We start from the raw sequence: 142,251 nt of genomic DNA, 5'->3' as shown, positions 1-142,251 counted from the left end.
AGCCACTCACTACCCCCACTCCCCTGCCCGCCGCCAATGCTGCTGCTGCCAATGGCAGTGGCAGCTTCCTCAGGTCCAGGGCCCATGGGATTGGAGCAGGGGCGGGACCCCGCATGGGCTGATTTGCCCTGGGCCCCGCACCCTGCTCAGGTCAGCTCTGCTTCTCATTGTTGAAAAGCATCTGGTTCTTGTCCACCCATATAACTAATCTGTCTAGGACTGCCTGGATCATCAGCCTACCCTGATGTATGGCCACACTTCCCCACAGCTTAGTGTCATCGGCAAACTTATCCAGTGTGCTTTTCACCTCTACATCCAGATCATTGATGAAGATGTTGAAAAGCACTGGTCCAGGTTAGGCTGACTGGTCTGTAGTTCCCCAGATCTTTCTTCTTCCCTTTCTGAAAGACAGGCACTATATTTGCCCTTTTCCAATCATCTGGAGCCTCTTCCAATCACCATGAGTTTTCAAAGATAATGGCCAGTGGCTCTACAAGCACATCAGCCAACACCCTCGGCACCCTCAGGTGCATCCCATCCAGTCCCAAAGACTTGTACACGGCCAGCTTTACTAAATAGTCCCTAACCTGGTCCTTCACCACTGTTAGCTGCTCACCTCCTCCCCAAACTGTGCTGCCAGATGCAATAGTCTGGGAGCTGACTTTGCCTGTGAAGACTGAGGTGAAAAAAGGATTGAGCACTTCAGCCTTTTCTGCATCATCTGGCACTAAGTTGTTCCCCTTTCATTCAGTAAAGGACTCTCACTTTCCCTGATCTTCCTCTTGTTACTGACATAGTTGTAGAAACCCTTCTTGTTACCCTTCATGTCCCTCGCTAGCTGCAACTCCAAGTGTACTTTGGCCTTCCTGGCTTCATCCCTTCATGCCCGAGCAATACTCTTATACTCTTCCCTAGTGGTTTGTCCAAGTTTCCACTTCTTGTAAGCTTCCTTTTTTTCTGTTCTAGCTTACCAGAGGTTTCCTTGCTAAGCTAAGGTGGTCTTCTGCTACACTTGCTATTCTTCCTGTGCATCAGGGTGGTTTGTTCCTGCGCCCTCAGTAAGGTTTCTTTAAAATACAACCAGCTCTCCTGGACTCCTTTCTCCCTCAGACTGGCCTCCCAGGGATCCAGCTCATCAGTTCCTTAAGTGAGTCAAAGTCTGCTTTTCTGAACTCCAAGGTCCATACTCTGCTGCTCTCCATCCTTCCTTTCCTCAAAATCATGAACTTAATCATATGATGGTTGCTGCTGCCCAAGTTGCCATCCACTACTGCATTCCCCACCAATTCTTCCCTGCCTGTGAACAGCAGGTCAAAAAGAGCACAGCACGTAGTTGGCTTCTCCAACACTTACACCAGGAAGTTGTCCTGAACACCCCAAAAACTTCCAGGATTGATTGTGCACTACTGCATTGCCTTACCAGTAGATGTCAAGGTAATTGAAGTCCCCCATGAGAACCAGGGCCTGTAATTGGGAAACTTCCGCTAGCTATTTGAAGAAAGCCTCATCCAGCTCATCCTCCTGGTCTGGTGGTCTGTAGTACACACACCCATGATGATATCACCTTTGTTGCTCTCCCCTCGGACCCTAACCCAGAGACTTTCAACAGGATCCAGTTTCATACTGGAGCTCTGAGCAATCATAAAGCTCTTTTACATAAAGCGCAACTCCTCCTCCTCTTCTCCCCTGCCTGTCCTTCCTTTACAGTTTGTATCCCTCCATGACAGTATTCCAGTCATGCGAGCTATCCCCACAAGTCACTGTTGCTCCTGAATATGCCCCACTTGATAAGCATTGGACACGTAGTAATACTTTGACTAGATGAGTGGCCCACCTTACTGAGGGTGGCAGAATTCCTGATATTTTTGCCAGAAGATCAATATGCCAGACAATGTCATATGCTGCTGTTAAATCAAGGAAGACAACATAAGTCTTCAGGTTTTTTCTGAAAGCCATTTTCAATGAAGGTGGTGAAGGCTAAAACTTGATCGCGAGTGCTCTGGCCATGGCAGAATCCAGCATGGTCTGGGCTTAGGGCAGAATCAATTACTAGAGAAATACATTGCAGATTTAGTCTCTCAAGTGCCTTGTAGCAGATACTCAGGAAGGAAATTGGTTGATAGCTTGATGCTGATTGTGGGTTTTTGCCCAGCTTGGGTAAGCCAATGATTTTGCTCAGTGCCATGCTGATGGAATTCATCCTTCATGCATAATATAGTTGAAGAAGAGTAAAAGCTAATTACAAGTTTGAGGACTGAAATGTTTCAGAAATTCTGGATGCATGTTGTCATAGTCAGTTCCAGTGCCAGATTTTAATTTGTACAGCACAGAGTTGAGTTCTGTTGGTGAAAAGGTTTGTGGAAAATCTGGATACTGAACATTTTGATGGAAATGATGCCATTCTTAATGTATTCTTCACTCAAAATCCTTGTTGTTGCAGGGGGCTCTTACTACTTTCAGAAGGTGGCTAGCAATGGCATTGGCTGACACAGATGGTCGAGTTTGGACTGTGGGACATTGAGCTTCTCCCAGGCAGTGAATGAGGTCCCAGCTTCTCTGACTGGAATGACAGAAATTAAATCATGAAGCTGAGTCCTCCCAGCAGACTCCTTAACTTGGTTTGCACTTCCCTAACATGGCTGCATTGTAAAAGGAGACGTGGAAGGTCTCTGTAGTGATAAATCATATGGCCTCAGCTCAAGCCCTATCCCTCAATCAACTGATGTCCTGCTTCTTGCACACTGCTACAACTAGAAGCGGCAGCAGACATCACACTATACTGAGAGTGCATGCCCCCTGCCAAGCCCACCACCACACGTACGCACACAGAGCCAGTCCCTGCCCTTCCCCAGTGGCACCATACTGATTATGCTGCTTGATGGATCCATTCAGCTGGAACAGCAAGGTCTGGATGACTCTGGTTGCCAGGTCTTTGGAGGTGGGTGCAAAGACAGAGCTGTCCCCATGGCTAGAATCTAAATGACCATAAATACCTGATCTTGAGAACATAGCACAATATTCTGTACAGAGCACAAGTATGGAGTACCTGGGGCTGGAAATACATCTCAATGCTCTCCTACTCTAACTCCCTTTCTTTCAAGAGCACAGAGGAAAAGAGCTGGGGTAAGGCCAGAGAATCAACATGTTTCAAGGCAACATAGACTGCAGTAAGTTCTCATGAAAATCCTCCCCTGTTTGGCCTTTTTCCTGGTCTGTCATGTAAGACAGCATCTCTCAACCTGTGGGTCACAAGAATATATGAAAGGGTCATGAACAAACTTTAAAAATGAATCAACAAACTTTAAAAATGCATTCTCCTTTAAAGAAGAAAAATGTGGAAAACTATGGCTTTTCCCTTGCAGGCTGGCAGAATTGCAGCCTGTGAAGGGCTGCTTGAGGCCCCCCATGCACCACACATGCCCCCCCATTGCACACATCCACCCCCTGCCCCACACACTGGGGGGCCTGGGGCCTGGGGCAAGGGGCAGCGGATCAGGGCTATTGATGTTTACAAATGGGTCCTGGTACAAAAAAGGTTGAGAACCACTGATCTAAGACATTTGGTTGCTATGCAGCAGTACTCTTTTAATGCCAGATCAGGTTTCTTCGCAGTCTTTCCACTGTTCATCACTTTTTACCTTGCCCATCCACAGACAGTGCACAGAAGCAGCATCAAGCCTCAAGCAGCAGATGCTCAGATCAAGCAGAATAACAAAGGCAGCACATGCTGCAAATGCTGTCCCTGGGGAGTTCAATATACTTTTTATGATTAGTCATGCCTACTGAGGCCAGAACCTGACGAACAAATTACATGAAGTTAAAAGAAGGAGGAGAGGCTACTCACATGACAGCTTTTCCACAGTAATTGTTCAGTGTGACTTCTTCTATCCCAATGTAAGTAGAAGCCAAAACAGAGCAACTTACCCCTTATAGAAGCCATAACCATGTTCTGGTGTGTTAAGCCTCCCTAGTCCCAATTTTTTAACTTGGTATAATTTTGTTTATAATTTTGTCCAAACACTAAATTGGATATTGATTACAATAGAAAGCAAAAGTCAAGCGACCTTTTGGGTTTGGACTGTCATATCAGGAAATAAAAATGATAGTGAAAAATGGAGTGAAAAGTTAGCTTTTGCTTCCACCTTCATAAATCATACATCTTCTTGAATTTCAACCAGGACAGCTTAATGTGTTCCCATTTATATAAATCTGTAAGGAGGAGGTTCGGATCCTACAAGATGAAGCTGTGACATTTTGGAATATAGGTTTCCCTTGCTTTATTGCAGGTTCTGTATGTGCAAATTTACTCTTATGCAATGACCCTTTTTATACCAAAAATTAATTATATGCAAGGTAAATTCACTCTTATGTGATTGGTATGGTGGAAGCCCACAGCTAGCTGCTTTGTGCAGTGCATTGTGGGAGATGTGCACTAAACTATAGTCTCCTGTGTGTATCTGTTCTCCTCGCTTGTTGTCTGCAACATGTTTCTGTAGTTGCCATCCCCATTATGATAGTGCCCTGTGCTTGTGTGTACTTTTTTGCTATTGGCGAGCACTAAAATTGTCTGGTAAAAGTGGTAGAAATGGGTCTGGGGGTCAGTACAATCACGGTCTTGGAACGTATCTCTATGTAAAGTAGGTTCCCTTTATGTGAATTTGAGTTATGCACTTGTAACAGGTACCGTTCCAGAGCTTAGTCAAACTGTGACCCGCTCCCCTGTTCCTGTGGCAACCACCCACCTTCTCTCCTGCCACGCCTTGATGTTAATTAATTAGTTGATATTAATTAGCGGGAGGCTGCCGTTCTCCAGCCCCGTTGCCAGGGGGCGCTATCTGCGGCTCCTTTCCTCCCCAATACTGCAGCCCAAGCCTCGCAGGTGTAATCCTTTGCTGCCCCCTCCTGGGCGTTCTGGGCCCAACTTGGGCCTCCCTGCAACGCGGCGCCTTATCAGGGGCTCCCAGCATCCAAACTGGGGTTTCAATCACGCGCCCCACCCCTCTGGGGCTCGCCGTGCCCCCACCTGGGCCTCTCAAAATGCTGCCCCCTGTCTGAGGCTCACCGTGTCCAACTTGGACCCCTTAAAAGTGCTGCCATTCTCCCCCCCTTTCTCTGGGGCTCGCTATGCCCACCCTGGGCTTCCTAACAATACTGCCCCCTCTCTGGGGCTCGCTATGCCCACGCTGGGCTGCCTAATAATACTGCCCCCTCTCTGAACCTGGAGTCTATCCCCCCCGGTATGCTGCGCCCCTACTGGCGCCTGGATCCCCACAGTACTGTGGGTCTCCTATGAGGATACTGCGCCCTCAGTGGTGCTAGGGCCCACACTCCTGTGGGTCCCTATGCGGCCTCCTCCAACCCCCAATAGCCTCTCCCAAACCACCGGTTTAAACAACAACAAAACACAAGCCCCTAACATAAATGGAAGCCTGTAACATAAATGGAAGCCGCCTGGCTAAAACAACATTGCTCAAGCCTCTGAGCTGCTATAAGCTGTCGCTGCGGTCAGGATTTTCCTCACCTCCTGCCTTAGGGAGCTCCTGCCACTCTGGCTGCTGGCAGCGAACTGCCCTTGGGCTCAGCTCCTTGGGCTTTATAAGGGCCAGGCCCTGCCCCCTCTGGTCAACTGACCTTCCCCAGTTGCCCTGGCAACCTGCAGCTGTGCTCCTTAGCCACTGCTACGGCTCCTTCTCTCACAGTTTTCCCCTCTTCAGGCACAGAGCCCCTGAGTGCTCTGTGACAGCACTATTTTCCAGGAACACATGTACAGCATAAAGCAAGGGACACCTGTATATAGAAATGCTGCAAAATGTGGAAAAAGGTCTCAGCCCTTGAAATATGAACAAAATCTGGGGAATAATGCCAACATTGTGCAATCATAATGCCCAGGTTAGCTATAATTTGATCCAGTATGTACATTCCTTTCTTTTGAAATTTCTGTGTATTTACTACACAGGTTTCATTTTCTGTTTCATTCTCCTTCCCAACCTTTTAGGTCACATGTGTCGAGAATCAGAGCAGCCGCCAGCAGCTGCTTTCTGACTCCCACCGGAGCAGTAAAACTTTTGCCTTCACAGGCGGGTAATTAATGGATGGAGTGAAATTAACCAGGCACAGAGGCACGTTGGTTACAGGAGATTGTTTACTTACGTCGCCCAGATAGTGACGTGCGACACAGGCTGAGCCTTTGTTCTGTTACAGTTGCTTCGATTATAGTCAAGCGTACGGGTTCGGGTTACAGTTCAGCAATGACAAATGTGACGCCGGAACGAGCTATCGGGCCTGCAGGGCTTTACTACGTCAAGATTTACGATGACAGGGAGTCATTGACGGGTGATCAAACCGCCAAGTCAATCTGGTGATGGGCTCAGGTTTCTCCTCAGAGATTTCCCCAGAGTTCTCCAACTTGGGCAGAAGCTGCTAAACTATTTATAGACAGAGGTGTCTAACGGAGGTATTCAACGATGGGCTGCTAAGTGGAATCTTTAATTTTTGGCAAAGCAGCAGTTCTTTGTGCCATCAGGTTGCAAGGTAGTGGGTCAGGTTTCCTGTCTCTTACGTATGAGGTTATGTGTGAGGGGCCTAAGCTTGTTTCTTGACCAATTATATACAGTTTTCGCTCAGATTTTATTTCAGCTGACCAATTACTTATAGTTCTCCGCCAGGATTTTGTTTCAGGAGTTTCTGACAAGGATTTCTTTTAACCCTTAGTTGACTACTGTGTGCGAAATGAGGATGGTCTGAATGGTGTTTCTTGCTAGTGGCATGGGCACTGTTTAATTAAGTTGTGACAACATGTAGTTCAGTCCAAACCTATCTCTTCTCTGATTGATAAGAGAAAAACAGCTCTTTTTTATCCAGATTTTGATTTGGAAAATGCTGTCTTATTTTTCTGTCACTTCAAGGTAGATGAGATAATGTGATGGCCTTCTGGTTCATTGACGTGTGAGTAAAGATTTTAAGAAACAAGTGCACTAAAGAGAAATGAACTTGGAGTATCCCCAATGGGTAATTATTGAAGTAATTTAACTACTTAAGATGATTAAAGACAGAGAAAATGAGCTGTACCACTGTATTGATTTCAGTCATCTGCAAAGATGAAGCTAAGTTCAGACATTTTGCAAGATATGAGGGGCTTCTGAATTGTGAATGATAGTATTAATACCCACTTATTGTAGTAATTATTTCCTTTCCATTATAGTGTGCAATATTATTAAGACAGATTTGGTAGTAATAAGAGCTGAAACTAAACCAGGAGATAATTTAATTGGCCCATTGACATGAAAGATCAATTCACACTAATGTAACATAGACAAAGAGTACTGTTCTGTGCTGATTGTGACCTACTCCAACACATATTCTTTCTGTGCTTGTGTGTTCAGAATTGAGGTGGTCATTGTTGCACCTAACAATTTCCCAGTAGGGGGGCTGTAGTATGATTGTCTATATAGCATCTGACAAAGTAGGCTGTCACCTATGAAAGTCTCTGCCTTCATATGAGTTAATATATATCAGTAAGTTAGTATAGCAAGGTGCCACCTGCCCCACCTTCTGTCTGTAGAGGGTTAGTACTACTACCAGGAAGTGTCTAATGGGAGAGAACTGTATATGTGGAGGAAGGAAGCCTAGAGTGTTACACTGTGTTGACACTCTCTCTTTTTGTGCTTGAGCACTGAACAGAGTCTTAGAAATTATTCGATTCTTGCAGGAATGTGAAATCAAAAATTAAGAATATTTTTGAAAAAATAAAGAAAGCAAACACACCTCCCCCAAATATTTTAAAGAATAATTGTGGGAGCATGTGAGATTGCTTTCCTTGGGCAAATGAATGTGGAGAAGGGTGTGTTTAGCACATTCTGATATTTAGCAGGTTCTTAAAATCACAGAAGAAGAAACACAAAATTGCAAAAGGCATGGATTGAAAAGGAAGGCAAAATATGAGCAGCCCCACTGTGAGCTGCAGCGATCAAAGGCTTCCACATGCTCCAACAGCTTCTGGACTAGCAGGATCTATGTTAAATCTTACAAGTGGTCCACAGGCACTTTCAAGCCACTGAGAATCTACAGGTATAAAATCATCTACAAAAAGATATATTTTCAACAAGTACAATGACGCAGAATCTGGAGAAACAATAGATCAGTATGTGGCCAAACAGTCCAAAATGGCTGACTCATGAATATCAAATCTAGAAAGATGAATTAATTTGTGATAGATTAGTAAGTAACAAGGATGAAAAATGCTGACATTCAAGTGAGATGCTCAGAGAGACAACACTGATTTTACCAAGAACTGCATATGTGCAGAGCTAGTAAATAAGTTCACGTCCAGATGCAGAGCATAAGTGGAGTAGAGATAAAGATAATTTGCCAAGAAACACAAAGATGGCATGAAAATATAAGAAAGAATATCCCATAATACATGCAAAATCAAATGTCTAAATAAAAAGCAGAAAAGATAAAATGCAATAGAAAACTTATGAGTACTCTGGAAAAATATGATGATGGAAAATACTCTGCATATATGTGTCAAATGCAATAACAGTGGCAAAAGAAGTCATGATGCCAAAGCTTGCAGAGAAGAAAAACAAATTAAAGAAAATATGCTATGTCAGGGAAACAACCAGTGATTCAGAAGATGAGATTTCATATGTATATGACTTGACTTAGTGCAAAAAAGCAAAAATAAGTGTTTTTTAAAAGCTCACATTAGCACCACATACAAAGACAAGGGAGCAGGACACAAACAGGAAATTGAATTCCAAATAGACTGGAGAACATCAGTGAATACATGATGCTACAAAGACCTTCTCAACATTGTGCAAGAATAGAAAACAAAATTGGAACCAAGCAAAGCCAAATGAAATTATACAATGATTCATACAAAAGACATACAAGCTAAACAGAAAAGCATAAACAGGGCAGAGATGGCATTATGTATCACTGCAGTAAAGCTGCTAAAAGATTTCCATGATGTATTTGAAGGACAGGAATATCCACCAGGCATGTTACACCTAGAAACAGAACAATAATTCAGTTGTGCATCATTTGCCTCAAAGAGTACCCTCTGCATTAAGAGAAAAAAAATAGGAGCAATAAAAAGAAATGGGAATGAAGGTATCATTACTAAAATAGTAAAACTCACAAGTTGGCTAAGCTGTATGAAAGCCTTTGAGAAATCAGGAGGCCTCAGGTGCCTCTATGCTAATGCTCGGAGCATGGGGAATAAACAGGAGGAACTCGCCCTCAGAATAGCCAGTTCAAACCCAGACATAGTAGGGATCACAGAAACATGGTGGGATTCATCCCACGACTGGGCAGTGAGCATTAGGGGCTATAGGCTCTACAGGCAGGATAGAGAAGGAAGGAAGGGAGGAGGTGTGGTGCTCTATGTCAAAGAGCAATTCACATCCTCTGCCAGCAAAATGGGGTTGGAGGAGGGGCAAGCTGAAGTGCTTTGGGTCAAGATACAAGGGGGTCGTGGGGAGAGGGATGTAACAGTGGGGGTCTACTACAGACCCCTCAACCAAGGGGAGGAGCTGGACCAGGAATTTTCAGGCCAGCTTGCAGAGGCACTTAAGGCAAGGGATGTAGTTGTCATGGGTGATCTAAATTATCCGGACATCTTCTGGGAGGAGCAGTCAGCCAGGTCGGACTGTTCCAGGAGGTTCCTGGCCGAGATACAGGACCTCCACTTAACCCAGGAGGTGCACAGTCCCACCAGAGAAAATGCCCTGTTGGACCTGGTCCTGGCCACAGGCGATGATCTGGTAAGGGGGCTCCAGGTCCTTGGCCACCTGGGTGATAGCGATCATCGCTTGCTGGAATTCATCATCCAGTGCAGGGTGACAAGGGCCTGCAGCAAGGCGGTAGCCCTAGACTTCAAGAGGGCCAACTTCAAGGAGTTGAGGAGATTGGTGGGGGAGGCGCTGGGGTTCTCGAGGGCAGGGGAACTCAGTGCCCAAGATGAGTGGCTGTTCCTTAAGGAGACGATACTCAGGGCCCAAGAGGTGACGATCCCAACTAGAAGCACGGGGGGCAAGAGTGCCCAAAAGCCTCCCTGGCTCACTAAGGACGTCCGGGAATGCCTGGTTGCCAAAAAGGCAGTATACACCCAGTGGAAAGGGGGGCGCGATCTCCAAAGAGGAGTATACCTCCACTGCTCGGGCCTGTAGCGGGGCTGTTAGAAAAGCTAAGGTGGACATAGAGCTAGGACTAGCGTCCAAGATCAAAGATAATAAAAAGTCCTTTTTCAAATATATAGGGAGGATGAAGAAGGTGCTGGGAAATGTGGGGCCCCTGCAAGATGCGCTGGGCAATCTGGTGGTCGTGCCAGAGGAGAAGGCAGACCTCTTTAACAAATTCTTCACCTCCGTTTTCTTGTCCAGGGAACGGGACTCCTCAACCGTGATTCAAGATGGACTCGAGGGGAACGCTCAAGACCTAAGGTTGAGGAGGACCAGGTTAGAGTGCTACTGGAGGGGCTGGACGTGTTCAAATCAGCAGATCCAGATGCTCTCCACCCCAGGGTGTTGAGGGAGCTAGCAGGGGTTATTGCAAGGCCCTTGGCACGGCTTTACGAGCGCTCGTGGTGCTCGGGCCAGGTGCCGGATGATTGGAAGATAGCCAATGCGGTACCCATCTTTAAAAAAGGGAGGAGGGAGGATCCGGGCAACTATAGGCCCATTAGTCTTACCTCAATCCTGGGGAAACTCTTTGAGAAGATCATCAAGGAGCACATCTGTGACGGGCCGGCATTGGGGATGATGCTCAAGGGCAACCAGCACGGTTTCATTAAGGGCAGGTCATGTCAGATCAACCTGATTGCCTTTTACGATCAGGTCACAAAAGCATTGGATGCAGGTGTTGCCGTGGATGTAGTCTTTCTGGACTTCAGCAAGGCCTTTGACACTGTCAACCACCCCATCCTCATTAGAAAACTAGGCAACTGTGGCATCGATGCCTACATGGTCAGATGGATTGCAAATTGGCTGAAGGGTTGTACTCAGAGGGTGGTGGTGGACGGGTCATATTTGACCTGGGGGGAAGTGGGCAGCAGAGTCCCCCAGGGCTTGGTCCTTGGGCCCGTGCTGTTCAATTTCTTTATCAGAGATTTGGACGATGGGGTGAAAAGCAACCTGTTTAAATTTGCTGATGATACCAAAATATGGGGAGAGGTGGGCACGTTAGCAGGGAGGGAGAGACTGCACAAAGACCTGAATAGGTTGCAAGGGTGGGCTAACAAAAACAGGATGCGTTTCAATACTGACAAGTGCAGGGTGCTGCACTTGGGCAGTAGTAACCAGCATCACACTTATAAGATGGGAAACTCCACTCTTGAGAGCACGGAAGCAGAAAGGAATCTTGGAGTCATTATTGACTCCAAGATGAACATGGGCCGACAATGCAAGGTCACTGTCGGCAGGGCTAACCGGACCCTATCGTGCATCCACAGATGCATCTCAAGTAGGTCCAAGGAGGTGATCCTCCCCCTCTATGCGACACTGGTCAGGCCGCAGCTGGAGTACTGTGTCCAGTTCTGGGCACCCCACTTCAAGAGAGATGTGGACAACATTGAGTGGGTCCAGAGGAGGGCCACCTGCATGATCCGGGGACTGCAGGGCAGACCCTACAATGAGAGGTTACGGGACCTGAACCTGTTCAGCCTTCACAAAAGGAGGCTGAGGGGGGACCTGGTGACTGTCTATAAACTCACTAGGGGGGACCAGAAGGGTTTGGGGGAGACCTTGTTTCCCCTAGTGCCCCCGGGATAACAAGGAATAATGGCCACAAGTTGTTGGAGAGTAGGTTTAGATTAGACATCCGTAAGAACTACTTCACAGTTAGGGCGGCTAGGATCTGGAACCAACTTCCAAGGGAAGTGGTGCTGGCTCCTACCCTGGGGGCCTTTAAGAAGCGGCTTGATGCCTACCTGGCTGGGGTCATTTGAGCCCAGTTTTCTTCCTACCCAGGCAGGGGGTCAGACTTGAAGATCTGCAAGGTCCCTTCCGACCCTACTTCTATGATTCTATGAAATCAATCTGTGTATTTTCCTAGGCGCAAGCCTGCAGAGAGAAAATATCAATGTTAGCAACAAGATGTACTGATAGGACTCAAGGATCTGTATCATGGCTGATAACATCCTGGTATACAGGCATGGAGACAGCATGGCCTAAGATGTGGTCAACCATGATCATGGCCTCATCTGTTTACTGAAGTAAATATAAAATGAAAGCTACCCAAGACTCACCACTAGACACTCCAAAATACTCTCAGCATACTACTGCAAATGCAATGACAACTTAGTTATATACTGGTAAAGAGACGGAAATGTATGCTGTTGACTTCATATCTAGAGCACATTGCAGAATGACAATATGAGATCCCAGCTTGACAGAAAAACAAAGAAAGAAATAGAAGGTATCAGCCAAAATATGGTGATTTCAAAGCAGGGGGACAGAACACGTGCCCCCCCCCCCAACAAAAAATGAGAACAAACCATGCAAAATATTTACAATTGCTCACATCCATCATTCTGTTAGAATGGCCAAACACCAAGGGGGAAGCCTCATCTGCTCCCCCAAAATACAGGTACTACTGAGATAAACATGCAAGACAGAAATGTATACCAAGGCAGCCAAATCCTAATTCCTGGATTATTTAGGACAAGAATTCTTTTCAGAATATGTCAGGGCTGTGTTGGAAAAGAAGCATTGTCTGGAAAGTCTGTAGTAGAGCATACTCCCCAAACTCATAGGTATATTGGAGACCTGAAAAATAGATGTGATGTGTACAAGAATGCCAGCCAGAAAGTGGAAAGAAACAGTGTAAAAATACAGTGCTCCCACCACAGCATGGAGTAAATTAGAAATAGACCTTTTCTGTGCACACCATACAAACCACTTCATTTCAGTAGCTTACTAATCAGACTTCTGAGAATGACGCAAATTGTCAAACAGTTCTGCAGTGACTATCATGTACAAAGCAATGGAGCATTTCAGCAACCCTAATATTCCAAACTGAATAGAATGAGACAACAGGCCACCACTGTACTTGCAGTAAGTTTGCACAATTTACTTAGGAACTGGCATTCAGTCATATCACCTTATCATTGTATCACAGCCAGTCAACAGCAAAGCTGAGTTGGAAGTTAACATTGCTAAAGCTGTATTAAAGAAATTTGATAAGCCAAAGAGGATACATGGTAGGCTACCTTGAATGGAAAAAAACAGAAGGGATCAGTAATAGTATGTTATACCACTTGATGTCAAGACATACACATAACTTAGCCAAAGAAGCAGAGAGGGTCTCAGTACAGATTTTTTCTTCCCTTGCACTTACAGAGCTATCCAAAAGCAGCCCAGGCATGGGTGTTGTAACTTAAAGCAGCTCCCTGGGTTATCTAAGTTAGGACCCAGGATATTTCTGCTTCCTTCCAATCCCAAATCATAAGGGAATATAGGGGATGTAAGTCCCCTTCTCCTAAACTGCACCAGTGGATACTGAACAGCATACAATCATACATCTAATATAAGTTCATATGGGAAAGACTCATGCACTGTACCATGCATGGCGTTTAGTTCCTTTGCCTCAGAAGCAAGGTTGCCAACTGTCTGCACATTTATGAATAGTCCATAAAAAGCTAAAAAATATTTGCCCATAAAGTCCACATAAATTGAGCTGTCCATGAAATACTAAGAAACTGAACTTGATTGAAGATCAGAATGAGGCTGGCTACAAATATTGATATTGTGCCTGAGCAGGAGTACAGCTCAGTGCCCTGCAGAGAGCTCTCTATCAGGGCTTTGTGGCCCATGAAAGCCTTCATTTTCTCCTTCCTGTCTCCCAGCCATGTGCTGAAAAACTCCATCCCATCAACCATTGCTTGCCTATTATAACAGGGGGCCTACTTGAGCTGATCTCCGTGGCCTGCCCACCTGTTCTTGGGCCAACCGCCCGCCTTCTTGCCCGCCACGCTTTGATGTTAATTGATTAATTAATTGATGTCAATTAAGCGGAAGGCTACCCATTTTGGTGCCCCGATGCCAGGGGGCGCTCTCTGCGACTCCTTTCCTCCCCTATACCGCAGCCCAAGCCTCACAGATGGCATCTTGATGTTCACATCATCACTGGCCCCCACACTGGGCCCCAGAATCCTCCTAACAGGACCCCTCCATGATCCCTCCACTCAGGCGGCCTCTCCGCCTTCATTCAGGCCACCTAGCCCCCCAAAACTATTTTCCCCTCTCGGGTGTGGTTCCCCCGGGACCTCTGGCTACCAGCCCTGGCCCACCTCCAAGCCAGTCAGGCCCCCAGGCCCCTGGCTCATGGGCGTCCCTCGCGGTGGGCCCCTGGCCCTTTTGACCATCCTGGTCCTGGCCCCAGCATGGGCCAGTTGAGGGTACTCTCTCGTTCGGGTTGGGTCTCTAGCCCCTCACTGTCTCCCGGGGTCTGCCCTCTGGGTCCTTCACACAAACGGGGTTACCCACCCAGTGGTGGGAGCTAGGGGTTAAGGCGCCCCGACCCGCCTTTCACCAGGGTGGTAACTGGCCTGGCATTTCCTGGGGGCTCCCGCGCCACTGAGAGCCCCACCAGACCACCCACTCCCGGCAGGGTGCAGTTTTAGGTCATGCCCAGGACCAGGAGCCTCCTTACCATCCCCTACAGCTCCTCCCTTACCTCCAGATGATCTCAGTAGCCCTCTGACCAGGCGATGTTGTTGCCTGGCCTCCAGCAGCCAAACTGCCCTGTTTACATAGACAGCCCCTGACTCCAAAATGGCTGCCCTCATCAGGCACCTGGTGGCTGCCAGCTCCAGGCCCTTGAAGTGGCAGGCACACACAGTGTCCTGCCACACCTATAATGGCTGCTTGCCTTGAAGGTGGGCAGGGTCACAAGCCCCAGGCAGTCTGAGGCACCAGTTGGAACATGGAGGGGAAAAGCATGGCTGGAATGGAGTTGCAGGGCCAGGAGGGGGGAAGAGGTGGTAGCTGGGGGAGTTTGTTCATATTAGAATACCCAGTTAAAATTAATTTTTGCTGGTTAATTTTTCTGGTTTTGGTTGAGGCTCAATCCAGATTTAGAAAGTTGGTATAAATCCCTAAATCTAAACCTGGCCCTTATTGCTGCTGTCCAGGGCCTGGAAGAAAGGTTACATTTTCATTATATAAAACATAAGTCCATAAAAACACATTGGTAAAAAAGTTTAGTTGTCAATAAAAAGTTTCCAGATTGTCAGTAAAAAAAATGTTGGGTTGGCAACCCTCCTCAGAAGAATGCTGTAATGATGAGTCAATTGGTGACATTTAAATCAGTGGTTTCAGTGGAATTAATTCTGCCCTCCATGGAAGTATGTTGGAATTCTGACATAACTTTAGGAGTGTCATGATTTCATCAGAGGCAATTCTAATCAGATACTTAGACCATCAAGCCATCTTTCCAACACAGCATATATTGAAATCTGCATCATGGAGATGTCTAGTGCCTCCATTTCCCCCTCTAGCCTTCACCCCTTCTGTCAACTTGGTGTCAATTGCACTAATTTCCACTGTATACATCAAATGGTGGTTTCAGGCAGAGGGAAAGCTAAATAGAGCAATGCTGAAAATGCTTGGGAGTGCAGAAAAAATGTGCCATGAACAAGTATGTGCAATTGAATTCCCAGTGGACCTTCCGATATTTATATCTGTCATTGTTCATCAGTGGACTATTACTAGTATGCAACTCCCTAAGGAATCAAAGTGTGATTTTTTAAGCTTTAACTGCTCATCTTCTAAGACTCTGACAGAGAGAGCAAGCAAACCCATGTGAAAATCAGCAGATACCATCCCTGACCAGTTTCTGAGAATACCAGACTTTGCCTTTTTCCAGAAGATTGCAAATCCACAGGAGCCCTCCTCCCATTTCTTTAAGAGAAATATACACAATGGGACTAGTTGAGTAATAACCAGAATGGATTTGCATCTGCTCTTATGTTGTCTGTTTTCCTAACTGTAAAAACTGCAAACACACATTTCAGTTAAATATGTACTTTTCTGTTAATAGTTACCATAGCAATTAATATATTTGAAAAATGCTTAGCCTTTCAAAGTTACACTGTTAAAATGAAATACTCAGTTATTGCTGTGGACCTGTTATTCCCCATAAAATGCATGGTTTTTTTGTCATTTTTATTTTCCTTTAGAGAAAAAATAAGTCTTTGTTACTCCACAGGCATCACTTTGAAGGAAGGTATCTTAATTACTGTATGTGCCATCACCTAGCACTTAACTGGGTCTGTTTACCTGGCTTGTTAGTTCCAAAGCAGGTAATTTTTCATCAGGTCTATTTTCATCAGAAGTCTTTGATTCCACAGAAAGATATTTTTATCTTTTCTATTCTAGCATACTTAAATGAGGTAAATTTTTAAAAAATCAGCTGGAATATTCTTTGTGATGGGGGTGGGTGGGGGGAAGGGAGAGGGGTGGAAATTGCCAGACCAAATACCATAATCAGTAGGACAGAAGTGCTAGACTTCAGAAAAGCCAACCCCAGTGAGCTCAGGAGATTAGTAAGATAGGCACTGAAGATCAAGAGCTTTGGTGAGATGGGAGTCCAGCAAGTGTAGTCATTCCTCAAGGGAACGATCCTTCGGGCACAGAAGGGAACAATCCCATTGCACATAAAGGGGGTGGAGGGGCCAAGAAACCGTCTTGGCTGAACAGGGAAATCCAGAAAAGCCTAGGGGCAAAAAAAGAGGCATATAGATTGTGGAAGATCACCAAGGAGGAGTATACCTACTTGGCTTGCACTTGCAGGGAGTCAGAAAGGCCAAGGCAGCAATGGAACTCAGGCTGGCATAAAAAAATAAGACAAAAGTCCTTCTTCAGGTATATAGGGAGCAAAAAGAAGGTGCATGGCAACATAGGACCCCTACAGACCAAACTAGGGCAACATAGGAGCGACAAAGCTGAGCTCTTCAATGAGTTTTTCGCATCTATATTCCTGAACACAGATAAAGACATATCTCCCAGTTGGATTACAGACAGGCACAAGAGGGATACCAGTCCACCACTGACCTAGTAAAGGGACATTTGGAGGGGCTGGAGATGTTTAAGTCAGCAGGCCCAGACAATCTTCATCCAAGGATGCTGGGGGAATTAGCCAGTGTCATAGCAGAACCACTGGCAAGACTATTTGAGCACTCGTGACGCCCAGGACAGGTTCCAAATAACTGGAAAAGGGCCAGTGTGGTCCCTATTTTCCAGAAAGGGAGGAAGGAGAATCCAGGTAATTATAGGCCAGTTAGTCTCACCTGTATCCTTGGGAAACCTTTGAAAAAAATATTAAGGAACACATTTGTGGGAGTCCATCAGGAAAAAATAATGCTGACCAACATGGATTCATGCAGGTAGATCCTGCCTGACTAACCTTGTTTCTTTTTACGACCAGGTCACAAAATGCTTAGATGCAGGAATCAAGGTAGATGTCATTTACTTGGATTTTAAAAAAGCCTTCGATATGGTGTCTCATGCAGATTTCGTATGGTACTGATTCTTATAAATAAACTAAGTGGCTGCGATGTAAATGATTATATGGTCAGATGGGTGGTGAATTGGCTTATGGGATGCGCCTAAAGAGTGTGGTGGACAGGTTAGTATCGACCTGGAAAGATGTGGGCAGTGGGGTCTCCCAAGGTTTGGTCCTTGGACCAGTGCTGTTCAATATCTTCATCAGTGACTTGGATGAGGGCATGGAGAGCACTCTGTCCAAATTTGCAGATGACACCAAATTATGGGGCAAAGTAAACACATACATGGGCAGGGAATGGATTCAGGCAGATTTGAACAGGTTGAGAAGTGGGCAGAGCAGAATAGGATGCAGTTTAACAAAGGTAAGTGCAAAGTGCTACATCTAGGGAGAAAGAGTTAACAATGCACATACAGATTGGGAGATGACCTTCTAAGTAGCACAGCGGCAGAAAGGGATCTCGGAGTCATAGTAGACTCCAAGATGAACATGAGTCATCAATGTGGCAAAGTGATAAGTAAAGCTAACTGCACTCTATCATGCATTAGCAGATGCATCACAAACAGGTCTAAGGAGGTGATACTCCCCCTCTATGCGGCATTGGTAAGGCCGCAGTTGGAGTACTGCATCCAGTTTTGGGTGCCGCACTTCAAGAGGGATGTGGATAACCTTGAGAGGGTACAGAGGAAGGCTACTTGTATGGTTAGGGTCCTGCAGGTCAGGCCCTACAAGGAGAGATTGAGGGACCTGGATCTCTGCAGCCTCCACAAGAGAAGGCTGAGAGGTGATCTTGTGGCTGCCTATAAATTCATTGTGGGGGGAGGGGCAGCAAAGAATAGGAGAGGAGATACTCTGTTTACCAGGGCACCCCTTGGGGTAGCTAGAAACAACGGCCACAAACTGACAGACAGCAGATTTAGATTGGACATCAGGAAGAACTTATTCAGGGTAAGGGTTACCAGAATCTGGAATGGGCTTCCAAGGGAGGTGGTGCTCTCCCCTACTCTGGAGGTCTTTAAGAGAAGACTGGACAAGCACCTGGCTGGGGTCATATGACCCCAGCGCTCTTTCCTGCTCAGGGCAGGGGGTCAGACTCAATGATCTACTGAGGTTCCTTCTGACCCTAAACATCTATGAAATCTATGAAACCATGGAAATTGCTGCAAAATTAGTCTTTTTTTTTACAAAGAAGTGTTTATTTGATTCAACCTGATTGAAAATGGTCCATGTGACTTAAGCCAATAGGCTCTGAGTTTAAAAATCACTCATCCCAACCAAGTATACAGTAGAAAAAAAATAATCTTTGATTATCTATCACAAGCTAGCAGAGAGTTGTGTTAATTTTAAACATCAGAACAGCCTGATATGAGAGGCTGGAGACTCTTCAAGGACCATTTTACATGCCAAATGTAGATAGAACATGACAGCACAGTAATGAACTAGCTAGTAGATGGAATGTAGTATTTATATTACTGTAGCAATTCCAGGCCCCAGTTGAGATTAAGACCCTTTAGTACAGAGTACAGTTTACCCAGGGAAAATTTACTAGCATAGCTATGTATGTCCAGTGAAGCTGTAAAGGTATCACTTCCCATATGGACACACTGATCTTGAAATAAAGTGTTTTTTTCTGATTTAGTTTATGTTGCTTTCAAAAGGACATGAGGAAAATGGAAAGAGTGTCCATGCAGAAAGTTAAACCAGGAACTTTGCTGGTGTCAACCTATTGACATATTAGCATAACTTCCCCAATAGACAAGCCCTAAGACACACAGTCACTGCCCTACAGAGGTTACAGTAAAAATAAACAACACAGGTGAATGGTAGGAGAAACAGGAACAAGCTCATGGAGCAAGTCAGTGGCATGGTCAGAAATACAAGCCTAGGTCCTCTGACTCCCAAACAAATGCCCACTCTATTAAACTTCAGTATTTCTCACACCGGATGAGAGTGCATCTGTATGGACAAACTCCAAATATGAATCAGGTGCATATAACAGGCCTTATCTCACTAAGTGGTGTGAGCCTATGCTATTGGAGTATTAGATCCAAATTCTGTCTTTTCTACTGTTGTGAAGCTTATCACCTTCAAACCCACCAAAGATGACAAGCAAGAGAGGTCCTTGGTGGGAATGGATGTGTTATTTCATTTGCAGTCCTTTCTGTATGAATCAGGCAAGCAACAGGACTACAGAGATATATTAAAGCAATGCAGACCAACATTTCCAAAATGGTTCCTGATTCCAGGGAGCTTGAATGCTTAGCACCTCTGAAAATCAGGTCTAACACATGTTGAGTTCATTACCTAAAATTGGAGCTACCTAAAATCAGAAACCACTTCTGAAAATGTTAGCCAGCACTCCTCTGTGCCTTAGTTTTCCGATCCACAAAATGGTGATGACAATCTACCTCACAGAAGACTGCAAGGCTTTGTTCCTTAATATTTGTGAAGTCCATTGGGACTCTCAGCTGGAAGGCAAAACAGAAGTGCAAAATACTGTTATCATAATTATATATTGTTGCCAGTTCACACATTAATCATACTGATTTGATCTGCTTAAACACACAGTGAATGACCTTCTTTCTGTTTGCTGGTTAGCAAGAGTTTTCTTGGAAAAGAAAATATTCACAGGACACCTGTGCGTATTCCAGAAGCATTTACATATCCAGCTGCTATTAGTACAGTTTGTTTATCAACTTACTTCAATGACAACTAAATATAGCTAATCTTAACGTGTGCAGTTCTGCTGCTGGAGTTCTCTTCCCCCTCACCTCATTACTGGCTCTGTGTCAGTCACAAAACCCAAAGCTCTCTGTGGTGGTGTTGTTTTCACTCAAACACTTTTTTTTCTCCTAACATAAATTAAAACAAAAAAATTAACATATTAAACTTATTAAACATATTAAATCAAGGAGGATGGTTGAATAACAAACCACATTGACTTTATACATACAAACAGTACTGTGATAGATGTTTTTTTAAACACAATGTACTCTCATGTAAGATTTTCTGCAGTCTTCCCCCTTGCCGACACCCTAGTGTATTTCCTACCATCCTCTGTAGGAAATACTGAGCTTGATTGTTCTCTTGGTGATTGTTGCCCCTAGGATTCCTTTCACCAGAGACCCCCCAAGGATTGACAATGGCCCCTCGTCTGATTTGTTATCAAGTGAACTTTTAATAGTAACCCCTAGGCTTATTACAAGTATTATTCCTTGCAATATGACTTGGCAAGTGGATCCTCCAGGCGTTACAGCAGCAACCTTCGGTGGTACCAGCCTCAGATCCTCTGCTGGGTGTGCAGGATGTTAGTTTCTGGATTCCTCATTGTTCAAACAGGAAGTCCAAGGTTGGTCCTGTCTCCTCAGGATGGCAACACAGAACACACACGTGTTCTGTTCGTCCATCACTTTTGTAACCCCCTCACCCCAAATTGTCCAATCCCCTGTGCCAAGCATTCCTTATATGGGGAAACTGCTGTCCTTTGCTTTCCTAGTGCCCAATCACAGCACTCACATCTCCCAGTGCCACAGAAGGTGCTCTGTTCAATTTTGTTGCTTAGTTTTGGGAAGGCCAGGACTATGACTAAAAGTCTCAGCATAACTCAGTTTGCCTGCTACAGTGATCACTCTTCTATGGCTCTCTGAGAGCATAAGCAGGCCAAGGATCTGGCCAGCTGCAGTTTACTTCATGGAGCTGATTCTCTCTTCACACTAATTTAATGCTGGCATGTCTGTATTGATTTCAGTGGAATCACTCCTGGCTTCAACCAGTGTAATACATCAGGGTTAAACCCAAAGAAGGAATTCATCCCTGTCTGTAAGCCTCTTTTTGCCAGCTGTGCCAGGTGAAAATGGGACAGAGAAGAGGAATATGCACACACAGAGATTGGTCCCTGGTACAGGAAGGAGCATGGCTCTGTTGGTTCTGATGCCCCAGGAACATTTCTGGTGCAGGGGACAAAATATGTCTCAGAGGTAGATTAGGATAGACTGGAGAAGGCATAAGCAGGAATGGATATGGCTGTGTAACAGGGGACCCTAGCCCTGTCACCAGAAGGCAAGTCCACCCCTTTAAGGCCAGAAATTTCTGGGCACTGAGTGCTGGGAAAGAAGGGGTTTAATGCTGAGCCTGGCCAGCTAGTCAGCTGACCAGAAGAGGCAGGACTATAAAAACCCTGGGCAGAGCAGCAGTGAGGAGGGGGAGCAGCTGAAGGGGAAGGAGTGCCTCAGAGAGCTCCATGGAAGAGCGGTCCAAAGGCAGGAAGAGGGGAACCACAGAAGCCCCAGAGAGACGGCAACCACATCACAGCAAGGATGTGAGCCAATGGTGCGGAGCCAAAGCACGGACCCTGTGAATGTAAGCTGACATGTGGCTTTTCTTTAGCACATCAGCTGGTGGCAGTTATTACCTACGGATAGGACTGTTTATTTTTTTTTCTTTTTGATTAATGAATAAGACCGGCGGTTTGGGTGAGGCTATTAGGGGAAGGAGGAGACCTCATTTTGGGAACCCACGACAGAGTGGGGACCCCAGCACCAGCGAGGGTGCGGCTTTTGGGGTGCACAGACCCCGGCACCAGTGAAGGAATGGTTTTTGGGGGCACAGACCCCGGCACCTGAAGGCACGATCTTAAAGAAGCCAGGGAGGTCTGGTGCACCTGGGGTGCAACTTTATTTTGGGTTGCTTTTTTTTTTTGGACTGAGAGGGTGTGAGTTCAGGGTCATCCCCTGGTTTTGAACTTGCAACCCCCGGGCTGTGGGACTAGCACCCAGACCTCTGGGCCAGGCTCTAGGTTGGGGCAGGAAAGGGGGCCACAAGCCTCAAGACACCGGAAAAGGCTAGAGCCTCAGAAAGCCTCAAGACACCGGAAAAGGCTAGAGCCCCTGTTTAGTGGGTTTAGATGGGGAGGCCTAGCTAGAGAAAAAACGGGGTCAGGCCCGTGTAGGTGAAAGGCCCCAACATACACAATACAGTAGGCAGTCTCCTGTTCACAAGTACATCATCATAATAATTTCCATCAAGACGTGGCAGACGAGTATAGGGCAGGACATAAGAACTCCAAAGAAGGCTCCAAGGGTGCCCCACGTAAGGCGTGGATTACCAGGAAGATGGCGCTGGGGAGGGAAACCTGTTACACTGTCCTATGCCCCAGTGATTCCTTGCTCTGGAGATGCTATGGCAGTGATGGGAATGGAAAGGGTGCAAAGAAGCTCACTGTTGAGAATAACTCTAGGCTGTGCTAGTGACACCAATCCCTAGTAACACTTGAATAGAGGAGGAGCAACTCATTTTTCAATGACTGTGTCTACATGAGACACTGACTGTGCAATAGCCCGGGTCTATTGTGCAGTAGTATTGCATGGCAGGAAGTGTGACACAACACTACTGCACAGTAGTCTCAAACTACTGTGCAGTCAGCATCATGAAAAAGCCGTTTGGCAATGGTACTGCACAGTAACTCCAGTTACTATGCAGTCATTTAGTACGTGTTTATACAGAGATACTGAATGTGCAGTTGCTACTGTGCAGTTATTTAGTACTTGTATAAACAAGTACTAAATGACTGAGCAATAACAACTGCACAGTCAGCATCTTGTGTAAATATAGCCAGTGTCTGTATTAGCCTATCAAGTGTGACAGGTGGTCACTTCTGGGCCGCCCTTAACGTGGCCCACCCACCTGTCTCTGGGGCAACTGCCCGTCTACTCGCCTGCCATGCCTTGTTGTTAATTAATTAATTAGTATTAATTAGCGGGAGGCTGCCCTTATTCTGCCCCACCACTAGGGGGCGCTATCTGCGGCTCCGTTTCCTCCCCCTACACCGCAGTCCACACCTCACCAATGGAATAGATGTTATGTCTCAATCTATGCACTGGCCCCCTCTTTTGCTCTCTCGGGGCTTTCCCCTGGGGCTTCTCAATAACGCCCCCTTTCTGGGGCTGGGGTCTATGTACCCCCTATGCTGCACCCACACTGGCGCTGGGGTCCTCACCCATCGCTGTAGGTTCCCCGTGAGTACGCTGCGCCCTCACTGGCGCCGGGGCCCCCACACTACTGTGGGTCCCTTTTTGAGGCCTCCTCCAACCCCTAATAGCCTCACCCAAACCACCGTGTCACGGCGGGGTCCTCACGGAGGGCCGTGATCTCCTTGAGGCCCTCTCACCGCGCTACTCCGGCCCGAGGGCACCCTCCATTCTCGCCCGCCACGTCTTGATGTAATATGTAATAGGGAGGCTGCCTTGTGTTTCCTCGGGCCTGTCAGCTCCTGGATCCCTCGTGGGTCTCCCCGTACAATGGACGCTACCCAAGCGCCCCAGCCTTATGGGCTATGTGTGGCTCCTACCTCCCCTGATACCACGCCCCAAGCCTCGCAGATGTAATGGACATTGTCTGGTCTATACGCCCGCTTCCCAGGCCTCCTCTCTAGTGTGGCCCACTCTGGGCTCCCTCTCTTGTGCCCAGCCTCTTGCTGGGACTCTCGCCTGGCCCACTCTGGGCCTCCCCTGCCGGTGTGGTTCCGCTCCGGGACTCTCTAGCGGGCCTCCGGTCCTATGGGCCAACCGCACGGATACCCTCCCTGACTCTGGCTCCCCGCGCTGCTACTCCCTGTCTTCTCAGGGGCAACCGCAGCGCCCTGCCTTGGTCTGAGGGGTATTGCCGTACTAGCCTGCGGCCGGGCTCGCTATGCCTGTGCGCCCACACTGGGCTACTCAACAAAGCACCATGGCGTTCCCCCTCTCTGGGGCTCACCGCATCCACACTGGGCTACTCAATAATACACAATGGCGTTCCTCCTCTCTGGGGCTCGCCACGCCCACACTGGGCTACTCAATACTGTACAAGGGCGTTCCCCCCTCTCTGGGGCTCGCCGTGCCCACACTGGGCTACTCAGTAATACCGCCCCTTTCCTGGGGCCGGGGGGCTATGTTCCCCCACACGCAATCCGGGGTCTCGGTCTCCGTCCGCAACCTACAGGCTGCGCCCGCGACCCACTGGCCACGCTCCTCGCCGCCAGCTGCTCGCACAGTGGCGTGCGAGCTGCGCCTTCCCTGGCGCTATGCAGACAATGCGCCCTCTTGGCGCTAGGGCACCCCACACTCTCTGGGGTCCCTGTCGCAACCTACGGGTTGCGCCCGCGACCCACTGGCCGCGCTCCTCGCCGCCAGTTGCTCACGCACTGGCGTGTGAGTAATTGAGGCCTCCTCCAACCCCTACAGCCTCACCCAAGCCTCCGGGTGTAATATACAGAGCCAAACGTAAACTAGAGCCTCCTGGCTATAACACAAACCTAAAGCCCCCTGGCTAAACCATAGTGCTCATCCTCTCAGGGCTATCACGAGCTGTACTTGCAAGTCATGCTCCTTTCCATATCTCAGCTGAGAGGGCTCCTGCCTCTCCGGCTGCTGGCAGAGAACTGCCAGCCTGGCCTCAGCCCTGAGCTTTATAAGGGCCAGGCCCTGCCCCTTCTGATCAGCTGACCTTCCCTGGTTGCCCCGGCAACCCACAGCTGGGCTTATTTCCTGCTAGGGCTTCCTCCCCAGCAGTTTTCCCCTCTTTGGGAGCAGGGCATCTCAGTGCTCTGTGACGCAAGGAATCTGAGCTAACAGGAAAAGAAATGTACCCCCCAAAAGAAGTTTAATGTTACACAGTGAACACCCAAATTAAGTCCTGAAATCATGTGATATTCATTCTGCACAAAGGCAGGCAATGCAGGTTTTCCATGCTAAACTCCCCCCCACGACAATGATATCCCATGGTGCAAAGCTCTGATGCTACAGTCCCCACACTGTGACTCTACATTCCCCACACTGTGAATTTTCTTACAGCACATTGTAGCATTCTAGAGGGGTTTATAAATCTCTCATAGTTCTAGCACAGTAGGACCTCAAATGAGGCTCAGGTAGATGTCACGTACAGAAGCAGATGTCTGATCACTTCTGGCTTGGTCCTCTTTAAGTCCATAAATTTGAAGGGCCAAGGAGGAAGAGTCAAGGTGGTTAGGACAGGGGATGGAATAGGAGCAGGTTTGCCAACAGCTGGTAACAAACAAAGCTAAAAATACCAGTCAGTAAAATCCATAAAATATTGAACTGTGTGTAAAAAAACAAACAAAGCAACTGGGAGCTCAATGGACAGACAGAGGAGAGCAGCACCATTTGATGTCTGAGCATGAGTGCAGCATCCTGTAGGGAACATTCTCCCAGGACTTCGTAGCCCTCTCCCCACCAGCTGTGTGCTGTTGTTACTACTGCTGCTGCTGCATGCTATTGCCTGCCTGTAACACTTCTGGGCAAAACCAGCCTGAGCTATACAGTTGGGAGTGTTGCTAATAGGGAAGGCCCAAGCAGCCTATGGGGCTATAACGTGTGATGAGGCTATGGACTAGGACAAGGTAAAGAGAGAAATTTTATATCGACTAGATATTAACCCAGAGACCTATCGGCAGGTGTTCAAAGCTAAAAAGAAGAGAGAAGAAAAGTACCCACAGGCTTTGTTGCAATGCTTAGCTGATCTTGTAACAAAGTGGTTGAAGCCTGAAGAAAGTTTGAAGGCAGACATCTGCAACAATATTTTATTAGAACAGTTTCTGACCAACTTGGATGAGGAAACTCAGAGTTGGGTCCGATACCATTGGCCAGTATCTTTGGCTAAAGCGCTGCAATTGGCAGAAAATGTCAGCAGTGCTCTTGGAGAGAGGCCTCCAGATTGGAATGTGAAAGCAGGCTTGTACCCTAAGCCCTGTGAGACCACGAGGCTGGGGAATAGAGAGGCCCGAGATTACAGAAGGCCCAACAACAACCCGGTAATTTGTTTTCAGCATGGGAAGATGGGACACATATCCCGGGATTGTACTAACTTGATGTGGTCATCACCTAAGGTGCTGCACTATCCATTCGAAGACATGGGAATAACTCTGGGCCTTGAAGAACCCGGGGGGGGCGTAGAATCCGTGGACTGTAGTATAGGGAGGGAGATCAAAGGTGGCCCACTGCCCTGACTGGTTGTGGAGGCATGGGTAGGAGGCAAGAGGTTTGAAGCAATCATTGACACTGGATGTGCTCATACATTTATACAAAACGCGTTGGCACCCGGCAAGTATGTATGGAAAGCCACCCCTGTCAGAATGACGTGCATGCATGGGCACGGCACATATTGCCTTCGGATGGTCTACCAAGTCACCATGTTGAAGACCACTAGAGAAATGCCAGTCGGGGTGGCTCGTGACTTACCATACCCAATGATTTTAGGCCAAGACTGGAGGGAAATTTATGAAGTATTAAACATTGTAACAGAAAACAGGATGGGAGAAGCTGGCCTGTTCGGAAGCAAGGAAGATGTTCCAGCCATGGAAAATTTAAATGTAGAAGGTTTATCCAGCAGTAAGGTGTTCCGGAGGGCCCAAGCTGAAGAGAGTAAATTCTGAGACTGAACTGGCTAAGGAAGAAGAGGATGTGGTGGACCTGGGATGCTATGCAAGCCTGCCAAGATTTGAGGTTAGGAGAGGTTTGCTTTATCGGATAAAGAAAGTGGTATGAGAGGGGGAGGAGATTCCCCAGCTGTTAATACCGCATCAGTTTAGGGCTCCTCTACTAAAGTTGCCCCATGAAAATCCTCTGGGCAGGCATAGGGGTTGCAGCAAAACGGAGGCCCGACTAACAAGGTGGTGTTTTTGGCCCAAGATGTATGATCAGGTAAAGAGTTTCTGCTGGGCCTGCCTGGCATGTCAAAAGGTAAGCTGGAACAAGCCAGCCTGGGTGCCATTGCAACCTATGCCCATAATAGATATGCCATTCTCTCGTATTGCACTTGACATGCTGGGACCCCTCCCCAAAAGTTCGGCAGGGTATCAATTTTTGTTCGTAATCATAGATCATGCAACCCGGTTCCCAGAGGCGGTCCCCATGCGAGCTGTCACTGGTCCCCCATTTAAGAACTCCTTAAATGGATTACCCAGGTGGGCATCCCCAAAGAAATTGTTATGGATCAAGGGTCTAATTTTATGGCGGGGGTCCTTCAGAGTCTGTGTAAGGTATTGCAAATTAAGTAACTGCGTACAGCCATATGCCATCCTCAAACCAACAACCTAGTGGAAAGGTTTAATGGGAGCTTAAAGAATATGCTGTGCGGGTGTGTTCAGGTGGAGCCCCATAAATAGGACCTGATGATTCCCGCCTTTGTTGTTTGCGGCATGAGAGGCCCCTCAGTTGTCTTTGGGGTGTGCCCCATTTGACCTGGTATATGGACACCACCCAAGGGGCTTGCTAGATCTGGTGAGAGAAGGTTGGGAGGAAATGCTGCCAAAGGGCACTAATAATGAGGAGTATGTGAGAGAACTGAGACAATGCCTACAGAGGGCAGGGGAGCTATCATGGGAGGACCTGAGGGTAGCACAGAGGGCTCAGAAGACCACCTATCATAAAAAGACTCAAGAGAGGAATATTCAAGTAGGCCAGAAGGTACTGGTGTTACTCACAGATGCAGAAAATAAATTCCTAAGGTGTTGGCAAGGCCCCTTCGAAGTGGTTTGGCAGGTTGGCCCTGTTGATTATGAGGTCTTCAAGCCAGGTCATAGAAAAGAAAAGCAGATATACCATGTTAATTTACTTAAAGAATGGAGGGAACAGGAGGGTTTGTTGGTTGATCCCTCCCCACTGGACAAGGAGTTTAGTCGGGACTTGGGGGCGGACCTGGGACAAAACATGGGGTCTGTAACAGTCCCAGCTGGGACCCAACTTAGCACTTGGCAACAGAGTCAGTTGCGGAACTTGGCAAGGGAATTTCAAGATGTTTTTAGTGAATCCCGGGGTGTGCCAAAAGGATAACTCATCAAATAATAACCCCTGTTGGGCAGATCATGAGAGAAAAATGAAGGAGGATCCCATATTATAGATATCAGGCAATTTGTGAGGAAATTACAAAAATGCTGAAGCAAGGCATCATCCAAGAGTCCTTGAGTCCTTGGCATAGCCCCATTGTGGCAGTGACTAAGCCCAATGGGTCACTGCGACTGCGTGTGGACTTCAGGAAAGTAAATGCTATATCTCTTTTTGACTCCTTTCCTATGCCCCAGTGTCGCAGAGCACTGAGGTGCCCTGCTCCTAGAGAGGGGAAACTTCTGGGGAAAGAGCCCTAGCAGGGAATAAGGAGCCCAGCTGTGGGTTGCCAGAGCAACCAGGAGGTCAGCTGACTGGAAGGGGCAGGGCCTGGCCCTTATAAAGCCCAGGGGCTGAGGCCAGGCTGGCAGTTCATTGCCAGGAGCCAGAGAGACAGGAGCTCCCAAGGCAAAGAGGCGAGAAGGAGCCTGACTGCAGGTCCAGCCTAAGCTGAGTAAGCATGGCAGCTCTGGGACGTTTGAGCAATGGTGTTATAGCCAGGTGGCTTATATTTATGTTATAGCCAGGAGACTCGAGTTTCTGTTGTGTTGTTGTTTATTACCGGTGGTTTGGGTGAGGCTGTTAGGGGTTGGAGGAGGCCTCATAGGGGACCCACAGCAGCGTGGGGGCCCCAGCGCCAGTAAGGGCTCTGTGTACGGGGTGCATAGACCCCAGCCCCAGAAAGGGGCGGTTGAGAAGCCCTAGTGCGGGCATGGTGAGCCCCAGAGAGGGGGCACTATGGAGAAGCCCTAGTGTGGGCGTGGAAGGCCCCAGAGACGGGGGCAGCACTGCGGGGAAGGCCCAGTGTGGGCACAGAGAGCCCCAGGAGAGGGGTGGCATTCTTGAGAAGGCCCAGAGTGGGCATGGAGAGCCCCAGGAAGGGGCGGCGGTACCGAGAAGGCCCAAGGAGAGGGCAACAGTACAGAGAAGGCCCCAGAGGAGGGGGCAGTACTATCGAAAGGGGCAGCATTGTGGAGAAGGCCCTGGAGAGAAGGGCGGCAGTATTGTGAAGGCCTCTGACAGAGGGCAGCGCTGCAGAGGATCCCAGAGAGAGGGCAGTGCTATAGAGAGGGCCCCAAGAGAGGGCGAGTATATTTAACAGACCAACGTCTATTCCAGCTGCGAGGCTTGGGGCGTGGTATAAGGGGTGGTTGGAGCCACGCATAGCCCATAAGGCTAGGGTGCCCCGAAGCACCTGTTTGCAGGACAAGACCCACAAGGGGTCCGGGAGTGTACAGGACCAGAGGTTACAACGGACCGTGTCCAAAAAGACGTGAGGCAGCCTCCCTAATATATATTAGAACATCAAAGACGTGGTGGGCGAGAATCAGAGGGTGCCCTTGGGCCGACTTGGCATGGAGGAAGGGGCCTTAAGGAGATCACGGCCCTCCTGGAGGACCCCGCCCATGACACCCAGATTAGCAAATTGTTGGAGAAAGTGGGACAGGCTATGTTTATCTCAACCCTGGACTTAGCAAAAGGGTATTGGCAGGTACCGTTGAGGAGGGAAGATATGACTAAGACTGCATTCGGTACTCTGTGGGGCTTGTACAAATTTAGGCGAATGCTTTTTGGGTTACAACAGGGCGGCAGCTACCTTTCAAAGGTTAATTGAATGGGTGTTGGCCCCACATTAGCAATACGCAGTTGCCTACATAGATGATATTATTATATATACACAAGGTTGGGGGGAACACTTAGAAGCGGTAAGGGTGGTACTACAGGAATTACAGAAAGCTGGGCTTACAGCCAACCCAAAGAAATGTATCTTGGGTAAGGCTGAAACAAATTACTTAGGGTTTATGGTAGGCCAAAGGCATATTCATCTGTTGGCTGACAAGGTGGAGGCCTTGCGACACTACGTCCCACCCCAGAGCTGCAAACAGCTTAGTGCATTCTTTGGTCTTGCCGGGTATTACTGATGATTTATACCCCCGTTTACAGAAATAACAGCTCCCTTAATTGATTTGTTGCAAGGGAAAGGTAAGGGGATTTTGTGAGCCAGCAGGCATTCGAGAAGATGAAGAAGGCTCTACGTCAAGACATGGTGCTGGAAACCCTGGACTTTGAATCACCTTCTTTCTGCAGACGGATGCCTCAGAGCATTAGGCGCTGTCCATTCACAAGAAGTTGACAGAATCTCATGACCCGTAGCCTATGCCAGCCTGAAGTTAAACCCACAGGAAAGGAGGTATGCTAAATGTGAATGCTTAGCCATTAAGTGGGGCATTAACTACTTTCAGTATTACCTGCTAGGGCGTGAGTTCACCCTGATAAGCGGTCATTCCCCGCTGAGGTGGCTTAAGACTAAACAGATGGACAATGCATGTATTACCCTATGGGCATTGATTCTGCAACCTTTCCACTTTAATACTGAGTATAAACCAGGGAAGACTAATACTCTAGCTGATTTATTTTTTTGAGATTCTGTGAAGAAGAAGAGTTGGTGGAACAAGGCCACTCGGAGGCAGAGTCAGCCCAGGTGTTTCATGGCGAGGATCCACCTAACGGCGAGTTAAAGGGGAAGGTATGTGAGAAGACTGAGGATACCTGCCCAGAGAAACTCCCCGGCCAGAGGGCCCCGGCCAGCAGTAGCAGTGCGGCCATGCTCCGGAGGGAGCTTCTGGTCTGCCCAGGTGTAGCCTTATCAGCTCACCAGATGAGCCAAACTAGTTCAATCAAGTCACTGGGAGCTATTTCTGGCTCTATACACCAGCAGGAAGAAGGAAGGTAAAGCGGAAAAGAAGGGGGCCAGCAGAGAGGGCAAGTGCCCACCTGCCTGTCAGGACTGAAGTCCCCAGGAATGGGGCAGGTGACCCACAGGGTCTATAGAGCTCGGAGGTGTCGTGAATCAGAGCAGCCGCCGGCAGCCGTCTGACTCACACCGGAGTGTTTAGTTTTTGAACTCAGCAGGCGCGTAATTGATGGATGGAGTGGAATTAACCAGGCACAGACACGTGTAGGTTACAGGAGTTTGTTTACTTACGTCGCCTAGATAGTGATGACGACGCAGGCGAGCCTTTGTTCCATTACAGCTTCGGTTACAGAGTTGAGTACACGCATTCAGGTTACAGCAAAGTGATGACGGACGTGGCGCTGGAACGAACTGTCGGGCTAGCAAGACGTTTCTACGTCGATATTTTACGATGACGGGGAGTTTATTGGGAATTGATCAAGTTCCCAAATCTCTCTGGTGACGAACACAGGTGTCTCTCCTCTGAAATCCCCAGAGTTCTCCACCTTGGGCGGAAACCGTTAAACTATTTATAGGCAGAGGTGTTTGACAGAGATACCCAATCGTGAACCGTTATATGGAATCTGTAATTTTTTGGCAGGTAGCAGCTCTTTGTCTCCTCAAGTTACAAGGTAGTGGGTTAGGTTTCTCTACCTGTTACGTGTGTGCTACGTGTAAGGAGCTTACGCTTATTTTTTTTTGACCAGTTATATATAGTTTCCCCAAGCATTTTATTTCGGCTGACCAATTATCTACAATTCTCTGCCAGCATTTTGTTTCAAGGAATTTTGGCAGGGATGTCTTTTAACCCTTAATCGTCAAAATGAGGATGATTTGAATGGTATCTCTTGCTTAGTGGCATGGGCACTATTTAATTGGGTTGTGACAAGAGGAGCTAAAAAAAAAAAAAGTGTTTCTGTGTTAATTGGCTGCAGTGGGCAGTAGTTTGAGCCAATGAGATGCTGATTATCGGAAAAAAAAAAAAATGCCTGATCGCAGCTTCAGTGATTGGGAATTTGTGGACTGAATGAGAAGAGGAGGGATAGCAGCTGCTATGAACCCTGGCCCCATGGGAAAATTGGATAAATGGACACGTCAGATCTTTATTTTGCAAGGAGGGGTTTTTTTTTTCCTTTGCCTGTCCTTTCATGCTGATGGGTGGCAGTTGGCTCCGGGTCAGGGACTCATCACCCCTCCCCAATTCAATCAGTTCAAGTTGTGGCAGGAAAGAACTGAGGTGCGCCAACCTAATTGACTGACTGGCGCCTGTCCAGTATAAGAATGGCAAGTGAATTTCAATGGGACACAGAGGTCCACGTCTGTACACAGTGATATCCTGACAGACAGCACCTTAGCTTATGGTATTGTTCGTGTATTCTCATCCTTCCTTCTGCCCCTCAATGTCATATTTTTCAGGCTGTGTTAGCATACATTTTAACTGGACCTGGTCCTGGCCACGGGCGACGACCTGGTGAGGGGTCTGTGGGTGCTCGACCACCTGGGCGACAGCAATCATCGCCTGCTGGAATTCACCATCTAGCGCAAGGTGGCAAAGGCCTGCAGCAACCCTGGACTTCAGGAGGCTGGACTTCAATGAGGTAAGGAATAGTCGGGGAGGCACTGAGGTCCCAGAGGGAAGAGGATTCAGGTGTCCAAAAAGAGTGTTTGTTCCTTAAGGAGATGATCCTCCAAGCCCAAAGGGAGGTAATCCCAACACGGATCAAAGGGGGCAAGAGGGCACAAAAGCCCCCATGACTCACGGGCATACAGGAACATCTAGCTAAAAAAGAGGCTTACACCCAATGGAAGGGAGGGGCCATCACTAGGGAGGACTATACCTTGGTTGCTCAGGGCTGTAGGGGGGCGGTGAGGAAGGCCAAGGCAGAGATGGAACTGGGACTAGCTACCCGGATCAAGGACAAGAAGAAGTCCTTTTTTAAATACATAGGGGGTAAAAAGAAGGTACCGCGTAATGTGGGGCCTCTACAAGGCACACTAGGAAATCTGGTTGTCGCACCAGATGACAAAGCTAACCTATTTAACAATTTCTTTGCCTCCATTTTTCTGACCGGGGACCGGGTCACCGCCCCCCCACCGGGACCCCCGTAGGCCCCAGGGGAGGTGCACCCAGGCCTAGGCTCAGTAAGGATCTAGTCGGGGAACTTCTGGAGGGACTGGATGTGTTTAAATCAGCTGGTCCTGACACTCTCCACCCCAGAGTGCTGAGGGAATTAGCAGAGGTCATTGCGGGACCCCAGGCATGGCTTTATGAGCACTCATGGTGCTTTGGTGTGGTGCCAGAGAACTGGAAAAGGGCCAATGCGGTTCCTATTTTCAAAAAAGGGAGGAAGGAGGACCCAGGAAATTATAGGCCAGTTAGTCTTACCTCGATCCTGGGTAAGCTTTTTGAGAGAATTATCCTGGCACATGTCTGTGAGGGGCCAGCAGGGGAAGTTATGCTTAGGGGCAACCAACATGGGTTCATTCGAGGCAGGTCCTGTCAGACGAACCTGGTGGCCTTCTATGACCAGGTCACAAAATCCTTAGACCCAGGTGTAGCAGTGGACGTAGTCTTTCTGGACTTTAGGAAGGCCTTCGACACTGTCTCTCACCCCATTCTCATTAAAAAACTAGGGGACTGTGGCATTTAACACTTACACAGTTAAATGGGTCACTAACTGGCTGGAGGGCCGCACCCAGAGAGTGGTGGTGGATGGGTCATTTTTGACCTGAAGGGATGTGGGCAGTGGGGTCCCCCAGGGCTCAGTCCTGCACTGTTCAACATCTTCATCAGCGACTTGGACAAGGGGGTAAAAAGCACCCTGTTCAAATTCGCAGATGACACTAAGATGTGGGGGGAAGTGGGCACGCTAGAAGGGAGGAGTAGGCTGCAAGCAGACCTAGATAGGTTACAGGGGTGGGCAGATGAGAACAGGATGGGTTTCAACACTGACAAGTGCAGGGTACTGCACCTGGGGAGGAAGAACCAGCAGCATACCTACAGGCTGGGGAACTCACTTGTTAGCACAGAGGCAGAAAAGGATCTTGGAGTCATTATTGATGCCAAAATGAACATGGGCCGACAGTGTGGGGATGCGGTCAGGAAGGCCAACCACACCTTGTCATGCATCCACAGATGCATCTCAAGCAGGTCCAAGGAGGTGACCCTTCCCCTCTATGCGATACTGGTCAGGCCACAGTTGGAGTACTGCGTCCAGTTCTGGGCGCTGCACTTCAGGAGGGATGTGGACAGCATTGAGAGGGTCCAGAGGAGGGCCACCCGCATGATCAGGGGGCAGCAGGGCAGGCCCTATGAGGGAGGCTAAGGGACCTGAACCTGTTCAGCCTCCACGTGAGAAGGCTGAGGGGGGATCTAGTGGCCTGTTACAAACTAGTCGGAGGGGACCAGCAGGCATTGGGGGAGTCCCTGTTCCCCTGAGCACTACCAGGAGTGAGAAGAAATAATGGTCACAAGCTGGCAGAGGGTAGATTCAGACTAGACATCAGGAGGCGCTACTTCACAGTCAGGGCAGTTAGGACCTGGAACCAACTTCCAAGCATAGTGGTGCTGGCTCCTACCCTGGGGGTCCTTTAAGAGGAGGCTGGATGAACACCTTGCCGGGGTCATTTGACCCCAGTACTCTTTCCTGCCATGGCAGGGGGTCGGACTTGATGATCTGCTCAGGTCCCTTCCAACCCTACCAACTATGAAACTCTGAAACGGGAGACCCTCGCCATTCGTGGGGGATACGTTACAGAGATCCCCTTGAATGGCAAAATACGCCATGAACGGCGCGTGCCCTCGGCAGCTGGGAGGGTACGGGTGCACTGGCGGCAGAGAAAGCGCGGCAGTGGGGGTGGGAGCCTGGCAGTGGTAAGCACAGAGCTCCCACAGATGCCGCCAGGTGTGTAACAGTGTCATCACGCTGCCAGCAGGGAGAGTGGGTTGGCACAGCACTGCGAATATTCGAAACTGCGAATGCCAAACCTGCAAATAGCAAGGGTTCCATGTATTTTCTTTGGTCTGCTCAATATATAGATTTACAGTGATATCTCTATTTTTGTTAGATGGCATTGCTATCCTACAAATACGATAAAAGCCCAAGTATGCACACAAACCAGCATTAGAATGTCTTATTTTGCTGTAGTTCATTCCTCTCCAGCAAAGGAAAAGTTTTATATAGATGTAAACTCTTTTATACCAATATATCTGCATCCATTCTACAGGGGGTTCCTAATATCTAAATAATACAGAGAGTTAAAGTGGTACAATGTGTGCGTGCACCTAAGGCCTTATTGTCATGCCTGATAGCCCCACAATGGCTGACCTTCAGTGTCATTTCAGAAGGGAATATATTCTCTCTCTCTCTCATGCCATATCCATTGTTTGTTTGGCTGTATGTTTTTTAATTCAGTCGTTCACTATTTTAATTCCTGCTTTGGACACACAGATTAGGTTCCTTCTTTCCCATCTATTCCTTGTTCCTTCACAGTCCATCTGCTCTTGGCTATATCCCAATAGCCATGTCACAGTTGTCTTGACTGGAGGCATCTCTATGGATAGGGACCTACCCAAATCAAGGTGGCAGATGGACAATTTCACAGGCTGAATATGACCCTGCCTGCCATTTTCACAGGCTTATCATGGCAAACCTCCCCCCTCCCTGCTGATTGGCCAAGAGAGCTGCCTTTCATGCAGCCCCACCCCTCACTACTGATTGGCCAAGAGGACTGACTTTTTGTGCAGCCTCAACACTTACTGCTGATTGGTGGAGAGGAGTGGGGCCATATGAAATGCGGCCCTTTTGGCCAAGCAGCAGCAGAGATAAGAGGCAGAGGCTGCTATTTTGGCTGCTCCCCTTGGTGCCAGTGGCTTCTCTTCACCCGCCCTTCTCCAACAGGCTGAGATCAGGCCACAGCAGCTACTGGCTCCCACTGAGGTGCCAGCATTTTATTTTTAGTAAGTTGTTTTTTTGTTTGTTTTTTTTTCAGGTGATTCTGTGCAAAATTGTGGAAACTGCTGTTTTTCACAAACATTGAGAAATTATGATTTGATTAAGTCCCTATACATATGAATCTAGCTCACTTTGGACCAGCTCCTATTCCAATTATTTGGTATCTAAGTAGCACTTAAGCATCTCAGTGCAATATTATTCCACCCTGCTCAACTCCCTCAAAGCCCTTAATCCATCTCTTGATAAGATTTAAGACTAAATCACAAAGGAGGACCCACACACCTTTTTGTATTAATGGACTTTCAGGGACTCAAGCAGGGTGGAATGGGATTTTATTTAGACACCTACATACTGCTTACATACGTAATAGGTGGACTAGGACCTGGCTCTTTGCCTTTAAAGAGACAGGGTTACTATTTTCCTGTAATTCCCTCTTAACTTTATTCCACTCCACAATGGGCGAATCTACACATGCACTTTCGTGCACAGTAGACTAATTTATTGCACAGTAAAGCATCACCATCTACACATTCATGGCAATTAGGCCAGTGTAAACTAATTTACTAATCCCATCAGACATATGTAGATGATAAATGCATGTGTAGATGATACAGGGCTGACTGGGGTATGAGGATGCTTTAGTGTACAGCTAGCTGGCAGGCAGCACCCACACTGAAGCATTCTTGTGCCCCAGCCAGCCACTCCACAGCACATGGAGCCCAATGGGGCTCCATGCCCTGTGGAGTGGCTGGCTGGGACACAAAGGTGCTTCAGCGCAGTGGCTGCCTGCCAGCTACCCCCCACAGAAACAGCCTCATGCCTCAGTCAGCCCCCCCACAACACATGGAGCCCAGTGGGAGCAGAACTGAGCTGACAGGCTGACCCCCTGGGTCCCCTGACAGCCCAGGCTGCTCCCACAAGGCTCCATGTGCTGCACACAGATAAACTCAAGCTAATTGCCCTGGAGTTTTTTTGTAGGGGTGCACTGATAAAGTTTTCGACCAATACCGATAGCGGATGTTTAAGGAGGCATATCAGCTGATACCAATCCAATTTCTGATATGCAGCTCTTCAGCTTGAAAAGCTGCTTCCAGCTGGTAAGTCTGGTGTGGTGGAAGGGGAGTTGAGAGGGAAGGGGTGTGGGGGGGGAGGGGCAGATGAAGGCCCCTGCAGTGAGGAAGGGAGTGGTGCTGGTACTGGGGCAGGCATTGCCCAGCCAGGGCGGTGAGGGATGCGGGACAGAGCCCCAAGCAGCTCGTCGGGGGGGAGGGGGGGATGTGCCCCCTGGATCTGTGCAGTGCGGGGTAGGCTGCAGCTGGAGAGGAGGGGAGGGTGGCAGCTCCCACTGCTGCACACAGCTCATTTGGGGCTTGTCTGGTGGCTCCCACTGCTACTCCTGCCACTTGTCCAGGAGGGCATGCGGGGGGAGAGGCATGTGCCCCTGGATCTGCAAGGGACCAGACAGATCTGGGGGCACACATCCCATGCCATCCTGGACAGGGGCAATGCATAGGGGGTGCATGTGCATCCCCTTAGAGCACTGGTGCATCATCTGTCAGGCTGTGCTCCGTTTAGCCGGGGGGCAGGCAGGAGCACCAGTGCCCTCCCTGTGAGCACTGGCTGGGGAGCGGGGCCACCAGTGAGTGGCTGCACTGCTTCCAGAAACGGCCATTTTTACAGGAAGTGAGATCAGGATCAGCTGCGGGGAAACCTCCCCCCCACCCCAAGAAGGATTGGCCACTGGGGGACACACCCCCCCCCCCCCCCCCCCGCCAGACAGTCAGGCACATGCCCCCCCTGACTTAGAGGCATCAGATACCCATGATCCTGGATGAGCAGCAGCAGGAGCCACCAGATAAGCTGCGCACAGCGGCAGGAGCTGCCCCCCACCAGGCAAGCTACAGCTCTGTCCCACGCCCGCCCCACTCCAACTAGGAAACCCCAACCCCACACCCTCCCTCACCATGGGGGGCCTTGATCTGCACCCCCATGCCCTTTCCCTCCCCTCACCTCACCTCCTCTCCCCCGACCCTCCTACCACACCAGACTTACCACCTGCAAGCAGTTCTCCACACTGCCTGCTCTGCCACTCTGCCTATGTGCTGTGCTGCAGCTGTGCACGGGCATTTATTGGACAAATTATTGGCTGATTTCCGATACAGAAAATTTTCTTTATATTGGTGCTGATCTAATATTGAACCAATGTATTGGGTGCACCTCTAGTTTTTTGCTTTGAGCGCACATTCAAACAGCACACCAGGGAGCAAAAATCTCTAGAGCAATAAGCTCTGGAGTTTATTTGTGCACATTAATTGTAGATGTGCTTAGTAATTATTTGTGCACATGTGTAGATGTGCTTGGTAAGTATAAATGGTTCTCAGATAAATGCCAATCTGTCACACATGCCAGACTGTTCCACATCTCTGAAAATGTAAAGATATGAGTCGCATTCCACACTGTGAATAAAGAGAAAAAAATAAAGGCTGCAAAACCTGGGAGAGACAGATGTATTTGGAGCATGAAAGGGACATTAATATTTAATTAGTGACTTCTTCCTGTAGCCTGTCTTCTACATTACTTGCAATTGTCTTGTAGTCTAAATATTAGCCTTTCACGCGGTACTACCACTGTTAAAGTTGTGTCTCACCCTGTTGTTTTTCTACCCTTATTTGGTTTATTTTTCTATCCTTAGATGATTAAATCAAAGGTGCTCAACCTCCAGCCTACAGGCCAAATGCATAGTATCCGGCCCTCAGGAGTTGGGAAATTTGGTGGCGGAGCAGTGGTAATTAATACTGCCACAGTCTCTCAGTGACAAATTCCTGAACTCCAAGCCCTGCATAGTGGGCTGGGACTGAGCCACAACCCCTCCCCCCTGCACAGCCACCTGGGGGGCTGGGCCACACCCTTTTTCCTAGGCTCCCCCTCACTCCCAGCTGAGTCAGGGCTGGGCTCCATAAACCCACCACTGCAGGTCCAGATTGTGGTCATGTCAAGACACCTTCCCCCTCCATGGGACCAGGTTAGGGCTGCCCACCCCCCTCTGCATGTTCCAATAGAGCCCCGCTGCAACCACCCCTGGCACCAGACTGGGACCACTGGCTAAAGGTGGTCTGCAGACAATGTGGCACTGCCCATCCAGCCCACTGGCCAAAAAAGGTTAAGTACCACTGTCAGAAACTATTCTTTTCTTTTGGTGTTTGAAGCATTAGATCTTACAGTAATATCTTTACATGTACTACATTTATATCCAGATATAGAAAGACAGGGGGTCATGAATGGAGCGCATGACTGGACAGCTGTCTACACTAAACTGCTTTGCTTATTTAGCTATGTTCGCAAATCTCTCCAGAGGGGAGACACCTAATAGCACCAGTTTTCCCCAAACAAAATAAGCTGTATCAGCAAAAGCAGTTTCTTAGCAGATGTAACTGCAGTCATTTTCCCAGCAAGGCCATGGGGGTTACACCTTACTGACTCAGCTCTGCTCACAGAACTTTTAAGTGTAAACTAGCCTTAATAGTATCCTATAGCATTCTTCAGCATCCTGAACCATACTAGAGTCAGATTTACTTCTTATTTAGATTTATTTGCATTTTATATTGTTCTACTCGCAATCTATCCATGACTTTAATTTTCCCTTTCCTAGGTCTTTGTTAGGGTGCAATTCAAGTAGCTTAGACTGTAACATGTATAGTTTCTGATGTGATATTTTCTTTGTCCCGTGTGGATTTTTTTGTACAAGTATGGGTTCTGAAATGACTTACTGGGTATTTTTGGAAGTTTTTAATTTTAAGTTCTGGTGGTCTTGTCAGTTTCAGAAAAAATATTTTTAGCATGCATATGCAAGTGTGTATGGCATTCTTCTATTAATCCATAGTGTCTAGCTAAAAAACCCTCCAATTTGTATTGTATTGGTTACTGTATACATACATGTACATTTTAGGTATAACACACATACTTTTTTTACTATTTCAATTTTCCTTATTTTATATATCACTGGTATTTGGCTATCCAACTTTAAATTCTAATTTGTGAGGCAATCCCCTTTATTCTTGTTTATTCTCAAGATAGCAAGTCAGCTCTGTCCGTCTGCTACATACACCTTGATCAGGTTAGACCAGGCATTGGCAACCTGTAGCCTGCAGGCCAAAGCCAACTCCCAAACCCATATCAGCAGTATTTTAGCAGCTGAGCAATTTGACAAGGTTGTGGGGTGAGGGAATTCTGCAGTACTCAGCAACAACCAGACCACGTGCACTTTGGCAGCAATTTGGTGGTGGGAAGCAGTGGTGACAGGAAGCAGCAGCAGCAGCTCAACCCCAACAGAGTTGTGTTATTTCAACCCACTGCTCCTAAAAGTTTCCTGACCCCTGAGTTATACACAAAAATAATCCTGAGCTAGAGGCATTGGATCTACACTTTCCCCAAGTCTGAGTAGGCAGAGTACAAGTCAGATCTCCAAGTAAGAGCAATTCTCTAGAGCTTAACTCTTAGTAAATCTAAATCTTTGAAGATTTTCATGATGTTTTGTTGGGGCTTTAGAGCCCACATATCTATCTGCCATCACTTCACAGTCATAATCCCTTCCTAATAATCATGAATAGGAGTTGAAGTTTTCCTATTTTTCATCCAGGGTTACTTTTCAGCAAACGCATACAGCAGCTCTGCCTGCAAGCAGCTGAGTATCTAGAGGTGAACAAACCTGATCCTGTACACTTGGAAGCAAGTAAAACACTCCCATTGATGTTACTGGGTACAAACTTGTTGACAGAATTATTTACAAATGTTTTATTAATATCCCCCAAGATTGCTAGCATTAGTGCTCTTCTCCCACTCCTTTATATGGCATCTGTTAACCTTTTTGCTATTAATCCTATTTGATCCAAGTTTATTAAGGCAATCGTTATTGTAAGGCCTTAAGTTCAATTATTCAGGACACCAGTGCATATTCACCATTTGGCAATTAATTCGATCTCTAATTGCAAGCTGGAAAAAATGATTTTTTTTTTTTTTTTACACTTGCTAAAAATTGCTATTCTTTTGCAACCCCTTCCATACTGATCAGATATCCTCAGCACAACAGGCTGCAGAAAAAATGGTCAAGAAGACTGTCTGCTACTTTGGATAAATCCAAGTACATGGCCCATTCCCTTTTCCATTTCCTAGATTAAAAATACAGATAGTGCTCACTAGGCAAAGGCACTATAGGTCCACAGTTTATTAGGAAGCAGAAATTCACTAACAGCAGACAGTGCAGTCATGATGGATGGGAAAGTCACATTACTGATGGCACGTCAGTGTGAAGTATGGGGCTGCTCGAAGTTCTTGCCACCCGGCCCTCTTTTTCACTGAAGTTCTATACAGTGCTTTCAACAGAAAAGTCAGAAAAAAATTAAAGATTGATCTCTCCAAAAAAAGTTAACATACTAAAATGGAAATGAAAATATAAATTACTCATACATAAAATGTAACTCACTAAGACTAGTTTACTTCTGTTTGATATTATCCAATATATTACGCTTGTGGGCCCACATTTTTGACTGGGAGTTTCACAGTTAGTTTGAGATTCTGCATGTGCATGATCCCCTTAAGAGCAGCTTCAAAAGGGAAAAATGCAGTACAACATAAAATATCTTACCACCGTTTCTAATTAGGAAAAAATGGAAATTAGTAGCTTTTTTTTTTTCTCCTTACACTTATCAAACAGTAAGTCATTCTCATTAGCTTGGCAATGTCGTTTCAGTTGCAGAATACACACCTCATTATCCAGATGTATAATAAAGCAGGACACTTCCAGTTTGACTTAACATTCTATTATTTTTAAATGTAGGGGAATTAAATTGGTGAAATTTTAAACAGAAGCTAACAGAATTCAGTCTTTCGTCACTGGCGTTGTTTCAAATGATGCATTCCCCCAGAATCTCAAAACTAGGAGCTTGTCTAAATAGGGAAATTTACTGACTGATGTATACCATAACCCTTCATGTGACCACTTATTCTGGAGAAAAGAGTTGTGTCAATGTAATTATAGTAATATGGTTCTGCTAGTAAATTTCCCTGTGTAGACAAGCCATGAGTGATTAGAATGGAATTTCTGCTCAGCTAAAGCAATAAAACAGCAACTGTCACTAAAAAGGATAATAGCACCAGTCACACTTATACATGCAACATGAAAACTGTGGCAGGTATGTCAAAAAGCTGTTTCAAAACTGCAATTTCATACAGTTCTATTGTATTCCAAATGCAGATCCAGCTCTATAAAGCATTAGAACGAATTGCTACAGTTTTCCTTTAAGAACTGTCCTCAGTAGCAGGTGCGGGCTGCTATTCTCTGCTGGTTTTCATTGCCAAATCACAGAAGAGAAATTGCAGCTACACTGCAAGAGTCAAGACTCATTCCAAGATAAGAATTACAGGGACAATTCTGCGTAGGCAACAAAGAATCAAAAGACAGTAAATTTATGTAAAAAGAACAGGCTTAAAAAGTAGTCTCATATTGAACTATTTAACACAAAAGCAGTAAGCTGCTTACTTGTAACCCCCATGTTACATTTGCTTTCCTGATTTTGATCAGGTCTGTCCCTTTCCACGGTTACAAGAGTTTGAATGGAGGGACAGAGACACAGAGCAGAGCATACAATAATTCTTTCCATATCAGATTGTTTGATGAACATGATAGTCCAGCATGTTACAAGGAGAGGGAATATTAAATACATTTCTGTAATAGTTGTTTGAGAGTAGGGTCTCCTTCAGTCTGCCCCCAACCTGAGCATGACTTACATTTCTTACCTCTCCAAGACACAGTTCAGAGCCAACTTAGACAAACTGTGCAGTTTTACATCACAGTGCAATTTGCTGCAAAGGATCAATGCCTGAATAAAGCCCATGAAGCAAGCAGCCAAAGGGTAATTCTGGGAAATAGATAACTACAGAAAGAGGTCCAATAAGGCAGAAATGACTGTTGTTAAGATTTCAATCTGCTCCATTGTACAGCATCAGATTTTCTGACACTTCCAAACAGCCACTTTAAGCACTGTGCTGCTCTTGGTAAATTACAAATAACTGCCTTTAAACCTGGAATGGCTAGATTGCTACAAGATGGGAGATTGAGAACCAACATGGGTTCATTAGAAGCAGGTCCCATCAGACCAACCTGGTAGCCTTCTATGACCAGGTCACAAAATCCCTAGACGCAGGGGTAGCAGTGGATGTAGTCTTTCTGGACTTCAGGAAGGCCTTAGACACTGTCTCTCACCCCATTCTCATTAAAAAACTAGGGGACTGTGGCATCAACACATACACAGTTAAATGGGTCGCTAACTGGCTGGAGGGCTGCACCCAGAGAGTGGTGGTGGATGGGTCATTTTCGACCTGAAGGGATGTGGGCAGTGGGGTCCCCCAGAGCTCGGTCCTCGGACCCACGCTGTTCAACATCTTCATCAGCGACTTGGATGAGGGGGTAAAAAGCACCCTGTTCAAATTTGCTGACGACACTAAGATGTGGGGGGATGTGGGCATGCTAGAAGGGAGAAATAGGCTGCAACTGAACCTAGACAGGTTACAGGGGTGGGCAGATGAGAACAGGATGGGTTTCAACACTGACAAGTGCAAGGTGCTGCTGGTTCTTCCTCCCCAGGTGCAACATGCCTACAGCTGGGGAACTCCCTTCTTGTCAGTGCAGAGGCAGAAAAGGATCTTGGAATCATTACTGACGCCAAAATGAACATGGGCTGACAGTGTGGGGACACAGTCAGGAAGGCCAACCACACCTTGTCATGCATCCACAGATGCGTCTCAAGCAGGTCCAAGGTGATCCTCCCCCTCTATGCAGCACTGGTCAGGCTGCAGTTGCAGTACTGCATCCAGTTCTGGGCACCGCACTTCAGGAGGAATGTGGGCAGCATTGAGAGGGAGGGCCACCTGCATAATCAGGGGGCAGCAGGGCAGGCCCTACAAGGAGAAACTAAGGGACCTGAACCTATTCAGCCTCCACAAGAGAAGGCTGAGGGGGGATCTAGTGGCCTGTTACAAACTAGTCAGAGGGGACCAGCAGGCATTGTGGGAGTCCCTATTCCCCTGAGCACTACCAGGAGTGAGAAGAAATAATGGTCACAAGCTGGCAGAGGGTAGATTCAGACTAGACATCAAGAGGCGCTACTTCACAGTCAGGGCAGTTAGGACCTGGAACCAACTTCCAAGCATAGTGGTGCTGGCTCCTACCCTGGGGGTCTTTAAGAGGAGGTTAGACAAACAACTTGCTGGGGTCATTTGACCCCAGTACTTTTTCCTGCCATGGCAGGGGTCGGACTTGATGATCTGCTCAAGTCCCTTCTGACCCTACCAACTATGAAACTATGAGATAAAAAGTAAGATCTAGGTCCAGCATGCACAGAGTTGCAGAGCACTTCGCCCCTCTCCATACCAACCACTAGTCACAAAGTTTGTTCTCTGAAGGCCAATAGCTTACTGACCAATAATTGGCACTTTTCCTCTCCCAATCTGTTGTTACTGCTACTGAATGAACTCTATTGGTCCTTGGATAGGAGGCCTTGACGTGTCTGGAGTGCATTTCACTGTTCTGCTGCTGGAGGTTCTTCCTCATTTTCTTGCTTGTCCGGATGAGATTCTGGAGGAATTAGGCACTGGACTTCTTCAGTGCTGATTGCTACTTTGTCAGGTTGGAGCCACCGCTTTAAATATTCCAGAGTGCTGAGGGAAAGCAAGGGAGAGAACCTAAATATAATGCAGCAGCAAAGCCAGTATTGAGTTAAAAAGGGAGTGGGGGATAGGAAAGGGGCAGAGTATCTCTCCATAGGGATTTCCTCTAGGCTTCCTCTGGCCAGAGGCAGAGAAGACAAAGTTTGGTCCCTACCATCCTAATGGTTTTAAGTCATGAATCAGGACACCGACCCTCTGGGACTACAGTTCAAAATACAGGGGGCAACATCTTGAAACAAAACAAGAAATCTGTGCTACTTAAGGCAATGTACAACTCAACCCAGAAAAATTTCTTTTTTCTTTACCTTATGCATCTGAGGACATTACCTAGCACAGAGGTGGGCAAGTATTTGGTAAGTATTTGGGAGCACAGGGAGCTTAGGTGAACTACCACAGGCCAGAGCAGCATCCCCCCTGCTCCCCAACAGCTCACTAAATCTTATGTGGGATGGGGCTGTGAATGGAGCTGAGGCAGCAGCTTCAGCCTCCAGTCTACCCAAGCCCCTCCTTGGGGTAGATGCCAATCCCCATGGGGAAGCTACTGCCTGCACTTGCAGCTGATACTGGTGCTCACCTGGCGCCGCTTTCAGCACACAGGCTAGGAGCTGGTGCAAGCTGTGGGGCCAAGCTGTAGATGCAGGATGGCTGGGGAGGGGCAAGGGTGGACAAGGGCAAGACAAAGAGGTGGTCCTGCCTATGATGAGCAGCAACAGCCGGTACTGCGTGCCGGGCAAAAGCAGGACCCAGCAGCAGGCACGCTTGCCACTTTCAGAGCCCTTCTGGCTGTGGTTCCTCTCTACTGCTGCTACTGCCACCCTGCAGGCCCAGGGTGGCCTGGAGGTGGTGCAGGGCAACAGCAACAGGAAGGAGCCACAGGGCAGTCCTGGCAGGGGCTCTGGGCAACTGCAGTCAGAAGGGCCCCAGAAGCAGTGGTTGAGCCAACTGCCAGGTCCTGCTTTTGCCTGGCATCCAACACTGGCTGGTGCTGCTCATCAAGGGGCAGGACTGCCTCTGTCTCTCCTTTCCACCCCTACCCCCAACTGTCCCGCACCTACAGCATGGCCCTGCAGCTCTCACCAGCTCCCAGCCCATGCACCAGAAGTGGCACCGGCATCAGCTGCAGATGCAGGCAGCAGCTTCTCCCTGGTGATAGGACATTCTCCTGGGTCCACAGGTGATGCTGCTGCATCCGCTGCAGTCCCTGACAGTTGCCCTGATCCCCGGCAGGAACCTGCAGGCAGCATCCACAGCTGCTGCCAGCATTCAACTGGTACTCCTTCTGCCACACAGGGCAGAAGCTGGTGTAAGCTGTGAATGGGTCTGGGAAGTACCTGCCCACGGAGCATAATGCAGCAGGCAGAACCATTGGCTCCCTATGGGCTGGATCCTATGACTTTGCAGCCAGCAACTTGCAGGCCAGGTATAATCAGTTGGCAGGCTGGATCCAGCCCATAGGCTGCATTTTGTCCACCCCGATTTAGCACTGTGAAACTTAACATTTCTGGGAGATATTTCACATATGTTGTACCCAAACGTTACTGGTAGGTAGGGGTGCATTGAAAGAGATTTTTGCAGCCGATACCGATAGCTGATTTTTAAGGAGACATATCAGCTAATACTGATCTGATTTCCGATACCAGCCCAGCAGTGTGGAGAGCTGCCTCCAGCTGGTAAATCTGGTGTGGTGGAAGGAAAGGGGTGTGCAGGGAGAAGATCAAGGCCCATGCAGTGAGGGAAGGGTGGGGCTGGGGCAAGCACTGCCCAGCCGAGGGTGGGCGTTGGACAGTGCCATGACTCATACGAGGTGCATGGGGGGGTACGACTCCCACCACTTGCACACCGCTCAGCCGGGAGCCACTGGTCCCATGCCCACCCTGACTGGGAGGGGGCCTTGATCTGCGCCCCCACCACACCAGCCCCAGCCCTCCCTCACCGCAGGGGCCTTGATCTGCCCCCTCCCAACAGACTTACCAGCTGGAGGCAGCTCTCCACTCTGCCAGGCTGTGCTCCTTGCCACCTGTGCTGCATTGCGCTGCGCACATGCACAGGCCATTTATCGGCCAGATATGGCTGATTTCCAATATAGTCAATTTTCTTTATATCGGTGCACCTCTACTGTTAGGTTTATTTGCTAGGTAAAAGCTGATCTCTGAAGAATTTGTGTAATTCTCCCCAACTAAGTATGTCTAGTAAGGAAAAAACCCTAGGACAGTGTTTCCCAGCCTTTTCCAGCCCAAGGCACACTTACATTAATAAACATTTTCTGCAACACACCTGTTAAGGCATTCCCCATCCTCATACCTATCATAGCTCATTGCCATGGCAAAATTCCATGGCACGCCTGTTCATTTCTGATGGCACACTTCTGTGCCACAGCACGCTGGTTGGGAAACCACTGCTCTAGGAAACCCATGTGAAGCTTTGTGACTTAGCCTCTCCAATTTAAAATACCATCATGCTGTGGAAAAAACCTGCTGGCAAATCTAGCCCATCCCTTTGTCAGGTCAGGAGAAATTTATCTGGAGAAGGTTGCTTAAAATATTAACATGCTACTGCATTTATCCTTGAACATTTTACAGTGCTATATGCTAATATAGCATACTAGGCAGATCTCTTCCCTTATTTAAATGCGTACTTCAACTCTAATGTAGAACGCTACTGTTCTAAAAACACCCACGGTCCAGTTTCTGTTCAACTGTATGCTTAAATTCTCAGCCATTGATACCAGCAATATTGCCATACCCAATTTCAGTGGATCAAACACTGAAGTTTTCACAATGATATACCTACTGAAGTCAACTGGGAGAAGAGATGGGACAATATTTCCTTAATATTTTTTCAACCTTAAAAAAGTTTCCACAATAAGCAGTTGGGTCTTCATTACTTAGCTGTTTTTCACTTAAAGTTGACAGACTGAAGAAAAAGCAAGAAAATTATTTGGGGTACAAATTCTCTCACATTTATGCTCTAAAATTAGCTTTAATGGGTCTTCTTTCCAAAGGTCTCAAGGAAAAGCAATCCTCTTTGAAATGGAAGTAATCATGGTAAACTGCAGCTCAAAAAGAAGTGATTTTTCAGAAAAATATAAGTCACTAAAAATATGAAATTGCAGCAGAAAAGCCCTCTCATCTTTACTCATCATTTATGTGAGAAAGTACACAAACACTATAGGCTGAACACAGGACTGGGAACCACAGTTTTGGGACTTCATAAATCAACTCTAGCACCAACTTCCCCGCATTGGACCTAAACATGTAAGGAGCTCCATAGATTGGTGTGTCCCACACTTTCACCTGCTTGAAGCTACATGGACTTCAGTGGAGTTATGCACAGATGCAAACACTGGCCTGCTTGGAGCTTCTCATGTTAGGCTTATAGCTAACTATTTGTAATCACCAAACTTGATAAATTTTCAGCCTCTGAGCACCCAAAATGTAGCAATGAAAGCTAAAAAATGGCCTCAACTGTTTCATGCTGGATCCCTACAATTTGAAGCACTCAAAAACTTAGTGACCACCTTTGAAAATGCAGGCCTTGACCTCCTTTGCTTTTATATTTAAGGTGGAGATATGGCTACTTACCAGTCACACAGCTGCTATGATAATGTTAGCAAAGCAGAAGATGCAAAACGATAAGTACTGTTTTTACTACAATACTCATGCACACACCAACTGTTTTCCTTTTTAAAACAAACGAACAAAAGGGAGAGTTGGAACAAAGAAAGCTCTAGCCTATCTGCTAACAAGGATGGTAGCTCTTGAACTGCTTTTCCTCATCAATGTGCTTATTACCTCTCATCAGATTCGTGTTGCTCAATATAAAATTCAGACTCAAATTTCTCCTGCAGAAACCTATCCCAGCATTCTTTCTTTGCTTGGGCAAGAGTATGCAGCATGTCCTTCGAGGTCACTTCCTGAGACAAACCCTTAATTCTCAACAGTCTTCTTTCTATGGGAGGGAAAAGAATATAATTGTTGTTGGGAGGGGGGTGGTTTCAAGAAAAGAAAACACAGATGATTGTTTTATGGACTGATGGTTTAAATCCAAAGGGTTTTAACACTTCATGACCAAAACATATTACATAGGCCAACCATCTTGCTACTACCTGAAATCTGAATGGGTATATTCTTTTATATTTAAACGACACTGAAATGCACAGTAAAATCTCTATTATCCGGCATGCACGAGGAATGCCAGGTGCCGGTAATCTAAAAATACCCGGAGGGGGGTGGCGCTTGCACATGGTAGTGGCACGGGGTGGTGGACGGCGGCGGCAGCACAAGGTGGTTGCACATGGCGGCAGCGGCGCAGAGTGGTGGATGGTGGCAGCACAGTGGCAGTGGTGGGGTGCCGGCTAATATAGTACACCGGCTAGAATGCTAAAAAAACAGGGATTTTACTGTATTTCTTTTTGAATTTGTATATGTAGTTTTGACAATAAGCAGTGTCATGCAAAGAAATCTAACTAGGCCAGCTTACTGTGGCACAGTAAGTAGGCATTTGTTTTGGAGGCTGTCCTCTTATATTCCAGAATTTAAATTGTTATTTAAAAGCAAGTTAAACCTCTAGCCCAGTGCTTCCCAAACTTTTCCTCAGCGTGGCCCCTGACTCCCAACCCTTCAACCCCATCCACCGATGCTGCAACCCCATTTGGAGATGCGACCCAGTTTGGGAACCGCTGCTCCAGCCTTCATGAAAGCAAAGGCTGTCCACCCTGCAGTGATGTCTGCCCAAGTGTGCAGGCAGTCTGAAGCAGTAACAACATGGGAGTTTCTATATTTTCAAATTCAGAGAGGAGCAAGTTGCTATTAGTTGCAAAAGGGAATGGATTTTGAATCCTAGTGACAATAGCAACACACTTTCAACTAATTAACAACTGATCAAACAGGAAGGCAGACTGACTGCCAGCTGAAGTTACTACGTAGAGTGCGAGGAAAAGAGGATGGATTCTCATGAAGATTTGCACACTCTTCTGTGACTGGCATCTTTGTTTAGATGTCTCTTGTGGACAGGGCTTGTGGAAGTATTGCTGCTGGGTTTTTTTCCCCCCGTCATGGAGATGGAGAGCACCCCATGCTGGACTCAGGGTGGCCTTCAAAACAGGCCAGCCTTTGGCTTTCATAGGATCATAGAAAATGAGTGGGAAGGGACTACAGAAGGTCTCTAGTCCAACCCCCAGCTCAAAACAGGACCATCCCCAACTACATCATCCCAGCCAAAGCTGTGTCTAGCCAGGTCCTAAAAGCCTCCAAAGATGGAGAGTCCACAAAAGCTCTGGGTAACCCGTTCCAGTGTTTTACTACCCTCCTAGTGAGAAAGCTCTCCCTAGTATCTAACCTAAACTTCACTTCCTGCAACGTGAGGCGTTTGCTCCTTGTCCTATCATCTACCACAACTGAGAACAGTGTAGCTCCTTCCTCTTTGGAGCTGCCTTTTAGGTAGCTGAAGGCTGCTATTAAATCCCCTGGGCCTCCTCTTCTGCAGACGAAGCTGCGAGAGCTGCCACTTGAGGGTGGGCGCCGGGCGGGGCAGGGGCAGCAGCAGGAGCGGGCAGGCACTTCAGGACAGGCGGAGACGCGCACTCACCCAGCGACGCCAGATACACGGCGGAGTCCTGCAGCGGCGCCCACGGCTTCGGCGGGGCTCGAGTGGGGCCGCCGGGCGCCTCCGCCGGGCTCCCGCCGCTGCCGCCCGCGCCCGCGAAGGAGTCGGCAAAGGCCTCGCGGGCGTCCGCCGCCTGCTCCGCGCCGGGCAGCGCCGCACAGATGTCGGCCCAGAGCTCGCGGCTGGAGCGGGCCGCCGCGCTCTCCGCTGTCCTCATATTGGCGCAGCCCCCCGCGTCCCCGGGGAGAAGCAGGCCTGGAAGCTGCCGGCACCAACGGCAGACGGACTGACTGACGCCGAGCCCGGCCAATGGGCGGGCCACCAATCCGCCAGCGGGCCGCGAGGGAGGGGGGGAAAAGGCGCGACGACGCCGGCACGTGACGGCAACCCAGCCCCATCTTGGAAGCGGGCAGAAGCGGCTTAAGAGGATTTCGCCCTGCGCCCGGGAAGAAAGCAGCGGCAGTTGCCAACAGCAACGGGCGCCCGCCGGAGGGCGAGGGCGAGGGCGAGGGCTGGGGCTGCAGTACGGCTGCGCAGGTGAGTCGGGGGCTGGGGCTTCGGGCTACAGTCGACCCCGCGCTCCCCTCCCCGAGCGGGGCGGGGTCGGCCCAGCTGTGGCGCAGTTCCCTGCAGCGCGGGGAGGAGGGGCTCCCCGTCCAGCCAGGTGTCTGCGGGGGGCGCGGGCCGGCCCAGACTGCGCAGGCGTACTGCGACCCTCAGCCCCGCAGCTGGTAGGGGGGTCTGAGGCCCTCGCTGTACGTTATACGTTTCGCAGTCAACTGTGCGAGACGTGCGGTAATTATCGCACCACAACAATGACCGCGCAGCTCTCAAACGAGCCAGCCAGCTAGCTACAGTTAGTGCTTGGAAGCGTGTAACAACTCTGTAGCTGGTTTCCAGCCACTTTCATTTGAGGGCATAGCAGGGCCCTCTAAGCCAGCAGTGCTGTCTCTGGGCTCAAAGGCTCTTGCTACGGGAGGGCTTCACCTGCGGGCTCAGATGTCTGTGGCAGACATGTCTCCTCCTTCCCTAGCTGTGCCCTCGTGGCCTTTAAAATGAGCACTTGTAATTAGTCCTGAAGGTTTTTTTCCTCCCCTCTGTAATGAGATTAAAGAAGATTTTATAGTATTAGATGGGCTAACCTCCCTGTCCCCGTAGGAGACCCACTGCAGCCCCTTGCTTCTCAGCTCTACTCCCTTACAGCGTTTGTAGTCTGGGAAGCTAAAATAAGGTGGAGGTAATTCAGTCATCTTCATAGAATCATAGATCAGTAGGCCTGGAAAGGACCTGCAGAGCTCATTTAGTCCAACCCCCTCACCAGACAGGATTGTCCCTACCCGAATTGCCATAAACCAATCCCCTGTTGGGGTAAAGAGCATAGGAGAGTAGGGTTGGAAGGGACAGCCCTCTCAAGACAGGATCATCCCTGACTAAACCGTCCCAGCCAAGTGGCATCCTCTTCCCTGGAAGTGTTCAAGAGCAGGTTGGACAGACACGACGTCCCTAGGTGCCTGTTCTAGTGTATGACAGCCATGAGAGTCAAGTTCCTCCTCATCCTCTCCAACCTAAATTTCTTCTACTGGAGCCTGAGGCTATTGCTTCTAGTCCTGTCACCCATGCCCACAGAAAAATCCATCTCCATCCTTTTTATAATCGCCCTTTGGATACTTGCAGCTAGGTATCAAATCTTCTCTTCTCCAAATGAAATAATCCTAGTTCTTTCAGCCTTTCCTCATAAAATTCACTTCTTCCCCTGTTTCTAGCATTGCATAGCTGACTGAGTATATTTGGAGGTCTTTGGCTTGTTTTGAGGCAATCAGTTTTGGCTACTAGTGGTGAGACCAGATGAAGTCAAAAGAGTAGTCTGATTGTATTTCTATTTGGGGAGTCATTGCTCTTCAACATTGACTTCCAAGATAATTATATTTTATAGGAAGTGAGGTTTATTCTAATGTGCATTACTGCCCTAGAGCTTCCTTCCAAACTTTACTGCATTTGATTTTATTTAACCTCCTCTCTAAGTTCATTAAAACCAATCAAGTGTGGTGAAAACTGAACAAATGCTAGGCAGCTTTCTGCAAGTGACATTCTGAAATGGAAAACAAATGCCCTGCTTCGTGCTCGTAATATTAACTCTTTTTAGATCTCCGTTCTGCCACCCAGAGATTTGTACTTGTATTGCTTGGCACTGATGTAATATTTCCTGATTAATTTCGACTATCCCTGCTCAGTGTTGAGTTGACCATTATTCAGTTTTTTAATGAATGACAAAGTTAGTGTAATTTCTGGTTCACATGCTTAAACATCTGTGACTAAAGAGTAAAAAACCTTTCAAGCAAAAAGAATTTGCTTTAGCACAACCCGAAAAGCACATTTTTGCTTTAGTTCAACCCTAAAAGAGTGTGTTGGTACAGTAGGCTGTAAGTCAAATCTTTCCATATTCAGTGTTTGGCATATAAAGATTATTCATCTTTGATAAATATGTGGGTAGTAAAGGGATCAGAGGTTCGAATATCCACCCTTGCTAAAGATGCTGCATCTACCTAGCAGTTGCATATAAAAAAATATGGCTGCACAAGGCTGCCATTTTCAAAACTGTTTTCTATGGCCCAGCTCCCAGCTTGCCCGTAGCTAAAAGTAGTGTATTAACTCTATTTAAAAGCAGGGCATTTGCTATTTTGTAAACTGTTGCAGCATGTAAGAGTAATAAAACCTCTACCATTACAAGAAATTACAGTAACTTTGATTTAATTCCAGCATCCTGGACAAACTCCTATTTAGCCTAAATTATGGAGTTTTTTTCTATGTAGGATTTCTTCTGTACATTCAGTTGGATGCATTTCCTGTGTCCTGTTCTAATGTCTTGGATGGCATTACTCTGTACTGCTAAGCAGGGTGATAGGAGACTTGATGTGTAGCTCTGCTTTCAGAAGTTACTGAAATAGTATTGTGGGTTTTGTGTTTGTTCGTCACTGGCTCTGCATCTGTATTTGAATCACGAGTAAATGTTTCTTCCAACTCCCAGCCTTGCAGGTTCAGCCTGGCCTCTTGGAGGAAATATAGATTTCTTCCATTTTGCACATCATCACTAGTAATAATGATGCAGCAAACCAGATTAAGCTGTCTGACACCTATCTTGAAGGTAGCCACCGGCATTGCAAGATTGGAATCTAAAAAATTTGGGTTGTCTTGGGATTCCTGGCTGACTAGAAGTTGAAGCACAGTGTGGAACAAAACAAAGCCATGGCTGTGCTGCCTCCTTGGGGCTAATGGAATTAAAACCTATTAAAACTTGTCAATATAGTCAGCAGTTCCAACCAAATGCACATAAGCAATAAGAGAATGACATTTTCTTTTTCATGGCAGAGCCATACTTCAGGTTGCTTCCTAGTAACCTGAGAAATGTCATAAGACACTTAAATGATTGGGCTTTTCTTCCCTGCCTTGGCTTCTTAAGTGAGGAGCAATTTTCTGTTTCTGGGAATAAAAGAAAAGAAAAAGAAGCTTCATGTATGTGCCATAATAACAGCCTATATAATTATGATTGTAGCAGCAAGGTTTGAGGCTGTGTTGCCCACATTGCTTAAACTTGGTTAACTTGTCAATAATGGAAAAAATAACTGTGGAGCTTATTACAGTAGCTTGTCAGGTGTTACTGGGAACAGTTAAATCTGCTAAAACCATGATTCACTGATGGTTGGGAAGTACAGAAAATGAGTAGCTAGATATAGAACCTTTTACTTCTGAATTGTTGGTTAAAATCCAGGCCAAGACGATGGTGATAGAAAGCCACTGCCATGCATGTTTGGTCATGTCATTTCATTTCCCTAGGAAGCGGTGTTTCCATCACAGCTAGCAGCATAAGGACTGTAATTCCTCATAGTAGCTGTGGCTACTTCATGGTTAGAGGTCTTGATTCTCCAGGACAATAATAGAGTACATGTCTAAACTTGTGTAATGGCTGCAAGAGTTGTATGTACAAGACTTACACAAGAGTTAGGATTGGGAAGGGTTTTGATTTTTGTGCTGGGTGTCCTAGCTCACTTGTATGTCTCTCTCTTTCATTGTGACTGTCAGACCAGGGCTGAGACACCACTGTAAGTTTCTCTGTAATGAGCTCTGTGCTGCAATTTGCTGTATTTACTGCGCTCATGGGACTGTTTCTAGCCAGAACCATGGCCTGGACTTCAAGTGGGAAAACACATGCTGAGCTTATCAACAATCTTTACAGTGAGTATCAACAGCAGCTCTGTTCAGGGCTCATATTTAAAGCTGCTGATGAAACTTGTTGGCACTTTATAATAGCTGCATATTTTATCCATTGTTCTAAAATGTCATGCTTGAATTTTTGCAGTTTTATATGCCTAAGCTTCAGAGTCTGACCAACTTAAACGTGCTCTGGTTAGAGTTAGAAGTGGGTCATGATGCTAGATATACTGGGGAAAGCTTATGCATATCAGTGTCCACCTTGGTTATCTTTGATTTGAGTTTCTCTCGCCGCTCAGTAAAACAGTATGACCATCTCTTTAAGATGCTCTGGAAGATTATATCATTCTAACCACAGGGAAACTCTGTCTGATAAAAGCAAGGCCTTCTTGCAGTCAGTTCTTCAGGCTGTTACCACCAAGGATTGGAAATTTGGGGCATTTCCCCTCTATTTTGGACAATGAGTCAGGCTGTAATTGTAACAGCTTGGAACTCTCTTACTAGAGCAGGGGTAGCCTACCTGTAGCACACATCACACACAGCATGAGCAACCTCTATGTATGGCACATGGCACAATGGGTGTAGAACAGAAAGCAGAACAGCAGATGGGGAAAGGGATCAGAGTGGCATTCAAGGAGCATGTGGGGCTTAGTTTGCGCTGCACCTGCCAAAAAAGGTTGGCCCCCACTGCTAGTGTCACAGTACTATTTGTCACAGCATGGATTGCTACAGGAAAAGTAGGACTGAAGAAACTACATAATTCCATGTTTCTCACCCTGCCAGTGTGCCTTGAAACCAGATCCGAAGGAACCACTGCCAGAAGGGAGAGTGTAATTCAATCTCTGCCTCAGTAATCGTTGGCCTATTTATTGAGACTGCCAAATGTAGTGTTATGTAAACACCTTCCTGCTGGTAGCTGGACTAAAGCCATCAACCCTTTCCACACCAGGCATCCAACAGCTACTGCAAACAGAGACAATCCAAGCAGGGTGCAGGGCTCAGGGCAAATCAGCCTGTGCGGTGCCCCACCCCTGAACACAAGGAAGCTGGCGGCAGATTCAGCGGCGGTGGCGAGTGGCCGGATGTAAAGCCAGCGGCAGCGTAGCAGTCCACCCGGCTCCGCGGGGCTCTCCAAAGCACAGGGCATGGGGCAGTTGCCCCAACTGCTGCCCCCTCCTGGGATGGCCCTGCCTGCAAGATAGCTGCTTTTACCCCTTACTGGTTTGAGTTAATTGCGGGTCAGTAACGTGGGCACAGGTAGCACTGTTATCAAGCCCTATCACCCTCCTTACCAGGCTAGCCATCCACCTGCCTTTCTTTTAAACCTGTACACTTTGCATTACTGAATTTTTAATGTCCTCTCCATCTCTTTTTGTAGAAAATGGTGTGATTAAATCTGAGAGAGTCTTTGACGTGCTACTGGCAACAGACAGAGCACACTACATCAAGTACTACCCATACATGGATTCACCGCAGTCAATAGGTAAGAAACTTGTGGTGGTTTTCTAGTGTTGTGTACAGTAAAACCCAGAATTCTTTGTATCAGGATGGGTCTGACCCACTTAATTTTCAGTGTTTTGCCAAATTAAGAATGAGCTGTTCTGCTGATTGCTGTTGCTTTTAACTTCAAAGGGTGCCACTTTTCCACTTAGTTACAGCTCATAGATTCATAGATGTTAGGGTCGGAAGGGACCTCAATAGATCATCGAGTCCGACCCCCTGCATAATCAGGAAAGAGTGCTGGGTTTAGATGACCCCAGCTAGATGCTCATCTAACCTCCTCTTGAAGACCCCCAGGGTAGGAGAGAGCACCACCTCCCTTGGGAGCCCGTTCCAGACCCTGGCCACTCGAACTGTGAAGAAGTTCTTCCTAATGTCCAATCTAAACCTGCTTTCTGCTAGCTTGTGGCCATTATTTCTTGTAACCCCCGGGGGCACCTTGGTGAATAAATCCTCACCAATTCCCTTCTGTGCCCCCGTGATGAACTTATAGGCAGCCACAAGGTCGCCTCTCAACCTTCTCTTGCGGAGGCTGAAAAGATCCAGTTTCTCTAGTCTCTCCTCGTAGGGCTTGGTCTGCAGGCCTTTAACTATACGAGTGGCCTTTCTCTGGACTCTCTCCAGGTTATCCGCATCCCTCTTGAATTGCAGCGCCCAGAATTGCACGCAGTACTCCAACTGTGGTCTGACCAGCGCCCAATAGAGGGGAAGTATCACCTCCTTGGACCTATTCGTCATGCATCTGCTGATGCACGATAAAGTGCCATTGGCTTTTTTGATGGCTTCGTCACACTGCCGACTCATGTTCATCTTGGAGTCCACTAGGACTCCAAGATCCCTTTCCACTTCCGTGCTACCCAGCAGGTCATTCCCTAGGCTGTAGGTGTGCTGGACATTCTTCCTCCCTAGGTGCAGCACTTTGCATTTCTCCTTGTTGAACTGCATCCTGTTGTTTTCTGCCCACTTGTCCAGGTCTGCTTGCAGCTGTTCCCTGCCCTCCGGCACGTCCACATCTCCCCATAGCTTTGTGTCATCTGCATACTTGGACAGAATACATTTCACTCCCTCGTCCAAGTCACTGATGAAGACATTAAAGAGTATCGGTCCAAGGACCAAGCCCTGCGGGACCCCACTGCCCACACCCTTCCAGGTTGAGACCGACCCATCCACCACGACTCTCTGGGTGCGACTCTCCAGCCAATTCGCCACCCACCGGACTGTGTAGTCATTCAAGTCACAGCCTCTTAACTTGTTCACCAGTATGGGGTGGGATACCGTATCGAAGGCCTTCCTGAAGTCTAAGTATACGACATCCACCCCTCCTCCTGTGTCCAGGTGTTTCGTAACCTGGTCATAAAAAGAGACTAGATTGGTCAGGCACAATCTGCCTGCCACGAACCCATGCTGATTTCCCCTCAGCATAATTTGTCCTGCTGGGCTCTCACAAATGTGAGCCTTGATAATTTTTTCAAAGACTTTGCCAAGGATGGAGGTGAGACTGACTGGCCTATAGTTGCCCGGGTCCCTCCTTCCTCCCCTTTTTGAAAATGGGGACCACGTTGGCCCTTTTCCAGTCCTCCGGGACTTGGCCTGTACGCCACGAGCTTTCAGATATTCCCGCCAGTGGCTCTGCAATGATGTCGGCCAGTACCCTTGGATGGAGCTCATCTGGACCTGCCGACTTAAAGGCATCCAGTTCTTCCAAATGACTCTGCACCACCTCAGGATCTACGTATGGAAGTCTGGCGCCTTGCTGCTGCCTCTCTACAACCCCAGTGAGAGACTTGTCGTGCCCCTCACTTAGGAACACTGAGGCAAAGAACTCATTGAGGAGTTCAGCCTTGTCCCCCTTGTCAGTCACCAATTGTTTCTGCCCATTTAGCAGGGGTCCTATTCCTCCCTGGGCCTTCCTTTTACTCCCTATATATCTAAAAAACAATTTCTTGTTGTCATCAGCAGGTCCTGCACAGTTGAGTAGAGAAGCAGCACCCTTTATAATAAAAGCAACAGCAAACAGCTGTTGGAGCACCTCAGGGGTCATGTACAGTTGTTTCCTATGGCTGTATACACCCAGCTAATTTGCCAACCCTCATCTTCCCAGTAGCCTAATGAACCTAACCCTACATAAAACCCTAGTTCTTGTGTTCAATGGTTACAATGATCTACAAGGGTGGAAGGATGTGGGCGAGTTGTCAGGTCTTGGTTCATTATGCTAGCAAGCCTTTCTTTGGAATAGTGGCTGAGTGCTAGAAAAGGGGATGAGGGCAGTCTATCTGTGCTTACGCTACTTGATGCATCAATAATCAATCATCTTGAGCCACCTTGAGAATTCTACTAAGAAAACTTCCAAAGGGCAAATTCTCAGTTTGAGAGTGCTAAGACATGACAAGAGGGACACTGACAAGAGGACACTGACTTTCTGAAATATAAACTGCTTATTAAGTAGACTGGACTGATGGTTTGAAGATCAGCCCAGAACATTGGCAGATGATTCTTTATTTGTTTAAATTTTACAAATACTTGGAATCCACAAGTCCAGTTGACTTCAGTAGAAGCTGTGGACATTTGGTATCTGACAGTGAACCAGAAAAAGGAAAAACCAAGGCAGAACCCCCTGTAGATTCACAAACAAATCAGATAAATTCAAACAGTAGAAACGCAGAGGAAAATAGCATTCCCATATACCCTGTGTAAGGCACTGGGCACTCTCAGGACCTGACTAGTAAAACTTCCTTTAAATAACTTCCCTGCTCCTTGCAAATCAGAAAACAATGGGATTTTTTTAAAAAGGCAGTAAATACTGGAGAGAAAAAAATCTTTCTTCTTCACAATCGCCCCCTCATCTGGCATGGCTGAGACAAGTTTGAACACTATGTGGGCGATATACTTAACAATAGTAGGTCAAGGTGTTGAGTGAAGCTGTAGGAACCCTTATGTTCAAGGTATGGAGCCATTTTGGCTTTTTCCCATTCACAGAGATTCTCATTTGTTCTAAATAATTTCATTGCAACTTATTTTATAAAATGTGCAGATAACAAGCATGACCACGACAGTGTAGCATCCACGTTTTTTGGAATCAGATAAGCCATTCTACAATACAGCATTTTCCTGAAGTTATAAGGTGTAATGACCCAACTGCATATGCATATTATATATTTGTCTGCCTGACAACTATTCTGCTGCTACTGATACTCCTAAAGGAGGAAGGTTTCAGTTTCGTACCTCCAAGAAATGAGAAATAAAAAAAAAGCTTTCAATATTGGAAGAGTGAAAAAATTTCTCTTCAGAAAATATCTAGGTAGTTATTCCTCTCATCTTAATTTCTTACTAATTATTGACTTTGTCAATGTTTTCCTTTCAGGATACAAGGCTACAATCAGTGCACCCCACATGGTGAGAGAAAATTTTCCAGTCTAGCAAAATTGGGAATAGCTTTTATCTTAAGTTGTAATATCAAGGTGATGTGGGTCCTATACACATGACTCCTTATTGCTTTGGCTGCTGCTGGGTGTCTGATGTGCGAACAGCTTGTTAGGAGTTTTAAAGAAGGATGGGGCATATTTGAAAAACCAAAGCACTTGAAATAGCATGCTCAAGCTAACAGTTGTTATCAAACTATTACAGGATTAAAGATTTGCTTTTGCATGAGATCCTCTTTCTCCACAAGCCTTCTTTTTCCTGCTCCACATCTCACAAGTGAAATCTATTTTCCTGTTAACTTCCAAAGATACTGTTAATAAAAATTGTACCAAAAAGTCAACACTGCAACTTTAATTCACTGCAAAAAACACAATCTTGCTTGCCCAATAATAACTTATTTTAAAAAAGGAAAGTATGGGAGAGTAATATGTGAAATGAATAACTCTGTGAAAGTGTACAAGAGCATGTTGTTGATATCTCCACAGCATGCTCATGCTCTGGAATTACTGAAGGATCAGCTAGTGGAAGGAGCAAAGGCACTGGATGTGGGATCAGGAAGTGGATATCTTACAGCTTGCTTTGCAAGAATGGTGAGTAAAGTACAAAATTGCTTCCTTACTAGTGACAGATATGGGAAGAAGTAACCTGCTTCTTAAAAAGGACAAGTCCATTGTGTTTTCTTTTCTTCCTCGGAACAGTTTAAGATGAGAAAAATCTGATTTTCAGTAAATATGATTGTTTCAGCCAGTTCTGGAGGCTAAACTAGTACTGTATCTGGCAAGAGTAGCATCATCGTAGCGGCCAAATCAATCCAAAAAAATTGAAGGGAGTGAATTAATCTACTTCTGCACATGCCATTCTGACGCTTCTTAATTGCTTCCTAAATTGGAGAAAAAAGATAAGGAAAGGCCCTTCCGAAAATAATTTCTCAGAGCTCTAGAAGCCCAGACAAGGCACACCCCTGCCACAGAGCTGGGTATCTCATTACAAACAAATCCTGCCAAGGAAACCTACTGTTTATTTTTTTACAACCTTACTATGGTAGATAAAGCTTTCCTAAGGAAGATTTACTAGGAATTTCCATGGGGGACAGTGCTTTTGCTAGTAACTAATATAACTTGGTCTTCACATCACTCTAAGTACAACATTTACAACTAAATACAACCTCTTATTCAAAGGTTTATGAGAGACAAATTCTTTAATTCTCTATCATCTCTCTACTGGAATGGTAAGGCACTCTGTAAAATACAGTCAACCTATGCATGAGCTAGCGTATCCATGTTTGCCTTTGCAGGTGGGTCCCACAGGGAAGGCAGTGGGCATAGAGCACATTGAAAAGCTGGTCCATGAATCCAGAAGAAATGTTGAAGAAGATGATGCAACCCTGCTCACCTCTGGCCGTATGAAACTTGTAGGTGAGCTGTGTAGCCTGTAACCTCAGTATTTCATTCCCCTCCATGAACATACTCTAAACTGGCAGCACTTGGCACTTGCTGCTTATTGAGATCTGTTTTTCTAAGTGGCTAATATGATTTACTAGTGATATGAATGCATGCACCTGTCACAATGATATCTGAGTGCTTCTATGGACCATTTGTTGCTGTGTAAATTACTGTCTTTATTTTTCTGCCAATGAACTTGGTTTCTCTGTGCTAAGTATGAATTAAAGCTAGATGATGAATAGCATTGATTAGAGCCATATGAAGCAGGCAAGTGCCATTCAATCTATCCATTTCTGAAAAGTTTTTTCACTACTCCTTATAAGGGTGTAATAACACTTTTCTTTCAGTCTGGAGCCTCTTCAGTAAAGACCAGATAATTATACTGAATAACTTGGTTTGTTTCTCTGAGCAGATCTCCAGCGTAAACTACAAAACTCTATTTTTGTTGTGACCCAACTGTACACACTAACCTGGACCCCTCCCAATTCTGATTTTTTTTTTTTTCTTTCTATACAGTACAAGTAATGCCAGTTTACAGAATCTCTTCCCTTTCTCTTCTTTTAAAAAGTAACTTCAAATAGTAGCCTCCCTTTCTAAGAGATTTCTGGTACAATTCATTTTTTTCTTGGCAGTCTGAAGTTCTTGAATATAACTTGTCCACAAAAGCTTTTCTCGTCTAGGTGTCATGCACAAGAAAAGATTGGGTTTCTCTCTGAACAAGCATCTTCACACTCCATTTTTTCTCTCCACAGTTGGAGATGGTAGAAAGGGATATCCTGAAGAAGCCCCTTATGATGCCATCCATGTTGGAGCAGCAGCACCCACTGTACCAAAGGAGGTAAAAATGAACAGATATTGTTTCACATCAGTGGTTGTAATGGAATTCAAATAAGCTAGAAGAAAAACACTTAATTGTCACTTCCATTCTGTTTTTCATGAAGTCAGCAATCCTGTATTTCTGCAGAAAATAATCATGTAGCTCAACTAGCTTTTGTCTTTTCTTTATTCATCTGATTCTGGCCCTTACTAATATTGATTCTTTTCTTTGCCAGTTGCTAAATGAATTGAAGCCAGGAGGTCGGTTGATCTTGCCAGTGGGTCCTGAAGGTGGAAACCAGGTTTTAATGCAGTATGACAAAACTAATGATGGGCAAATTGTGGAAACACAACTGATGGGTGTGATCTATGTTCCTCTGACAGATAAGGAGAAGCAGTGGCCTCGGTAAAAAGTTTGTTCCCTCTGTAATGATTTTTCTCTTGCTTACCTATCTCACTGGCAAGACATTATGGGACAAGTTTACTTCTCCAGAGTCCCTTGACACTACTGGAGAAAGATTCCTTAGACTCCTAGCTGATGCTGCCTGCAAAAAGCAGAAGGAAGGGACTTAACATGCTTGCACACAGTAATAGGAGATGCACACTGCTCTGTTACATAAAGATAAATGGAGCTTGCTAGCTTTCACAGCCTGTTCTTTCATGTAATAAATATTGTATACATATTGATACTTGCATTGAACTGAAGGAAGATGCTGAATCTATACAAAACAGTAACTTGGTTGCCTTTTCCCTTTAGGGATGAAATCTGAGAGATTGATATCACTTATGAAATAACCTCGGAAAACAGATGAACCAGTATCTGAAAAAAAGAACTGTAGATGTGTATGGCTTTGCTTTTTAAATGAAAGTTCTGCTTAGTGGATGCATTGCAAAAGCAAGTGTTCCTTTTAAGAATTCAGATTGGAAGGGTGAGGGAGGAAGATTCCTCCAGATCAAGTAGTGGCCAAATTACCAAGCACTGGAGCCCTTGTCTGATGTCTTACTTGATACCCATGTTAAAACAGAGAAGTACAGCTGTTTGTTTGCTCGGCCATGAATAAAATATCTGTGTAAATCAGGAAGAGGTGAGTGCACAAACAGGTAGATATGAATTCTCAAATCTGTGTTGAACTTGATTGTGAACTGTATTGCATTCTTGACTTCATCTAATACTTGAAGAATTACAAAATGTCTTGATACTTCAGAGGTTATAAATGTATCCAGTGCAACAAGCAAGCTCTCATTTGTCATTTTAATCTCCTAGATTAAATGTGGTTTGCTTCCGAGGATACCACCTAGTTCATCTGCTATAGCAATGCCAAGTCCTTCCAAAACTAGGACTTGATGTGAACAGCCCTATATATTTATTTAGAGTTGACAAGGTATCCTAAGGCTTGTGAATTAATCACTTTGCACCTGTTTTGTGCCTTGCTTTATTTCATAAAGGCTTTATGTTCCCAGGAACCAAAATGTGTGATATGACAAGCAGGAGGCAGGGTTGCAACTTTCCTTTAACTTGCTGCTGTTCAAAGTTTCTTTGTAACATGGGGATATTTTTGGAATCACTAATTTAATAAACCAGTATTAATTACGAGTACGTGAGTTGATGGGGAACAGGTGGCACTATTTTATTTTCTCCTGTTTAAAGATCAGACTTTTTAGCAACCACAGCTGCAGCTGGATGTTGTGTGATGCACAGTGCCTCCTGTCACATGGTGCTCACGCGCTGCTGTCATGTAGAACCAGCCCCATGGGCCTTTTAGATTGGGGTGGGGACTGTCATCTATATGGTCACCCTGTCAGCAGTGCTGCTGCAAGCAGAGGCAGAGTGGCATGGTGTACCAGGCAGGCTGGCAGCAGTGGTAAAAAATAAAATGTAACTAATTGCATGTTTTTATTTTGAATTGAACTACTGTAGTGGTACAGCCTAGCACAGCTGTGCACATGCTTGCCAAGCTATGCACACTTGTCAGGGGACTCAAACCTGTGGCAGAGGGGAGCCAGCATCATTGCTGTGCCAGTGGCATGAAGCTGATGTCTCCCTGCCTGGGGAGAGCCCGAGAGCTGGTAGGGGGCAGTACTGCCCCTGGCTGCAGGTGGCTGGAGGTAGCGCACCCCTGTTCAGGCTGAGCGAACCGGGCTCCTCAGGGCAGCCCAGTCCCCTCCCTGTGCAGGGCTGGGGCAAAGCGGAGTGGTGCAACACTCGGGGCTCCCCGCGGGGGCGGAGCTGCCCCCAGGCCACAAGGGGACTGAGCTGGGGGCCTAAACAGGGATGGGGTGAGGTGCAGCACCAGCTCCCGCAGCGCCCTGCCCAGCCCTGCCTGAGGCCGAGCCGGCCACTGGGGACAGGGGTGGAGCGGAGCCTGGAGCTGGAGAGACCCACGCTCCCGCCAGGGGAGGGGTCCGAGCCGCGTCCCCTGTGGGCTCCAGGCGGGGCGGCCGCTCCCTGCTCCGACCCCCGCTGAGACTGCAAGTGCGGCGGGCTCCAGCCCACCCGGGGCTTTGCGTCAGCTTCCTCCAACGGCAGGGCCGGCACCGAACCCCTCGCCGGGCCCAGGGGGCCTGCGACTGCAGCATCGCCCGAATTGTGCGTCAGCCGGAGCCGAGAGAGGCGATTAGCCTGCGTCACAGCCCCGCGTCGGGCGGGGCCACGTGGGCGCTTGCTACTGATGCTGTGCCGGGGCCTGTTGTGCCCAGCATCGGCCTGGAGAAGCCTGGCGATGGCGGAGGCGACAGCGGCCGGGCCGGGCCGGGAGGGCGGCGAGCAGGAGGACACGCCGCCCGCGGCCAAGAGGCGGCGGCTACAGGGGGGCGGGGCGGAGCGCTTCGTGCCGCCGCCGCGGAAGCTGAACCCGGGCGTGAGCTTCAGCGAGGCGCACTTCGCCGAGACTAGCTACTACTTCGAGGGCGGCCTGCGCAAGGTGCGGCCCTACTACTTCGACTTCCAGACCTACTGCAAGGGCCGCTGGGTGGGCAAGAGCCTGCTGCACGTCTTCGCCTCCGAGTTCCGCGCCCACCCGCTCGCCTACTACCGCGTCGCCGCCCGCGCAGGCCGCCTCCGCCTCAACGAGCAGCCCGTGCGGGACCTCGACGTCGTGCTCAAGGTGCGCGGCCAGCAGCGGGGCCTTGAATCAAAGAGAGCCGCCGGGCTGGGCCCCAGGGTCAGCAGAGGGGCTGGAAAAGCTCGTGGGGGGCAGCTCATCTTGGCAGCAAGGGGAGGCGGGCACGGCAGCACCTGGGGGGTCAGGATCCTCTGAGGAGTGCAGCAGGGAGCTCAGGAGTGTCGGTGCCCTTCTGCCCCGTGACGAGCTTCCCCAGCTCTTTGCCACACAAGAACAGCTGTGCTGTTTTCCACACTTGAAAAGCAAGTGACAACCGAGAGCTGCCATGTTCCAATTTGCCCATGAGCTTTGTCAATGGCAGCCTTCAATTCAGCCTGGTGTGGGGGTGGGGCATCTGCCTTTCAGATTTTTAGCAAGGGCCTGAAATAAAGGTCATGTCAAAGAGCCCAGAATGTCTTGAAATTAGCTGAATGTCACGTAATAAAGTTGCTCGCTAGCTCCTGACTATATCTGCTGTAGTAGGCAGAGTGCATGTGCCAGAGAAACGGAGCTGATGTGTGATGTCAGCTTGTCACTGTTCCTGTGCTGTTTTTCAGTTGCATTCAGGAGCTGCTGAGGTGGTTTGTCGGTTTGTAGGCAAGATTTACTTGTGATGATGACATAGTGCAAGATGGGGTTTTGTCTCTTCCTGGCTTGATAAAATGGGACAGGTCGCGCACACGAGTACAAATCTGGGCTGTGCAGAGAGAGCCCCACTAGATCTGTGTGCATTCATTCTGGAAACTGAAGCCATGCAACTGCATTAGCGTGGCAGTGGGCCCAGGCTAACAAGCCATAATCTAATCAAACTTGGGTACAGCCGCTTATTCTGCTTGTTCCAGAGCTAACTTGAATATTCATCTTTTCATGGTGCAGGGTGTCTTGGGGTGCTGTGTGAAAATGCAGTAGCCTCTGTAAGTGCCATAATTGGAAAGTAAGGAGTCTTGCTGTTAGGAGCAGATAAACTTATGCAAGAAACCTTTCAGCAGAATTCACTGCTGCAGGAGTTTAAAAGTAACATTTTATCTTTCTAGAAAGTGCTGTGTAACTTCAAGTACAGCTTCAAAACTAAAGGTAAAAGGAAACAGTTTTCCAGAACCTACAGCATCAAACCTGCAGCAAATAAGAGAAGATTTACACAGAGGAGAGAAAAGGGTAGTTTTGCATAGCAGTAGTGGGTTGTGTTGAGTTTTCCCTTGTCTAAGAAACATTAAGCACAGTATCATTACTTGAAGCGGGTAATTGAATTGGATGGCCCAATATGCTGAGTCATTGCAGTATATCCTATTTTCCAATATATTTTCAGTTTGTTTCTTAAACACTGTTGAGTCCACATTTGTGCTGGAATGGAGGATGCATATGTTCCCTATTTCTAATGAAAAGGACACTTTGGGAGATTCTCTCTTCCAGTAATTTTGTTTCACTTGTAGAATAATGACTTCCTGAGGAATACCGCGCATCGCCATGAGCCTCCAGTCACCGCTCAGCCTATCCAGGTTTTGGCAGAGAATGATGAGATGGTTGTTGTGGACAAACCCTCTTCTCTGCCAGTACACCCATGTGGCCGATTTCGACACAACACTGTCATCTTCATCTTGGGAAAAGAGCATGACCTCAAAGAGTTGCACACTATTCACCGGCTTGACCGCATGACTTCTGGTGTGCTTATGTTTGCCAAGACTTTAGAAGTGTCCAAGAGGATTGATGAGCAAGTTCGACAGCGGCAGGTAAGGTTGAGGTCTTAAGCAGTTCTCGAAGTGCATCTTTAAAGAGCTCTGAAAAGCATGTTTATTTAAAGTAAAGCCTGTTGGCCAAAGTTTTGAGTACAGCCTGTGCCTAAGGGCATTTCAGTTTAGGGTCTGTTATTTCAAAAGGTCATGTGTTAGTGTTAAAGGTGAAGGCATTTGTATACATTGCATTTCCCACAAGCTGCTGTTGGGAGACCATTAGGCTGTGCTTAGGTGCCACAGTCAATGGGACGGTAGGATTAAGAGAGATGACATTTTCTACATATGACCTCTTGGTCATGATATGAGATGGATTCTGTCTTGTCTCAGACCTGCCCTACTTCATTTTATCAGCTCATATAATACTTGAACATAATTTATTCTAGTTTATCCTTGTCAAAAATCTCCCTTTCCAAACCTAAATTTCCACATATTGGTGATTTGTCTTCCCCAGAGAACAAAGGATTTATTGATATTTTTATTAATAACCTATTTCAGAAGTGCTCAACCTCTGGCTTGTTAGCAAATAAAAACCTAGGATTCCAGACTAGCCCAGGGATTGACATGACTCCTCATTCGATAAGTCACGGAAAGGCTTCATTTACTTTATTTATTTATATACTTTATTTACAAGTATTCAAAACCAAGTCAAGTGAGCCCAAACCAAATCAAAGTCCAGTAATTAGCTATAAGGCGGTGATTTCTCACCAAACAGGCGACAAAGAGGCAGTCTGTTTCTCCTCAATTTCTCAAGTAAGTCGGGCACATCAGCAACTGATGTCAGAGACATTTCTCACTCTTGAAGCGCACACGCTGTTTGCTGTTTTACTGCCTTTTTATACCCTTAACTTAGCATCTTCAAAGCATTCTTTTAGTTGTTTAAATCAAGAGAGAGTCCCAAGCAGTAATTGATGGGGAAAATCCTGTTAATGAACCTGCTCATTACTGGTTATCAGAAATTTCTAATTTGAATGAGTTGCCTTCTTCAGTAACAAGAGGTTATCCAGTTTGGAACATGTCAAGAAACTGATTAACAGCCAGGAAAAACATGCGTGTCCTTGGACTAAATCAGGAGCAGACATCTATCACATATGGAGAATGTCTCTTCCTGCACATCAACACAAGTTAATCGCAAAAGAAATATTTACCATACTAATTAATCACTGCCCTACTTCCATTTTGAAAGATATAAAATTTGCCTGTACATTTTTTGGGATGGTGGCCTTCAATCTAGCATAGTGTAGATGTGGGCCATCTGCATTTATGATTTTCACTTAGGGCATGAAACAAAGATCACAATAAAAAGCTAAGAATGACTAAAAACCTCTAAAAAATAAAAAAATTTGCTCATTAGATCTAAAGACCAGGAGTCAACATTTTAATTGTCAAAGAACTAATAAGTAGATAGACCCAACCTAAGCAGGGTGCGGGGCCCAGGGCAAATCAGCCCGTGCAGGGCCCCGCTTCCACTCTGCTCCCGTGTCCCGGACTCAAAGAAACTGCCACTGCCATTGGCAGTGGCGGCATTGGCGGCAGGGGGGTAGCAAGTGGCTGGACATGAACCCGGCGGCAGCGCAGAGTTGCCACGGCCACTCTACCCAGCTCCATAGGGCCCCCCAAAGCATGGGGCCCAAGGTGGTTGCTCTGATTTGCCCCCCACTAGGGATGGTCCTGTAAGTTGAAGAATAAATTTTAGTGGGGCAAAGGCCAGGTTTTCCATTCCAATGTATTTTTGGTCTCTCCTATTTAACTGCAATTCTACAGCTGAATAGGAATAGCTAGGATGAAGCTTAAACTAGTCAGAACAAAAAGAAGCTTTATGTTGAGAATATATTTCTGAAACGTGTTTTGTTTTCCTTGTAGCTGGAAAAGGAGTATGTCTGCCGTGTTCTTGGGGAATTTCCAGAAAATGAAGTGGTCTGCGAGGAACCCATCCTGGTTGTTTCTTACAAGGTGGGAGTGTGTCGGGTAGACCCCAAAGGGAAATCCTGTAAAACCGTCTTCCAAAGGCTCAGTTATAACGGCAAGACTAGTGTGGTCAAATGTTTCCCCCACACAGGCCGCACCCACCAAATTCGAGTGCATTTGCAGTTCTTGGGACATCCTATTGTCAATGACCCCATCTACAACATGGAAGCCTGGGGTCCTGCCAAGGGCAAGGGTGGTAAAATTGATAAAACAGATGAGGAGCTCCTCAAGGCTTTAGTGGAGGAACATAATGCAAAACTGAGCTTTGATATGTTGGATATTTCAGAGGAAGGCCTGAAGCTCAGCACAGGAAGTAAAGACCAAGATAGCTCAGGTAGCTGTACTCAGACTGTGGAAGTTACTGCCATTACTGAAAACTCTTGTGGAACTGAGGATTCAAAGAGTCAAGAAGATAGTTCCCAGAACTCTTACAGCAAGCCAGAAACTAGTGAAACTGGCTGTGAAGAAGCCAGTCCAAGCAGGACTCTTGATGGAGATATAGAAGAGAAGGACCCTTTGTGTGCAGAATGTAAAATAATTAGGCAAGACCCATCTCCTAAGGAACTGGTGATGTACCTGCATGCCCTGCGCTACAAAGGAGCAGAGTTTGAATACTGCTCCAAGATGCCGGACTGGGCACTGGAGGACTGGGAGGAATGCCAAGAATTAAAGCTGTGAGAACTGCAACATTTTTTATTTCTTTTAGCTTGTCAGGAGGAAAGTGTCTGCAAGGACCTGCATCTATGTGGTTAAAATTTCCCTGGAGTTGCTGCTTTTATTTCCCAATTTTTATTGGGAACTGCAAACAGGTTGTTTGTGAATTAAATGGAAGTGGGAAAGAGTTCCTTTTCTGACATAGTCATAAGAATGCAGTATTAACAATGAACCTGTTGATAGCTATTGAAGGGAGAGGTGGTTATTTCCGAATAACTCAATTGTGTGTCTCTTTAGCTAGAGAAAAACATTACCAAGATGTATGAAATGAGGATCATTTTTTTCCCTTCTACCTCCTTTATCACACTTCATTGTTGTTTGCAAATTGAGTGCACTTGTTTACTAAATGCATACAATTTAGACAATCAGCATTTACATTTTTCTGTATATTAGTTGTCTATTGTCCTTGTTTATCTGGATAAAACTTTGTGAAATGTTATTTTATGTACTGTACGTGTGTCACACTGCAAATCCCATATTGCATTTTAGGTGCTACTTTGCTTTTGTTGCCAGATCAATTTTAGCTGTATCATATCTTCATTTTTTTCCAAACCAAGTCACTATGCAGGTTAGGTCTGTTCCTGTCAGTTACTCTTCTTTGTTGTATTTGGAGTTATGTTGCATTGTGCATTTCTTGTCTATAGAGGTTTCCATTCTCTCGTTGGTGTACATTTTCCTTTCATAAGTTTATTCTTGCTAATGTAGGACACAGTCTGGCCTTAAATCAGCCTCGAAAAATTCCTGGACAAACCATAGTCTAACCAAAAATTTGGTGCCCCTAAGGAAGTAACTTACTTTGCTGTCATTGTGCCTACAAGCGTCAGTGCTCCTACTCAGAATAATCTTCATAACCCTCTAAACATTCCTGTTCTTTGACTGCTACCTCCCATATCATCTCTCTCCTTACTTTTACTGCAAATCTTTTTGACCTGTTCCATTACATTATTTTAGTCCATCTACCAATCCTCAAGCAAAACTTGGAAATTTTACCAGATGCACAGTAGCCAGAAAACTAGCCCTGTCAGCCATGGCCTGATGTGAAAGATGCAGGGGCAACTTTACTCAGTGCTGTTTTGGGTTCTGGCTGTAGTCAGAGGGGTTTCTATTACTTACACAAGCCCTTTGTTTTCAGCTTCCTGCCTAAGTGAAGAGAGACTCCCCACCATATCTGTCTGCTGTTGTTGAAAGGCTTCCTGATCTGCGGCAGAATGAAGCTTCTTTTCAGTATTGCTGCTCTTGGGATTTTGTTATATGACAATGAAACAGGCGAAGTTGTGGTTTAATTTTTGCTCTGCTGCAGTTTTTTTTGTAGAAGATCTAGGCCACTTCAAAGATTTGGAATAGGAGAATAGCACTACCTCTGCATTTGAAAGACTTTCTTCAGTGTAACTTGCCTTCCACAGTTCAAAGGCAGTGTGCTTGTGAGAGAAGTTTGTTTGCCATGGGGAAGGAGCTAGTCCATCCCACCATTAGAAGGTGATGATACTTACACCAGCATTGGATATGTGCCTGTTTCTTTGCATTTGCTGTGCATTGATCAGTAAATCCACATATCCAAAGTCCACTAGGTTGCTGGCAAGCTTTCTGCCTGATTTTTTTTTTTTTGTTTGTTTCAAGAAAGTCTAGGTTGTCATCAGCTTCCTGTAAAATAGCAATACGCAATAATGTACACAATAATAGAAACAACAGCTTTTCTCAGAAATAATTTAAAAACTGAACTGGTTGCTTTCTCTCATTTCCACCCCCAAAAATAGGGACTAGCACTTCAAAGAGTACAGCTTCTGTGTTCATTACTGATCTGTACACACTAAGCAAAGTGGTGTGGTTTGGTTTTTCATTTCCTGATCTTTGGGATACAGTTAGCATGTCACATTGCATATTCTGCAGAATGAAAGAACCTTATTGTGGCATCACAGTAAGTGAGGAAGTTTTTCTTTAACTGATTTATCTCCAGCAATAAATTATTAACAAAGCCATTTTTCAAAATGTGAATCCTCTTGCTCTATCTAGCAGATATACTTATTGTGGAGCCTCTAGCAAGACTAGAATTACCACTGGAGGGTTTTCAACAACAACAACAAAAATGAATTTCAGGGTAACTTTCTATCAGCTGGTTTCTATTCTGCAAGAAGACTTTCACAACTCTGGAGAAGGGAAGGCTTGAAAGCCTTAGTTTTGGAATGGTATTGGGGAAAGGAGTGGGAACGAGTACCGTTTATTTTTTGTCTTTAACTGTTACTATTAAGACTTTAACATACAGTGCTAGCTGTCTAATCCCATTGCTTTTAAGGAAATGGACTGAATGCTGATAACTTGAACAAAGAAAGTTTTAAAGGTTATTACGTAAGTGTTCTGCCTGTGGCTGCATCACAGTTCATCATTTTATTCATGTTCAAAGCTCAGGTCTTTATTCAGTGAATCTATTGTAATTTGTGCAGATACTCATAAGATTTCTGCAGAGTCCAGTCTGTAGAGACACCGCAGTATAACAGAGGCAAATAAAAGTAGTTGTTCTTCACAAGGTAATTAAAGATGTTTTATTACAAACCCTACTCTGATAGCTTTTTTTTTTTTTTTTAAAGTTTGAAGCAGAGTATAGCATGGAAGATTCTTACAAGGCAATTCTCTGTGTTTATTGCATATGAATATAATGTTTGGAGAAAGTGCATAATCTGGAAAATGAAGTTGTCTTTAGTCACAGGCAGACAAGGTTCTCTGGGTAAATCGGATATCTTTTATCAGAACAACTCAAATAGTTGGAAAAAAATATTTGCAAGCTTTCAGGTACAAATACCCTTTGTCAGGCTGAAGAAGCATCTGCAGTCAGTGTGTGCTCTTCTATTCAACTATATGAGTTGGTCTAATAAAATATATCTGATTTACCCTAAGAACATTGTCTGCCTATGTCCTTAGACCAACATGGCTACAGCCTATACATACCTCTTTAGTCACAGAACATATTTAGTTGTTCCCATTTTGGTACTGGCTTCTTTCACATTTTAACTAGTTCATTTTGACTGTAATCTGAAGGGGCTACCAGTAAGTCACTATTGCGAGAAATAAGCAGTGCTGTCCTGGGTCAGATCAGTGATCCATCTAGCCCAATATCTTATCTTTGACAGTAGATGCTTTAGAGGTAAATGCTGATCCATTCATGTGTTGGCCTTTCCACAAAGTTGATATGCATGCCCAACTGTGGTAATATGAGTACTGCAGTCTCTGATCATATTATGGATAAGGCACTTTGGCCACTTTTTATTTGTAGAAAACAAACTAAGTATGATTTTTCGCCAACATACTAACTTGAGTTCGTGTCAGGGAGAATTTTGTGCTTGGATGCTGCCAAAAGAAACCTTCTCCCTTTGTTTTTGGAGGCCAATAGGGAAAGATGTAACTGAGAGCACTTAGTTTTGCATGTAAGTTACACGTGTCCATGCCTTCAGCAATAATCCTTGCTTACAGTATGTTGAGGTCCACTGAGAGCTTTCTTCATTGCACATTGCCAAAGGAGTAAATCAGAGGCCTGGGGCATAGAAAGCTAATGAAGAATGAATCCCTGAAGTGCAGTCAACACACATTTATAAACTTCAATAAAGTCAAATTTTGCTAGTGTTACTCACATATCTGTTGTGCCTGCTTGAATGGAGAAAATACCTTGGTTTGGTTTATTATTCTGTATGTATACATTTAAATCTGCATACTTCCATAAGGATTTTAGTATAGCTAAATCTGCCGTTACAATGTGTGCCTGAAGGGCTCTGCAGACCTGTTCTGTTAAACTACCTGTGCAAGGCTGCTTTAAATGGTTGTAATTATGTGTGTAACTTGTAAAGCAGAAACGCCTCGTGGGAGCCCTTCTATTCCACTAACTTCAGGTTTCATTTTTTAAAAAGCTTCCTAATGATGGATTAAATGGACAGAGATGTTCTGGTCTCCTGGACGCAATCATTTGTGTTATAAATTTTGCAATTTCAGGACAGATTGGATGGGTTCCTATAAATATTTGGTTAAAAAAAAAAAAGCCTGTGTCATTTTCATTTAACTGGTTGGAATCCATCTTCCTGGAGCTGCCTGAGCCTGACCCTGCGAAGTTGACTTACCTAAATAATTCCATTAAGGTCAGGGGACTTCTGTATAGATAGATTCATAGATTCTTAGGGGTTGGAAGGGACCTTGTACATCACCAGGTCCAGTCCCCCTGCACAAGGCAGAAAAAGACAACTGGGGTCAGGTGACCCAACAAGGTGACTGTCTAGTCTCGTTTTGAAGATTTCCAGGGTAGGTGACTGCACCACCCTTGAAGGGAGTTTATTCCACAGTCTGGACACCCTAGAGCTGCTAGGAGTAGCAGACCCAGAAAGGGCTTGCTCTAGGAAGTTGCAATACCTGTAACTTGAGAAAGGGAACTGCCTCTTAGGGACCTAACTTCGTTTTTATAACTTGATTCCCCAGGTCTCTGACTGTTCCACTGTTTTTAGGGAACCTTCTGAACTTGAGTTAACCAAGATGCTCCAACAATGAATAAGTATTGCTTTTTGTTTTGACAATACAAATTCAGGACAAAAAATGAACATCTTAAATCAACCCCAAGTTGTGAACTCTTGTGTTTAAGCGAGCAGAATAACACTGATTTTTTTTTTTTCTTGTTGCGACTGTATGTACTGCTTTTCTGTCCATGCATGTGTTGTTTTTGACACTTAGATGCAGGGAGGCTTTTAAGCCAAATAAGATAAAATCACTGAAAGTGTTAACCCCTAGCTATTTTTTTGGATTTCGTTAATTGTTTTCACTTTGTCATAGCATATGATAGAGAGGCCTGTTGCATACAAAAGGTTATGCATCTCTGATTCAGATAGTTTATAACTTGCACCTCTACCATGCCTTCTGCCTGATTTCAAATTAACATGGCTAACTACCTCTCTCTGCCTTTAACTAATCCCTGTGAATCCCCCTCGGGATAGGAGGACTAAAGCAGCAAACAGCAGACTGAATCTGTACAATCCAGACCCTAATTACAGTGGAGTGATCCTTGCTGGTTCTTTACTTTCCATCCTTCAACTCAATGTTGAGGGGCTGTCAGCTGCAAAAATTACATCGTAATGAGAGAACCCTGTGCTTGTCCTAAAGTCTTCAAAGAACATGCAGTCTCCTTCCTTGCCAACGGGCTTACAATCAGAAGCTACAACATTTTTAGTTATAATCTTCATGAAAAATATAACAGAGCTGCTCTGGGATTGATGAGAAAGCCATACTAACTACCATTGTGTGCTTCCCTGTAGCATTACAAGCCAGTTAACATTTATAAACCTTGAAGCCTGAGATGCCCTACATTACTGACATTCAGCATCTGTCCACATAAATGGGGGATTTGAATAGTCATTACCCCACCCATGGGGGGGGTATAGGAAATCTTATAAAACTGCATTGGATTTCATAGACTGAAATGATATATCTCTTTTATGACCCTGAGCACCCAGTTAGTTACTTTTTTATTTTTTCTATGCATAGTAGATGGACTGTTTTGACTTCAGCTAGGGAACCTTCACAGGGAGCCACTCATTATCAGCCTCTTACAAAGTTCTTGGAAACTTCCATGTTTCAGGGGTGTACTTGGTAGCCGTATTGGTCTGAGACAAAAAGACATACAAAAAACTAGACTATTTGGTTCCAAAATGATACCTTTTACTAGACCAAATGGAAAATGGCAAGAAAATTATCCTTTTCTGCAAGCTTTTGGGATCAAAGCCCCTTCATCAGGCTCTGGAAGAAGTGTAGATGGTACAAGATGGTAAAAAGTCCCCATAGGTAAGAAATAAACTTAATTTTTGCACAGAGGGAGCTGAAGACGGAAGTCTGTCTCTCTGTGTCCATGAGAGTATCCTGTTACACTTGTATATCCTGCTTAAATAAGGAAAAGGCAGAACTTCTGGAGCAGTGTGAAGACTAGAGATAGGTAGCAAAACAGCTTCTTTACAGCTGGTCCTCAACTATCAGCTTCAGGAAACACTTGGAAGAAACTATTAGATATGGACATGATGAGAAGCAGTAAAAAAGCATGGTCACCACGTGAGGGAATTGTACAGAAACATCATCCATCATGTGTGTGTGAATTATCCTTCACAGAAGCACCAGGACTAAATCCAAACAGGGATGAGATCTTTGAGAGATGATAGGGAGGAACTAGTGCCAATGCAGACTTGGTCCACTTCAGATTGAGGATAACCAGGTAGGTTTCAGGTCTAACTAGAGCACTTGTATCCAAGTTCTTGTTCTTGCCACTTACATAAAAGATAGCTTCCATTAGAAGAAGAGTTGTATTTCTTGACCATGGCATATGATACCATCTGGGACACAGCTCTGCTGGCCAAGATGACAAAGCTGCTACCTTGAAAGCTTGTTATAGTTATGAAAATGATGCTTTGAGACAAACACATGCAACTAATGCTAGATAATGGGTTAAGCACACTGTGGATCCAGAACAATGAATAGCACCATCATCTATTCTTATCCCAACGTTTTTTTCTGTATTTCATAGGATCATAGGAAAGTGGGGCTGAAAGGGATCTTACCAGGTCACCTAGCCTGGCCCCCTGTTCAAGGCAGGATCATCCCTGATTAAACCATCTCACTCAAGTGTCTGTGTAACCTGCTCTTAAAAACTTCCCAGGATTTGAGAATGATCTGCCTCCAGCAATCAAAGTTATGCAAATAACTTCTGCTTGGCTTCAAGAGACAGATTTCAAAATGAATGCTGCACCTCTGCCCAGGCAAGAAATTATAACTATTGGTGACTCTTGCAAGATGTGGAGACAGAAGCCCAGTGTGTCAAAGGTAGTGTTGTCATACTCCCATCTCAATAATTTCAAGTCTTCATGAGAACACAACCTTTTCTTAAATGGAGAATATCTGGCATGTGCCCCAAAGCCAATATATGCAGGTATAACTCCAGACTGTGCAGCTACCAACAAGAACGACCTCACCAAGATAATTCAGAAGTTTACAAGAAGGACTGGCTTTCTAAGTCCCATAGATTTGGGGGCTCAACTTGAGGAGCTAAGGTGCACACTGTGATCAGATGGTGAACACAAATACTATCAGCAACAATGGGGAGGGAAGGAGCTCAGGCTGAGGAGGGAAGAAACATGTTAAGAAATTACTTAGAAAAGTTTCTGTGAGCTGGACCTGATTAACTTGATGTTAGGGACCTGTTGGATGAAGTTGCTGGCTGGAATAACCACAAGGATGACGGGCCCAACAAGCGCTGAGACTGATCACCAGTCCCCTGCCTCCTACTGTGATCCATCACAGTGCAGCAAAGGACTTCCCAAGTCACATTCATGAGATGCAGCAACTGTTTTTTTTTTCAAAGCTGCCTAGGAGGCACCTCACCACTAACTCCCTAGAAAAAGGCCAGCCTGGCTTGTGTCACTGCAGAACATTGAGGATGCTGGTTCACAGCCTGTCCTAATGGCTCAGGATGGGCAGCAGCCCACACTGGGTGTTGGTGCGGGAGAAGGAGGGCATCAGGCCCCTCTTTTATCCCCTTGCTGCCTGAGGTTGTGCAGGCCCCAAGGGGCAGCCACGGACGGAGACTGGGTTCACGGAACCCGGTAGGATTTTTTTCCTCTGTCACCACTAAATGAAGGCCCGGCTGATACCCCAGCGCTTCTTATTGTCTTTCCTAAGGGCGTTCGCAAGTGGGGGTAAAAAGCAGCACCGACGAGGATGGGATTCGAACCCACGCGTGCAGAGCACAATGGATTAGCAGTCCATCGCCTTAACCACTCGGCCACCTCGTCACGGAAGCTTTTCTTTTTTCTCGACCTATAAGAAGCTCGGCCGCTGGGCCCTGTACCACCGTTTCTTGCCACCATCTGTTCGGGGGGCAGCAGCGGGGGCTCGTTCAAGATATCTTGAACGTTTAAAGCTCCCGCAGCGAGCACTGAAACCCTGCTTGCATCCGCCTCTCTCTCTCGAGTCTCTGTTCACTGCCCGGCCTAGCACACATGGGGGCAGTCTGGTTTATGCGGGGGGATGGGCGCGGCTGTGCACGGAGGCCGCCATGCTGTACGGTCGCCGGAGGGCGCCGTGTTGCCTAGAGCGCTGCCGGGCGCCATGCTGTACGGCGGTGAACTGGCGCCACCGTAGCGTAGTTCCGGCGGGCGGGGCGCATGCGCAAGCGCTGGCGGTTAGATTTGAATAGCGAAGCGGCGGCCCCAGCCGAGTCTATGACCGCTCCAGGATGAGGCAGCGGCGGCGGTAGGGGGAAGGAGTTGGAGCGGCTGCCCTTGCCTGGAGAGGGGCGCGGGACAGCAGGTGAGCGGACCGGCGGGGCCGTGAGGTGAGGTGAAGTGACGTGAGGCGAGGAGGGGGTCGGGCCCGGCGGTTCTTCCCCCGCTGCTCTCAGCAGCGCGCATGCGCGGTCCCCTCACGCTACCTGCCCCACCCGGGTTGCGGCTTCGCAGGAGGGGGAGCGCGGGGCCTGGAAGCTGGCGGCGCTGGCAGGGGGAGGCGGGGCGGGGCGGGGGGCGGTGGAGCTCGGTCCATGTTCGTCGCCCCCGTGGCGGCCGCTGGGCCTCGGACCCGCCGCGGACGGGCCACTTGGCCGCGCTGCCGGTGCGGGGGAGGGAGATGCACGGCTCCTGGCGGCGGCAGGTGACAGACCGGAGCCAGGGCCGCAAGTTGCAGCAGGGGAAGTTGAGGCTGGATATTAGGAAAAACTGTCCGACGAGGTGGGCAGCGAAGCCCTGGGACGGGCTGCCCAGAGAGGTGGTGGTATCTCCATACTTAGAGGCTTTTAAGACCTGGCTCGACAAAGCCTTGGCTGGGATTATGTAGTCGGGGCTGGTCCTGCTTGGAGCCAGGGTTGGACTGGAGACCTCCCGTGGTCCCCTCCACCTGGTGTTCTCCCAGTCTCTGCTTTACTGCGGTTGCTCAACTTCTTCCAATCCCAGGCCAGGTGCTGCAGCCCCCCACCCCCTTTTGTATTTCTGGGAAGATTTGTGGGCTGAGGGATCTTGAGGAAGCTCCTTCCCCAGCGCTGCTGGTACAGCTGCACTGATGAGGGGGAGAGCTCCCGTCTGGACCTTGCTGCTTCTAGGAGCTGAGAGGGGCTCCAGGGTGGCCCCTCTCTTGTCCTGATGTTGCTGGCCCAAGGGGAAAGAGAAACAGGAACCGTGCAGGAAGGAATGGAAAGGATTTGCTTTGGGTTTGAAGGTGGAAGCATCATCAAGTTGGGTTTGAAGGTGGAAGCATCCTGTTCCCCAAATCTCCTTGGTACCAGTTTTTGTCTTTGAAGTATGCCTCAAAGTGCTGACACCAGGGTAAAGAGCTGCGACTTTTCAAGTTTAATTGTATAGAAAACAGGCATGGAGCACTGAGATGGTACAGGGAACTGAGAATGGGCGTACCCATTGCATGGTCCAGGCCAGCAAACAGCTAAAACAAAGGTGGGGTAAGAAAACACAAAACAACGATGAATGGGGCAGTTCACATTTCTGAGTTCTAATTTCAGGCTATATTTATCTCTCCAGATGTTTTCAAATAATTAAGAACGTATCACTGAGATTAAAGTTTTCTTACGCTTTTGAGTCTCCTGTTATTCAGAGTTTGTCCTGTTATGGACCTCCTACAGAAATAATTGTCAGCAGAGTCCCCTAATGGACATGCAGCATGCACAGCAGGAAAGGGTTTTTCATCAGGCTTAGTTGCACCATCCCTGAAAATGATTGAAATGTAAAGGCCTTGTCCATGTTACAGAGTTGTGTCAGCGTAGCTAAAGGAGTGAAAAGGTCATGCCCAGCAGCCAATGTATTGGCTAGTAGAATTTCATTTCTACTGGGAGGCTTCTGCTGCTATAGTTCAGGAACCAGCAGCCTCATGGTGTTAGCTGACAGAAACCTCCTTCTGTCTTATAAATGTTTCCAGCCCAGGGATTTGCTGATGTAGCAAACTTTGTAATATATACCAGACCTGAGAATCAATTGCAACTGCTGACCTAGGGATATATGAGAGATGAAAGAGGAGAGGGCAGCCTAGAAATGACTGTGGGGTTGAGAAGAAGAGCTGCATGTTAATCTCTTTGTATACATTAAAACAAGGGTGTCAAACTCAGCCCAGGTTGGATCTAGACTGCGGGGGTTCCTCCTAGGCTAGATCTGTGGGGTTCATGGCTGCCACAGCAGTGGGGCCAACTGTGGTGAGAGTCTATTGAGGTAAGAGGGGCTGCGTCACATCCTTTGCTTGCCCCTCTACCATCAACAGCCATATCCAGCAAGGCAACAAGCCAGGCCCCAATTTCCGATAGCCTTGCGCACCAGATGGAATAGCTCTGCAGGCCAGATCCAGCCCATCAGCCATACATTTGACACTGCTAATTTAATCACCTAATTCTTAGGTGATTATCACCTAAGAATAAGGAATAAAACTTAGAAATATCTTGTGTCTGCATTTTTCTGTCCCTGCTCTGAACATCTCTGCACTGATGTTTCCATCATACGACTATTGTCATGGTTAGACCATAACAGCAAGTACAGATGGAGGAAGATCATTTATGAGCCACCTGGTGTCCTTTGTATGTTCTAAGGAACCAGCCCAGAAACCACATTTCTATTCTGCAGTAATTTCCAGATTCTTTTTTTTTGCCCTGTGAAGAATTTTCACAGAACTGAAATCTTGCAGTTTCATTTTGGAAACATCAACAATGAGTGCTTGAAAACATGCCTCCCAGGATTTCCTGGTGGTTATTAAATGAAATTGGCTTTCTTCTTAGTTTAATTTCTGCCCACTATTGAGTCTATCACTTTTTGTCAATGGTGGGCAGTGCGAGACTGACAGGAATCATGCCAGTTCAATTTAATTGCTGCCAGAGTTTCCAGTCTCCAGAGCTCGGGAACAGACAGGGACTATGAGGATTGCTAGAGACCTTCACCCCTGAGCAATCCATGTGTTGAAGTTTCATTAGAGCTATAGACCCTGCTCTTCAAAGTGACTTGTCTTGGAGGTAGGAAGGCCAGAAGTCCTAAGAATTCCAGATGGAGTCAGGATTCTCAGGATTTCCAGGCTGTCTGGTTGGGGAACTCTCGCCTCAGAGTAGTTTGTATGACATTGCCCCCCTAGAGATGTCCCCCCTGAAAGCCAGAGTTCTTCAGCCAGTCAACTGATAGGAAACCAGGCAGGCAAAGGAAGCCTCCTTTTGCTTCATTAGAACATTTTGGTTTTAAAGTATTGGCATTTCCTAATACGTTTTGTTGGGAACCAACTCTAATAACTACACAGGCTTAACTCTCTCACGCTGTCTTCTACAAATAGTACCTTTTTTCCATGAAAAAACAAAACCAAACTAAAAACACAACTCCCTCCCCTCCCCCACAATTCACTAACAAAAATGGAACTAATACTGAACGAAGGTTACCAGTGGTCCCTTGTTGCCCTTCTGGAACATTGTGCTAACCTGAATTTGTACCAAGAAACAAAATGAAGGAACAGTTCATCCCTGTGAGTCAATTCATACTCTGTCCTCTCTGAGCTATGCCTCATCTGCCAATAACATGCGTTAGCTCTCTACCATAAAAAATGTTGCGGAGTACTCTGGGAACAGAACATGTGAATGCTGGACAGAATCTAACACCTTCTTTTTGCTGGGATAATATTTATATTTAGCTCAGGTGCAGAAAACAGAAAATACCTAATGCCTTGCTGATATGCAGACATAGAACCTACTTTGCACAGACCACCCTGACTTGCAATCTGTTACACTCCCTTTCACCTTTATAGATTCATAGACATTTGACATTAGGGCTGGAAGGGACCCTGAAGATCATCAAGTCCAGCCCCCTGCCAGATCCCCCAGATCCTGATGCACACTCCTTATGTACTTATAGGCAGCCACCAGTTCCCCCCTGAGCCTGCGCTTTTCTAGGCTGAAGAGTCCCATGGCTCACAGCCTCCAATCATAAGGCCTATTCTCTTGCCCTCTGATCATGCTCATGGCTCTCCTCTGAACTCTCTCAAGCTTCTCAACATCCTTCTTGAATTATGGAGCCCAGAGTTAGATGAAGTACCCTAGCTGCAGCCTCACCAAGGCTGAGATCAGCAGGAGGATGACATCCTGAGATTTACTTGAGAAGCATCTATGGATGCAAGCCAGAGTTTTATTTACTTTACCAGCTGTGACATCACATTGGTGGCTTATGTTCATCTTGTGGTCTGTCATGACCCTCCCAAGCCTCTTTCAGCCATGGTGCACTGCCGAGCCTATAAGCGTGCTGCAGGGTTCCCCCCCCACCCCGAGGTGGAATACCTTGCATTTTTCAGTATTGAATGTCATCAGGTTTATATCTGCCCACTTACTAAGCTTATCCAAGTCAGCCTGGATCCACTAGCCTATCCTCAGATGTGGACACTATGCCAGAAAGTTTAGCGTCGTCAGCAAACTTGGCCAGTCTGCTTCTGACACCAGTGTCCACACAGTTGATAAAGATGTTAAAGAGAACTGGTCCAAGGACAGCCTTGGGGGGACACCACTGGTCACGGAGCGCCATAACGATTTGCTTCCATCGACTACTGCTCTCTGGGTCTGAACTCGGTAGTGTAGCCGAGGCCATGGTTGTCCAATTTTTCCATGAGGAGATCATAGGACACCAGATCAAAGGCTTTTTTAAAGTCCAGATATATGATGTCAATCTCTTTTCTCTTGTCCAGGTGATATGTCACCTGGTCATAGAAGGAGATGAGACTAGTCAGGCAAGACCTACCTGTGACAAACCTGTGCTGGCTGTCCCTCAGGATGTTGCCATCAGCCAGCTTATCAAGAAGGGTCTCTTTGATAATTTTCTCCGGAATTTTACCGGGGATTGAGGTCAAGCTGACTGGCCTGTAATTCCTGGGATCTACTTTCCGCCCTTTCTTGAAGATGGGTGCCACATTGGCCTTCTTCCAGTCTTCAGGTACTTCACCTGAGCGCCAAGAGTTTTTGAATATTTTTGCCAATGGTTGGGCTATGACACCTGCTAGCTCCTTGAGTACTTTAGGGTGTAATCTGTCAGGACCAGCTGACTTGAAGATGTCCAGCCTCTCAAGGTGTTCCTTTACAAGGTCTACACCGATGCTGGGTATAAATACGCCCTCACCCTGGCCGTCCCACATCATGTAAGGCAGGGTGTTCCATTTGGGCTGATGAAAGACAGACGCAAAGTACCCATTTAACCAGGTTGGCTTTTTCCTGGGTGTCAGTTATCAGTTGTCCCATTGGTTCAGCAGGGGTCCAATGTTACCCTTGTTTTTTTTCTGACTCCCTACATATCTGAAAAAGGACTTTTTATTATCTTTGATATGTGAAGCCAGATGGAGTTTGGTTGCAGCCTTGGCTTTCCTGGTCCGCTCCCTGAAAACATGGACCAGTGAGCAGGGGTGGCCAACCTGTGGCGTGGGCAGCCCCCTGGCACAGCAGACTGGGGAGGTGGGGACAAGCAGTACAAAGGCTAATTCCCCATTTGCTAATGAGAATATCTGAATACAAAGGAACAACATCCATTGTACACCTATCATAGTAGATCTCCAGAAATGCTATTTTGATTTACAAACTAACTTTCAGGTTTTTTCAGTCTTTAAATCCTGAAAATTTACAACTGGTCAGTTGATGAGCCAAATAATGCCAGCCAGCAACCTATTATTTGACCAGGGTCTCAAATATTGTTCAATATTCCATGACACCAAGAATGTTCTGGTGCAGGTGGCAGCTGGCTAGGAGTGAGAGCTGCTTGCTCCCAATCCTGCAGGAGTCAGGATCCAAACAAACCCACATCCACTGTTCTGCTCCAGTTATGACCAAGTACTCCCTTCCCTGTTTCTTCTTGGTTCTTCCAGGCTCCTTTCCCTTCCCCGCCCCTTATTGAGCCACATGGGGCTGCAGGAGCTACTCTGTGCCAAGAAAAGAACCAAAGCCAGCAGCATAAAAAATCTAAAATATCATTTATAGTTGCTATGTGTATTTTATTTCTGTTTTGATTTTATTTTGTAGCTAGTCAGGCTGACTGGCGTTCTGGAATAAAAGCCAAGGAGAAGAACTGTTCAGTTTTGAATATTTACATCTATGCTTACTTAACATTGCTAGTTATAGTAATTCATTACATTTTTTAGAATTTAATTTTATTGTTTTGCAATAATAGTTAACTAACTTGTTTTTGTAATTAGAAAAACTATAACCTGTTGAAAATTAAAATTCCTCTCTTTACTGTTCTAATATTTTAACAATTAAAATACTTGACCAGCATTTGCCAATATCTTTCCTGTCAGTTGAGCAGGTTTTTTTTTTTTGGTTTTTTTTTGTTTTGTTTTTTTGTTTTTTTTTTTTTGACAAGTCAAATATCCAACACTACCTGGAACTGGTGGATCAACCACCTAAGAATCTAACTGTTTAGTACAGAGAGAAAACGTAGACTTTAAAACTCCGGTAGGCTTGCATCCTTTCCTGTGACTCAAGAAAAATAATAATGCATGTTATACTATAATAGTAGTGGTTTGATTTCACAGCTCAATGTGATTTAACTATTGTTTTGACTCTTAGGTACTGTTGGGATCTAATGCAGTATATTTTTTTTACAGGAAGATTACATCCTTCAGAAATGGACAAGATTTTTTCTGAACCAAATGAGGAAAAGTAAGTTGATGAGTCCAGCTAAGAATTTTAGTGGCAAAAGCTGCTTGTTTTAATAGTAAAGCTTCCTCTTGCACCAAATGTAGCATCTGGCTCCAAAGATGTTGAAGCCTGTCTTGATCCCAGAAGACATTGAGAGCTTTGCTACTATAAAGGAAGGTTCCCACAAATGTCACAGTAGTATGCTGTTTGAGGTCTCAGCAAGAAAAAAGTGTTAGGTTTTCCAGAATTGTTCTGTTGACTGGTATTGAGAAACTCTGCCAAGAGGTCTTAGACTAAATTGTTCTAAATTAAAACTAGGGGTGCACTGATGAAGATTTTCTTGGCCAATCAACTGGTAGCCAATTATTCACTAGGCATATTGGCCAATACCAATCCGATAAGGAGTGCAGCCAGGCAGTGTGTAGAGCAGCACCTTGCGGGTAAATCTGTGGAGGGGAAGGGGCATGAGGGAGGGAAAGGGTGTGGGGGGAGCAAACCAAAACCCCCCACGGTGAGGGAGGGAGTAGACAGGGGTTGGGGGTGTTGCCTAGCCAAGGCAGTGAATGGGATCCTGGGGCCAGGGTGGGGAGCAGGATAGAGCCACAGGCAGCTTGTCCAGGATATCAGTGTCCTGGCGCTTAAAAATGGCAGCGGGGTCACTTGAACATCAAATGAGCTTTAGTTCACGCACCGGTGCTTCCATTTTTAAGCACAGGGATGCTTCTACCACAAACGGAGCTGAGTGGGGCAAAGGCGGATGCAGGCTGCCTGCTGTGGGCTTGGGGTTCTCTGCCTTGATGCCTTTGCCCCAGGAGGCACATGCTGGCTGCACATCCCCTGTCTACCCAGCAGCAGGCGGTACAACTCACCTCCTCCCACGGCTGCCAGGTAGGCAGGGGATGCGCAGCCAGTGCATAGCTCCCAAGGCAAAAGCAGACAGGTGGCGAGCCCTGAGCCCGCAGCAGGCAGCCCAGCTCTGCCCTCATCTCATGTATAAACCTGGGGGGCACATTCCCCCCATGCAGCGCCCTGGGGGTGGTGCAGCAGCAGGAAGCCATCTTGCTTCCTCCCCTCCCCCCCATACTCCCTGGGCAAGCTGCCTACGGCTCCATCCTGCTCCCTGCCCCAGCCTCAGGGTCCCATTCACTGCTCTGCCTGGCCAGTGCCCCACTCCCTCCCTCACCATGGGGGCCTTGATCTGTCGTTTCCCCCCCACCCCATATGCCCCTTCTCCTCCACAGACTTACTTACAGGGCGCTGCTCTCCACGCTACCCAGCTGCACTCCTGGCCACATGCACACGTATGGCTGTGCTAATGCACGCTGCATCCGGGGGCTCCGCCCAGAAGGCGTATTATATTTATCAGCACATTACCAGCTACACCAGCCAAAAAAAGCCAATAGCTGCTAATATTAATTTTCCTTTTATCAGTGCCAATCCGATGTGACACCAATATATCAGTGTACCTCTAATTAAAAGAAAACTGTCCATTTTAGAAATGTGTTTTTGCAGATGACAGTTATCTTGAATAACTTAAATCTCTGGTGTGGACTTATGCACTAATGTCTCTCTTTTTCCCCCCCAAGTGATTGTACAGAACGTGTTAGAAAGAAAAGGCTTTCCTCGGTGAGTTTGACTTCAATTACATTTTCTAGGATAAGATATTTTATTGCTAGAAGCTACTAAAAATGTTCTTGCTTTTCTCATTAGCATAAAGAAAATCCACAGAATAAAAGAAAAATGAGGTGCCAGTGCCCACCTATGTTTCTATTTCTAATTATAGTTCTTGTTGCTTTTATAATTCACTCAGGCTATTTAATTGTTTTTCTCCATATCCCATTGAAATAGCTATTTGCTAGATATACGGGTCAACTGACCAACTATTTTGTATTCTCTTAATGTTGCATCATGGAGAGAGGATGGAAATATTACTGCTATAGCAATGCAACAAAATCTGACATAATTTCCATAGAAAGATTTATAGTTGAAGAGAATATACCTGGCCTCTCAGCAGGTAGCTCTCTGACAAAAAGGGGAATCATGTCTATTTCAAGGGGCAGCTTATGCACTTTATCTACCAGAGTTGGAAGTTTTTAAAACAGTAAAGGAGGCAATTCAGAAATGCAGAGTGACTTATCTACATGAACCTTGCTTTCTTATCCCTTTTCTAATATCTGAATCCTATACGCTGCTGTTGCCAGATAGAATTCTGAAGGGCCTTGCCATACAGAAATCTACATATCAGGCTGTTGTGGTATTTAAAGTCCTTAGTGGTTGGGAAGCAGCCATAAGGGAAGGGATAACTGCTGCTCATGGCAGCACAGTAACTGTTGCTCTATAGCTGTCATGTGTGCTTGATCCTGTAGGGACACAAGTATGCTAAATCACCCCAACTTTGACCCTGGTTGAAGCAAGGTTAATGTTGCAGCAATTTTGTTATGCTTGTGTAGATTCACACACACCTAAGGGGTTACAGCTTAACAGCTGCTGTATTGGCCAACCCAAGAAGTGGCTGCTTCTCCCCTTTTGATACTACTACAAATGTCCATCCTCTAAGGCATGTGCTTTGACCACCCTGATTATGACAGGAAATAGTGACTCCATTGCACATATTACTAACACTACCTCATTTTTCTACCAAGTGGCCAGTTGTTGGACCCCAAGTTAACATCTTCTCAGCTATTTTAAATATTTATTTTCAGATTTTAAAGGTTCCACGCAGTCCCCTTCAGGACCTTGGAAGTGGAAATGAATTCACTCAGGTAGACTGATATTTTATTTAAGTTAAAATATTTGCTCTGCTTAGTTCTTTACTTTTTGTATAGGCTACTTGACAAAACAAGTTTCCTTGTTTTGAGAGGTAGGAGAGACCTAATTCACAATTATTTCAAGTATTTCAAAGAAAAGTTTTGCTGCACTGCCACATAAGTCTTTTGTGAACTCCCCTAATTAAGCAATTCTTAGTGTTGAATAAGAAGTGCTAGATGAGTAAATGGGACCAAAGAGAGCCATACAGCTGTGAATCAATGTCTTAACATTCCATTATTCTATTTACATTGATTTTGCGTCAACATGACAAATGTCATTACAGTGACGCAATATAGATACTGTAAAAGTAAGATCTTATGCCAATGGTTCTTGGCCAGGGAGTCATAGCGTGTGAGGGTGTTGCAAGAACCTTTCAGGAGTTCCATGGTATGGTTCTGCTGCCATGACACCCAGCTGGAACTGCCCCATGCATCTTGTACACTACCAGATTTGGTAAGGATGGTAGGAGGAGCATGGTGGACCTGACCAGGAAGTACTGTGGCAGGACTGCATAGTCCTGCCTGCTTTAGGTTTATCACAGCCTTAATGGAGGAGGAATGCACACTTGTGCTGCAACCCTTCCTGGTCTGGCTGTGCATGAGACATATGGGACAGTTCCACCTGGTGGTGGTGGTAGCAGCAGCACCCCAGTGGAGAATCACTGAGGTAAGCTGAAGCCCTATAACTGTGGTTCTTGATCAGAATGCTGCCAAATTAAAAAAAAAAAAAAAAGTTATGGAATGATGCCCTGAATCTAAAAAGTTTGAGAACCACTGTACTCTGTTCTGATTTTTGTAGTGGGGCTAGGAAGTTGCTTTTTACTTCCTTTTCTACTACATCCATACTGAAATTGATGCATCCTTTTTTGTCCCATCCTTCCTGACTAGCTGCAGGGATTGAGAGGCATTCTGTGAAATCTTGCTGAGCATCATTTACATTTTTTTTAATATGTCAAGTAATGAGAGAAACATATCACTAGTGTTTTATTTGCTGTGCTGAATACAAGATTGATTCCTGAAAGAGCAGTTCCACAAGAGCTACTTGCTGCAGAGATGGGATATAGAAATCAAGGAAAGGAAAAAAGGGGAAAAAATAGAGATACGAGGTTATTGTTCTTGATAAATTAGGTGTGGTTATAGCTAAATTTGTGGTAATTGTGATTTAGAAAGGAAAAATTTCAGGCACATCCTAATATTAGTATCAGGTAGTGTTTCCCAACTTTTTCCAGCCCAAGGCACACTTACATTAATAAAAATTTCCCATGGCACACCTGGTAAAGCAATCCCCATCCTCATACCTATTGTAGCTCATTGCCATGACAAAAGTCCGCAGCACACCTGTTCATTTCTGACATCAGACTTTGGCACACTGGTTGGGAAACGCTAGTATAAGGAACAACCAGTGTAAAAAGAAATCCTTTAAGGGCTGCAGCACTATGCAGATTTGGCTGTAGTTTGCATATGATTTCCAGGTTTGTTGCTCTAATTAGCTGTTAAAATATGTCAACATATATATAAGTGTGTCACATATATTGTAAGCCCAAGATTTCCCATGGAATGTTGTACTGATTCCATTTATATGGAATAAGAACTGCTACTTGTTTCCCAATCAAATGGTTATGCCCCTTACATTCTTAGGATTACCATGCTGAGAAACGTCGGAAGAGCTCTCGCCGTGTCAGCTTTGCAGACACCATTAAGTAAGTTCAACTGGGAGACTGATTGTATGTCACGGGCAGTATGCTGGTAGCCCCCAAAAACAAGATGTGTTCATAGGTTTGTAGGAAAGTAGGACTGGAAGGGATCTTACTAGGTCATCAGGTTCAATCCCTTGATCAAGGTAGTATCATCCCTTACTAAATCAACTCAACTAAGTGCATGTCTGACCTGCTCTTGAAAACTTCCAAAGATAGATATTCTACAATTTATCTAGGTAGCTTGCTCCAATGCTTTACCATGCTTATAGGCAAAAAGTTCTTCCTAAACTACAGCCAAATTTCACCTGTTGAAGCTTGAGGCTATTGCTTCTAATCCTGTCCCCTACTGCCACAGAGAAGCCCATCTCCATTCTCTCTGTAATAGCCTTTCAAGAATTTGAAGACTTTTATCAAATCAACCCTGAGTCTTCTCTAAATTGAATAACCCTATTAGGGGTGCACCAATACAGATTTTTTTGGCCAATACTGATTAACAACCTATATTGGCTGATACTGATCTGATTGCCAATATACAGCTCAGCAGTTTGGAGAGAAGCCTCTGGCTGGTAAATCGGTTGGGGGTGGAAGGGGCGTGGGGGGACAGATTGAGGCCCCTGCACTGAGAGAATGCATGGGGTGGGGCGGGGGCAGGCGCTGGTCAGCCAGGGCGGGACAGGGCACAGGACGGAGCCACACAGGTTGTCTAGGCGGAAGGGGGGCAGATCCTGTTGCTATGTGCACCCCCAAGGGAGCCATGGAGTGCATGTGCCCCCCCAGATCTGTGCACAGGGTGAGGGCCGGGGCGGTGCTTGGCTCTTCCTGGTGCGGGGTTGGGCTGGGGCTGTGCTTGGAGTGGGCAGCAGTAGCACTGGGAGGGCGGGTGGGGGCTATGGGGTGGGCTACAGCCACCCCACAATTTGCTGTAGCCACCCTGTAAACCCCCATCCCAGCCCTGCCACCACCGCCTGGCCCAAGCACAGCCAACCCCCCCCCCCCCCAGAAGAGCCCAGCGCCACCCTCAGCCCTTGCCCTGCGCACGGATCTGGGTGCACGTCCCCCATGACTCCCCTGGGGGTGCACATAGCAACAGGATCTGCCCCCCTTCCCCCTAGATGATCAATGTGGCTCCATCCTGGCTGACCAGCACCTGCCGCATCCCACTCTCCCTCACTGCAGGGGCCTTGATCTGCCCCCCTCCCCCCCTACAACAGACTTACCAGCCAGAAGCTGCTTTCTAAGTTGCTTGGCTGGCTGCATGCATGCTGTGGCTGCAGGCATGCACACAGCATTTATCGGCAACGTTATTGGCCACATCAGCCAAAAAAAGCTGATTGCCAATAATGTCAATTTTCTGTTTATTGGTGCCGATACAATATGGACCAATGTATCAGTGCACCTCTAAACACTCCTATTTTATTCTTTCCTCATAATAAGTCATGCCTCTCAGCCCTCTAATCATTTTTGTTGTTCTGTTCCAGACGCTTTCCAAACTGCATATCCTTCTTTAAGCATGGGGCCCAAAACTAGACAGTGCTCCACATGAGGCTTCATTTATGAAGACATTAAAGAATACTAGATCCAGGACGGAGCCCTGAGGAACCCCTTTTGGTATCTCTTCCCAACTAGACATTGAGCCATTGAGGACTACTCACTGGGCCCATCTACACATGTCCCTATGGCGCCTTTGTTACTGCACCATCATTTAGTACTTCCTTTTGGAAATACTAAACAACAGCGGAGTAACAGCCGTGCACACTGCGCATGGTTATTTTTAGCTGCTACGTTGCTGTAGCAACGCACTATAAGGAGGGAGCGTGTTGCTGTAGCAATGTAACTGCAGCGTCAGTTTGTGACGTCCAACACTATGTCACTAGTGCATTGCTATGGTGATGTAGCATCATGTGTACATGTGCCTACTGAGTATAATGATCCAACCAGTTGTATATCCTGACAGTTTTTGCTGAGTCTATATTTCCTTAGCTTGTTAATGAGGATGTTGTGGAAGATGGTGTCTAAGGCCTCACCAAAGTCACAGTATATCACATCTACTCCCTCTCCTTCCCCCTCTCTCTCTCTCTCTCACACACACACACACTTTGTCACTTAATCATAGAAGGAAATCAGGTTAGTCAGGTATGACTTGCTCTTGGTGAATCCATTCTGGCTGTTCCTGATCATCTTCTTCTCTAGATACTTCACAATGGATTCCTAGTGCACCTGCTCCTGCTTTCTGGATATCGCAGTCAGACTGACTGGTCCGTAGTTCCCCAGATACTCCCTTCTGCCCTTTCTTAAAGACGGACATTATGTTTACCCATTTCTAGTCGTTTGGGCTGTCACCTGACCTCCATGAGTTCACGAAGAGGATGACCAATGGTTCTGAAATTACCTCAGTCAGTATCTTTGGTACTGTAGGATGCATTCCACATGACGCTGCTGACTTGACAGCACCCAGCATCTCAGACCAGTCCCTAATCTGTTCAGCTATTACTCTAGGCTACTTGTTTCCTTCCGTTTTTGCTGCCAACTGCACTCGTAATCTGGTCATCTGGTAGCTGCCTCTTTGTGAACACTACTTCGGCCTTCTCTGCATCATCCATAACTAGATTGCCTTCTGAATTCCATAAGTCAGCTGTGGTTTCTCTGCTCTTCTGACATTGGACATGTTTGTAGAATCCCTTTTTATTGATTTTTTTTGTTTTGTTTTGTTTTGTTTTTTTGTTTCCCTTGCTAGCTGCACCTCAAATTGTGCCTTGGCCTTCCTAATTGTCTGCCTGTATCTCTATGTGATACTCCTATATTCTTCCCAAATACTATGGTCCAGTTTCCAGTATTTATAGGGTTCCTTTCTTGAGTTTCAGCTGACTGAAGAGATTGCTGTCTACCCAGGCTGGTCTTCTGTTGCACTTCCCATTCTTCTGTTGCAGTGGAATAGCTTGCTTCTGTGCCATTAATATGTGCTCTTTCAAGTATAACAAGCTCTCCTGGACTCCTTTTCCCCTCAGACTTTCCTCCTAGGTGATCCTGCCCACCAGTTCCCTGAGTTTGTTAAAGTCTGCTTTTCTGAAGTGCTTTTCGTAATCTGCTACTCTCCTTTCTTCCTCCCTTTGTGGTCTTGAACTCTGTCCTTGTACGGTCAGTCACCCAAATTACCTTCTTTCACATTCTCAACCAAATTCTCCCTGCTTATGAGCAGTAAGTTAAAAAGAGCTTCCCCCCAGTTGACCTCTCTACCTGCTCTACCAAAAAGTTATCCACAACACACTCTAGGAATGTTCTCTTTCTTCCAAGTACTTTTTAGGTATTCTGCAGAGTGTACAAAAGGAAAAAGGGCTGAAATAAAAACTTTTTTTGTCTTGGTTCTAAATAGAATTTTCTTTGTTCCAGGGTAAATAACTTAAAAAAAAAAAAAAAAAAGTATTCTATATTTAGTTTCAGGGTCTTCAAGACAGATGTGAAGGTTAACATGACAGAGCCTGGAAATGTAGGTAAGAAATCCTTTCTTTTGTATGTAGCGTTCACACAACCTTTTAAGCCAGCGGGCTCCCAGCCTGCGTGCAGCTACACTGCCAGAATCTCACTTGCTAGAATCTCACCACATCCTCTCCTACGAAGCACCGAAAGGCCTCACAGGTTAATGGATCTGTAGACCTTATAGCTAAATGAGAAGAAATTATTTGTAAGTCAAACTAAACTTGTCAGTTATACTTTTTGGGCCGTTTCCGTTCATTTGCACAGACATAGCAGAATATCCTGCACCCAGCTGCCAGAACTCTCTGAAGGAGGTAATGGAACTTCAGGTTATTCTGTTTCTGGCTTTTTGAGTGTATGAAGAAACATATCATCATCTAGGAAGGGTAGCACAGATTTTTTTTCCATGCAGTTTATTCCCATCTCCAGATAGCTGGATACAGTCTCTCAAATTGTTACTTAACACTTGTGTTTTGCTTTTATTTTTAGAAACAGCAAGAGATGTAAGGAATCAAGTCCTGCTTAACCAGTAAGTTTGGACAATTCCGTTTGCATACATTTAAGAGTTCTGGCTTGAGAGAGCATTTGCTTATGACACAACTATTAAAATGTTTCTGTAAACAAAGACTATAATAAAACAACAATATGAGCAACATGACCTTCTCATGTAGGCTGTTACCTATGCAAATTTCTGCCTCTTTGAATCAGTTATTTTTTAAGGTGCTATCCTGCCCTGCCTTTGTATTAAAATTAGTTAAGCATTAGGATTGATTAGAATGGTGGTAGTATTCTTCAAGAAAGTCTTGTGTCCAAGTCAGCCAGTCATAATAACTTAAAACTAACCTGGGCTTTGCACTCTATGTTCTTGTACCTGAAGAGTCAGGAGTGACCTGGGATGCATGCAAAACTTATGTATGTGTGCGCCTTTTCAAGCTGCCTGTTTTAATCTTTTATCGTTTTGCACTTCATTCTTACTTGTCTTTTTTTAAGACAGTTATTGCTGATCAGAGCTGTCATGGGGAAGCACCAAAAGTGCAGGAGCCTGATCAGAAGGGATCTTCCCCCCCCCCCCATCTGATTTAACCCCTCCCCCCACAATTTACTAATTTAAAAAATACCCAAATCTGCACTTTTCCACGATTCAAATAAAATGCCACAGTGTATATATAGGTTATCAGCTGAATAATTTTTTTATTGATATATTTACAGTTTTAAAGCAATTTGGAAGCCTACCAGTGCCTCAGTCATTATAATAAAACTAGCAAATTGCCTGTCAAGAATGATGGATGAATTTTGAATAACAAAAACAAAAAAAGGCTGCTGGCCTCACCCCCCTGCCTCCTTTATGATGGTGCACCACTGCCTCTGGTCTGTAATGCTCTTGAAGCACTCTGATTGATTGTTTCAGTAATCAGTTAGAGTGCGCCAAGAGTGTTATGGACAGACAGACAGGCAAACTAATCCCTTTATTATATTAGGCTAAATTCTAAATACCTGTATATTTTGGTGTTTGATATTTTTGGGTTTTTTATCACGGAAAATCAGAGCTTCCCCTGCCCCCTTTGCTCACCAGGACATAGGTCCAGCTGCAACTGTCCCCCTCTGCTGCTTTGTAGTGCTGAGCAGCCCTATGCCGATGCCCTGCTCATGCCATTGCCCTTGGCTTCTGACCCATAGCCCCCCACAGCCCACCATCCCTGCCAGTGCCCCTCACTCCTGACCCATTGCCCCCCACCCCAGCTCCCCAGTGTGTGGGGCAGGGGGTATGTGGGTATAGTTGATGCCATAGACAATGCATTGATGGGGGGTGGCGGGGCACATGACCTGCCAGATTTGTGCCCACAGCGGGGCATGGGGCTGCAGCCTGGCTGGACCGGCACTGGCATCAGCCAGTGGGCAGGACCCGATGTGGGAGAGCAGGGCAGAGAGGCTCAGTGCTGCCACTGCCACCAGGAACATCGTGCCACCATGGCTGCTAAGGTGAGGCATCCCATGTCTGCCACTGCAGGTGAGGTGCACAGCTCTGCAGCAGCAGGTCACCTTGGCAGCCATGCATGGCATCGCAGTGCTGGTGGCAATGACAGCATCAAGCCTCCCCACCCTGCTCCATTCTCCCATGCCAGGTTCCGCCCCCTGGGCTGCAGAGGTAGTTCCTGCTCCATGTCAGTCCAGCCAGGCTGCAGCCTCATGCCCCCTTCATGTGTCACCTATGGGCCCAAATCTTTCCCGCGATTGCGCTCAGTAGCAAGGAGCACCCTCTGCCCCCAGGACAAGCCACCCATGGCTCCATTCTGCTCCCTGCCCAGGCCCTGCGGCAGCACATTCCAGCCAGCCCCAGGCACCATGCACCACTCCAGCTGGGCTTCGTCCCTGACCCTGGCTGCCAGCTGCCAACCCTGCCTCCCTCACCATACAGGTTTGGCGCAAGCTGCCATGTCAATCTCCCCACAAGTTGTGTCCCCCTATGCATTGCCCATGTCTCCCTCCACCCCACATGCACGCGTGCACATGCATGTTGCCGATCTTCTTCTCCCCCCGCAAGGAGACTTACCTGGAATAAGCAGCAGGAGTTGCTCTCCACCACTGCCTGGCTGTATTGCTGGCCACATATATGTGTATATATGCACATGGCACCCCCTGCTTCTGATCACCCTCCTCCCACTCTCCCTGGCCCCAAGCAGCTCCCCAGCCTGCAAGGGGAAACCTGTGGTTTCCCAGGCTTTCTCCTTTGAAAGAGAAAATCTGTGTTTTACCACAGGAAACAGAAAACCTAGATCTCTGCTGATCCAGCTTGCTGAGTGAGCATCATTACCATAGCAGGGTGAGGGAATATGATCTAATACCCCAGGTTTCAATGGAAGAATTGTGCCATTCTTGTTTGGGAGTTAGATGTTATAAGTCTGAAATCTCAGACCAAGAGAGACACTCTAGTCCTGAGCTGTAGCATTCAGTTTATAGTGAAGGAAGTGACAGTATGCTCAAGTAGGGGAGAATCATTTGTAGTCTCAGTTGCAGGTTTGAGGATGTGAATCTTCTTGAGTTCAAGTAAGTAGTAATGCAGAAAGTATGTATTTCTTATAACAGATATTCTACTTGCTTTCCTAACTTAACACAATCCAAAGAAGCATAAGTGACTCTAGAATATGTGCATATCATCTGCTGTTGCACTGATAGAATGTGTAGTGTCCTGGACTTATCTAGCTAAGATTTGACCGTATCAAAAGAGAAGCCAAGAATAGTGAAAGGAAAAGGCATCAGGAGTTGGGCTGAGAGCAGCCCAAGGCTTCACTTCAGGTGGAACAATGAGAGGCATTTTATTTTACAGAATACTGAGTTTAAACTTCCTTAAAGATCATTGGAAACAGAAAGGATAACTAAAGGCAAGAAGCCTAGAATGAGAAGTTTATATTCATTTCTTTTCCCTCTCTTGAACTGGCAAACAAAAACTCTCCACTATGTAGAGTGCTATATAGGATAGCAGCTATCATCCTAACATGTAAAGAAGCCATAATTTAATGGTTTCAAAGCTTTCTTCAACCTAGCAGATACTCTTATGAAATCTGCTATCTTGCAGATCTGAGTCTGCTTACAGTCTTTGCTATCTGTTGCTCAGTACCTGAAGCCTGATTCGTCTCTAATGCTTGCTGTTTGCTAAGCTGCTGAAATGAGAATCATCTATTTGGAAATCTTTTAGTAAATTGTTCATGTAAAACTGTTTTTTTAGAAATGAAGGATCTGAAACTGCTCAGTGTGAGATAACTGGTAAGTTTAATAGATTTCATTATCAGATTAAATTTGTTTTATTTAAAATTATTTACTGGGATTAAAATGTGTAACGATGTTGTATAAACGGACCTTGTCTCATAAAGCTGTTTTGCAAGCTGTTGAACTTCAGATACCTCTACACATACTCCAGAGGGTTATTGAAAACTTTTTGTGATATCTTTGGCTGTGTTTTTGTTCTACCAAAAGTTACTCAAAGTAATGAATGCAGAGCAAGTTCACAGATCCTCAGTTCAGTTGATACAACCTTTATCTCTTCTCTTCACAGGGATGGACACTTTGCTTCATGCCCCAATTCAGACTTCTGTGCAACAGACAGAGGTATATGAATAGTTACACTTTTTTAATGCTGAAAATGTTAGTGTCCAAAACCCATTGCATTAACCTACTTACGTAGGTTAATGCAATGGCAGCATCACAGCCCAGTGATGCTGAAAATGTAACTTGGAATATAACTAACTAAACAAAACAGGATGTTAATTCATAAATCTCTTGAAAGGAAAAACTTCAAACACCTTCAATACTCATCAGGCTCAGGGAAAATACATTACAGTAGCTTCCTAACTTCAGTAGTTGAGCTTCAGTAGCTGAACCCCCTCTCCACACCCCCCTTGGCGCTCCCCCTTCCCCTCCCCCCCGCTACAGCAAGGAAAGCAGTGGCTAGGACAAGGGGTCAAGTGGTCTCCTTGCCCTCTGCGCTTCTCATTTCTTTCCCCTGCAGCCTTCCTGGCCCCCCTGCCACCTGAACCCCCCCAGCCCCAAACTTCCCTCTAGTCTCTGCCCCTCCCTCCTCTCCCCTTTACTGTCTGACACTGCTCAGGCTGCCTGGCCATGCAACAGCGTTGATTCTGCCCCTTGACTGGGCAGGCAATGCAACAGTGTTGGTGCTGCTGATTGACTGGGCAGAAGAAGCAGTTTCCATTTGCTCAGTGCACAAGAGAGCCCCAGCCAGAGCCAATCTGTGCCTAAAAAATAAGTGGGAGAGGGAAGGGGGCAAGTGGAGGAGGAGGGGCAAAAGCTGCAGAGGGAAAGTAGGGAGTGGCAGGAGGCAGCTGTGGGCCTGACTCTGGCCCAAACCCAGGCTCAGGGCTAGAATCAGAACCACAATAGCCTTCTGCTTCCTGCTCTGCTTTGTAAGTGCATATAAGACCAAAGGGCTTTTTTCCCCATACTTATTAGGGTGGGTCATCTTATATTTGGGTAAATGCAGTAAATTCTGAAGTAAAATTGCTGTGCGATTTCTGTTTCTTTCTAATGTATGCACTTTAATTATGGAGCTTTGCCTCTTCCTTTTGAAGGCACATAAACTTTCATATATAGCTAGTGCTTTGTTTTTGCTTGTTGCTGGTTCAAAAGGACAAATATATAAATGGTAGTCTGCCTTAAAAAACGCAATGCTGGCCTTAAGGCTACATTAATTGACTGCAGTATTAAAATAAAATAAGCACTATGGCACTGTTTACATATGTCAGTAACTGTCATTTCTTGTCTTTCTTTAGCAGTGTAATGCAGACCATACCAGTGAAGAAATGAATAGGCATGACAGAACACTTATCTTTTCAGATGAAAATGAAATGGATATGACAGCCAGTTGCACTGCAGTAATCATGCGCAGTAACCTCAAAAGGAATCAAGAAACTGACCAACCCAGAAAAATAGATTTCACGTCATTTATGGCTGAGTTAGCATCTAGAAGTGAAGAAATGGCCAAAAAATTTAATTTTTTCTCTGACCCTACAAATGATGCATGTTCATCTCTTCAACAGAAGCCAGATGATACCACAGTGAAGAAAATAAATTTCAATGAATTTTTGATGAGCGTGAAGTCAAGTAAAGAAGTTGCCAGTCCCACTTCTGCAGTGCCTGACAAAAAGAACCTGTTTTTTGTCTCTCCACAAGTTTTGGAAGGCAGTATATTTTCTCCCATGGAGGATGCATATAACCATGCACAAGAGAACACCTGTGATGTGACTAAAATCTTCAGAGGACAAGATGATGGAATGGATGTTACAAAGTGTCATTCATCTGACATGAAGACTTTCTTCCCTGCAACTTGCGAAGCCTCATCAAAGCAATTGGGGCATGAGGATATTACTGTGTCTTTTAGAAATGATGGTATGGACATGACTGCTAGTCACACTGTAAAATTGTCCTTCTCCAAAAATGGTCCATCCAACACTGAAAATCAAAATCAGAACAGCAGCATGGACTTCTCATCTAATTTTGTATCTGGCAATTCCAGATTAGAGGGACCACCTAATAATCAATTTGGTGTTCAAAAGGGCCCCCAAACGTGTGTTGGGACGAAAACTGTCAATGATAAAGATGAGGTAGATTTTACCAGAAGCCATACTATTTGTGTAGACAAGCATGAAGTAACGCAGATCTCTAAACAAGGTGCCAGAGAAATGGTTATGATGCCTGGATCTATTTCTTCTGGGTCTGTCTTCCTTGATAATAAAACTGTCTTTTCCACCTGCAAGGATGTGGACGTTACTGGGAATCGCACAGATGTAATCTGTAAGGAAACTTCCAGGGAAACCTGTGATTGTTATGAAGCCTCTCAAAAAATGGGAAATGCTATCCCTTTGCTAATGGAAAATACCATTTCAGGACATGATGATGACATGGACATTACAAAAAGGCATATAACTTTAGATAATCAAGTTTTGGGGCAATGTAAAATCAGAGAACCTATAATATCTTCTGTCCTAGAGAGCAGAAGTAAAAGGGTGATTCAGAATCACAGGACTGCGGCTTTGAATGTTGGGGTAAATTCACATGCAAATTCTAGCTTTTGGCTTTCTAAGTGTGGATTTCAAGATAACCTGGCAAATTCTCATATTGTTTCAGAAGAAGAGATGGACCTGACTAAAAGTTACATTGCCAATGGTATTGAAAAGAGTACTGGAAATGAATTTCCTTCTGATATATCTACTTCTATGACAAACAAACCTCAAAGTTTTGATGACATACCAACTGCTTGCAATTTAAATGAGCAGGAGGAAATGGAAATAATAAAAAGCCATGCTGTAGTCACTGGCAATCAAACCACTAGAGTAACTGCAGGACTAGAACAAATGCAACCTAAAATTATTACATGTGAGAGCTGGAAAAAAAACATAAGTGAAGCTGTAAGTCCTCTTGATTCTAATAAGGAAAATTTACTTTTGGTAAAAGGTAATAATACAAATGTTGAAATAATCCATACCCTAGACGCGAATGTTGGAGATCTCAAGGAACAAGTAGACTTTGAGAGAGCTGGAGAAAAAAATGCTTATGTGGGGGGTCTGCATTCCATTCCAAAAAATATTTTTTCACTCCAGGAACCAGATAAAGAAGTCCCCCAAAGACAAACCATTGCCACCAACAGACGTGCACAAACAAATTTCCAAAAGCAAACCTCTGAAATATCTCAGCCATTAAACAAAAGTCTTTTTGACCATTCACTTGCCTTTGCTAATGACGAAAGAGGTATTTTTTCAGATGATCAGGATATGGATATAACTAGAAATCATACTGTTGCTCTTGCTTTTGCTACTTCTGGGCGACAAAAATGTGAAAATACACATTCCCAAAATACTGCATTATCTAAACCACAGCAACTGCAAAATAATACCCTCCTATTTTCTGGTGATTTCAATATAGATATTACAAGAAGTCAAACTGCAGCCATAGACTGTGGGAATTTCAAAATGAGCTCAAAACAGGAGCATCTGACGACTGGCAGTGATCAGATTCCAGACTCTGTTGCTCCAAGTGTTTCTTTCATTTCCAGTAATGAGACTGTTCCCTGTGGAATTAAAGGATATGTGCAGTATGGAAAAACAGCAGGAATATACCTCAGCGACAAAGAATCTGAATTGCAAGGTCAAAGCCATACTGTGGAGCCATTAAGTGAGGGAATGCCAGACATTGCAAATTCTGCCAAACTTTTGTCAACTAGTAAAGGGATTTCTTCAAAAGAGGATGTCAGTAAAAGTCGTATTGCTGCAAATAATGACATGTATTTGAGGTGTGCAGAAGAGTCATCGTTAGCTAGAACATCTAGGCCATATTCAAAAAATCCACAGTTGTCTCCTTGTCCAGAAAAGTCAGTTGTGTTCTCCTCTAAAGAAAATATGGATCCGACTGGAAGTTATTCATTAAATGTTCAGGCTAAAAGCCCAGACAAAGTTTTAAAAGAAGAAAAGGTAGTGGCTAAATATGGCATTCAAGTTGAAGATAACATTTTATTTCCTAAAGAAAAGGATGTTATTACTACAAATAGCCTGAGGCAACAAGGATACACCTCATGCCCCATGATATCTGGCAAGAACACGCTAAATTTAACTGACTTAAAGCCCATGTCTCTCTTGAATGAGAAGACTGTCCTATTTTCAGAAGATAATGATATGGAAATTACCAGAAAACACACAGGAGCTGCAGACAATAAAATGTATGCACAGAAGAAAAGTTCAAGCAGGGCACTACTGTGTTTTCCTGCAGACAAAACTCGTGTATTTACATGCAGTGATGACATGGAGATCACTACACTCAATACTGTGGTAATTGACAAACCTGTAGAAATGGCTTCATCTCAAGTTGTGCCAAAATCAGATAAAGGACCTGGAAGGAAAAGCCAGATCGGGTCAACTGGAGAAAAGACTACTCTCTTTTCATTTGGTGTTAAGAATGACATGGAGATCACGGAGAGCTGTACAGCAGCAATAGACCGTCAAATAAGCTCAAAAGGTCAGAAGACACCTTGTGAGCCAACTTTACGTCATGCGGACAAAACTCATGTTTCTACGTGCAGTGACGACATGGAGATCACTGCACTTAACACTGTGGTAATTGACAAACCTATAGAAAAGGCTGCATCTCAAGTTGTGCCAAAAGTAGGTAAAGGAGCTGGAAGGAGAAGCCAGATCAGGTCAACTGGAGACGAGACTACTTTATTTTCATTTGGTGTTGAGCGTGAAATGGAGATCACGGAGAGCTGTACAGCAGCAATAGTCCGTCAGATAAGCTCAAAAGGTCAGAAGACGCCTTGTAAGCCAACTTTATGTCATGTGGACAAAACTCATGTTTCTACGTGCAATGATGACATGGAGATAACTGCACTTAACTCTGTGGTAATTGACAAACCTATAGAAAAGGCTGCATCTCAAGTTGTGCCAAAAGTAGGTAAAGGAGCTGGAAGGAGAAGCCAGATCGGGTCAACTGGAGACGAGACTGCTTTATTTTCATGTGGTGTTGAGCATGACATGGAGATCACGGCGAGCTGTACAGCAGCAATAGACCGTCAAATGAGCTCAAAACGTCAGGAGCCACCTTTACTTCACATGGACAAGAATATTGAATTTGCATTTAATCGGGATGATATGCAAATAACTGAATCTCGCGCTGTTCCTAGAATTGTGCAAAGAGTAATGTTCAAGGACCAGCTAAAATTGGATGCGCAGGTTGGACAAGAAGCCCTTTCAAATAACAAAACAGCAATTTTTCCTATGGGTGAGAATATGGAGATCATTAAAATCCCTAAAGTAGCAGTGGATTATAATGAAATTGCCCTGCGGGGTGGACAACCCAACCAAACTGTAGCTCTGGTTGATAAAACTATTGTGTTTACAGGTAATCAGGATAACATGGAGATTACTGCATCTCACACTACTGCTGTTAATAATACCCTTAAAGGATATGAGAATCAAGAAGTATCAGATGAAAGCAGCCAGCAGCAGAGTTTATATAGAAAACCTTCCTCTGCTTGTAGAGAGAAAATATATTCCAAGCACACAGAAGACTTCAGGAGTGATTGCCAGTTAGAATTGAAGGACAAATATGGAACAAATTTTCCTGTTTCATCAGAAACCAATATTATCAAAATCCACAATGGTGCAACAGACGAGTTTGTTCATTCTGAGGATGCATTAGATATCATTCAGAAGCCACAAAACTTTACTGACTTTCCCAAAGCTAATTCTACTGTTTACAGTGAGGATCTAGTTAAACTAGTAAAACCCAAAGACACAAAGAGCTTCAAGCTTCTAGAAAATCAATTGGAAACTTCTGAGGTAAAAAGTGAAAATGAAGTTGCAAAGAACAGTCCTGTGGCGTGCAGTGAAGAAAATGGAGATGCTGTATTGCACGTTCAAAGTCCTATTCAACAATCTCACTTACATAAGGACATTTCTGAATGTTTAAAGAAGAATGCACATAGTGTGCCAAATACAGGAAAAATAGACTTGAAAAATGATTCTGGGAAGCTTACTTCATCCAGGCAAGAATGTAGACTCACAGATTTAGTCACTGATGGAGCAGATGCTGTTACAATTTCTTACAAAGACATGGAGGAAAATGAAAAAATGCCTTTTGAAAGGAAAACACTTCCAAAAGATTTCCAAACAACTTCAGAACAGACTGAACAACTCTCCTTGGTCACTGCTGTTCCTATAGATCAGATAGATCCCAACTGTGTACCTGCATTATCTGGTATTGTAAATGTTTGTTCCAGACTAAAACATATTAGAAGAAATTCTGAGTTTGCTACCATTTCTGAAATTGATCCTGTCTCTAACTTTGAACAGTTGCCTAAATTGGCAACACAGCCAGGAGATTCTTTCAGAGTAGGAACAAATACTGAAAACAAGTCCAATAATGCAGTCAGAATTCAGGAGCCAGCAGACGTGTATTTTGAAAGTGCAGGTGCTTCTGTGGATACTGTTTTAGACACAGTACATAAGGGTGCTTGTCAAGGGAGGAAGATACGTCTTGGTATCTTCCCACCTAAATTGCCCAACAACAGAAATTGCAACACTTCTAATGCACAGGACCTAAACACCAAAGCAGAAGAAAAAGAAAAAACTGCAGTTCCAGAAGTAAATTTGGTCACTAGAGAAACCCCAGAAAATACATATTTTAAGCATAACTTGAGCCCTTCTCAGTTTATAGCTGAGGAATTGCTTCCTGTGTTTCCAGAAGAAATGGACTCAAATGATTCTTTAAATTGTGACCCCCCAGATGGGGCTCTTAGTGTAATGGATAACAAAGAGATCTTCCCTAATAAAAGGAATTCACATGAAGAACAAGAAATGTGCAGCAACCAGAAAAGAGCTATAGAGCAAGAGGAAAAAGAACTCCAGAATGGGAAGAAGCTCAAGAGGGATGATGGATGGGATGGCAATGCTCCAAACCAACAACAGGTGGGCCTAATTACTTATATTTAGAACATAGTTAACCGTCATAGGGCTTTAAATTCACCCTGCCTGAATTTTAGGAGTGTGAATTAAAAAGTTGTTTAGTGGAAGGTTTTACTGTAAGAGTTTCTTGCATGTGCCAGTCCATAACTTTGCCTTTCCCTAGGCAACTCTTGTCTTGTCCTAACAAAGGAACAGTAACAAATTGTTTTGTGAAACTCCTGTGTGTGAGGAAACTGGACCCTATACAGGTTTCCCTCAATTTATGCAAGTTCTTTATATGTAAATTCGCTCTTACGCGATGAGCATATTTAGACCCCTAATTTGTTATATGCGAGGTAAATTCACTCTTATGCAATCGGCATGGGTGCCCCCCTGCCCAAGCAGGTAAGTCTGTGGGTTTAGGGGAAAGGGCCATTGCCCCACTCACCCCAGCCCTGGCTGCAGCAGCCCTGGTAGTGGCAGCGCCAGCTGCCTGCAGCTGCTGGGCTGCACCATGCTCCACATGGGCTCACCCCAGCTCTTGGGCTGTACCGTGCCATGGTGCAGGCAGCTGGTGTTGGCTGCTCCCAGGGATGTGGTGAGTGCAGACAACCGGAGCCCTGGGTGGCACAGGGCACAGCACTCACCCTAGCCCTGGCTGCAGCGGCCCTGGGAGCAGCCGATACCAGCTGCCTGCACCAGGGCATGGCGCAGCCCAGGAGCAGAGGTGAGTGGGGACAGGTGGAGCATGGTACTGCCCAGCGACTGCAGGCAGCTGGCGCCGGCTGCTTCTGAGGCCGCTGCAGCCAGGGCTGGAGTGGCAGCCGCTCTGCTCCCTCTGCTTTGCTGCCTTGTGCAGCCCTGTGAGCCGCAGCTCTCCCCCTGCCCCTTCCCTAGTCCCAGCCTGCCTCCCTCCCTCCCTCCCTCACCGCCATGGGAATCTATCCCTATTTGTTACATTGTAAAGTGGGTTTGCTTTATGCAAATCTGATTTATGCGCCATTCTCCAGGAATGCATGTATGGTATAAATCAAAGGAAACCTGTATAAGGGGAACTGATGTTTACTCATTTTTTAACTCACTGACTCAATAGTTTAAAGATCATTCTTCCTTTGATAAATGTTTATGGTCCATTGAACTGTTTGGCAGAATCATGCTGCTTTGTTTGGTATCCTGTACAGACCCAGATTTAATAACGCTTGGATATTAGTAAAGTGAAGAAGGGTCTTGTTAGTTACTAGATTCATGATGCATTTCAAAGACTGCTTCACTGTTCTTCCTAGTGAGAGTGTAATAGAATTATTCTGGCTGTTATCTATAGTAAATCCCATCAGCATGGGAAATGTTATAGTTGCAAAACCTTATGTGGACATACAAATGAATTTCAATTGGATTTATAGATGAATTTACTGAATTTCACCTAATAGGCAGGGGTGGATTCAGAGAAGGATCAGTCAACTGTATGGCAAAAAAGGACTTTGAGTCCCCAAAGAAAGTAAGAATTCCATCCCCCCCTCCCTTCCCCTCTGTGCTCAGAAGTAAATCTCCTCCTCTCCCATTATTTCCCTCCCTCCCCCCCCCCCCGCAACACCTCCCCTGACTGCTACCGGTGCTGGGTCTCCAGTTTTCCAAGGTTGAAGGAAGCTCCTGTCCCACTCCAGCCAGGTTGTGTGAGGGCTGGGTTCAGCCTGGGGCGGTGGTTGCAGAGAGTGGGTTCCCCCTTCCTGCCTGGTCCATCCCATTTGCCCCTCTCCTCCCCCCACCCACATGTTCCGTGCCAACCTGGGAGCAGGCATACCACAGGAGGACTTGCCTGCCTGCCTCCTCCTGTTGTCCCAGGCTGAGCCCAGCCCCGGCACAGCCCAGCTGGAGCAGCAGGTAGAGAATGGAAGAGGAGTATGTGCCTCTGAACCGGGAGGTGAAGTTGGGAGGGGGGGAAATTCTTACCTGTTTTGGGGACTTAACAAAGTCCTTGACTATTGTTCTTGTGGCATGGTCTGCCTGCCCTGGCTGGGGCACGGAGAAAGCTGGGCATGGGGGTGCAGCCACTTACCATGTTCTGATTTTTCTCACAACTGCCAAAATTTAACCACCGGTTGAAATTTTCCATAATTGTATTCCTTGGGCTGATGTTTAGAAAAAAAATTTGCCCAAAAAACTTCAGTCACTTCTGAAAATGAGGCTAATTAAAAAGTACATTTTAACCCATAATAAGATACCTTGGTAACCTGTTCTTTGAGAAACTAGTACTCCAATCCTTTGGTTGCAGTGGCTTGTAGTCTGGCAGAGAGTGACTTTTGTGTGGTGCGCACTTTACCATGTCTGTGATTATTTGTCCAAATTGTTAAGAACCTATAAAGAAAATCTGTATCTACATGCTTAGTAGGAACTTGGTAGAGTTTAAACAACAACTTCTTTAAGATCCCTGGGGTTGAGCAAGACTTGCCTATAGTTGCAGTTCTACACTGTGCTAGGTATAGGCACCTGAACAAGAAGTAAAGCACCTGTCTCTTTTCCCCCACAGTACAGGAAATTACTGACAGAAAAGCAGCATTATTCAAAAGTGGAGAATGTAAAGAATATTTGGGGCATGGGACAAGGAGCCTGGAGATTTGGACTAGAGAGATTTGGCAAAGGGGAAGAAAACTCGGATTGTAAATTAGGGTGGGGTGGACTAGAACTGGCCAAGCAAGGAGATGGGGAGCTTAAATGGAGACGGAGAAGACTGAGCCTGATTTGATTGGGCCAAAGACATTTAGACTTGGAATTGGGTAGGAATGGATCGGGGCTAGCTAAGCAAGAAGTCCAACTGGAAACTCAGGTAAATGTTAAGTACAATGCAAAAAGGTAAAATGTGTAGTTTTAATAGTTTGGGTTTTTTTTAAACCTGAGCATTCATATGTATACTCAGCTATCCATTTAAAGAATATTGTTTGTAAAATTATGCTCTCAAAAATACAAAACTAAGGTAATCTATACAACTTCAATTTGGCCTGCTTTGACATGTGCATTTTGATACACAGCGTACTCCAGTTGTATGCATGGTGAGTAAATGCATAATTTGTTTAACTGCATAATCCAATGCCAGTCTCAATTTGTTATCCCTTGTCACAAACATTACTTTTTGGCAGATCAAGTTAGTGCAGAAACTGCTATGCATATAAACACTAGGACTGCATGAAATTCCGGCAGCCGTTTTGTTTCAGAGGTGTTTGGGCCCATTTCAGCACCTGAAGCACCAAATCCAAAATGAAACGGAAGGCTCTAAAACATCTACAAAACAAAACAAAACCATCCAAAATGTTTCGGATGTTTCGGAGCCAGGCTTGCAGGGAAACAAACTAAGAGGAGGGAGGGGGAAGAGGGCAGAAGGACTGCTTTGATATTGGTATCTGTTGCTGGCCGGTGACTCTGAGCTGTCCCTGAGCTCCCCTCCAATCCCAGTGCTCTGGGGGAGGGATGGCAGCCTGCTGTCATCCCATGCGCAGATCCGGGTGCCCGAGTCCCCTGGGAGGAGTCTGGCACAGCCCTGCAGCCCTCTCAGGGGGTGCAGGACCCCAAATCTGCATGCGGAATGTCAGCATGCTGCTGCTGCCATCTGGCCATTGGCAGCACCTGAGTCTTCTCAGCACAGCCCATGTTTAAAAAATAAAAAAAAATTAAAAAATACCTGCACTCACCAGCTGTAGCAGGGGCTGTGGTGCCTCCTGGGAGAGCTTTCCCCCTGCACCCGTGCAGCCCCCACTCCCCAATCACCCATCCCTGCCTGGCCTTGGCATCCGAACACTTTAAAAAAAAAAAAAAAAAAAAAAAAAGCCCTGCACTCACCAGCTGCAGAAGTAGCAATTACGGCCTCTGGGCACTCATGGCAGAGCCTCCCCTATAGCACAGGGCAGTGGGGATCGCCCTCCCTGCCTAGCCCCATGGTGTGGGTCCAGAGCACCTCAGTAGGGCACCTTGCACTGCCTGGGAGCAGGGACCTCGGGCTGAGCACTGCTGGGCTCCAGCTGACTGCTGGAGCTGCCCCAGCTCCCAGACAGTGTGCAGCACCCTGCTGAGCCACGCTACACGTGTACCATGGGGCAGCTGCCATGATCCCCACTTCCCCCCACTGTCCTGCACTGCATGGGGGTCTCTGCCACAAGTGCCCAGAGGCCCCAGTTGCTGCCCCTGCAGCCGGTGAGTGCAGGGCTTTTTTTTTTTTCTGAAGTGCCGGGACTAGGCTGGGGCTGGCCAGGCAGGGCAGCCATAGGAACTTCTCCTATGGTTCCCCCAGCCTGGGGAGAGGCAGACACAGCCAGAAGAACCACGGGAGACCCTGCAGCTGCCCAGCTGTGCCTGCCTCTCCCCGGCCAATCCGGATCTCCAAAACAGCATCGAAACTACACAACAGATTAGGTCAAATCCAAGGAGAGCAGTGATCCACAACACCGAAACAAATCGCTGTCCGCTGAAACAGCCGAATCTGAAATCAAAACGAGAAATAGCCATTTCACGCAGCCCTAATTAACACGTTTCAACCTTCCTGTAAACTTTAGTACCAGGAGTGAAGGGCTATGGGTAAAAGTCTTGAAACTGAAAGGAGCTAGTCACTTTTGGGCCTGCTATTAAAAACCTTCAAAATGATTGGAGCTTGTTGGTTTTGCAGCTGCTATCTTGCTTCATTTCAAGACACTTAACAACTGTGAACTTGACTAGGTCCTGTTGTTTTAAAGACTTCCAATACGGGCCCTGGAACTAATTGAAATGAGGGGAGCTGGTCAGTTTGACAACAGCTAATACTGGAGCGGTGAAAGCTTCTGTTGATACAGAAAGCTACTGTGCATTGCATACGATGGTTTGGATAAGTGAACACTCATGTAATTGAATAGTTTGGTTTTTTTTTCTTTTTTCCCCACCCTGAAGCTATGCACTTAAGTAGCATATGCTGTGCTCTTTAAATGCATGATCATATGCTAGTGTTAGTCTACCTTATTTAGTGTATAAAATGGCCCTGCTTTGGGAATTAGTGAATTGTTTGGTGAAAGAGGTTGTTGAATTTGGTGGCCCCCTGCTTCAGTTGCTAAATAAATTAGAATGCATAAGTAAGAGGTAGAAGGTTGCAAGAAAATAAAGGAAGGGCTCATGTCTTGAGGCAGTTAAATTCTGGTCTGGTGACCTGGCTCTGTACCTGCCAATGCCAAATAATTTTGATGTGATCCTTGAAAATTCTTGTAAACCAGACTTTTCACTGGTGACTTTTAATTGCGTTTTCCTTATTTAAAATATGCTGAACAACGAGGAGAAAAGAAAATACAATGTAGTTGCTCGTTAAGTGAGCCCCATTCACTGTACACTGTAGTGCCGTGTTTGTTTAGTACATATAAATGTGCAGAAACTAAAAATGATTTGCAATTGAAAGCCATAATATGGCAGTTGTATAGAAGTCCAATAAATTAAGTATTATTTATAAACAATTGACTGCAGCTCTTTTAATATCTGCTTTTTAATATTGTTTAATTTCAGCCTACCTGTAACACATCTCATACTCAAGCAGAAACTCCTGAATGTGAAGAGCCTCCAAATCTGTCAACTAAAAGCCCAGACAGGACCCACTCCAGCAACAGCAGTTCTTTGGATTCGATTAAGGCTGATGCAGACTTTAGTAGTAGTAAGGCCTTTTTGACAATAATCACATAAAATTTATTCTGGTTCTAATCAACCAGCAGCATTATCTAGCAACACTTATTTCCTCTAGCGACTGTTGCAGGTCCATAATTCCTAGGGTCTTCCTTTTTCCAGATAAGTATTACTAGCTTTTCTCTGGTCCCCTGGTTTCCTCCCCTGTCCTCCATGAGTTCTCAAAGAAAGGTTTGTTTAATGGTTCAAATATTACTTTGGATAGTTACTTAAGTACTCTAGGATTAATTTTGTCTTGCCATTCTAGCTTGCTTTTTCTATTTTATCCAAATTTTCTTAATTTGTTTTTTCTGTATTCTGTATTCCTATCTCTTTGTTAGGATGGTTTTTGTTAGGCATTTAATCACAGTTAATGCTTTTTGTAGAGACTAAAGCAAAAAGACACTGCCTTATGTGCATCATTCAATTTTTGTTCTCCTTTTCTCTTGCTTAGATGTAGCAGATGTTGATTTTTCCATTATTTTTCTCAATTCTAATATATTTATAGAAACATTTTTGTTGCCTTATGTATGCTTTACTACTTGTGATTCATTTGTGCCTTAGTTTTTCTGCTTTTGTCCCCACAGACTGGTGCTGTTCTTTTTCTTTTTGTCCTTGATCATGTGCCCTTGTTTCCAGTTTTTGTATAATACCTTTTGATTTTTAGGTCATTAAGAGTTCCTGATGCAGTCATAATTTCTCCCTTAATTCCTCTCTCCCTTTCTCTTGCTTCCTGTCTTTCCTCTGTGTTGGGCAGTTTGTTAGTGTGTTTTTAATATAGCTCTGTAAGTAACTGTAAGAACTCCTGCACTCATTCATCCTTGAGATTTGTCTATGCAATGAACCCTGTGAACCAATTTCCTTAAGTTTTTGTTGAACTTTTTTTTTTTTAAGCCAGTTACTCTTTGTCTATTTACTCCTCCTTTTTTCAGTCTATCATTCCTTAACCACTTTAATCGAAATTGCTTTTTATCTTTAGATTCTCAACCAGTTTTGCCCTGATAGTCAGAATCAAATCCAAAGTAGCTGCTTCCCAAGTAACTTCTACCTTTTGAAAGAGAATTTTTTTTTCCAGCGTGTTCTATGAACCTGAAAGTCTGTCTTGCTTGCTGTATTGCTTTTCTAACAGATACCTGGAAAATTAGGATTTCTAACAAGATGCAACTAAGTCGTGTCCTTTAGGTGCTCAAAAAAGCCTCATCCTATACCTCCTGATAAGTATGTACTATAGATCACCTAGTGGCATTGACTGTGTTTATCCTTTCCCTTTATCCTTCATCAAGGGTCATTCTGCAAACCCACTGTTGCCTCTTATGAACTTCCAAGCAAATGTCTATATTGTTCATACATGAAACAGCTCCTCCTTGTTTCTCAATCTGCCCATTTTGAGCAAACTATACACTTCTGTATCAATATATTGGCTATATGCCAGTGCTTGCTAGTAGGAACATGTTGCTGTCCAGATGGTGTGTTTCTCCTAAGTGGTCACTGCTGTTAAAAGGAGTGTCATCTGAACACTTGGAATGGGGAACTTACTGGTAAGAAATAGCTGCTCCGGAGAATCTGGAGAATCTTGAAAGGGTTCAGAGAAGGGCCTCAAGAATGATTAAGGGCCTGGAGGACAAACTTTGAGGAAAGACTAAGGGATTTGAGACTGTTCAGCCTGGGGAAGAGAAGACTGAGAGGGCGACTTGGTGGCCATCTATAAGTACACAAGGGATGAATATCAGGAGCTGGGAGAGAAACTGTTCACTAGGGTGCCCCAGGGGAGGACAAGGAGCAATGGCTGTAAACTGTTAGAGGATGGTTTCAGGTTGGATGTAAGGAAAAACTTTACAGTAGGGGTGACTAGAATCTGAAATAGACTTCCCAAGGAGGTGGCACAATCCCCAGCCTTGGAAGTCTTCAAGAGGAGACTAGACAGACACCTTGTTGGGATCATCTGATCTCGGCAGCATTCCTGCCCAGAGCAAGGGGGTTGGATTCAATGATCTTTTGAGGTCCCTTTCAGCCCTTAATTTCTATGATTCTTACTCTTATCTCTGCAATTGCAGTTTTCCATTTTCTTCATATTCCAGTCCTATGCTTAGGTTACTACTTTTTTTTTAAACTTACCTGTGGACTTTTGCTACCGGCCCCCTACAGACCCAATATAAAGTCCTCTTTTCTTAAATTGGCAAGTCAGTGTCCCTAGATGAGGTGGTTGTTCTTCATCAAATAGAGCCATTTCTTTCCACAATTCTGCAGAACACCATCTTGTGATTTAGGAAATCCAAGTTCTCTTCTTAATGTCATCTGTACAGCCTAAGTTTATTATTAAACTGTTCCTCTTTATTTTTAATAGGCTTGGCTGCCATAGCTAAATTGAGATGGCACAACTGAGAGTAATAAAATACTGTATAGTGAAAATTGGCTCTTCAGTATTGACATCTTGTTAGAAAGTTGTAATTAAGATTCAGAACAACTCAATTCTGATCCTTTGTCGTTTCTCGCCCCGCTAAGCTATAGTCTAAATAGCAGTATATGCTAGACAGACATCAACTTTACAAACATAATTGAATTGATTATTAAGGAACTATTCAGTTACCCTCTAACTTTCCCAAAATATTCTTTGGCACAGAGTTAAGTATGAAATCTTAGATTATTGTTCTAATGAAGATCAAACTTTGCATTAAAGTAGCTAGTGAATTAGTCTGGACCTAAAGTAATGTCTCATGCCCTGAGTACTGTTTGCAATTCTTAGACCTCTTCCTCCCTCTCTCTCTTGCCCCGCCTCCCCCTCCTGCCTTTCCATAACCACCACTTTTAAAAGAGGTAGAAAAGATACAAAGAAGGGCAACTAGGATGACCAGGGCCGTGGAGAGGCATCTATATGTGGAGAGACTACAAAGTTAAGACTTTTTAGCTTAAAGAAAAGAAGACCGAGGAATGACTCTAGAGGTCTATAAAATCATGATTTGGCATGGAGAAAATACATAGAAAGATTTACTATTTATCATGTCACAACCTGAATTGGGGGTCATGCAATGAAAGTATTAAGAAGCGGCCTTAAAACAAACTAAAGAAAATACGTTTCCATGCAGCATTTAATTAATTTGTAGATCTTATTGACCCAACATGATGTAAGGACCTATAATTTAACCAGATTCATAAAAGGATTATACAACTTAATGGAGGTTAGGCCAATCTATCAGCCAGTATTAAATATGGCAATTAGAGGTGTGGCCTCTAAATTAGGACTCTCTAGGTCTCTAAATGCTGGAAGCTATAAGGGAAGAGAGGATGCAGGGGAGAAATCAGTACGGATAGGCCCTTTAGCATCCATTCTCCCATACTGAGGTGCTAGGCTAAATGACCCATTATATGCTCTCTCTTATGTTTTTTTTAAATAAAGTAATCTCCATCTTTCTCTCTAGCGCAGCCAAACAGTCAGATGGAGTCTCAGCTTCTCACGGATAGTATTTGTGAACAGAATTTATTGGAGGTAAGTAAGCAGCTGAGAGGCTTTAATTCCTTTTTCCTAAGAAGAAATGTATTGGCTGTGTCCCCTTTAAATGATCTTTTTGCATGCACTGGTGTTAATGATCATAATTTAATTATTGTTATGCACTCTGTATTCACATTGCAGAAATTTCAGGATGGGGTTATCACAGTACGGGAGTTTTTTACACTTCTTCAGGTCCATATTGTGATTCAGAAGCCCCGGCAGAGCCATCTTCCAGCAAATGTGAGTAGCTAAATTCTCAAACACGTTCCCCATTGCCATTTAAAATATATTCTTTTGTCTTGATTTTCATTGAAGTGGACTGAAAGTTAAACAAGTAGAGCTGCAAGGACTACTTTATCTCATCAAAACCACAAACCAACCATTCCCTTCTTTCCTCCTCTCCCCCCCCCCCCCCCCCCCCCCCCCCCCGTCAATACAGGTCTAATTAAATCTGGATGTGGTTTTGTTGTGGTTTTTTTTTATTCTGAGACACAAACTCCCTAGGAATTACTATACACAATTTCATTTTTTTTTTTGTATCACACATTTTATTAAAAATGTAGTATATAAATATCTTCTGAGACAAAATAGTTCTTGAAATATAAATTTTCATAATACTCCTGCCATCATCTTGTCATTAACTGCTTGCACTCTGCCTAGCCTATTCCCACTCTGAGAATGTAATGTAAGATTGAGAAGATTCAGGCTATTAATGAAGCAGTAATTTTGAGGTCTCCACATTACAATATAACAGCATAATAGCAACAGAGATGGAAAAGTTTTATGAGGCTGTAGCTATTCTGGCGCTTTCTTTCTCACAGAAGCCTGAAGAATATATTTGTACTGCTGGATGAAACTTTTATAATAGAGACTATAATATATAATAATATAATATAATGCATCCATTTTTTTCCATTAGAGGTCTGGAATATTTCATGTATGTACTCTCTTAGATATTTTTAAAACAACTTTCATTTCCATGTTAGTTTTATTCCCTGCCAGTAAAGCTAAGGAAAGTCCTATTTTTCAGCTGCTAGAGAAAATAAAATCCTAGTCTGCACAGCATTATTGCACTTAAATTCAAGGCATGTTCATTCTAGTGTTTCCACTTGAAGCTGAAAATAAAACTGAGGCAAAAAGACATTTTTTTTCTTAAATGAGACGTAGACTGCTGTTGCACTGTGGAAGGAGTCTGTTTGGCTGTGTACAGGTACAGGAAAAATAGAGGTAAGCATTTTTGTGTTGAATAAATAACCATAAGCCTCTCTTAAGCCTGCTCCCTTTGCTCTCAGGGTGAGCATCATAAATATTTAAAAAATGGAAATCTTCAAGAGAATTCAAAATACAGAATTTTTGACTGGCTTTGTTCTGTTTTGCAACTGTTCTTTCTTTTAAACAGAATAGTTCTAGTATAATTTTCTTATGGTTCGTTTGACAATCCTGATCTTGATTAGTATCCCAGTTTTGGTACCTGAATTGAGACGTTTCCAATCCAGCACAACCTTCAGGCAACAGAGGATTTATTTTCAGTTTTCTGCATAGCCAACTGAATTTGCAACTGAAATATTGAAGTTGAAGAACTGGTCTCTAGATGGTCTTTTTGGATTTCTCTTTTAAAAGCATCAAATAGCATTCTTTTAACCATATTTTCCTATAGAGGTGCAACCTAGTTGTCCAAACACATAGGATCAGGGTCATTCCTTGGGGGGCGTGAATTGGGACAACTGCCCCGGGGCCCTGTGCTTTGTGGGGCCCTTCAGAGTCAGACGGAGTGGCCGCGTTGACTGCACTGCTGCTGGCTTCACATCCGGCTGCTCGGTGCACCCTCTTCCTCCTTTCCCTGCTGCTGAATCCATCGCTGGTTTCCTTGCGTCCAGGGGTGGGACCCCACACAGGCTGATTTGCCCCGGGTCCCGCACTCTGTTCAGGTCATCTCTGCATAGGATCATAGGAAAGTAGGGCTGAGATGATCTAATCCAGTCTCCTGCTCAAAACAGGATCATCACAGACTAAACTATCCCAATCAAATGTCTGTCTAACCTCACCTTGAACATTTTTAGGGACAGAGATTCCACAGCTTCTCTAGGGAGACTTTTCCAGTTCTTGACCAGCCTCAGTCAGAAAGGTCTTTTGAATCTTCAACCTGAGTTTCTTCTGCTACTGTTTGAGGCCACTGCCATGAGCTCTGTGGCTACAGAGAAAAGACTCTGTCCATTCTCTCTTTAATTGTCCTGTAGGTATTTGAAGACTGTTATCAAATCCCTCTTTATCTTCTCTTTCCAAACTAAATAGTACTAATTCTTTCAGCCTTTCCTCATAAATTGTGTTTAATAGGCCTCTAATTGTTTTTGTCCCTCTACACTGGACTCTTTCCAATCTGTTCACATCATTCTTGAAGTGTAGGTCCCAAAATTGGACATGGTATTCCAGGTGAATTCCTCATCAGTGCTAAGTAAAGCAGAAGAATCACTTCCCTTTTTTTTGCAAAAGACACCTCTGTTAATACAACTCAGTAAGCTGTTTGCTTTTTTGAAATGTTGGTTCATGTTCAGCTTATGTTCCACTGTAATGGAACAAATCTGGTTCCATTACAGTGAAACATTCCCCAATCTGTATTTGAGCATACAGTTATTCTATCTCAAGTATAGGACTTTGCACTTGTCCTTGTTGGATTTCTTCTGAATTGATTTTTTTTTTGGTCCATTTCTCCAGTGTATCCAGGTTATTCTGGATCTTAGCCCTGCCCTCCAGAATGTCAACAACTCCACCCTACAATTGGTGTCATTCACAAATTTAACTGTGCACTCAATCCAGTTGTCCAGATAATTAATGAAGATGTTAAAGAATTCCAGGACAGATCTCTGGGAAACCACACTTGATAGCAACTTCCAACTAGAAATTGACCCGCTGATGACTGCTTGTTAAGTATGGTGGTCCAGCCAATTGTATATCCACATTACAGTACTTTCATCTAATCTGTATTTCCTTAGTTCATTGATAAGACTTCTGTGGGAAACAATGTGGATGAAACTTGCTAAAATCACAGTACATTGCATCCATTATCCTTGTCCCCAACCCTGCATCCACAGAGCCTGTCACCTTATCATAGGTGGAAGTTGGGTTGCTCAGGCATGATTTGCTCTTGGTGAATCTGTGCTGGCAGTTCCTGATCACTGTGTTCTCTTCTGGAAACTTAACTGTAGCTTCACATTAGGGGACCTGCGCCATGATGTTTCCAGGTATCAAAGACTGACTGGTTTGTAGTTCCCCGGATTCTCCTTCCTTCCGTTTTTTTGAAGATGAGCACTCTGTTTGGCCTCTTCATAGAATCATAGAAAAGCAGGCATAGAAGGGACCTCCAGAGATCTAGTCCAGCCCCCTCCATGAGGCAGGATCATCCCTGTCCAAACCATCCTATACAAATACATTGACTAACCTATTAGCAAAACTACACAGCTACCTCTGACACAAGACATAACGCTCTAATCTACCACAAGTAAAGTAGGGGAACCACAGTGGCCAACTTCTTGCTGTTGCAAAGTTGTTTTTTTTTTCAAATCACTTGGGATCTCACCTGACCTTGAGCTCTCAAAGAGGATAGACAATGGCTCTGAAATTACCTCACTCAGTACCTTCAGTACCTACGGTGTATCCCACCTGGCCCTGCTGGCTTGAAAAATCTAGCTTCTCTAATCCCTAACCTGTTCTGCCACTACCCTAAGATGTTTGTCTCCTTCCTGTCTTTGCTGCCAACTGTTCATCCCTTAGTAGCTGTCTTTTTGTGAAAGACTTAAAGTGAAAAAGGCATTAAATGCTTAAGCTTTCTCTGCATCATCTGTAACTAGATAGCCTTATGCATTCAGTAAGGGACCTACACTTTTTTTCATCTTCCTCTTTCTTCTGACATACTTGTAGAGTCCTTTTTGTTGTCTTTTTATGTCCCTTGTCCTTTGCATCTCAAAACATGCCTTGGCCTTCCTAATTTTCTTCCTGCATATTCATGTGAGACTCTTACTTGCATATAAGCATTAAACTGCTGCTGCAAAGTGTCTTTATGAATACAGAGCTATCCTATAGAGAAGCATTTGATTTGTAAAATGGCAATGCCTTGACACATGAAATAAAATACATTGGTATCAGTCTACTAGTCCAATTTCTGTTCCTAGTAGGGGTGCACTGATCAATCTTTTCTTAGCCGATACAGATAGCCAGTTATTCACCAGGCATATTGGCCAATATCAATCCGATAATAGATTTACAGGAGCACAGCCAGGCAGTATGAAGGGCAGCACCCTGCAGGTAAGTCTGCGGAGGGAAAGGGGCATGAGGGATGGGGCAGATCGAGGCCCCCACAGTAAGGGAGGGAGTGGGGCTGGGAGTGCTGCCCAGCCAGGGTGCTGAATGGGACCCTGTGGCCATGGTGGGGAGCAGGCTGGAGTCACAGGTAGCTCGTCCAGAGGATCAGTGTCCCTGTGCTTAAAAATGGTGGTGGGGGTGCTTGAACTAAAGCTCGTCAAATGAGCTTTAGTTCAAGTGCCGTCACCACCATTTTTAAGCACAGGGACACTTAGGAGTGGGACAGGGGTGGACACGGGCTGCCTGCTGTGGACTCAGGACTCTTTGCTCTGCTCCCTTTGCCTCAGAAGCTGCATGCTGGCTGTGCCACGTCCCCTGCCTGCACAACTCGCCACTGCCACCAACAGGCAGGGGACGCACAGCCAGCTTGCAATTCCCAAGGCAAAGGCAGCAGAGCAGAGAACCCCAAGCCCACATTGGGCAGCCCACCTCTGCCTTGTGCACAAATGCCCCTCCCCCATGCCTTCCCCTGGGGTGCACGTAGCTCCATCCCACTCCCCGACCTTGCCCCAAATCTCATTCACTGCACTGGTTGTGCAGTGCCCCCTGCCTCTGCTCCACTCCCTCCCTCACTGTGGGGGTCTCAATCTGCCCCCACCTCCCCACGCCCCTTTCCTTCTACATATTTATACTTACCTTCACTGTGCTGCTTTCCATGCTGCCCAACTGCATTCCTAGCCACATGCATGCTGAAGCTGCTTGCATGCATGTGGTGTCCAGGGGCCCTGGCAAGAAGGCATATTATATTTATCTGTGACATTATCAGCTACACTGGCCAAAAAAAGCCAATAGCTGATTATTTTAATTTTCCTTTTATCAGTGCCAGTCCAACGTGCAATCAATATATCAGTGCACCTCTAGTTCCTGGGTTCTTATTGCCTGTGCTAGTAGGAAATGCTCTTGTGCCAAGGGCAGTGAACAGAATTCCTATAAAATGAAAATAGTACCCACAACAGCAATATCTATGTATTTAGAGAGTTTTTTTCTCATAGTGCATTGAACATCAGAACACTTATAATAGTGTATTAACCAATGTGACTAACATATCCTGGGTTGGTTGTTCCCTCACTCTACCAAGTATGCATGATATGACCTATTCATGTTAAAGAATAAATATAAGGTCAGAAGACACACCTTGCACTTGGAGCAGAAACTGGTGACATGTAAACTATCATTAGTTACCTGAGGAATTTAATTTCACAGTCTCAAACCAGCCCCAGGAAAGTTCTGTCTCCTGCAAAGATGAACATTATTTCTGTAGAGAGTTGCATGATGTCATAGAAGCAAAGCTTTCAATCCTTGTCTGTATCCTGGAGCTTTAGGTGATCTTATTGGATATCCTGGGCCCAGGAGCACATCTTGAAATTAAGAATTGATTCCACAGCTACTGGGAAATAAGTGAAGACAGAAGATCAGTTTGATAGACATCCTCCGGGTCCACAGAGACTCATGATTTTTAGTAAAATATCTGTAAATACCAGTGTTTAGTTGTTTTTAAAGCTCTTCTAGATTTCTGCACTGATTAGAAAAGGAAGGGCGATAGCTGTTCTCTGGCTCTTGTTCAAGCTTTTTGTTTGCCCATTAAAGGGACACAGCTTGTGTTTATGAAATCTGTCTCTTAAAGTGGTTGCAAATGTTATGTCTCTTGAAGCCTTTACTGCACTTTGCTTACAGTAAAGGTTGGACAAGACTTTGTTATAGTTTAATTCTTAATACTTGAAGTTGTATTCTCTAAATAGTGAGTTGTGGGCCTAACAGCAAATGTAGTAATTTCACTATAGAATCATCACTGTCATTAAAACTGAAAGCTTCCTCTGTCATTCCCATCCATTCTTCAACTTGGAACAGCCTAAATTCTTTACCAATAAAATCTTCCAAAACTTTGAAGTCCCATTTTTAAAAATGTCAAAGTTTCATTGACTTTGAATTCTAAGTTGCATAGGTTTGTTTGATAGTGTTACCCTTTATGTTTCTCTAGCGCAGTTATTCTCAACTAGGGTGAGACAAGATTCTTTTAAGGGCGCTAGTAAATGTGCAAGTATCTGCATAATTGAGAAGATAACAAAACCAGAGGTGTCAAAAACGTTCTGACCTGTTGTGGTCTAGAGGTTCCATAAACCTTTATCCTGTCCAGGTGCTTTTCTTGTCTCCAATTAAAGGGCCGACTTATTAAAGAAAGATAATACTTTGAACTTCATATAGCATGCTATCTCTAGAGTACACCATGCTTTCTTAAAGGTGAGCCCGTATCCCCTGTTGGAAAGGTGAGGAAACTCGGGCAACAAAAGTGAAATGACTTATCTGTTATTGTATAGAAAAGTCTGTGAAATATATAAAATGGAATTGGAGCTTGGATTTTTTTACTTTTAGTTAGTGGATGCTGCTTCTGCCCACCCCCCACAGATATCTTTTCCTGCAATAACAAATCTGCAAAACTTTTACCCATGAATTTGATTTAAGGTTAGTATTTCTGAAGCGTGTGCGCCTTATTGGATTCTTCAGCTTCCTTCTTCATGTCCTTTCTAGTTTTCCATAAACGCAACTTCTGCTCCAGAGGACCAATTTTTCAACCAGTACATTTATCGCCCCAAGCTACAGATTTATGAAGAAGATTGCCAGCTTCTTTCTCAAATGGTCAATGAGTAAGTTTGTTTTTTTCATTTGAACATTTATATTAGTATTTTTGCTTTTAACCCTTTACCTTGGTTTTAGCTGCATGCAGAATGGCCTGAAAAGAATAATTTCACTATTTTCCAAAAACACATAGGAAAATTATTCAAGGTAATAGCTGGTCTGTTTAAGCAAGCAGTCATTTAAATGTATGGGAAGGTCTTAGTAGGAAACTTGTGGTTAGAGATGAATTAACCGAAACAGCTTGCTTCATTTTCAGTTATGTATCAGATAAGTAGGGGTGCACCGATAGAGATTTTGGGGGCTGATACCAATAGCCGATTTTTAGGGAGGCATATTGGCCAATACCAATCCAATTTCCAATGAAGCATGGAGAGCTGCTTCTAGCTGGTAAGTCTGTTATGGTGGGAGGGGAAGGGAAGGGGCGGGGCATGGGAGGGCAGATCAAGGCCCCTACGGTGAGGGAGGGAGTAGGGCTAGGGCAAGTGCTGCCCGAGCGGGACATGGGACGGAGCCACGGCGGGCGGGCTACCACTGTTGTGTGCACCCTGGGAGGGCATGGGGGGGAAGAGGTGTGTGCCCCCAGATCTGTATGGGGCATGGGCGGGGTGGGCTAGGGCTGGGGCTGCACCGTGCTGCGCTTGGAGTGGGCAGCAGTGCTGGGAAGGGGCTACGGGGGGGTTTTAGCCCCCCCAAATTTGCTGTAGCCCCCCTCCCAGTGCCGCCACCACCTGCCCCAAATGCAGCCTGGCCCAACCTCCTCCCTCCCCACCAACCTCCACACGCCAGAAAGAGCCTGGCACAGTCTCAGCCCCAACCCATAGCTGCAGCCCACCCTGCCTGCGTCTTGCGCAGATCTGGGGGCACATGCACCCCCGTGTCCTCCCAGGGTACATGTAGCACTGGGAGCAACCTCCCTTCCCTATGTGGCCCCCCCCACCTGGACGAGCTGACTTTCTGTCCTCCACCCCAGCTGGGCAGCGCTTGCCCCAGCCCTACTCCTCCCTCACTGCAGGGGCCTTGATCTGCCCCCCAATGCCCTTTTCCTCTCCCCTCCCCTTCCACCACACTAGACTTACCAGCTGCACATAGCTCTCCAAGCTGCCAAGCTGTACTCCTTGCTGTCTACGTGCTGTGCTGCAGTTGTGCGCACACAGGCATTTATCGGCCACATCAGGCCAATTTCCAACGCACTCAATTTTCTTTATATCAGTGCCAATACCAATATCGGACCAATGTATTGGTGCGCCTCTACAGATGAATTGAAAAAAACAATTATTAACTAACGTAACCTTTTTGGATCCTTTTTAACAAAGGTTATCAAATATAACAAGTGGAGCAGGACATAAATGGTCACTATCTTTTCTAATTATTCAGAATGTGTCTAGTTAACCTACATGTGGCAATGCATCCTAAGGACTTAAGTTTTTATATTTACAAGATATTTCCAGTACCTGCTTCTTCAGTCATACAGTAATTAGATGGCTAAAATATAAAAGTCCTCCTAAAAATTTCCCAGCCATAACACAATGCCATCTTCTTTCCTCAACACTCTGCCCAGAACATTCAGCCCTTCCTCAAAAAAATAAATAAATAAAAAGCTGTAAAAATAATGCATTTTTACATCACATTTTATGGCTGAACCTTATCAGATTCAGGGTTTGAAGGGTTGCTCACTCAGACTTCTAATGAGAAAGTGTTTATATCTCTGTATATGCTTAAAGTAGGAGTGTAGCTTGCATAAAATAGCTTCTACTATGCTTGTTTGTATACACTGTGTGATTGCAAAAGTCCCTTCTCAGGTTGTTTTTCTTTTTTCCCCTTCGTGTTTTAGGCTGAAATTACGTGCATCTGACCAAGATAAACTTCTGGTGGATGTGAATAGGAACCTTTGGGAAGTTATGAGGACCTGCTCTGATGAAGAGGTAATGCCAGCTCTTGCATCCTAAACGTATACTTAGGAAAACTGGAGTGGTCACTGCACATCCTTAAAGAGCCGTGGAGTGACAGGCAAAGTGTTTTTGGGCCAAAACTGGCTAAGAGATGGGAAACAAACCTGGAATATACCATATTTGCTCAAGTCCAAGATAAGGTGTTTTTCCTCATTTAGTGTAGGAGATTAAGCCCCTTGTCTTAAAATCAAGTAAGAGGTGGCAGGGGAGACAGGCATCTGTTGCCTGCCTTTGGCCTTCTGCCTCCTTTCCCCCATGTTTTGCCCCACAGCCTGCAGGCTCTGCTACTTACCCTTGCACCAGTGCCACAGACCCTGTTCCTGCTCCAGCCTGGGGCTCAGACCATGTGCTTGCTCCACCCTTGTACAAGTGGTGACAACACAATAGCCCCAGCTCCAGGGCCCAGCCAGAATTACTGCTGCTACCTGGCTGGGCTGTGGCCAGAGCAAGCATGTTCTCTGTGTCCCAGGTTGGGGCAGGGATGGAGCCTGTGGCACTGGAGCCAAGGGTGAACAATGATGGTGAGGAAGAGGGGCAGGGGGGTAGAGGTAGCATGGGCGGCAAGGTTTAGGGGACATGGGGCAGTGTCAAGCCGCTTAACCCCTATGCTCCCTAATCTGGAAAAGGAAATAGTGGCAAAATATCAAACTTTTGAAGGTGATGAAGTTATTATTGTATTTACTCAAATGTAAGGTGATCCTGAATTTAAGACGACTGTCCAGTAATTAGATTCTATATATAGAAAATGTATACATTTGTTATAATTTTTCAAGTATAGAATCTAATTATTGGAGGTTTGTCTTGAACTTGCCCCCTACCCCTGCTACAGCAAGGAAAATTGTGGCTGGGGAAGGTCAAGAGGTCCCCTTGCCTTCTGCCCTCCCAACTTCTTTTCCCTGCAGCTTCTCCCCGCCAGTCCCTCCCCCTGCTCCCCTTACTGTCAGACCCAGCTCAGACTCTGCTCTGTCTGAGCCTGTGGAAGTAAGGGAAAAATTTGAAACAAGGAACCAGAAAACACTGACTTGAAATAAATGTACCCGTATTAATTTGTGTATATAGGCAGATTACTATGGGTAACTATAGACTTAGTTCATCCAGAATTGATGCATTTTACTTTTTTTTTTTTGGCAAATTGCTGCAAGTTTTTCAGCACAGGTATTCAATAAAAATGCTTTTTGGGCAGTACTTTTGTACCTACTTAGTGCAAACTATGCGTGATGATAATCCAAAGCCAAAAAAATCATAATTTATGATGTAGTTCATTGGGCTGGGCCCCAACTGAGTCAACAGCATTTCAAGCCGTGGTGACCCCACAGTTCAGAACTGTTCAGTATGTGTGTACTCCAGATACTCTCAACAAGGGATCCATATGCTAGTTAACCCCACTTTTATAACTAAAACCGAGTGTTCTCGTCACAAGTCCTGGGATCCTCCAAAACTGTACATGCAGATGAAATGCAGGGTCTGGCGCTTCTCAAGCAGGGTGGGGCCACATCAGTCGCATGTGAGGAACAAAGGTGGGGGGGAGCAACAGCCTCTCATTTACGCAGACATTGGGTGATGTTTGCTAGACATTTACGGCTGGTGAACAAACAAGAATAACTGGAAATGGGAAAGAAAGGCACTGCTCAGCTGGGGCAGTAAAGAAATTGAAATACATTTAGTGTACTGGTTCACCATGAGTTGAAAAAGAGTTGGCGCTATAGAGGACTGAGCATAATGGGCGCTATATTTTATTCCGATGGCCTGCACTGTACCTCCAGGAGCAACTGCCCTTTTTTTTTTTTGAGGACCACACACACAGGCCACATGCAATAAAAGAAAAAAAAAGTTCCTATCAGCAATGTTTGTCCACTATGAACCATGTGTTTTATAGGAATGCTCAGTGTGGGCTTCATTCAAGCAACTTCACAGTTGGTTTCCACTAGTGAGCACTTGCTAACAATAGGCAACAAATTTGTGAAGTTTTTCTTGTATGTGAACATAAGATATGGGGCTCTTCCCCCATGCTGATTGGAGGAATAAACCTTATTTGACGAAATGCAGTAAATTAGTTGCATTCTAGAAAAGATTACAAAAAGATTTTTCTATAAAAAGATGAAAACATTTGGATTGAGAGAGGGACAAGACCAAAATACTTAAAATAGAAACTGGTACTGAGTTGGTAGATCAGGATATTCAATGCGATTCAAAGTGACATTCAAAATTAATAAAAGGCAATACTTTTTTACACAAGTCATAATTAGAGCTCTTTGTGATAGAAAGTTGTCAATGTGACGGTCTTTATCAGGATTCAGAGAGACAAAATATTATAATGGACAAAAACTTTCCAGAGTGACCAGTTAAAGCTAACTACTTTGGACTGAGATTAAGCCAAATTTGAATTATAAGGGATTAAAATGAGGCTTCTTGTAGACACCGACTATCTCGCATCCATCTACGAAAGAGGGGGTTGCTTTCCCTGAGCTTTTTGGTTTTGATCATGTCATACTGATCCAATATGAAAATTTCTGTTTCTTTTACATGGCCCAGGTAATATAAATCAAAGGTTCCCAACCACCAGGCTGCAGCCCACTACCAGCCACGAAGGGTTGGCTGCAGGGTTGTCACCCAACCCCCCCACTCGGACTCCTGTCTGTCCACCCGAGTGAGCAGCTTTTGCTGCCAGTTGTCACGTGCGGGGTTAAAACTGGGGCAGCCCCGGGAGGAAAGCAGCCGGTTCCATGCGGCCCATCCTGGTTCCATGCCAGTCTGCAGGTTGGGAACCACTGATATAAATAACCAGGGTTTTGTGAGCATTAAGTGTGACCTTGTACATGGCAATATTGTTCTAAGAGGCTCAAATAACAAGTGCAAGAGACTCTCAAAATAAATGAATAAATAAATTGCTCCTTTTGTGTGCTGAAAGTATCTCTTACTCTGACTGAGACATGAGTACAGGCAGTCCTTGCACTTACGGTAGGTTAGGTTCCTGGAAAAGGCGTTGTAAGTCGAAATGATGCAAGTCGAAATTGATTTTCCCATAGAAATAATGTTATAATAGGGGGTTATGTTCCTGACCAAGGGCCTGATGCCCGGCTTTTATAGAAATGACCATAAACACCATATTTAAATCAACTATTTAATCAATTATAAATGATATACACTGTACAGTAAAAAGCTTTCTAAAATGTACTGTATGTAAATCAATTAAACAGGGCAATACAGTAACTAATCACGTAAAATTTTATTTAATCAGAAGGTGAAGGAACACCTTCATCAGGGTCATGGAATTCAGAAGGGCTTTTTTGGAGAGACTTAGGGCCACTTGATGGTTTCTTGAGAAACTGATCCAGGGATGTTTGTTTTTCTGCCCTCGCCATAAGTAATAACGTGGGTGTAAATGGCGGAGCACCACAAGTGCAAATCGCCCTAAGTCAAGGACTGCCTGTATAGTTTATTTTAATGTTGCTTCATATTTGAGTAAATGATTTCTAATTTCTGAATCTGTGCAAGTATATGACGACTATTTTGTTTAGTAAGAAATCTAGCTTTTTTTTTTTTTTTTTTATGGAAACTTAGGACCCAATTTTGATTCTCTTTGTAACCGTAATATAGGTTGCTACTATACTACTGAATTGGCCCAATGAGATATTTTACTTTTATCTTCATCTTGCCTATTCTTTTTCCTATCCATTGCAGCTAAAAAACTTTGGAGCAGAGTTGAACAAAATGAAATCCTATTTTACCAAGAAGAGCAAAGTTTTGGCGCACAATGGGAAAGTGCAATTGTATGGCAAACTGTTGCAGGACATACAGGTAATATGGTAGTAAAAGGGGAAAATACTGTAAGCAATCAGTGGGGATTCCTGGTTTATTTTATTTGTATTTTAAATGTGTACGTGAATGTGCAAGTTCTGCATGTACCTATTTTAATGTAAGTGTTCATTTTGTTACTGCAACTTTTGGGGTCAGAAATTGTCCTTCCATGTTCTTACACAGCAAGAGTCTGATCTTGGTTTGGACTTATAGATGCTTCTGGAGTGCAAATTGTGAGGAAAAAATATTATATTTACTTGAATCTTAGACAAGTTTTTTTTTGTTTTTTTTTTTCTTTCTTCTCCTCAAACAACATGGTGGGGGGCGAAGTCTCATCTTGGCTTTAAGTACCTGCTTGGGGTAGGTGGTAGCTCAGCTCCAACTTTGGCCCTAGGCTCAGAGCTGGAGCTGAGCTGCCACCTGCCCTGGGCTGGGGTGGCCTGTGCAGTGGGGTAAGGGGTGTGTGCCTGAGGTAGTGAAGGTAGACCATGCAGTGGGGGGCGAGATCCATGTGTGTATGGCTTCAGGAAAGACTGCACAATCTGCCCTCCCCCCTGCTGCTTACTTTCTGCACAAGCTCCTCTGACCTGGCTCAGCCAGAGCTGCTGCTGCTACTTCTCCTTGGCCAAGGCAGCCACCACTGACTGGCCCCATAGCCAAAGCAGAGCAGTGGGATTACACAGGTTATGGGGTAGAAGGGTCAGGATGGCAATGGCAGGGGTCAGGCACAGGGGGATAGGTGGCAGGGAGGGCAAAAGGGATTCCGGCCCCGTGCCCTCCCCCTCCCAAATTGAATTTTAAGATGACAAATTATAATAAACTTATAATTTTCCGTGCATATAATTTAATTATTGGGAAGATCATATTAAATTTGAAGTTGTCTTAAATTTAAGTGAACGCAGTAGCAATGAGAGGCACCGCCACAGAAAGCTTTTAAAGGAGTACGTTGGTGTATGTCACCAATGAGAGAGAGAGATGAAGCATTTATCCCCTTCTGAAGGGCATCCCAGAAAACTGTATATGCCTTAAAGGATCAAAAGGTTATCACTTGCTCAAAAAAACCATCTTGCTATTTAATACTTTCTCTCTCTCTCAATTTTTCAATCACTTTTCCCAAGAAGGGAAGATGACAGGCTCTGTTTTCTGACATCCTTTGCTTGCCTTACTATCTGTCCTTCTAGCTCTAGATCCAAATATAAGATTGCAGTAGCTTTGGTCAAACCCCTAGCAAACAAAGATCAGTTCAAGGTTCTAGTAAACTGAGGTGTATTTTTTAGATGTACCTGTTTTGTGAAAATGCAGTACAAAATATAAATATCCAGTTTTTCCCCTTAGGTCCAATGGGAAAATCTGCATTCAAGAATGGCAAAAGTAGATGAATTTCTTAAGGAGGTGGATAACTGTCGTCTTGCTCTGGAAGCAAGTAAGCATTTCAGATCCTGTCTCAAGAATTTTCATTTACCAGTTTGTGGACAACTCTAATTTGTTGTGAAGGGGTGCAGGTGCCAAGGGAGGCAGGTGGAAGGGGGTACAAATAGCGGGAAGACCAGGCAGTAGGAAGGGCAAGGTTCAGGGGAGGGCAAAAGTTAGAGGGTAGGGGGTACAGGCACCCTGAGGAAAACAGGCAGGGGAAAGGGAGGCATCTGTTTGGGGGAAAGGAGTGGGACACGTGGCAAAGAGTCAAGGGTGTAGGGGTCAGGCCACTTGACTTGCTGTTATCCACCCCGCTGCAGTGGTGGGAAGGGACAAATTTAAGAAGATCTTCCAATAATTAGATTCTGTATGTCAGGCTGTCAGACTCATTTGGCCAGCCAGATGAGGGGGATTGGACCAGTGTGCAGGTCAAGTCAGACCCATAGACTGGCCCCATGTGCCAGATACAGCCCACAGAGCTGTATGCAGTGCATATCCTGGACCAGCCATGTGTGCTGCTTGTAGCGTGCTTGCTAGCTTGAGCCCCCACATGCCATATGCAGTATCTACCTACCCTGGCCCCATATGTTGCATGTAGGACTTGTCTGGGGAGCACACTGCACACAGTTTGGAGGGGCTGGTCAGGACCACATACTGCATGGTGCACCTATGCCAGATTGACCCTGTGTGCTAGTTCTGGCATGCAGGGCCAGTCTTTGGGCCCAGTCCAGACTGGCCCCAAATCCAGCGTGCTGCAGGAGCTGCATGCAAGCACTCGCCCCAGACAGGCCCCCCACCATATGCAGTCCTCACAAGATGGGCCCTACATGTGCATACAGGGCTGGGGCCATTATGTGCTGCATGCAGCAGACAGCACTGTGGGCTGCATGGTATGACTCTGCAGACTGCATTCAGCCCACTGATCGCATCTTTGATGCCCCTGCTGTGCATGGAAACTTAGAAGAGATGTATACATTTTTTATATATAGAATCCAATTATTGGCAGGTCATCTTAAATGAAAAGGTGTCTTGGATTCAGGTAAATCCAGTGCCCTCTTCAGTTGGGCCAGGAAGTGAGACAGGAAAGCAGCTGTCAATGCACTGCTATTAGAAGCCCTGAAAAATTACAGGAGCTAGTCTTGTTCATGGCTCTCAACACTGCAGGAGGACAGTGCTGTGTATTTAATGAACATTGCTTACCTTAAATTTGAGTAAATACATACTTCAGGTATGTGCATAGCCTTTTTTCAGCCTTGAGGCAATACATTTTAAGTACAGTGTATATAACCTCACTTCAAAGTAACTAGCTTTGGTTCTGGGAAGTAATAATCAGTAGTAAATGATTCAGCACTGGTAGCAAAAAATGCCTAGGAGCCTGGCTGAACATTTGGACAAGAAGCCTGAGCTGAGCACTGTGCTGACAAAATAACACTGTTATCAGTGCTTAGGGTAGCTTAAGTACATCTAGAGAAGTCACACCCTTTGAATGGCAATATAAACATAACCTAATTAACCAGATTCAATTTTAATTTTTGAATTGATTTTTATTTGGTGTGCCAAGAAAAAATTGGACTGAGTTTCAAAATTGCTGCAGTGGGATACATCACAAACAAGACTTTACCCATAAACTTAATACTATCTAAAATTCTGTGTGCTTAATATGTAGCTGCTGGTTTCTTGTCTCATTTGTTCAATTGTCATTTTTACAAAATTGAAGTTCTGTTTTAATACCTGAAAACAATTGAAACCAAAATGTTGAGGCTGACTGATTCAGGCATAGTTTGCATTCCCAAAAGGGGCCCTGCAGTGCCTTAGAGCAGGGGTGGCCAACCTGCAGCACACATGCTATAAGTAGCCTGGGCAGCTTCTGTGTGGTACATGATGGACCAGGGAGGGCATGGGCGGATAGGGCAGGGAGTAGAAAGCAGAGCAGCCAATCGGACACTTGGGAGGGTATGGGACTAATTTGTTGGACATCTGTCAAAAAGGTTGGCCCCTACTGCCTTAGAAGTGTGCCTTAGATTAGAAGTCTTATCTAATTCCATCCCAACTATGCAGTTAATTCAGTAAAAGAAATTCTTGCCTCGTGATAAAGAATGTCATCTAACACTTCTGTCCCTTAGGTACTAACTTGGAAGATTATGGCACAGAGAATGATGATCAACTGTCAGAGTGGGAATCCAGAATCAGAAATGCTGAGAATGGTAATAGGACCAGTCACATTTGTTATTAATTCTGGGGCCAGGAACTGTTTAGTTTTTTTTGTTTTTTGGTCATCATCTCCTCCCTCCACCCCTTAAAGGAATGTAATCACTAGGCTGGTTCAAAAAATGATTCTTTCTATTGGACTGGGGATAGCTATTCACATAAACAATTCTTTTTACATTTTCCTGCCTTTTTGCTGGAAAATAAAAATTCTGATGCAGAGCTAAACAGAATAATTACAGGCTACAGCATATTGTTTTCTAAGTGCTGGATAATTATCAACTTCTTGTTGACTGTGTTTGCCATGTAGGAGGGGCAATTACTCTGGAATTTTTAATTTTGTTAAGAACCATAGCTTCATAACCAAACTGGCTTTTTCATACTGTTTTTTATTCTTTCTCACACATTTTTATTTTTGTTTTATTTAGAACTGGTAGATCTCAAAGTCCAAGATGAGGTGCTTCAAAGGTAGACCATCAAATAGTGATTTTTTTTTTAGCTCTTCAAATCCTGCATGTGCAGTCAGGTTCTAGCATTTGTATCGAAGTTATTTGCCTTTCCAGGAACATCTAATCTTGTTGCTGTATTTCCACAGGGATCTTTCAAACCTGGAGGCTGAGAAGCAGCAGGTGCTTGCTGAGATAAAACACCTAAAAAAGAAAGCAAATGACTGTCAGGAACTCTTGGAAAGATACAAGTAAGGGAAGGAAAAAGGATCTTCAGCTTTTGATTTGTTTTTATTGTTTTTAAAGTTGCAGATCAACTGATTTCCTCCCCCAGTGATGGTAGTACTAATGTATTAATTTTTGTTACATTTAGATGCTTGTCTCCTAGCAATATAGGATTAGCAATAAAACTGCAGTGAATGTAGTGTGCTGTGTAATATACTGATTTTAATAATGGCTAAAGGGTCACTGCAAAATTTTCACTTTTCCTCTAGTAGACTCATCATTCCCAGCCCTCCAAAACGATTTAGCACTATCCCTTAACAAGACAGACATTTCAAGGTTTCCTGTGGAGCTATATTTATTTTCCAACTAACATGATATTCCATTAGGAAGTGAAATATCCAGTTGCCATTTAAGTGTTTCTATGTTGGTAGATGGTATACATGCACCTAGTGCTCTGATCCTTTTTGTTTTAGAGAGTTAGTTCCTTATTTTGGTTGTAACTAAGGTTTTTCTTCCTTAGCTTCACTGAGTGGGAGATCAGTGAATGGAGTGACCACCAGGCAGTTTTCACCTTCCTTTATGATTCTATAGAACTCACTCTAAAGTTTGGACCACCAATAGGTAAATGAAATTAACAAAAAGTTTTCCTTAGCCTTCAAATTTAGCTACATGACAGAAATTGGATCTGGTTCACATCTTTTGGGATGAGTGGTAGCAGTTACTCCACCAGGAGAAAGAAAATCTAATGAGGTGTGAGAACTTAGACTCTGAGAAGTTAAATGTAATTATGGGTTGAAGGGTTGGTGCCATGTACTTTTTAATCAAATGACTGAAGCATGTTGGGGAGGGTGACTATATTAGATGTGAAGAAACGTGAGGTGTTCGGTAGTCAAATGGGTGACTGTCAGGGCCATCCCTAGGTGGGGGCAACTCGGGGTGACTGCCCTGGGCCCCGTGCTTTGGGGGGGGCCCTGTGGAGCTGGACAGAGCAGTGGCTCCGTGTCTAGCTGCTCACTACCGCCCACCCCCCAACCGCTGATGCCACCACTACCAATGGCGGCGGCAGCTTCTTCAGGTCCAGGGCCTGGAGCAGAGTCAGTGCCCTGCATGGGCTGATTTGCCCCAGGCCCCGCACCCTGCTCAGGTTGTTTCTGGTGACTGTATTAAGTCTAGCATAGAACAATTATGCATTTGTGTATTTTGTCTCTTTCAGATGGTGTTCTTTTCAATGAAAAGCCCTGCAAAAAGACTGTTGATGTGAGCTTTGAATCTTTGTTGGATGGTAAGGTTCTCAAATGGCTTGGTGCTCTGTGCCTTGGTTTTGCCTGTTTCTGGGATGAATCTGCATACTCATCTGCAATTAAATTCCCAGACAATCCAGAAAGATACCTGCTAATGGTGTAAACTGTTTCCCTCTCTTTCTTTTACAGAAGAGAAAGCTCCACTTTCATCACGTCTAGTCAAAAGGCTGATCTTCCAGTTTATTGAGAGCCAAAAATCCTGGCAGGAAAAATGCCCAACGTTAAACCATGTGCCCCAGGTAATGAGGCTGCTAAATTATGAAGCTCTGAGAAGAGCATGAAATCCCTTGTGCCTGATGCATAGAAACTGACAATGAGAAAGGAAGCTTATTAAAGTTTATTTGTAAATGATCTTACTGTTTAAGCCTTTTCCATAAGGAAAGCAATCCTAAAGGTTATAGTTCCAGTAAATCATTATAAAACATGCAGTAACATGTTTGCTTCTCATTTGAATGGTGACTCTAAAATTGTACTTTCCTCTATCAATCTTTTCCTTCATGGATTGATCTTTTTTGCTTTCCTGACTAAAGTAAGTTTTTAGTTCTTTCTACTGTTATCAGAGCCAACAAAATCACATAAAAATTGAGCTGCATTCCTCTCTGGTTCCTACAAAACAATTAATGATTTCAATTACAACACTTACTGTAGCCTTCATTTAACACCTGTGAACCCCACTGAGGACAGAAAGATTATACCAACATAATGTAGGGCAACCTTTGGACCGTAGATGCTGTATTGACACTTGAACAATTTTATTTTCAGATCCTACAGTTTAGATCTAGCAGTTGCATGTATTTTTTTTCAAAGTAATACAGCAGTTTAAAATGTCCCATGGTTCACAAGTAAGCTCTAGTGCAATCACTTTTTGTTTGTCCACTTAGATGCTGCATGAGGTCTCTCTGGTGGTGTGTCGTTGTCGACTCCTAGGAGAAGAGATTGAGTTTCTGATGAAATGGGGAGGAAAGTTTAATCTTTTGAAGACAGAAGTGGATGATACAAAGTGAGAGATTCAAAATTTAAGCTTCTTTGTAGGCGTTTTGTGATAGAACAGAGAATGTTCACAAAGTATTTTATTCCAGTTGTCTTTATGGAAGCCAGCTGAAACACTGAACTTCACTTTTATTACAAAACAGTAACACCTTTAAAATAAATAAATAAAAACACTCCTACAATCAGCATAGCTGGAAATAAACAGCTTGAGGATACAGCCCATTTTTCATTATCAGATGATAATTTTTCATCATTCACTACTTCCTCCACTTGGCTTATGCATGATATTTGGATACCTATCTCCATACAAAACATTGGCCCAGGGTGAAGCATTATACAGTGACTCAAAAACAGGAGTTCAAGCTTGGTATGAAAAGAAAGTAAATCAGCAAACTAAGGATAATCTTAAAATGGCTTCAGCCAGGTGGGAAAAAAACCACAGTTGTTAAAAGTTTATTTTGAGCAAGATAATTCTTCATTTTCTTAGTTCCCACTTTGTCCATAGTGCATGACTGGACCCAGCAGGGCAAGGACTTCTTCCTTTCCAGATTCCCTTTTTTCAAATGTCCACTACTGCCTCTGTATCCCCAAATTATCTCTCATCTCACTACACCTTATTGAGAAAACCAGAGATAAATCAGGCTGTAATTATTTCTGTAATTTCCTTCACGAACAGTTTCTTCCCTCATGTCAAAAGCAAACTGAATGGTAGCTCTTTTCCTGAGATACAAAAAACCATGGAATTACAGATGTATAAAGAAATTTTTTTTTTTTAAATTAATGGAAACTTAAATATAACTTCTGGATCTTTTTCTACCTTATCCTCTCCCATCTCAGGGCAGAATTTTTCTGGTCTGGATTTTGACATGTTAAATTTTTTAAGCACATTGGTTTTTTCAGTGGGGGAAATTTGGGGGTTATAATTAGACTCATAATGGGAGTAATTCTTCAACTTTACTTGTATAGATGAACTGTTAGTGCTTTTCAGAAATTAAATGGAGGCTACTAGTTTCTTGAAGACAGACAAAGAAGTAGTCCTGAGCTAACTTTCTGTTGCGTGCATTTTGTTTCCCATTCAGAGTGAAGCTTTTGTTCTCCACTTCTACAGCTTTTGCAAAGTTTGAGGTGACGCTTTCTTTGTCTGCCACTTACCCATCAGCTCCTCTGCCCTTCACTGTCCAAAAACTCATTGGGAACCTTAGGTGAGTAAGACAAGTAGGCCCAGGAAAGACTTGAATAATTTTAGCTTCAAAGGTTCAGGACAGGCAGTAAAATGTGTACTCTTAGAAGCTCCCCTAATATATTTTTCTTTTTTCCAGCCAAGATGAAATTTCTGCTGTTGTGTCTAGTGTGCCACTGGGCACCAACTACCTTCGGAGAATGGTCAAGCTGATTCACCACAAACTGTTCCCATAACAGGGGCTCCTGATTTACTGTATTCACACTCACAACTCTAGTCAAACTGCATGTCCTTGCTCTCAGCCTTGCAGGAATTTCAAGCTGATTAATTTCAATATTGTTATCTGTGAAACAGAATTTCAGTGTTTTATAGCTCCCTTCAGTGCTTTGAGAATCCAATTTAGCAATTGATTATGATGTTGTCCAATATTTAAAACACTGGAATAAGATTCCAGTTGAGATGCCAAACTCCTCTTGTATGTTAAAGCATCATGAGGAAATGGAAAAGGCTCTGGAGAGCCAGGGAGGAAGGATTTCACATGGCTTTCATAAATCTGTCCTGCTTATCTCTCTCTTTCGTCCCTGGTCCTTCCAGTCACTGCTAGTTGTGGTTCCTTTCATTACATTCTGTCACAGGCTAGCTCATGTAACCCCTTTAATTTTGCTTTGGCTCTTGTAAGGTCTTATGTACAGCAGCTGTCTGCATCTTCCAGGGTTTACAAGACGGGAAGTTACTGCCACTAATGTTATCTTTGTAACCCCAAGATAATACAGCTAGTTTAATCACATTAGCTTACTAGACTGCATCCCAAGTCACAGAAACGAAGCATTCCACTGATTCGTGAAATTATAACACATAAAATTAAACAACGTGCACACAGCTAGGAATACCTTTAGAAGGTCCCTGTCTGTAATGTAGCACAATCCAAGGCCACCAGGTTCAAACTGGGAGCTTGCCCTTGTGGATCTCGGTATTCTAATTATTCTGTATATAGACCTTTGTGAAATGCAACGTTGTGAGGCACTTACTAAGGCTAAGTTTGGTATACCACAAAGGGACAGGAGGGCTATAGATGTAAATAATACGTTTTTGTTTTGTATGTTCAGGTTACCTGGTGTAAGGAGATGTTGAAAAATGTTATATCTAGAAGACAAGCTTCTACTATTGGTCATTCTGTTGCTTCTTGCTTGAAAAACACCTTTTTCCTTAGAGAGAAGCTCCATGTTGTCTTTCATTAAATAGATAAATCTTCCTCTGTTTTAAACAGAATCCCAAACTGAATTTGTTCTTTTTAGCTGCAATATTGGTAGAAATGGCTATAGTAGATCCAGCAAATCCAGTTAAATGTACTCCATCCCACTTAAAGTACTGTGTTGCACTAATGTCTCTAAACCAAGCAGCTCCTTTAAATATATTTCAGTCAAATTTAATCATGTGTTCTTAATTCTTTCATTAACTTCCCAATAATCCTTTTAGTAATTTTAATTAAATTCCTACCCATAGCCTTCTTGCCTTTAAGGCTACTTTATAGCAAGTACTGTTTAAAAAAAAATCATCATCCATTTATATTTCTTCCAGGTACAGTATTGTTTACCTCCTCTTCTTTTTTTTTTCCAAACCTTTAGTAGAATAAAGAAATATAGCCTTTGCTTAGCAAAACATGGTCACTTCTTTTAGCTCTAATCTATCTGTTGAATGCTGTGTAGAAGTTGATACATACATTTCCAGAAATTGCTGTCTGAAATCTTTTCTGTCTCCAATGTTCTTGTAAATGGACTAGAGCATAGTATTAGTATTGTAGCAAACTTGTACATGGAGACTAAATTCTCCAGTGTCAAGTTAGCAAATTTCTGGAATACTTTTTGTATACTCTAGAACATTTCAATTTAATCTAATTTTGGATTGTAGCAGCCTCCAAGTTGTTGGGAGCTGTTGTGGCCTATATGTATGGTGTTTAAGGATCTAGCATTTCTCAACTCTCCACCCTGTAGGTGTGTGACAGCTTCTATATGTTTGTAAAATATAAGAATTTTAAAAAGTGTTTTCAGAAGTTTAAACATTGAAGTTTTTTTATAAAGTTATCTGGGTTTTTCAATTTTCCTTCTATAAGGTAAAAAATTAATTAAAAGTTTAATAATTGATATTTTCTTCTTTTCTCATTTGAAAAACATTAGAAGACTAACGGACAGTCCAGGTTTTGAATTTGATTTGTCTGAAAAATTACCTACTATTGGAATAATTGTTGGTGATCTAAAAAAAATAGAGCAATAATATCTGATGACACTTTCATTTCTCCTGCATATGTTCTTAATCACCTCTATTCCTTACAGGAGACTTTTATAGGAGAATAAATATTTGAAAAGCAGAAAAAAGATTTCAAAACCACAAATTGGCAAAGGATTCAGATGTAGCACCTGAAAGTTTCAAATTGATGTCTCCTATTTTTAACCAGCAGAGAGTGCTGTCGCAATGCTTCATAAAGCATTATGTTGTATGACAGTAAACACTTGTTGGAGATGACAGACTAATAACCTTAGAAGACTGCCAGATCTCAGACCATGCATTGTGTATTTCTGGAGAAGAGCTGTCATTGTCTGCTGTGGATGTGTGACTTGGCATTAGAGAAAACATGCATCTACAGAAAACTGAATGCAAGTATGGTGTAAATAAAGCAGTACCAGTTTTTAAATATAAATGTTATTCATAATGGGCACACTTACGTCAACTCCTTCAGTATTTTAGGAGCTGATGTTCACAGCATTTATCTTTCAAAGGTAATTTTTAGATTTCTACAAGATTTCAGACTATACCTCTCAAGGTCACAAAAAATTAATGACCTCCATTGAGATAATATACAAGGTCTGTTCAAAAAGGATTGAGACTGAATGTGTATTTGTAGTACAAAGTATTGGGTGGGGGGGCATGGCTTTGCTGCATGTCTGGGCATGTTGGGACTCCTGGACAGGTTTGCAGCTCATAGCGTTTCCCCAGTTTTCTGTGGCAAGCGGTTGTAGTAGGATCATTTGTCTCGCGTCCCCTTTCGTTATGTCAGAGTGTCCAGAACAATGCGTGTGCATTACATTTTGCATGAAAATCAGGAAAATGGCACGTGAAACATTTGAATGACTTAAAATAGCATTTGGTGATGACACTGAGACGTACAAGATTTTTTGAATGGTGGTGTCCTTCTCTCGATTTTAGAGAAGGACAATCATCGGTCAAAAGTGATGAGTATTCCAGATGCCCTTCAATATCATGAAATTATGAAAATGTGGCAGCAGTTTGCAGTTTGGTTCAAAATGATAGGCAATTGACTGTCTGAGAGATAGCAGAAGAAGTTGACATTTTCTGTTGGTTCATGTCATTCAGTTCTAACTGGCAATTTAGGAATGAAACTACCAGAAAAGTGTGTGTCTGACTTTTGGATGTTTTACCACAACAACGTACCTGCCCACTCAGCACAGCTTGTAAAGCAATTTTCAGCTAAATTTTAGCCAAACACTCTATCCCACTAGTGCTGCAGCCTCCATATTCACCTGATATGGCCCCATATGACTATTTTCTCTTCCCTCAACTGAAGAAAACCTTGAAAGGAAGAAGATTTTGTGATATGGAAACCAGAAAAAAATGTGACTGAGCAGTTTTTAGCGATTACACAAATTGCTTATCAGAGGTGCTTCCAACAGTGGAAGAAATGTTGGGAGAAGCGTGGCTGCAGAAGGATCATTCTTTGAAGGAGATTAAGCTGAAACCCCTGTAAATAAAATATTTTATTTCCTACAACATCAGTCTTAATACTTCTTGAGTATCCTTTATACTTACTAGAATTATGTTCATTTGCAAGGATACATTCAATTAGAACCCATTTTCTAAAGAGTTTCACACACACAGTTGCACTTCTTAGGTCCATTGTTTAGTCATGGCATTGCATGCATGATTCTACAAAATAAGGGTTAGCAATTTCTGGACCATGCCTGTGCTGGGGCTAAGTAATCAGATGTACCAGGCCTGGAGACCTGAAAGCTGTGCCCTTGCTGCTGCTGCTGCTGTTGCTTTTTTCTGCACTCCCTTGCCCCCAGCCACCAAGGCTGCAGTATGGGCACAGCATCCAGCCAGAGGGGAGGTGTGCTGCTGCTGGAGCGCTGGAAGCTGTGCCCATGCCACTGCTGCTCCTCCCCCTCCACAAAGCTACCATGTTGAGCGCAGCTTCTAGCCAAACCAGGACTGCATGGGAGTGAGAGGAGTGGGCAGTGGGGAGGAGCAGCAGCATAGAAGTAACTTCCAGTTCCCTGGCCCTGGTGCAGCTCCTCCAGCTGGAAGCTGTGCTCACACTGCATGAATGGAGGCTGGGAGAAGCAGCAATGTGGGCCCAATTTCAAGGAGCAACATGTGGCTCTGGCAGGGGTGCAGGGAAAGCACTCCACTGCTGAGGTGTGCTGAACAACCCAGACTGGGACCTGGTTGGTCTAGCTTATGGCTTGAAAAAGGTTGCCAGCCCCTGCCATAAAGTATCTGAGAAAATTATAAGCCTCTGCCAGCTTGGGAGTGATTTCTCTGTATTGGTAAATGCAGAAAACATTTAACTCTCATGTCCATTCTGTTTCCAATCTTTACACCCCAAGTAAATCAAATTCATACTGGATTAAACTAACTAGCTGGGAAGGATTGCACAAGATGATTAAGGCCCCTTTTGTGCTCTGTTATAAATTCTGTCTTTTGTGTCCCCGCCCTTAATTGTCACTGGAAGCTTCTGAAAATCTGATCATAGGATAGAAGCACTGTTGATGTTGTGTGTTGCTGCTCCTGTGTTATGTTTTTGCCTTTTTGGTCATTTACATGAGTGCCAAATGAAGTCCTAACACAATAGAATAGGGGTGCTCAACCTCAGGCCTGTGAGACCATGTCATCTGGCCCCTGGGTCTCCCCACACATCCAAAAATTATGACAGCAGGAGAGCAGTGGCAGCATTAATTGTAGCTCTCTTGCTGCCAAATTTCCAGACCCATGGGGAGCCCCACAGGCCAGATAGCATGGTGCTGTGCACTAGATAGTACCAACCCACAGCCAGAGCTGGTGTGTGATGTTGGACCAGCATGTGGTGTCAGGCCAGTATGTGCAGCTGGACCAGAAACATAGATCATACCCATGGACTGACCCTGCATGCCATATTCAACCCATGGACTGGCCATTTACCACCTCATGTGGTCCACATGCCAGAAGGTTGAGCACTTCTGCAATAAAGCAAGCAACAAGTGTACTGATTTAAATTACTGACAAAACAAAGACAACCTGCTTTGGGATTAGATATACATCAGTCCTGAATAGAAGTTAGAGCAGCAAATTTTAACCATGGCTGTGAGATCCTTAAGGAATACCACTGGTTGTGAGGAGATAAGTACATGCTCAGTGCCATTAATAAACTGTCTACAATAAACTAGTTTTCAAAATGGGGTGCTGCTCAATTTGCAAAAGGTATGGAGGGGTCCCTTGAGTGTAACTCCCCCCCCCCCCAGCCACTTGTGCTCACTTGGAAGTGTCAGCAGCACATCTGCGGGATCAGTTGCAGGGGACTGACTAGCTGGCCCGGTTGATGACTGGCTGCTGGGGGGATAAGTGCCCCCCCTGACTCAGGAGGCACCAGTTGCCCATGGCCTCTGATCCTCACTGCCATGCATTTGCATTTTTCACTGACCTGCATTTTTAATATTGCCTTCTGTCCCACCCAGAACACAAAACAGCACTCTCCCTATGCCTGAAGAAGTGTGTTTGTGCCTGAAAGTTTACAAAGAACAATTTTTCCAACTATTTAGTTGGTCAAATAAAAGAGATTACATTTACCCAAAGAACCTTGTCTTTAAACCAATTAATTTCTAAGGTGCTACCCTGCCCTGCCTTCCATCTCTAAATGTACTTCTGAATTCCCAACCACACTCTATCCTTGCTGGTTTAAAATAAACCAGACTCCCCCAGCATCCTGGTATGCTGTCTGGCCTGGGCAGGGCTCTCTGTTCCACAGCAGGACTAGCCCCTCCCCTCTGCTCCCTGGCTGGAGCTCCCGCAGAGACTGCAGACACAACAGGGTCTGCCTGGCTTTACCTTGCCCTATGCCCCCTTCCCCCACTGCTTGCTGTTCAAGCAGGGATTCTCCCCCCTCCCTCTCATCTCCCATAGCAGGGACCCCAGCCCCATGGACCCTAGGCACGTGGTGTGCTAGTTAATGCTGAGAGGTGTCTCTGTGCATCTCTCTCCAATTTCACTGGGACAGGCAGACAGCACAGTGACCACTTAGGGCTATTTGTAGCTAATCAACAGGTCAGCCGGTAAGCTGTTGAAGAAGAGTTTGAAGTAATAGGTCAGGGATGGACATTGCATAAACTGGTTTGAGCCAAATCAGTTAAGTCTGATACTACATTCAACCAGGTTTATATCAAACTGGTTTCAGCCATTTTCAAACTGTTTTATGTGCACTGAACATCTGTTCTATTACAGGTTTAAACCAGTTTCTGATCACTTATTTATAGTTCTAAGACACTTGAAGCTCTCCAGCCTGTCTGGAGTAGCTGCTTCCAGCAATAAACTGCTCTTAACCTTTCCAGCCAAGTGAAAGCAGCTAGGATGAATGGCTTAGGTGTCAGGTAACAGTTGCCACAAATTTACTGTTCTCTCAGCTTCTAGCCATGGGGTCAGCAAAGTTCAGTAATGAGTCTCGTGCATCCATGACCCTTTTCTTGAATTGGGGATTGACCCTTTTCTTGGGTTGGGAATTGCTCAGCTATAAAAGGAAAATAGGCTTATTTTCTAAGTGAGAAAGATTCTAGCTTCTCCTTTCTTTCCTGTCTTCCCTGCTTGCAGCCCATTTCCTCCTCAAGCTAAAGATCTGTTTTCTGTGTTGCAGAGTTTTGTAAATAAATACATTTGCCTCTTGCCTTACCTCCAAGCCTATACCAAAAATAGTGAGATAGGCAAGGCCTCATTATCAAAAATTTACTGTGGAAATGGTGCTTTTGTTTGTACATGTTTAATATGAGTGGGTGATGATCAATAAGCAGGCCCTGCAAGTAGCAGCACTTATGAAATCAGGCAGTTACGATTTTAAGATGACTCCTGCCAAATGCACAACAGACAGTTATGTTAAGCAAGATGACTTAAAGCCTCAGAATTATAGTTAGTAGATATTACCTTTTCAGTGTCACAAGTGTAGGTGCTACGTTACAAACAAGTTAAAGATTTCTCCCTTCTGTTGTTCAGGTGCTAAACTGCAGTGGTATAATACAAATAAATGATGAGATGGAGGCAGGCAGGAACGGTAAATCTCGAGTAGAGAGCAACGTCTTTCAGTCCTAATTCAATACTATTAGGAATTTATGAGAGGAAACCTTATGACATTTTAAAACTTTTAAAGCCTGGTTGTTGGGGTACAGGTGTGTGCTGTTTGAATATATTAAATTCTAGTTCGATTTCTTCAGTTTTTGCCCCAGCCACCCCTACCCCACCTGGGGCAACCTGCCATACAAGGTGCACCACTGCTAATTGTCATCAGGGAACCAAATGTACACACACATGTGGACATGCCCATACAAACTTTAGAATGCCTTGCAGATAACCTAGTTATCTGATGGAGTTTGATCCTAGAGGCTGACTAGATTGTCTCTCAAGTCACAGAAGCTAAAGCTTCTTCTGCTTCACCAAATTATAATGTACGAAATCAAACAACATGATCACAGCTAGACTTCTAAAGGCATTCCTATCTCAAACCAGTGACTGCTGGGATGCACCACAATCCAAGACTACCATGATCAAGCTGGGAAGTTCTCCTTGTGAAACTTGGTATTCTAATTACTGGTATTTGCCAGTCACCAGATGAAGAATATCTTGCATGTGAAAGTTTGTCTAAGTGTAACCCAAACAGGAAGCTGGTTCAATAAAAGATATCGCCACAAAAATCCTTGCCTCTCCTGTAGCTCCTGGACCATTGTGGCTACATTGCTCCAACACTATCACATAAATCTTGTTCATCCTAAAACACATCAGGACGAACTTCACAGTGAGAGTAGCCAGAATTTGGAATGGGCTTTTAAAGGAGGCAGTGCTCTCCCCTACCTTGGGGGTCTTTAAGAGAAGGCTTGATAGGCATCTGGCTGGGGTCATCTGACCCCAGCACTCTTTCCTGCCTAGGCAGGGGGTTGGACTCGATGATCTGATGAGGTCCCTTCCAACCCTAGCACCTATAATCTATACATCAATGACACGTGGGTATTCCTGTTGAACTGCACCCTGATGCGCCTGTCTTGCTTCTTTCATGAAAAATATTTTATGTAAAAAGTATGAATTAAATAGTTCAGGCATTTTACTAGATGTGTATGTGATTTGGTTACTGCAGGAGCCAAGCAGAGGGCCCTTTAACTGGTTCATTTTGATGGACTTCTCTATATTCCCGCAGAAAAATTAGGTATTGGCTGTGCACACAGAGCACAGCTCAGCAGGGCAAAGGGCAGCCACGGGGAGGAGGCTTAACCTGTCCCATCCCACATGGATGCTTTGGTCACCCTCCAGCTCTCCTGTGCAGTATTCATTTTCATTTCCACTTGGGAGAAATGTGACAGTCTTTGCATTCTCCTCTGCCTGAGGAGGCTGCGTGAGCCTGGAAACGTGCAAATAAAGACACGTTTTTTGCAACCGTCTAGGTGGTCTAATAAGAGAGATCGCCTCTACTTTGGTCAATAGTTTTACTTGAATTCAGCCATTTCCCTGCCCCAATCCTAATGCCCTCCCCCCCTCCCCCGTCTTCACAACCTTCAGCTCTAGGCTGGTTAATCAGTTTCACGTAAGGCTGCCCGGCTTGCTCAAGTTCATCCCCGGGAGGCTTCCCTCAGCCTCCGCCCGGCACGGCTCCCCAGCCAGAAGCGCGGCTGCGGCTCCGGCTCCGGCTCCGGCTCCGACAGGAGGGCACGTGCAGAGGCCACTGCAGTCCCCACGGCTCGACGTACCAGGGTCCTCACAGGCGGCAGGGGCGGAGTCACGCGGCCAGGACCCCGCCCCCTCCCGGCGCGCATGGGCAGAGCGAGGACTGAAGCCCCGGCTGCGCGAGCAGAGGCCCCTGCCCACACGCGTCACGTGACGTGGTGGCGGGCTCCTCCAAACCGGGCGGCGGCCGCCAACGGGCCCGAGCGCGCGCGGGGGAGAGGAGAGGAGAGGAGAGGAGGGCCCGGACCCGCGGGGGAAGAGGTCGCCTTGGCCCACGTGAGGAGTTCTTCGGGGAGCCGGCTGTGCGCGAACCGCTGCTGGGCCCCACCCAGGGCTGCTGGGCCCGGTGTGAACGGTGTCCACAAGCCTAATGAGGTGGCGTGACGTCACGGCAGCGCTGTGATGTCAATAAGTAAACGCGTGACGCGTGCCTGGGCCTCGCTTGGGGCCCAACGGGGCGCTGCAGGCTGTGGGGACCAGGGCAGGGTGGAAACACCAGGAGGGGGGAGGTGGTCGCGCCCCCTGTGCTGGGGGGTGTCAGCTCCTCCTGCTTCCCCCCAGCCCCTGTCGTTCCCCCCGGGGCCCAGGGGAGGCCTCATCGCCACCAGGCAGGGACCTCAGCGCAGGGCAGGCAGAGAAGGCTGTGAGCAGCGCGGCTGCTGGGTGGGCCACAGGAGCAGGGTAGACAGGACCTGGGACAGGCATTTCAGTGTCATGCTGGACCGGCCGCCTGAGCGGGGGCTGGGCCACGTGACTTGAGAGATCCCTGCCCACCTTTTTGCTACAGTCCTGTGACGTC

At 45.2% G+C, this 142,251-nt stretch overlaps 5 protein-coding genes and 1 non-coding gene across 12 annotated transcripts in view; 4 read left to right on the top strand and 2 right to left on the bottom strand.

Annotated features, from left to right (window-relative positions):
* Positions 1 to 41,277: 41,277 nt before the first annotated feature.
* On the bottom strand, positions 41,278 to 50,710 carry CCDC32 (coiled-coil domain containing 32). 2 transcript variants are annotated; one of them, XR_009460192.1, is made up of 4 exons: positions 50,379 to 50,710; positions 48,584 to 48,740; positions 44,546 to 44,783; positions 41,278 to 41,440 (listed from the first exon to the last, which is right to left on the bottom strand). XR_009460192.1 is itself a non-coding variant. In XM_006277223.4 (3 exons), the coding sequence occupies exons 1-3, from the start codon at positions 50,611 to 50,613 to the stop codon at positions 44,645 to 44,647; spliced, it is 531 nt and encodes a 176-aa protein (XP_006277285.4). In that variant the 5' UTR covers positions 50,614 to 50,710; the 3' UTR covers positions 41,278 to 44,644. The 2 variants fall into 2 exon arrangements, 1 of the variants encoding a protein (XP_006277285.4); XM_006277223.4 differs by having other exon boundaries at positions 41,278 to 44,783.
* A 115-nt stretch (positions 50,711 to 50,825) lies between these two features.
* Positions 50,826 to 63,374, top strand: LOC102566016 (protein-L-isoaspartate(D-aspartate) O-methyltransferase). Its single transcript, XM_014595482.3, has 9 exons — positions 50,826 to 50,933; positions 54,474 to 54,626; positions 55,981 to 56,085; positions 59,464 to 59,495; positions 60,008 to 60,112; positions 60,817 to 60,937; positions 61,717 to 61,802; positions 62,017 to 62,186; positions 62,538 to 63,374. The coding sequence occupies exons 2-9, from the start codon at positions 54,509 to 54,511 to the stop codon at positions 62,548 to 62,550; spliced, it is 750 nt and encodes a 249-aa protein (XP_014450968.1). The 5' UTR covers positions 50,826 to 50,933; positions 54,474 to 54,508; the 3' UTR covers positions 62,551 to 63,374.
* Positions 63,375 to 63,462: 88 nt separating this feature from the next.
* Positions 63,463 to 71,842, top strand: RPUSD2 (RNA pseudouridine synthase domain containing 2). The gene is made up of 3 exons (XM_006277224.4): positions 63,463 to 64,884; positions 66,312 to 66,608; positions 68,472 to 71,842. Exons 1-3 carry the CDS (start codon positions 64,450 to 64,452, stop codon positions 69,252 to 69,254), a joined length of 1,515 nt encoding a protein of 504 aa, XP_006277286.2. The 5' UTR covers positions 63,463 to 64,449; the 3' UTR covers positions 69,255 to 71,842.
* Positions 71,843 to 77,007: 5,165 nt separating this feature from the next.
* On the bottom strand, positions 77,008 to 77,089 carry TRNAS-GCU (transfer RNA serine (anticodon GCU)). The gene has a single exon. It is a non-coding gene; the product is annotated as a tRNA-Ser (tRNA).
* Positions 77,090 to 77,477: 388 nt separating this feature from the next.
* Positions 77,478 to 136,271, top strand: KNL1 (kinetochore scaffold 1). 3 transcript variants are annotated; one of them, XM_019496579.2, is made up of 26 exons: positions 77,478 to 77,606; positions 83,895 to 83,949; positions 85,515 to 85,554; positions 86,631 to 86,690; positions 88,374 to 88,435; positions 91,865 to 91,920; positions 92,393 to 92,432; positions 95,628 to 95,665; positions 95,955 to 96,007; positions 97,189 to 102,870; positions 108,352 to 108,496; positions 111,921 to 111,988; positions 112,133 to 112,231; positions 118,874 to 118,989; positions 120,813 to 120,903; positions 124,612 to 124,728; positions 126,064 to 126,151; positions 128,265 to 128,345; positions 128,775 to 128,814; positions 128,942 to 129,043; positions 129,538 to 129,638; positions 130,231 to 130,299; positions 130,448 to 130,557; positions 131,200 to 131,318; positions 132,388 to 132,510; positions 132,628 to 136,271. In XM_019496579.2, the coding sequence occupies exons 2-26, from the start codon at positions 83,915 to 83,917 to the stop codon at positions 132,722 to 132,724; spliced, it is 7,632 nt and encodes a 2,543-aa protein (XP_019352124.1). In that variant the 5' UTR covers positions 77,478 to 77,606; positions 83,895 to 83,914; the 3' UTR covers positions 132,725 to 136,271. The 3 variants fall into 3 exon arrangements, with proteins under 3 accessions (XP_019352124.1, XP_019352123.1, XP_059578978.1); XM_019496578.2 differs by having other exon boundaries at positions 97,186 to 102,870; XM_059722995.1 differs by having other exon boundaries at positions 77,478 to 77,631; positions 97,186 to 102,870.
* Positions 136,272 to 141,577: 5,306 nt separating this feature from the next.
* Positions 141,578 to 142,251, top strand: part of RAD51 (RAD51 recombinase) — a 14,274-nt gene continuing 13,600 nt past the window's right edge. Inside the window, exons 1-2 of one of the 4 annotated variants that reach the window (XM_019496601.2) lie at positions 141,578 to 141,728; positions 142,240 to 142,251. The exon at positions 142,240 to 142,251 is cut by the window's right edge and continues 165 nt beyond it. The gene's annotated coding sequence lies outside the window, so the exon portion shown is untranslated. The other 3 variants (XM_019496598.2, XM_019496602.2, XM_059722994.1) reach the window with 3 other exon arrangements.

Source organism: Alligator mississippiensis, chromosome 2, assembly GCF_030867095.1.
Source record: "Alligator mississippiensis isolate rAllMis1 chromosome 2, rAllMis1, whole genome shotgun sequence".
In the NCBI taxonomy this organism is placed as follows: Eukaryota; Metazoa; Chordata; order Crocodylia; family Alligatoridae; genus Alligator; species Alligator mississippiensis.
Note: the sequence above shows the minus strand (reverse complement) of the source record. Positions and strands in the feature narration are given on the sequence as shown.

Excerpts from the sequence above, each read along its gene's own strand:
- RPUSD2 (XM_006277224.4), top strand. The coding sequence starts at position 64,450 with ATGCTGTGCCGGGGCCTGTTGTGCCCAGCATCGGCCTGGAGAAGCCTG. Across the intron at positions 64,885-66,311 it reads ACCTCGACGTCGTGCTCAAG|AATAATGACTTCCTGAGGAA; the intron begins GTGCGCGGCCAG and ends TTTCACTTGTAG. Across the intron at positions 66,609-68,471 it reads AGCAAGTTCGACAGCGGCAG|CTGGAAAAGGAGTATGTCTG; the intron begins GTAAGGTTGAGG and ends TTTTCCTTGTAG.
- KNL1 (XM_019496578.2), top strand. The coding sequence starts at position 83,915 with ATGGACAAGATTTTTTCTGAACCAAATGAGGAAAA. Across the intron at positions 91,921-92,392 it reads GACAGAGCCTGGAAATGTAG|AAACAGCAAGAGATGTAAGG; the intron begins GTAAGAAATCCT and ends TTTTATTTTTAG. Across the intron at positions 130,300-130,447 it reads CTTTGAATCTTTGTTGGATG|AAGAGAAAGCTCCACTTTCA; the intron begins GTAAGGTTCTCA and ends TTTCTTTTACAG.
- LOC102566016 (XM_014595482.3), top strand. The coding sequence starts at position 54,509 with ATGAGCTCTGTGCTGCAATTTGCTGTATTTACTGCGCTCATGGGACTG. Across the intron at positions 59,496-60,007 it reads CAATCAGTGCACCCCACATG|CATGCTCATGCTCTGGAATT; the intron begins GTGAGAGAAAAT and ends ATATCTCCACAG. Across the intron at positions 61,803-62,016 it reads CACCCACTGTACCAAAGGAG|TTGCTAAATGAATTGAAGCC; the intron begins GTAAAAATGAAC and ends TTTCTTTGCCAG.
- CCDC32 (XM_006277223.4), bottom strand. The coding sequence starts at position 50,613 with ATGAGGACAGCGGAGAGCGCGGCGGCCCGCTCCAGCCGCGAGCTCTGG. Across the intron at positions 48,741-50,378 it reads CGTGTATCTGGCGTCGCTGG|AAAGAAGACTGTTGAGAATT; the intron begins GTGAGTGCGCGT and ends TCCCTCCCATAG. Across the intron at positions 44,784-48,583 it reads CAACACGAATCTGATGAGAG|CACTCTGGAATATTTAAAGC; the intron begins GTAATAAGCACA and ends GCTTTCCCTCAG.